This window comes from Mus caroli, unplaced genomic scaffold, assembly GCF_978045245.1.
Source record: "Mus caroli unplaced genomic scaffold, Mus_caroli_1 scaffold_8, whole genome shotgun sequence".
In the NCBI taxonomy this organism is placed as follows: domain Eukaryota; kingdom Metazoa; phylum Chordata; class Mammalia; order Rodentia; family Muridae; genus Mus; species Mus caroli.
This window is the reverse complement of record NW_028227263.1, coordinates 5,563,391-5,678,408: the sequence shown is the minus strand read 5'-3', so window position 1 is coordinate 5,678,408 and position 115,018 is coordinate 5,563,391. Positions and strand designations below refer to the sequence as shown.

Below are 115,018 nucleotides of genomic sequence, written 5' to 3'. Positions count from 1 at the left end.
TATTGAGTAAAGTAAAACATCCCTAAAGTTCTCGCCTATCCTGGTTAAAACTCAGTTTGAATACTCTGGACCGTGTAAACCGGAATAGTCAGGAGAACTGTTTCTTGGAAGACTTCCTCGGAGGTGTCAGGTTTAGAGAGAGAGGCAGGGGCCTGGGTATCAACAACTCCAACGGACATAGCAAAGCCCAGCTGCCCAGGTAGAACTTTCAAAGCTGAAATTCCAAGGTCCTCAGGGACTCGAGAGTCAGAGTGGGGGAGGGCTTAGGTGCAGGTAGAGGAAAGGAAGCGGCTGCCGGCACTTCACTAGCATAACAATGACGGCTCATCCTGAGGCTCCAATTTACAAATTCTGGGCCCATCCGGCCCTTACTGCTAACCCAAAGACTAAGTCTTGGTTAAGGGAAGTCCTGAGGAGTTTATCCAGATGGTCCCAAGGTCACCATTCCTCCCCCTTCTGAAGACTTAGAATAGACCTTCAGGTACCGACTTGTGGTGTGGATCTCCAGCCAGGTCCTGGGATCCCTTCTGTGAGAGACAAACTTGGAAAGGATCCCACTGTAGAGGGAGAATAAGTTCCTAAAACCTTAGGGATGAGTCCACTCTGCAAATGCCTCCCCAGCAAACGCCTGGGAGCCACAGGGCCGGGGCTCTCGATACAGCCCAGCGGCCTCGGAAGTTTTATTTCCCCTAGACAATGACGGCGGTACAGGCCTTTAATTCCAGCACCCAAGAGGCAGTGGGATCTCTAAGTCTGAGACCTGTCTACAGAGTGAAAGATTGTATTTCTCAGCAAACGTACCCACACTAAGATGGGAAATCTTAGTCCTGGAGAAGATGGTCCCAGGGCTTGGAGTAGACTTCACCTGAGGGTATGGGCTGAGCTACTGGAGAGCCCAAGGCGACCACTGGAGGAATCAGTCTCAAACCTGCCTCAGTCTTCTAACTCAGGGTGGGTGGGTGAGGTTTGTCTATTTTTAATCACCTTAAGCATATGAAGAGCTTTGGGGGGGTGGTTTACTAGGGCTGATACTTTATCTGACCTGCCTTGCTTTCTGAATTTTTGTTTTAAAACAGAATTTTACTGTGTAGTTCTGTCTGGCCTTCGGTTCATTATGTAGACCAAACTGACCTCAGATTAGCCTGCTTCTTCTCTTGGGTGTTGGTATTAAAGGTGTGAGCCAACATAGTCAATTCAGTGTCTCTTCTCTCTCTCTCTCTCTCTCTCTCTCTCTCTCTCTCTCTCTCTCTCTCTCTCTGTATGTGTGTGTGTGTGTGTGTGTGTGTGTGTGCACGCGCGCGCGCACATGAGAGTGTATGCCTTAGAACTCATTCTATAGACCAGATTGGTCTTCAACTCAGAGATCTGTCTGCCTCCCGAGGAGGAACTAAAGACATGGGCCACAATGCCTGACATAACCCAATTATTTCTTAAGTCTTTAAACTTATTTGTCATCATTCCAGTGGGTTTGGGGTTGGCACACCTTTACAGCTAATGGGCTTATGGAAATGCCCTTATAAGTGCGGTGTTTTATCTTCTCTCTCATCCCAGTGAACTGTGCTTCCTGCTTAGAGTTCTGTGCTGTGTAGCCTGTCAGTATAGAGTCTGTACACCAAGTAGGACAGTGTGGGCAGCCTTCCAGTTTCTGAGCCGAGTGGCTAGTCTCACCTAACTGAGTTGTTGAGTACTGCCCCTGAGTTGGGAGCAAGCTCCTTTAAGAACCGGGGATGAGCCTTAGGGTGCTCCCCTCTAGTGTTTATTGGACTATCCCTGAGGCAAAGGCTTTGTATGTGAGCCCTCCACTCTGAGGACCAGGCTTTCCTCCTCACTGCTCATGCTGACAGGACTTCTCATCCCATCTAAAATCTGCTATGAGGGTACCAGCATCCTGCTGCTTCCTCAAGTTTATGCCTCGTGGGATCTGGGCCTCAGTAAAGTCAACTCTCCAATAGTTCCAGTATGGTGTTGATAAAGGAATGCTTATTTGTTTTATAGTTAAAGAACCTCACCAGTTTGGGGCTCTTTGTCCCAGGAGGAGTTGGCTCTGTGGCTTTTATTAAGTTTTTTTTTGGTTAGTTGGGCTTTTGTTTTGTTTTATTTCGCTGTGGTGGAAATAAGAAGCAAGCCCCTGTTCATGGTGGGCAAAGATCTACAGTGCAACTGTGTCTTCATCTCTATTCCCCCTAAAATTTAGCAAATGTAAATTATATGCATAGCACTTGCCTGCACCGGGCCCTCAGCTCAAGCCCTAACACCATCAAGTACAGAAATAGATGCTCCACCACTCTAAGTTCATAATTTCCTGTCTCCTGGTTCTTATTGGTCTGAGTTAATGCTTGGTCTACACATGATTCTCTCAATTATGTCAGGCATACAGTGTCCCGGTAGTGACTTAACTTGTGAATCCTCAAATCCCTTCACAGCACTCGGAAAATTTACTGGCTTTCTTACTTAACCAAGATGTTGAATTTTTGGTCTAATGTATCAGTAGAGAACACATCCTATGGTTTTGGAAAACCTTCTTTGTATGACTTAAGAGGGTGTGGAGATTCCCTCTTCTCCACAGCTCACTCCAACATCCTAAAGCTGTCTAGTCAGCCACTGTGCTGACTGTAGTCTGTCTATCCTTGGTCACCTGCTCACATTTCTCAGCACCATCGCCGTGCCTGGTTGAGCTAGCTTCATCTTCTGTGTGTAACAGAGAATACCCATGACAGCCCATGGCTTTTCCCAGGCCTTGGACAGCACAATTCTTTTCCTCAGCGAATTCCGGCCTGTTACACACATATGAGCAGTTACTCTTGGGAATTGTCTGTTAAATGACACCAGTTATTCCCTTCCTGTTGCAGCTGACCTTTGGACACTTGTGTCTCTATTCTCATGTCTTTTAATAATGCCCGTGCCAATCTAACAGAGTTTTACTCTGATTTGGTTCCTCTGTGCCTGACCCCTGGTTTAGCATTTCTCACTGATGTTTCGTTACCTACGTGGTTGTCTATGCCTTTAAACCAGGCTTGATGAGGCATCTGATGGGCTCAAGCTCCACACTTCTCTCTGGCCCCCTGATTTTGCTTCTCTGCCCTGCCCACTGAGGGGTCTGTGCTCTGGCTTCTTGACTGCACAGGGTCCTCAGTGTTGAGCGCCTTTGCCCTCTGCCCCACGTGTGACCCCCATCCTAGATTATGCTATCTAGATCCAAGTGAGTTATTTTATTTTTATTTTTTCTGAGATAAGGTTTTTCTGTATAGCCCTGGCTGTCCTGGAACTCGTTGTGTAGACCAGGCTGGCCTCAAACTCCAAAATCTGCCTGCCTCCCGAGTGCTAAGATTAAAGGCTTGCATCAACACTGCCTGGCTTTTAAGTGAGTTCTTAATAACAGATCTCTTTTCCCATGTGGCCTGTATCTACTGCCTGCTCATCATCTTTATCCTTTGTTTCTAAGATGAGATCTTGAACTTATTCTGCTTAAAAACCTGCCATCCTACCTGAAAAAGGTGGCTTAGGCCTTTAATTCCAGTACACAGGAGGCAGAGACAGATGAAGGTCTGTGAATTAGAGGTCACCCTGGCCTAAAGAACAAGTTTCAGGATACAGAGAAACCCTGTCTTGAAAAACAAACAGCCAGCCGGTCGTGGTGACGCATGCCTTTAATACCAGCACTTGGGAGGCAGAGGCAGGCAGATTTCTGAGCGAAGCCAGCCTGGTCTACAAAGTGAGTTCCAGGACAGCAGGGCTATACAGAGAAACCCTGTCTCAAAAAACCAAAAACAAACAAAACAAAACGTGCTGTCTCTCAATCTTTGATGTGTCTGGCTTTCTCTTGGCACCAATGAACCCAGTGCCCTTCATGGTGCAGTGCTGAGCAGTATTCCCGGGATTTCAGAAGGTTCTAGAACTCACCTGAGCCCTTGGAATGTGGCCAAGTATAACCACAAAACCAAATTTTACTTTATTTGGCATAGGATCTCACTCTGTAGTCCAGGCTGTCCTCGAACTCACAGAAATCTACCTGCCTCCTGACTGCAGGTATGCAGCACCAAACCAAACTAGAACAGGATTTTTTATTTCCTTTAATTCAAGGTACTACCCACAGGTGCTACAGGGATCATAATTCTATTCCTATCTGTGTTTCATGAACCTTAGATTTAAATTTGTTCCAGTACAAAGCTCTATGCCTTCCACCACTGGTTTCAAGCCTGGGGTTAAATCTGCCTCAGAGAAGCTCCTCGGCCCGGCCCGGAAGAAGCAAACTCACCTACAACACCCGCTCCTGTTACTTATATCACTGGGGAGCATCCGAAGAGCCAAGGGGCCCCTCTGGCTGTTCTATAAGCTCATCTTCTTTTTTTTTTTTTTTTTTTTTTTTTTTTGGTTTTTTGAGACAGGGTTTCTCTGTGTAGCCTGGCTTGTCCTGGAACTCACTTTGTAGACCACGCTGGCCTCGAACTCAGAAATCCGCCTGCCTCTGCCTCCCAAGTGCTGGGATTAAAGGCGTGCGCCACCACGCCCGGCTAAGCTCATCTTCTAAATGAACTGTGCCCATAGACCACCTCTCTCCTGAGAAAGACGTGAGCATGCCCTTCTGAAAGTCACACACTCAAAGGTCACACAGCAAGGGACATGAAGGTCCCCTGCTGGGCAGGCGACCCTTGCTCCCTAAAGGACCCTCATTATGGTGGATTGGCAAGATGCTTGGATGCCTGGGGTCAGCAAGGACAGAGCTAATAGCTAAAGCTTTCCTAATACTAGCAGTGCTGGTGACTGGGCCTGATAACGAGGCGGAAACGAGCGCTCTAATCTATGCTTAAGAGTTCCAGCAGGGGGCTTTTGACCAGCACAGTGCGCAGCTGCAGGGTTCATCTCCCAGTCTTCCAAGGACCTGGCCTCCCCTCACATCTCCGAACTTTGGAGTGTGGATGGGGGGACGTTTTTCAAACTTGGCCCCACGCTCACCTTTGCCACCTTTATTCCTTTGCCACCGAGCCCTCCTGAGAGTTCTGGTGAACCATAGCAGGCGGTGGACTAAACAGAAACCGGCCCTTCCTAAAGCCACAGAGATAAGCACTTTGCCCTGGGAGCAGCCCCACCCCCACCCTCGAAGGATTTAGAGGCCGGGACAGAAGGCATCTCCCTCCCTAGATGAGCAGCACTAGAACCTAACCTCTGGAGAATCTAGAAACTTCTACTTACAGGGGATCTCTCCAGTGGATGGCCTAATTAGGACGTGGTGACGTCCACGCAGCCTCCACCCTCACCCCCTCGGTTCTCCATTAGGAGCGCAAACAGCAAAGCGGGTTTGGGGCAAGAGGTAAGGAGGACCTGGAGAGCGGACAGAGGTGAGTGTGGGGATGAGACAAGTGTGGAAGGCGAATGAGGGTCTGTACTCGGAAGAAGATCTGTAGGAACGGTGGAAAAAGAGAGAGTTGGGAAGTCTTGGGGGAGGTAGGAGGTACAGTATAGTAAGGCGGAGCCGATCATGAAAGTGAATGGGATAGGCGTGCTAGGTCAAGAGTCCCTGATGGGAGGGCGGTAATTGTTCGGTCTCCTAAGTCCTGGAGGTCACTGTACCTGCGCCTCGCGCATCTTTAACACCTAGGCTCCCTGGAGCTCGGTACCCATCTTGGAGGAGTTAATTATGGCCTCTTCGCCGGCCTGGAGACAGCGCTTACGGGGATTCACAAGTTTCTGTGCAGGGCATATTCTCTAGAAGGGCTTTGAAATTAAGAAGACGAAAGCGCGCGGGGGGTGAGGAGCATTCGAGAATACTTCGGGGTGCGGAAAGAGGGGTTTGCTGGAGAGGCAGGGGAGAGGAACCAGAGACGACTGCGCTTAAGCCCGGAGATCAGTCTTGGGGCGAAGGGGACCGTCCTGACTCCACTTAAAGGCTTAGAAGGGAGAAAGTATGTGGCTCTGCTGATGGAAGATCAGCCCGGCAGAGCCGTGAGGAGGGGGGTGCTCTGCGAGGCCGAGAGAACCGCTGATAATTAGAAATGAAGACAGTCAACAGATACATTTCAATGTCAGTGACTTCAGATTCATTTGTTAAAGCTTTGGGCGCAAGAAATAGTGGCTCCCGCCCTCAAAAAGCCTCTGTTGACTTAAGGGACACTTACGTAGTTGGGGTTGGGGAAGAGCCCTAGGGCAGCTCCACCCTCGTACGGGGCAACCGCACTGCAAACTGGAATTACTTGATGTGTACCTTCGGTGAAGCCAGTTTTGTGTGCGGGGCTGGGGATCAAATCCAGGGCCTTAGGTATGCTAGGTAAGCACTCTACGAACCGAGTTACAACCTCAGCCTAAAATTAAACAAACCAAACATTATGTATTGCATATGTGCTAGAATACACGCCACGCACAGCAGCCTGTGGAAGTCGAAGACATTTTCTTTCTTTTTTTTTTTTTTTTTTTTTTTTTTTGGTTTTTTGAGACAGGGTTTCTCTGTGTAGCCCTGGCTGTCCTGGAACTCACTTTGTAGACCAGGCTGGCCTCGAACTCAGAAATCCACCTGCCTCTGCCTCCTAAGTGCTGTCTGCTCCTAAGTGCTGGGATTAAAAGCATGCTTCACCACCGCCCTGCGGAAAACATCTTGATGGAAAAGGTTCTTTCCTTCTCTTGGGTTTGAGGATGGAACTCAGGCCACCAAGCTCGTGTGGCAAGCAGGTTCACTCTCCTGCCAGTCATCCTGCCAGCTCAGTTTTGTTTTGTTTTTGAAGTTTTCTCTCTTTAGGTAGCCCTGCCTGACTTGAAACTTGAGGTACTCCTGCAACATCCTGCATGCTGGGATTGCAAGCATGAGCCACGTGTGTATCTGGGGTGTTTGTTGGTTTGTTATGGGAGTTCTCCCCCTGCCCCCTGCTTCTAGCTATTTTCTGATGTTAGTTCCCTGGAAGCACAACTCTCCCTTCTCTGTGTTCCTCTCTTTGACCTTCTGGGGACTGACTGCAGGGAACCAGGCAAAGGTGTTTTGGGTTGCCAGGGTTACCAAAACAAAACTCCACCAAGGCTGCTCTGTGGCTGGCTGCCTTTGTGTGACTTCACATAGCTTTGACTTTCTCTGGTTGCTAAGCCATTTCCCTCTGGTGGAATCTGCTTAAGCTGATTTTAGCAAATCCTAAACCTCTTTAAACTGAAATTATCACCTTGAAGACCCTGTCTTCAGATATAGCTATAGTGAAAACTGAGACTTCACAGTAGTAGTTATTGTGAGAGAGCATTTTGTCCAAACTAGGCCACCGTAGGCTGCCTGCTGTCTCTGAAGGCCTTGTCTTAGGGAAGGCTTAGGGTTCCTGACAGCTCCTGCTAAGGTGACCTCTGTGGCACTAATGCACTCTTCTGGAAGGTGCCCTGTGAGGGCGCTCAGCAAGTGCTTGCCTCCAAGACGGACAACTTGAGTTTGATCTTGGGTCCTACTTAGTGGAAAGAGAATCAGCTTCCTCGAGTTGTCCTCTGACCTCTCCATGCGTGTACTACCTACTTCCCCCAAATAAATAGTAAATAAATGTACCTTTTAAAATTGGAAAAAGAAGCTAGGCAGGGCTGACACATGCCTTTAATCCCAGCACTCTGGAGACAGGGGTAGATGGATCTCTGAGTTCGAGGCCAGCCTGGCCTAAAGAATGAGTTTTTGGACAGCCAGGGCTATGCAAAGAAACCCTGTCTCAAAAAAAGAAAGAAAGAAGGAAGGAAGGAAAGAAAGAAAGAGGAAAAGAGAGAGAGAAAGAAAGATAGGAAAAGAGAAAGAAAGGAAAGGAAAAAAATGGTGAGAAAAGAAAAGCCTGTACAAAAAGACCCAGAGCCATGACAATAAAATTAGGAAACTTTAAAACTGGAGGGTGGGGGCTGGGCATCAGGCAGATCTCTCCTTCCTTAACAACATGTATAGAATTGCAGCATTCTTCTCACCAACCTCACTGATCTGCTCCTGTATGGAACAAGCGGGTGATTGCCCCAGTATAGTCATTTCTTTTTTTTTTTTTTTTTAAAGATTTATTTATTTATTATATATAAGTACACTGTAGCTGTCTTCAGACATTCCAGAAGAGGGCACCAGATCTCGTTGCAGATGGTTGTGAGCCACCATGTGGTTGCTGGGATTTGAACTCTGGACCTTAGGAAGAGCAGTCGGGTGCTCTTACCAATTGAGCCATCTCACCAGCCCGTATAGTCATTTCTGCATCAGCAGAGGGTATGTTCACAAATTCCCCAATGGGTACCTGGACCTGCAGATGAGTCCGAACCTTGCCAGTGTACAGTGGAGGAGCTCTATAGGATGCATTAAACAGAGCTGTTTGAGTACACTTCTGAACCTGCAGCTCTTTGGTCGTCTGACTCCGCCGAGAGAGCCTTCCCACTTGAGTATTCAGTAATGCTGCGCGGGATGCTGGGACAGGGATGGGCAGCTGATGAAAAGCTGCCATTTTGGCCATTCCATCCCTCTCTATCTGCCTACCCTCTGCAGCAGGCCCTAAGCCTGTAGGTAGGAAACATGCCTACATGCACAGCATTTCAGCCTCATGGACCCAGTGATCCATCCTCCCCAGGATTGAACAAGAAGCCCTACCCCACTGCCCCTCACCCCACCTAGGCACAGTGCTTTGGAGGGTGTACTTCAGCACCATCCATTCCTGCGATGGATGAAGTGGACCAGAAATATAGCTTTCAGAGGTGCAGGTGAGTGGGCCAGCATTGGGCTGAGCTGGCGTGCATCTGACAACATGTACCACCATGCCTTCAGCTGAGGAAGTCCAGGGATTTTTTTTGTTTTTTGTTTTGTTTTGGGTTTTTTTTGTTTTGTTTTGTTTGGAGACAGGCTTTCTCTGTGTAGCTCTGACTTTTCTGGGCTTGTTGATTTCTGCAGATAAAAATGGTTTCAGAATCATCAAATGAGCCGGGCGTGGTGGCGCACGCCTTTAATCCCAGCACTCGGGAGGCAGAGGCAGGCGGATTTCTGAGTTCGAGGCCAGCCTGGTCTACAAAGTGAGTTCCAGGACAGCCAGGGCTATACAGAGAAACCCTGTCTCGAAAAACCAAAAAAAAAAAAAAAAAACCAGAATCATCAAATGAAATAAAAGGCAGACTCAGGCCTCCCCACTGAATGCACCTTTCTGGGGGCCTCAACATACAGCCTTGGCTGTCTCCCACCCTGGACCGTGACTCTCAGCTACTACACCCTTAGGCACAGTTGCTCTTGCTCTCGGCTTTCATACTGCCTGCCCTCTGACTCCTCGTGGGGGTTCTGTCAAGTATGTCAAGTCTCCAAGCCTCTGTGTGTGCTTTCTGTCAAAATAATCTCTCGTAAACCGCTTCCCAGACCGTCGCAGCCGGGTACATACACTAAATGCTGGGATCGGCTCTGTCTGGGTCCCTGAGATTTATGTGCTGTGCCTGAGTCAAGGTGTGCACTTCGTTCTGTGGCCCCCCACTGGCAGAGTTCACAAATCACGCCTGCTCAATGTTCATTTTTTACATTCGTGCCATGGTAGCCTCATCCCCTATCTGGTGGTGTGAGCTCTCCCAGTCCAAGGATGGGGCTTTATGGCTATTTCTCTTTGTTTTGTTGGTTTTTACTCTTTAATGATTTTTTTGTTTGGTTGTTTTTTTGGTTTTTTTGTTTTTTTGTTTTTTTTTGTTTTGTTTTGTTTTTTGTTTTTTGAGACAGGATTTCTCTGGGTAGCCCTGCTGTCCTGGAACTCACTTTGTAGACCAGGCTGGCCTCGAACTCAGAAATCCGCCTGCCTCTGCCTCCTGAGTGCTGGGATTAAAGGCACGTGCCACCACACCTGGCTCTTTAATGATTTTTTTCTTTACATTGTTGACAATGTCTGTGTGAGGGTGTCAGATCCCCTGGAACTGGAGTTACAGACAGTTATGAGCTGCCATATGGGTGCTGGGAATTGAACTCAGGTCCTCTAGAAGAGCAGTCAATGTGCTTAACCACTGAACCATCTCTCCAACCCCTCTTGGAGAGTTTTTTTGTTGTACCCCTGGATGTCCTGGAACTAGATCTATAGACCAGGCTAGCTTTAAATTCAGTACTGAGATCTGCCCAGATCAGCTAAAGAACTCACTCCCTCCCACCCCCACAGGGTTTCTCTGAGTAGCCTTGACTGTCTTGGAACTCACTCTGTAGACCAGGCTGGCCTCAAACTCAGAAATCTACCTGTCTCTGCCTCCCAAGTGCTGGGATTAAAGGCAGGGCCTCCACTGCCCAGCCTTGACTAAATCTTTTTTCCTGACCCAAACCTCCCAGCAGCCTCCCTGAGTACAATGGCCAGGGACCAGCAGCTTTCCCTGGGGTACCAACTTGTGATAGTGTGCACTGATCTGGGGTGAGCTTCCGTTTGCCAGCCCTACACTGAGGGCCTGCACTCAGGCAACTGGGATTTGAGTTACTGGGGCATGCAGCAGTGGACACTCATTCCCAGGACCCTGCTCAGTCTTCAGGAGGGTGAGCTTAATTAACCTTTGTGAGCTATGCCCAACATGTATCCCAAGTTACAGTGAGAGAGGAGATAGGAGCCTGTCCTATAGTTCTGGGTTCCCAGAAAGCCAACCTTGGACCGGGGAGACCTAAGCTTCCCTTTCTCGGTGTTCGTGCTGTGGCTTACAATGCCTTATATAAAATCTGCACTAAGGTGTACAGTAACTAGTGTCTCAATGGAGCCTCTGAGAACTACAGGAACCTAGAGATAGTTGAATATAGGGAATAGGGGCATTGTCTGTGGTTTCATAGTTTGCTTATTGTACCAATGGGGGACTGAGTCCTGAGTGCCACCATAGCTGCCACACCCTTCCCTCAGTGGGTGAGGACTTGCAAGATGGGCACGGCATGGTCCAATAAGCTTGAGCTAGCAGTTCTCCCTGTAGCAGACTACGCCAGAGACTACAATTGATCCTAGAGAGCTCAGCAGGCTTCAAGTGTGCTGTGAGGTGCAGACCTTGAGTTCTTGGGGGGCGGGGGGGAGACTGTGGCTCTCAGGCCAGAGGCTCACAAGTATCCAGCCTCCACAAAGAAGCAGTATTAGCCAGTCCATCATTACTGGGACACAACAATTCCTATGTCTCAGTGTTCTTCCCTTGCTGGTCTTCTAGCTGATGGCTTGGCATCAGTAGCCCGGGATTTGACCCATCCTCTCTTTGCTCCCTGGAGCCCCCAGTCTCCCCAGATCTGCAGTGTTCCCATAGGCAGGGAGGATCCAGCCTTTCCCCATTCCTTAATCATTATACTCAAGGCTTATCCTAGACCCCGGGCCCCACCCTCCAAATCTCTCCCTCCTACTGGGTAGCTAGCACCTGGGGAAAGAAGTCAGGTGAGTTCCTTCCTGCTGGGAAGCGTCTCAACATGTTCTCTCCTCTTCCCCCACCCCCACCCCATTCTGGCAGTGGCCATGATGGGTCCCCACTGGTGATAATTCAGGAGGTTAAAGAACAAGTGAGGCACAGCCTGGGGTAGATGTGTGTGGGGCGTTGCTAGTAGACAGAACTAGGAGCTGCTTGCTGAGGCTGACAGGATGAAGGTCCCACACCCTCCAAGACCAGTGGTTCAACTTGGCAGCTCAGCTCACAAAGGCTTACTTTCCTCCTTCATAAAGACTATACACACAAGTCTCCCAATCCTGGGTTCTACTGTCCCAGTTCCTTGGCTGTCCCAAGTTCCCAAGAGTCTGGCCCTCTAAAAAATGAGCCAGCTTATGCCACCCCCAGGGAAGGTCCTACCAAGGATCCTGGGAATCCTCACGTTTATACACTTCGATCACAGCTTCCAGTCTGTTCCCTTGATGCCCCATCCCTTGGTGTGGCACTCCCATTGTCCCTCACACCAACGTGATGTCATCCAGTGTAACTCCCTCAATGTGATGCTACCAATGTCCATCCACCCTGTGTGCATCCTTCCCTTGATGTGAAACCTTCCCTTGTAATACCCACATGTGCTAACTCTGATATCTCTCAATGTGACACTTTCAGTGTGGCCCCAGTGATGTCACTCCCCACAGTGTGACGCATGCCCCCCACAACACACACATCAGACCACAATCATGGGGGAGGGGGAAATGCAGTGTAGCAGAGCAGCTTGGTCCAAACATTTTATTTTCATCAGCTTTTCCTGATTTTCATCTTTTTTTCAGATCTGGAAACTGAACCCAAAGACCTCCTCCCTCGTCAGTGGCGAGCATTCTGCCACTGAGTGTTAAAAAAAATCAACCACACCCATCATTATAAAAATGTAATCATGGTGCGAAGCAATTACACAGACTGAATCCGGGAGTCCACTGACCCCTCAGCTGGTCCTTATACCTCCTCCAACATCAGGCCCGACGTCATCCACTAGTGTGAAAATGTGGTCACACTGATTTCACACTAAAGAAAATTTCATAAGGAAAATTTCAAAGATCAAGTCCTGAGCCTATGCGCCTCTTCTAAGGTCCCTAGAACTCAGGATTGCTTAAGCACGAACTCAGATCTGCTTCAGTTCCTGTCCCAACACCCTCTGTAAAACCTCGGATAGGTCAGATTTGCCCCATCATTCCCCTCCATTCTATCCCAAGCCCTCCATTTTAACACCTGAACAACCCAGATCCGCTTGTGCATAGGAATCACTGTTCCCTGGAAGACAGTGCGGCTCTTCTTCTCTTACAGTGCCCTGGAGCAGACAGGAAAGCACCCAGCCCTGGGCCAAGTGGAAGGGAAGCAGAAGTCGCCTAAGCAGATGCTAATGACTTTGTTTGGGTGGGGAAACTCTCACTGCTCCATCTTCCCATGCACTATACCTCTTTAGACCAGACCCACAAAGAAGTATATGCATAGGAAAAAGGAACAGCCAGCAAGAATGTGAGGGTCATCATTTGGTACTTGCAAGCAGCAGCAGTCACCAGAAGGATTGATCCCCTGCAAAAGACAACCAGAAAAAGCTTAGAGCTAAGGCCAGGGACAGCAGGCATTGCTATTCTGTGAAGTGATAAAAGAGCCCCACTAAGCCCGGGCCGTGTCTCTGGAGGCAAACCAGCCTTACCTGGGTCCAGACTGCCCGTGGCCTGAGAACGAGGCAGAGCTTGGAAGCAGTGTCAGAGGACTTGGCTGTTGCTCAGTGAAGTCCTGTTGCTTGCAACCCGGGCACCCCTTTTATACACGGCTGAGACCTTGGCCAGCGCAGTCCCATGTGGTCAGAGAGCTGCTCCGTGCCAAGGACCCCGTCCCACCCCCGCACGTGCGAGGCTGGGGCACAAAGACCTGGTGTGAATAAACAGGTCCTTTGCAAATAGGGCCCCCAGGGTAGGGGGCTGCTGGTCCAGGAACTGGAATAGGGCCAGCCCTGGCCAGCTGCCTCTCAACATTTTTATCTCTTGCTGGCGTCAGGGGCCCGGGAAATGCATACGGAGGAGCACTGATCATCCGGGGAGAAGGGCACTCCTTCTCCTGGACCTGCTCAGCTCAGTGATAGCTGTGTCTCTGGGTGGTTCTGCAGCCCCGAGGCTGGACTTTGCTAGACGCCAGGCTTGAGGTCTATAAGACAGTGTCTCATAACTGTCCTCTATTTAGCTAAAAACCGAGAGACTCAGACTCTTGCCCCGGGAAGCTCCCAGGAAGCCCCAACTGGACAGATCTCTGGTGGCTTCTGTACAGAGGGTCCAGATGGGTGCTGACCAGGAGCCCAAGGCCCATGGAGGGTGTTCTGTGGTACAAAGGGGGCATGGGCCTTGTCCCTTTACCAGAACTCCCATTGGGGCATAGAAGACATGGTTGTAAGGTTTCATGAGCAAGAAACCATGTCCAGCATGGGGGGGGGGCTCCTTAGAGACATCAAAAACCCAAGGATACCCACACAGAGACTGCACAAAAATGCCATGCCCTAGGGTCTCATGGACTACCCCTGCCGAGCCATCTCTCCAGAATGTGGGTAGTCAGAGGCTGTTAGGAAGTAGAGGGCTCCATGCTTCCGTTCCTGGGCCCATCTGTGTGGTTCTTTGTTCTGCAGACCCAGATCCTGAGTACAACAGACATCCAGACACATCCAGACTGCTCCTTACCCAGGCTGGGCAGCTCAGCTCTTCAGTGTGTCAATGTTAGCTGGTCAGTGCCAGCCATGCCTAGGAGATAGCCAGATCCACATGACAAATGTCTATAGCATTCAGAGGGAGGCCACACTGCCTTACTAAGGCAAGACTAAGGTTGCATCTGTAACCGTGAGTCCAGTGAGCCTCAGCATAGCCCTTGGGTAATCCCCATTCTCCTGGGGAAAATCAGAGTCTGGCCCAGGCTCTGAGAGCAGTGAACAAGGACAGAACCCTGGAAATGGGCACATACAAGAAAATCCAGGGAAGACCAATAGCTCAGAGCCTTCCTGACAATGCCCGGGAAGGAGCTCAGACCATGGCACTGTAGCACAGGGCACGAGTACTTGAGAACTACAGAACCTGAACTGTCATAAGGGTTGGAGTTTAAGGCAATCTGGGGACTCTGTGGGTGACAGGATCCAAAACTCTGAGAGCCATCTCCTACCTCATGCCCATGGACCTGGGCTTTTTGGCCATGAGAAAAGTCAGTGGTGGCTGATAGGCATTATAAAGGGTGGCTAGGGGCTGGAGAGATAGATGGCTCAGCGGGTAAGAGTACTGACTGCTCTTCCGAAGGTCTTGAGTTCAAATCCCAGCAACCACATGGTGGCTCACAACCATCTGTAATGAGATCTGATGCCCTCTTCTGGTGCGTCTGAAGACAGCTACAGTGTACTTATTTATTATAATAATAAGTAATAATAATACAGTGTATTATTATTTATAATAATAAGTAAATCTTTATCTAAAAAAAAAAAAAAGAGTGGCTAGAAGAGTAGGGGAGGGACAGACTGCTGAAGGTCTGGACCCAATGAGGCCTAGAGGCCTAGGCTAATCTGTCCTGGTGGAAAGTTGTCCCATAGAAAAAGGGGCATAGTAGCCCCAAGAATTCAGACATGCTGACATTCACACACACACACACACATACACAGAGCCCAGCAGCCAGCTCCGGACAGAACTTGTTTTGCCGGGGATCTCCCCTTTGGCCCTGGCCTGCATAGGTTTAGTCCCTTCTCCTATAGATCAGCCACTCTCTTCTCACAAAGGCCCTACTTTTCTTGGGAAGAAGTGTGTGTGTGTGTGTGTGTGTGTGTGTGTGTGTGTGCCACTTGATGAGAAAGTGTCAGGGTTTTTCTTAGGGAACAGAAACCCCCAAACTGTAAGGTAGCCACTGAGTAGTATGCATAAGAAGCCCACAGCCCATCACGGCTCAGCCCCTTACCCTGTGAGATCTTCCTTTAGCAGCAGTTGTCCATGCTGGCTGCTTTGCCTCATTCATGCCAAGCCAATACCTCTTCAGTCTTCCATACCCTGCCCTCTACCCCAGAATCTGCCCTGTCACACCACTGTCCTGTATACATGGTGGTCTTTCCATGAAGGTGGAGACCAACCTGACCCCACATAGGTAGACGATGCCTCCATGCAGTGACTGCTAATGGGTAGGGTTAAGTCTGCTGTCATACCGGGCGTGGTGGTATTTAATTCCAGCCTTTAATTCCAGCACTCAGAAGGCAGAGGCAGGCGGATTTCTGACTTCGAGGCCAGCCTGGTCTACAAAGTGAGTTCCAGGACAGCCAGGGCTACACAGAGAAACCCTGTCTCGAAAAACCAAAAAAAAAAAAAAAAAGAACTAACCTTCTGGCCCTGAGCCCTAAGGGCCCCACAGAGGCCCCATCCATCCCCTTCTCCCTCCATGTGGCACATCATGAAAGCTGCCTCCCATCTGCAGCTGCAGCTACAGTGCTGTCCCCAACCTTGGGCTATGGCCTCGGCCTCACATTTGCAAGAGGAATAGAAGAAATAAGACCAAGAGGAAGAGGGAGAGACAGGCGGGTGAGAGCACAGGGGGACTGAGACTCTGAGTGACAAGAGACTGAGGAGAGGATGAGAGACAGAGGGGCCAGGGAACTGTGTGCTTTGCCTTTCTGTGCCTTCTCCCTTCCTCCAGATTAGAAAACCAACACTTGGTAATAGCAAGGCGATGCACAAACCCAGAGGGGGCTTCACACCAAGAGAGGTGGGGTACAGCCCAGTGCGGGAACAGCTGTCCCTCTAAAGGTGTGTGAGGCACTGTCCTATTCCTGGCCATTCAGCTGGACCTGGGGAGGATTGGGATTAGCTAGATAGTTAACCCAGTATGTTTCCCATGGCCCATAGGGAGTTATGAATATTGTGGGGCTAACTGACCTGTGTTTCAGAGGCCTCTCTCAGGCTGCTGGGCTGATCTCACTGGGGAGCCAGGAGGTTAAGAGTGAAAAAGATTTTAGTTTGAGCCTGGCCTTCCTGGCCATGACTGACAAAAGGTCTTGTGACCCTTTCAAGAACTGGCTATCCAATGGGTTACCCATGGTTACCCCTTTGCAAAGTTTCTCCCATAGCACCCCAGTTCCTTGAGTAAACCCTAAACCTATGAACGGGACTGCTAGGGCAGTCCTACTGCATGTTGAGGCCAGCTCCCACCCACCAATGGGCCCCAGCCTGAGATTCACAGTGGCAGGGAAGAAGGGCCTGAAGGCAGAAGGGGACACTCCAGACAGGGACCCTCTTCCCACTCTAATGATGAGCCCTCCATCTGCAGCCAGACATTAGGCCCAGGAAGACTTCAGTGTCCGCATCAGCTGATCCTGCTGTCAGGGGCACTGTGTATCCTCCAGCTCCTGCGCAGGCAGTCATGAGGCTGCCTCCCTCTGCTTAGGAGACAGAAAGTATCCTTGTGGATCAGGAGGACGACGTGCTTGGCATGGAACTGCGACGATAAGCAATGGCCTTCAGGCCGGCTCAGTCACTCCTTCCATTCTGTGCCCTTCAGAGCTTGGGCGGAGCGGGTAGAGGGGAGCTGCAGCTGTCTTCACGTAGAACCAGGCTTCAGTCTTCAAGGCAGTCCACCTTGAATCTTGTTGGACTTCCTGCTTGAGGTTCCCAAGGAAAGAGCCCGCCACTGTAGCTCAGTAGAGACCTCCATCAGTGCACTGGCCACCGTGTAAGACAGAGCCTCTCCTCCAGAGAGTCCTGGACATGCTAGTGTCCAACATGCTTTGCACACTAGCATGTCTGGAAAACCAACATGATCACTAACCCACTATGCCCTATGGCTCAAAAGCCCCATACCCCAGCATCCTGCACAGACCAACATTCTCCAAATTCAAGTATGCCTCATGGCCCAACATGCCACGCACCTACCCCCCTCCTAGCCTGTGTATCACATACACCACAGCCCAATATTCCCACCCCTCAGTATGCCCCACAGACCAACAGGGAGCACAACCCAACATGTCCCACACCCAAATATGTCTCACACTGTAGTATGTCCTATGGCCCAACATTCCCTGGACCAACAAGGTACACCACACCAACATGCCCTGCACACCAACATGCCTCTCCTCTCTCCTTGGGACTAACATCCTGGGAGTTACAGCGGTGCACCCCTAGATCAACCGTAGCTCACCACAACAGTGCTGCTCAGACATCTCTTGTGGCCTTAGTGTCCTCACTCACCCGTGGACAGACATGACAGTCCCCTGGGAGTTTTATAAACTTGCTGCACCCAATAGCCTGGTGATTTTACCCAAGATGTATGCCCAGGAGCTCTTGAGGTCACTCCAAAGACCTGGGCAAGGATGACCCCAAGCTGATGCCACGCCCCAGCGCACAGGAGCGATGGCTAGCAAGCATGAACAGAGGAACAGTAGGTAGAAGCAGCAGTCATCATGTGAGATAATAGGCTGCCCAGGGAGCTGTGTCCCAAGAGGTGTTGCTCCCAGCCGCAAGCATTTGTCAAATGTCAGGACAGTGAACTTGAGAGATTGGTTTACTTGGGTGTTACAGGGGATTGAACCTAGGGGCACCACACATATGAGATAGATATCCTACCACTGAGCCCTGACCCTAGAAGGTTTGTGGATCATACCATCAGCAAGCAGGTCTCAAATAAAAGTAGAATACAATGAAAGCTGCCCAGCAAAATGGGGGATGAAGTCTTCATTCTGAGGCAGTTTAACAGCTGATTCTGTGAAGTTTTACCAAATAAACAGGAGACAGATTAGGGAGAGGGCTCGTGGGTAGAAGCATCTGTTATGAGACTAAGAGGGCCCGGGTTCAAATCCTCAGCACCCATCGAAAACAGCCAGGCATGGGTGCGTGCTCCTGTAACCCGAGCATTGGCAGAGATGAGAACTCCCTGGCCAGCCAGCAGCCTAGCAGAAACCCTTCTAATCTCAGGTTCCATGGGAGATCATCTGAAGGAACAAGGCAGAGCGATAGAGGAAGACACCCAATATCTTCTGTCCTACGCATGTGTGTCTACAGGTGCGTATGTGTGTATGCACACACACAAGCATGGGGCACACTTGGGAGCCGTGGTCAGATTGAATCTCAGGAAACATTGACAAGTTTTTTTCTTTTTCTTTTTTAATTATATATATATTGACCCATTCATTGCAGGCTAGGAATGGGTCAGATGATAGCGCTTCTCCTGGTCTTTGGAGTCCTTCAGTCTTCTGACCACAGACTTGACTATGACAGAAGAAGTGGCATTGTAGATCCAGGCCTCTCCATGTAGTGTTTCCTTCCATTCAGGAACCACAGTGCCAGGTGCCAGCGCCCATCTTTTCATCTTGCTTTTGCCACAGGAGAAACAAGAGTGCTTGGTGTGCTGGCTGCTTTCAATCTACCATTTTCTGGAGGAAGATACCATAACTGGTCCCACTTTAAAAAAACAAAACAAAACAAAACACAATTTCTTTTCTTTGATTGAATGTCTCTCCGGCATGGATATATGTGCACTGTGTACAGTCCTGGTGCCCATGGAGGTCAGAAGAGGGTATTGGATCTCCTAGAACTGGAGTTATAAATGGTTGTGAACCAACATATGGGTGCTAAGAATCAAGCTGGGTCTTCTGCACGGGCAGAGCAGGTGCTCATGACTGAGCCCCCTGAGCTCCAGCTCTGGCTGCATTTACTGGGCATCTCGACCTTCTTGGTGTTGTTAGCCATGCCGTCATGGCCTAGGCCTGAACCTGGAAAGCAAGATGGAAAATTTCCTCACATAAATACTTCCCATTTTAGGATACCAAACCCAAAAGTTATGCACTCATCTGAAATTTGAATTCAACTAAGGTGTTTTGCATTTTCACCAGCTAAATTTAGTGCGCTTAATACAGTTTACGGAGAGAATGTGGGCTTAAGGTCAGGGACCAGATTTGGATCTTCATTCAGCTGGGAAAGGCAGGGGCATTATGGGAAGCCCCCAGGGTTTGGGAAGGTTTCTGGCCAGTGAGGTCTAGGCTGCTCCTGCTAGGTTTGGGGGGTGGGGGGTAGGGGGGAGCACAGATGGCCCTGGGCTTTGGGTGGAGCTGGCCCCTGCCCCAGGGCTTCATTTCAAGGCTGAGCCTGTCACTCCCTCCAGAGAAATAATCTCAGCTTCTTGATGTTTCTTTCTCTTTCTCCCCTGCCCACACCGACAAATCAGGAACACTAGCAAGCAGTGGGAACTCCCGCTGGCCCTCCAAGGCCACCAAGCAAGCAAACAGTTCAAGTTTAACCCTAGAACAACTGTGGTTGCCTTGTCCGGAGGGCTCACCTGACTGCCCACCCCAGGGGACCCTGCTGAACCTAGCCGGAAGTCAGGAGGCTGCACCTGAGCTGGGTATCAAGGACACAAATCCACAAGGATTTATAGCACACACACACACACACACATACACACATGGAAGCTCCTCACACGTGCATATGTCAACATACACATTCATATATCCAAGACAGCCTGCTTGTTTAGTTGACTTCTTTTCTGTCCACATGGATTTGGACACCAAACTCAAAGCATATCTAGACCCAGAACTCTAGCTCCGTGTGGTCACTTCCACCAATTCCTAGAACCTCTTGGAAATGAGCTAAGCTCTTCCAGAGTCAGGAGGAGTCACTATCTTAGGCCCCACCACCCCCTGCCCTTGTCTCCTTGATGAGTTGTACAGGAAGAAAATCTAGGCAGGCTTGCTCTTCTTTGGGTTCTTGGGCTAGGCCTGGCTTTCTCAGCATTGCTTGGGCCTGTGGAGTCTAATCCTGGCCCCTTCCTCATTTGCTGAAAGGAAATTTAAGAACAGTTAAGTATACGGTCAGTACCCATACCTCCTGGCTCCGGCTTTGAGAGCATCTCAGGAGACCTTGACCAAGGGAGAAGCCACCTGGCTTGACCTGGCTGGGCTGACAGGTGTCATTTCTCCAGGGAGTTCCCAGGCCATGCTGTTGTTAATGGGACTCCTACCCTGGGCCTTGGTATGGCTGAAAAGGCTGAGTGCCTCCTGAATCTGGAACAATCTAGGAGTGATTCCTCTCTTGTTGGACTTAGGGATGCTGTCCTTGAACAACTAAGGGCAGTCATAGACCTCAGTAGACAAGGTCTCTATCTGCAGGTCGGGTCCAGGTTGACCCCAGCTCCAGGCTCACCTACTGTTCAGTGGATCAGAGGGACCAGCGGGCATGTAGGGTTGTGTTGCATGCCCACGTGTGATCTTGTCTGGTGGGAGACCAGGCATGCCTGTGAGTGAAAGGGGACTCAGGCTTAGATTTGGGGGTGTGGGAAGTGACAAGAAAACCAGACTTTTGTAGCTTCAGACTGGGTGGGAGTAGAGGGTGGAGAACATTCCAGGGCCTCACTGCCCCGCAGCCCTCCGTGGCTAAGTCTAGGAGGCAGGCATGGTGGGACAGTATACGAAGGAGAAGTCCACGATGCAGGATGGAGGTTGAGGTGAGGGGTGGCTGGGGCAGGTACCCAGGGTTAGGAGGACCACCAGTACACTGGGGCAATGGAAGGAAAGAGTCGTAAGGTTTAAAGCAGAGTTGATGAGGGTGGGGTCGAGGGAGGGGGTCTGGCTGTCCCTGACCGGCTTTGGTGCTCAAGGCAGGCACAGATGGGACATGCTGTCATCTGGCCTGTGTGGCTCATTCTCATACACTGTCCTGGGATCTCAGGTTGGACAAAGGTGGCTCATTGCTGCCCAGACTGTCCTCTGGGGCTGGTGTTTTGAGTGCTATCTACAGAATAAGGTGCTACTGTGGAGACCAGCACCCATAGACTATTCTGCTGTCTTTACCCCATCTACCCTCCTTTCATGTAGCCGGTTCAAGGGACAAAGTAAAGTTGCTTAGTAGGGGTGGTCAACAAATACCCCCTGAAACAAGCCAAGCACCTCACTGTCACTCCGGTCTCTGCCTTCCATCTACCTGTCACCACTTTTTCTGGTTGGGTAAGATGACACTGGGGTCGAGCACTCACCATGGGAGGTCTTCATCCTCACTGGTCACATCCACTGCTCCTTCAGGGCTCTTTCATAAGTGTGTATGTCCTTTTCAGTTTGTGAAAATGTGTTTCAGAAACTCACATGAATAAGCCACCCCGGGAGTGTGCTCTCTCCCGGGCCTGTAAGGAACCGCCATTTCCACTTTTCATAACTACAAAGCAATGCAGTACCATAGTCTGAATTGTACAGGAAGAGGGAATTACTTTCAACTATGTTGGATTGTTTTGTCCAGCCTGTTTTGGATACTTTTTCCATACTCCCCACCTCACCCCTCCATCGTGTGTGTGTGTGTGTGTGTGTGTGTGTGTGTGTGTGTGTGTGTGTAGGCCAGAGGTTATCTTCTGTCTTTCTCCATTGTTTTCCACCTTATTTATTTATTTATTTATTTTTGCGAAGGGATTCCTCACTAGCCTGGAGCTTGCCAATTAGGCTAGATTGGCTGGCCCTCAAGCTATAGAAAGTCTTTGTCATCCTTCCACCCCACCCCCCCCTTCCTGCAAGAGCTGAGATTACAGGCATGTACCACTACACTAGGCTTTTATGTAGGTTCCGGGGGATCCAAATTCAGGTCCCTGTGCTAGGGTGGCAAGTGCTTTTCTGATTAAACCACATCTTCAGCCTCTTTCACTTATTTCCTATACAGTGGCCTGCCTTGCATGGATGCCCACCATGGAGGAGTCCTGATGGGTCCTGCTGGCAATTGCTTTGCACTTACCATGGAGAGAGGCAGCCCTATAGCATTTATGTAAAGGAAAATGCTATAGAAACAGCCCCAGACACTTTGAGCATCACAATTCCCCCAGGGGTAGCTCGGGATCCTGGTCCTCCCAGGACAGACTCATAGGCGGCTCTCACTTCAAACAAGCTGTCCACAAGCTTCCGTTTATCCCTGGCTTCTGCCTTGGATGTCCTGTCTGTTTGTTAGGTCTGTTGACCTGAAGCATTTTAAGTGAAAACACAGGTTCTAAGTGATGTTTTTGTTTGTTTTTGTTTAATGTGATACCACACCCAGTGGTATCTAAGTGAGTTTTAAAGATGTTTATTTTTAATTATGTCCTGGAGGAGTCCAGAAGCGCGTGTCAGATCTCCTGGAGCTGGAGTTAGAGGCAGCTATGTGTTGTAGAAAGCAAACTCTGGTCCTCAGCAAGCACAGTTCAGCCACCTCCCCAGCTCCTCAAGTGAGTCCCATACAACATTTCCTGGTAACAAAATGTTTCGTTGTTTCAGCAATGGCTGTTCGTTCATACAGCTTTTGTGCAGTTTTCTCTAAAGCCTGTGTAAATTGTTGCAGAATAGTTAACCCATGCAAACCATATCTCCAGCTATTAAAGAGTACTGTCATGCCACACCTCTCTCTCTCTCAGCTGAGATTCTGCACCTAGGACCCGCTGACCACACCCCAGTCAGCCCCACCCTTTGGTTTTCCATCTTCAGTCATCTGAGGTCTCTCATTTCCTGGACCTGCATCCCAGTCTCTTTCTTGCTCATTATTCTCCTTGGAGGGATATGGGGGGGGGGGGGAGAGGGAGACAGGACACATAGGTGCACAAGCACCCCAGGGTACAGGGGGGCATTTCACCCTTGTCTAGGGTTGAGGAGAGCTTGCTTGGCTCCATTGGAAATGGCTTCTCTGGTATTATTAAGTACCAGAGGTGCCTCATGGACAGGCCTGGCAGACACTGACCCTGTGTCTGTGTTGTCTGTATCTTTGTCCACGTTGGGAGAGCTCCACATCCCATGTGCCCTCTCCAGGGAACTTTACAAGTTTGATATGAACATCAGTCATCTCGAGCCCCTCAAGTCCTTTCTTTTCTTTTCTTTTTTTTTTTTTTTTTGGTTTTTCGAGACAGGGTTTCTCTTTATACCTCAAGTCCTTTCTAGACAAGGGAAGGAAATTAAAAGGGAAATGAGGAGCTGGGTGGTGGCAGAATCCAACACTCAGGAGGCAGAGGCAGGTGGATTTCTGAGTTCGAGGACAGCCTGGTCTACAGAGTGAGTTCCAGGAGAGCCAGGGCTACACAGAGAAACCTTGTCTTGAAACAAAACAAAACAAAACAAAACAAAACAAAACAAAACAAAACAAAACAGAAAAAAAGAAAAAGAAAAGAAGGGCTGGAGAGATGGCTCAGTGGTTAAGAGCACTGACTGCTCTCCTAAAGGTCCTGAGTTCGATTCCCAGCAACCACATGGTGCTCACAACCATCTGTAATGGGATCTCACGCCCTCTTCTGGTGTGTCTGAAGACAGCGACAGTATATATTTACATATATAAAATAAATAAATCTTTAAAAAAAGAAAAGAAGGAAAAAAGAAAACAGAAAGGGTAGGGATGTGGAGTGAGGAAAACTGGACTTTCCTCATTATGCGGAAGTAAGAGAGATGCCAAGACTGGCCACTTGGGGTCATCCCGAGTCTGAGAATACGTGAACAGTCAGCAGCCAAAGGGTTAACTACCTTCATCAGTTTAAGCCAACTCCTGCTGGTATTTTACCCTGGAAGAGTTAGGGGGCCAGTGTTTCTCATTTGCAAATGAGGAAACTGCTCAGCTGGACTCCCAGGTCTCTGCAGACACTGCCCAGGGACAGAAGTGTCTAACAGCATTTCATTTACAGCCATGTGTGTCCCCAAGTGTTAACAAAGTTTTAGGGCAAAAGCGACCTGGAACAGACTCAGCCACTCCCCCAACATGCCAATCAAAGACACCAGTAGTGGTGAGGGCTAGAGAGTGGACTCACTGGGAAGAAGAGATGACAGGGCTCAGTGACCCAAGTCCATATTCAGGGAGCAAGTGGGAACTTTAAGATGTTAAAAGAGAAGAGGGGTTAGGTTGAATAACTGATGGAACACGGGGTCCTGGTCAGGCCAGTGGTCTGATTGGTCAGTATTCTAGTTCTGCATATGTCATCACTTCAGGCCCCTAAGTGCTCACTCAGGTTCTGGGTGCAACCCCACTGTCATGAAGTCCATTCTCTTTAGAGAATGTGCAAGTCTTACAAGTGATGTCATTCCACCAGGCTTAGCTTCCTTCCTCTGTAAAGATGTTTAGTGCATGCCAGCTCCCCTAGAAATGCAGTGTGACTGCAGGAGTGAGGCTGGAGGGAAATGCTAACGAGATGACAACAATGGCCAAGAGGGGACAATGGGGTGAAGCAGAGATGTGTTCTCCCCACAGCTCCCAGAGATGCTGTCTAAGACAAGCATGGTGGCTCATGACTACAATCTCACCTCCTGAGTGGCTGAAGCAGGAGGACTGCCAGGAGAAGGAGGCCATGTGAATAGGATTGCTTCAAGTTTGAGGCCAGTCTCAGTCATATAACAAGACCCTGTCTCAGAAAATAAACAGCCTGGGGTTGTGGCCCACGTCTTTAACTCTAGCACTCAGAGACAGAGGTGGATGGCTCTCTACAAGTTCAAGACCAGCCTGGTTTACATGAGACCATATTTAGAAGAAGAAAGAGGAGGAGGAGTCCTAGGTACTAGGATTACAAGTGTGTGCCACCGCATCCGTAGTGAATCCTTTCTTATGGGCTCTTAATTTGTTCTGGTGTTTTTCATATTACGCTTATTGCATAGCAGGAAAACTATACAATAAAATTTTAAAGGCAAACACAGCAAACCCTGGATCCTGCGGCTCCACCAGCGTTTCATGGTCTTAGCTCTTGCCTGAAATTCATGGGAGAGATTTCCATCAAATAGCACGGGACACTGGCTGGCTTTTTGTGTTGGCATTTTGTCTAGGCTCTGCCCTACGGCCACTTGCCCTCTCCTTTCTCTCTCTCTTGCCTTCTCACTCTCGCTCTTCTGCCTTTGCTCCCTTACTCTCTTCCCCATCTCTTCCCATCTGCCCTCCTCTCTACATACTCATGGTCAGCCTCTCTCTCTCTCTCCTCTTTCTCCTCCACTTTCTCTGTCTCTACTACCCTCTCAATTCCCCTCCCTATGCCCTGAATAAACTCTATTCTATACTATACAATCCTATGGTTGGTCGCTCAGGGGGAAGGGATGGCTCAGCATGGGCCCTCAGAGGCACCCCTTCCCCCACAGCTTACCGTACCACCACCAAACATATTCCTTCTTCTCTTATATTTTTTATAAAACACAACACTTTGTACCTCACCAGAAAGTCTCTAGTTTCTCTGAACTGGGGCTGAACCTGGGTATTTCCACAAGCAGCCGCGGAGAGCAAGGGTAAAACCCAGCCACAGCGTCAGGTCAGTCTTCACTTCCTGGGTGTGCTGCAGGGGGACCCCCCCCAGCTACCTCCTCCACTTACCTTTGAGGAGATCAGGTGTCTCTGCCCCAGGTGTGGGAGGTGACAGCCTCAGCTGTCCTTCCAGGACTTCTCTATTTGGGTCTATATTCCTATATTGGAATTCCTATAATGACCCTTAAGTTCTGAACTATCTCAGGGTCAGACTGCACACTCTAATCTATGCACTTGGGAATCAGGGGCAAGTGGATCTCTGAGTGTGAGACCAGCTTGGTCTACATAAGAGTTCCAGAACAGGGGCTGGTGAGATGGCTCAGTGGGTAAGAGCACCCGACTGCTCTTCCGAAGGTCCAGAGTTCAAATCCCAGCAACCACATGGTGGCTCACAACCATCCGTAACGAGATCTGGCGCCCTCTTCTGGAGTGTCTGAAGACAGCTACAGTGTACTTACATATAATAAATAAATAAATCTAAAAAAAAAGAGTTCCAGAACAGCCAGGCCTACATAGAGACCCTGTCTCAAAACAAATAAATTCTGGGGCAAGACGTCTTGACATGTTAGATCCACGAGGGAGAAATCCCTGAGACCAAGGTAGAGAAAAAAATCAATTGGATCATAAAACCTAGAGAATGAGTTTTCTTTCCAAAGACACTGTGGTAAAATGTGGGGTGGGGTGGCTAGGATCCCCATTCCATTTGTCCTCAACTGTTTTTGTTTTAAAGAATTATTTGTGTATATGAGGACACTGTAGCTGTCTTCAGACACACCAGAAGAGGGCATCGGATTCCATTACAGATGGTTGTAAGCCACTATGTAGTTGCTGGGAATTGAACTCAGGACTCCTGGAAGAACAGTCAGTGCTCTTAACTGCTGAGCCATCTCTCCAGCCCCCTCAACTTTTTTTTTTTTTGAAACAGAGTCTATTATCTGGAACTTGCTCTGTAGATCAGGCTGGCCTCGAAATCACAGGAATCTGTTTACTGCTTGCCTCAGCCTTCTGAGTCCTGGGATTAAACTAGGCATGTGCGTCCACACCTGCAGTTCCATAAACCTCCTCCAGGTGGCACCCTAAACTAACTCTCTCTCTCTCTCTCTCTCTCTCTCTCTCTCTCTCTCTCTCTCTCTCTCTCTCTCTCTCTCTCTCCCTCCCTCCCTCCCTTCCTCCCTGCCTCCCTTCCCCCTCCATCAGTTTACAGAAATCAGACCAGGTGCTCCCAGCCAGGACAAACACATGAGGATTGTCCCCGAGGCAAACAACTTGCTGTATTAGAGTGGCTCCAGCCACCTCACCTCCAAAATTACAGTTTGTAATTGTTAATTTTGAATCTAGAATTACTTGAGAAGAGAGTCTCAGGGAAGGCCCATCTGTGGGGATTATGTTGATTATGTTAATTGTGGCAGGAAGACCTGTCTACTGTGGGTTTGAGTCCTAGATTGTGTAAAAAAGATACCACGCTGAGTGCTGAGTGCTGAGCGCTGAGCATAAGCACGTAAGCACACTTTTCTCTGTTTCTGATTATAGGCACAACAGGACCAGCTCCCTTAAGCTTCAGCTGCTGTGACTTCTCCACTGTGATGGGCTGGAACTTGAGCTCTGAGCTGAGACAAGCCCATTGTCACAGTATTTTGTCACAGTAACTGGAAATGTAACTAAGACAGTCCCAAGTGGAAACTCTAGACATACAGACAGCATGGGTGTTTCTCCTGAGAGGACACTGGCTAGAAAGAGGTCAAATGACAATGTGGTCTGGGATGAAAAAGTGGAAGCCTGGAGCTGCAGGCACAGGGAGACACCAGGATCAAGTTCTCAGTAGGCAGAAGACAATTGCCAACATATCCTGAAGGTCCCAGGCACAGTGACCCAGAGTTCAGCATCTTGTGGGGTTGGCACCTCTAAGCCATCACTGTGGTCCTGACCCTGCTCTTGCGTGACTAAATGGCTTCTTTCAGGTCACCTCAGCATGGGTTCTCTAGTTAGTTCCTCATGCCTGGGGAACTCTAGCTCAAGTCAGGCCTCTCTCTGCCTCGCCTGCTTCCTGGAGTGTGGCTTTGGGTGGGCAAGCCAGGTCTTGCCTATGAACCACCTGAGGTGCCTGTTACCTGAGCCACAACACATGCTTGAGTACTGAGTGGGTCCCGCCTTGAGGGAGTGGCATGACCACCCTGTAGTCTTTTTTTTTTTTTTTCCAGCTACATTGTTTCTGCCCAAAGCCCAGGCCCAGTCCACGAGGCCCAGGAGGCAGTGTTGGATCAGGGAGGGGCAGCTGGTGCAGGAGCCACAGCCTGTCAGCCTGCCTCCTGGATTGCATCTTTGCCATCCATCTTGAGGCTGCCATTATGGCACCAGTACTGGCCATCACACTATACAAACATAATGTCACATATACAGTCATGTATACAATCACAGAGTCACAGCCACAAAGCATCACAGAGTCAATACACAGCCACACACGCTCAGAATGTCACGCGGTTATATACAGTCACACATTGTCACAGCACTGGGGACATAGTCACACAGTGTTGCTGATAGTCATACACAGTCTCACACTGCTCACATATACAGTCACACACATTGTCCCACATGCATTCGCACAAAAGTCTACAACACCGGCCTCCTGCCAGGCTTCAGGCTGCCAGCAGTAGTCTTCCTGCCCATCGGAGAAGCAGCCTCCACGTGTGTTTTTGTGGGATCCATGTCTGTGCATGCACCTGGCCCAGAAAGCTGGCCTCAACTGTCACTGCGTGAGGGGACTTGGAGGGCTGGCCGGGTCGGGTCTACAGCTGTCTGGGCCTGTGCTGACCGAGCTCCATGGCCCTTCCCCATTCTTCCCACCTCCCTGAGGTGCAAGCTTGGCTTTACCCCTAGTACTGTGGCAGCTCCATCTGGAAGGTTCTACAGCCATTTAGGGAAGGTTTCTGCCTTGGACACTAGGAGCCTATCCAGGCCCCATGCATCAGAGGTGTCCCCCTCCACAGTGTACTTTGCTAGTACTAAAGTAAGACAATAGGGGCTACTCTCCTGGAGGTGTCTGCTTCCATTTGGAACAAAGCTTTCCCAATCCGCTGACCACAGGGACCAGTGCTGATAGAGCCAGACACAGGGACACTGCCCTACTGACTGGAGCTCTGAAAAGTGACTCAGCATAGAACGGGTGGTAGGATCTGCGGCTAGTGACTCGCTTCTGACTCACGGAGGAAACTGTGCCTGCATCTCTGGGGGGGGGGGAGCTGTAAAACCATGAGCTCAGTCTCAAGTTTCTGCCTCTACTTCCTGAGAGGCTTCAGGGGCCAGCCATGGCCTACAGGCACAGAGAAGGGTGACTCCGGGGAGGCAGAGGGGCCCCCAGCTAAGCCCCACTGTGGATATAGAAGTTAGGTAGCTATGCAGCTGCCAGGCATGCCCCTGTCCCCAGCCCCTGCCTAGGGATGTGGCTGGTGTCCAGAAGGGTGAGGATATCCCAGAGGCTGTGAGCAGCATCCAGGTCTTGAAACCCAACAGCTGTACCACTTGTCATGGCTATCTAGGTCTCAGGTTCAGGCCCACCTGGCTCCCCAAATCTTCAGGGCAAAGTAGGTTACCAGGCCACCTTAGAAGGGGTGTGCCATCCTCTCCTATAGCCTCTCCTGCATATCCAGCAACTTTCCTCTCTGTGACCCCCTGCAGTGGAAAAGCCCAGCAGGCTCAGGCCTGCAAAATCTTCCAAGGGTCCCTATCAGTGGAATCTCTGGAAACCTTCAGGGTGGCTCCATGGTTAGTGGTTCCCATCCCCCACCCCCGCCCCCGGAAGGCGACCCTGAGACACTGCACATACCAGGACTTAGTGAGCTCACAAATGCAGTAAATCAATGATGATGACACGATACTGGGGGGTTGGGAGAACCAAACTCAAATCTGTCCAAACTCGTCTGTGGCCCCAGCGTGCTCTGGCCTCCACACCCCACGTCTCACTTGGAGGCTGCATGATCGGTGAGAAGCTCCAGTTGGGCTCAGGATCGAGGTCTGAATGACTCTGGGTGGGGCCTCCTCCAGTTCTGATGCTCCTCGGGTCCGGTTCTCATCAGCTCCCAGATCCGCTGGTCCTTCAGCTGTACCAGATGTTCCAACCTCATCACCTTCAACTGCAAAATCTTCAGAAAGCACACAAGTCTGAAAGTATCTAAAGAAGTCTGTCTGTCTACCTGCCAGCTAGGCCTCGGGCAACTCTAACCTCTAGGAACAAATGTACAACTCCAGGTCTGATGGCTTTGGGGCAGGACCAAGGGCCCTTGTGGGGGCCACTGGGAAAGAGAGACACCAAGATGCTTGGGGAGAGCTGGCATGGTGGTGCACACCTTTAATCCCAGCACTCGAGAGGCAGAGGCAGGCAGATTTCTGAGTTCGAGGCCAGCCTGGTCTACAAAGTGAGTTCCAGGACAGCCAGGGCTACACAGAGAAACCCTGTCTCAAAAAACCAAAAAAAAAAAAAAAAAAAAAAAAAAAAAAAAAAAAAAAAAGATGCTTGGGGAGGAGCCTACAGTCAGTGAGCCCAAGGAGCTCACAGAGATGACTTGTTGACTCCTTTCTCTCTTCCTGCTCCCTGCTGGGAATCTCCCTGGCCTCCCTGCCTGTTTCCCAGTATCAGCCAGAAAGGACAAATGTAGGGCAGGGCAGGGCTGCAGAGGGACTGAGCCTTCTTTGCTGTGAACCAAGCACCTAGTTGGGAAGTTACTCAGAGCATATTTGCAGAAACAGCAGATGATGGGTAGATATGTGGCTGTTGTGCTGTTTGTTCATCCTGTACTTCCAAAAGCTGATGACTCAAGAATAAGTGTGTGTGTGTGTGGGGGTGGTGGTGGTGGTGGTGGTGGTGGAGATAGCTCAGTGGTTAAGGTTAGGAGTATATACATACTCTTGCTGGGTTTGGTGGTGGCATGTGCCTTTAATCCCAGTGCAAACTCTGTGAGTTTGAGGCCAGTCTGGTCTATATAGTGAGTTCAAGGACAGCCAGAGCTACGTAGAGAGACCCTGTCTTTAAAAGGATGGGGGGATGTTGGTGGGGAGAGTGTGTATATACCGGTCACCTCTTGGATAAGTTCAGAGTGTGGTTGCTACCACTCACAAGCACCTGCGGCCCCAGTTCCAGGAGAGTCTGAGGCATCTGGTCTCCATGGGTATCTGCCCATACCCAGATGTACACAAAATTAAAAAAAATTTTTTTGAGACTCTGTCTCTCTATGTGGTCCTTGCTATCCTGGAATTTTCTATATAGACCAAGTTGGCCATGAATTCACAGAGATCCTTCTGCCTCTACCTCTGGAATCCTGGAATTAAGGACACGTGTCACCATGCCCAGGTACACATAATTTTTTTTAATGAAATAAAAACGTAAGTGAATGAAGATGGGGCTGCTAAAGCTAGGAATGGTGGCACACACCTACAGTTCTAGTCCCGGGGAGGCAGAGACAGAGGACCACTGAAACTTAAGGCTACTCTGGCTATACTCAGCTTCACAAAACGAGAGAGAGGGGGTGGGGGGAACAGCTTGAGCCCTTTGGCACAGTTGGGGCATCTGTGGTCCCTCCATGCCTGCTTCAAGGATGACCTTGTCCCAAACTTTCTCCCACCAGAAACCTAGACCCCACCATGCTCCTCAGGCAGAAAAACTGGGTCTCATTCCCATGTAGTGTGAAGGCAGGCATGTAGATCAGGGTGGGGAGCCAGCCTCACAGCAGACAATGAAAGACAAGGTCCCTCCCCGGACCTGTGAAGTGTGACACTGTGTTCACAGGCAACACATACAGCCCCTGTTCTGGATAGCTTCCAACCCTCATCCAAATCAAAAAAGACAGGGCGGGCAGTATGGCTAGATGCAGCAATGGATTCCATCCGATGGCCTGTCTATCACAACAAAGTCCTCCCAAGTCATGCAGCCCACTTTGTGACAATTTGCAAGTGGCATTCAATCCTTAAATGGCAAGCTGAATGTCAACCCTTAGGTGGCAAGTGGGTCTGTTTCCTCTCTGGGTCTCCAGTGAAAAGTTACAGTTCCCTTGGCCAGCTATGAGCCAGGGCAACAGTGGGGAGAGCTGCGCTGTGAGCAAGCGGGGCGGTGGAGGCAACTGCTTCAGTTCTCCTTACCGCTTCCTCTCTACTGCTCTGTAAGTCCAAAGCCACAGTGATATCACATCACTTTCCTGTTTTCACAAGAAGATAACTCGTCAAGATTTGGGTGCATACTCAGGAACTCAGATGGCATTGCAATTTCCGATAGCCCCCGTGACCCCGTGCCCATTGGTGCAGTCTCCGTTCTTCCCCATTGTCTTAGTTCGTGTGTTCCCAGGATACAGGGAGAGGTAAGGAATAGTAAGGGGCACTGGAAGTTCCTGGTGCAAGATCAGAGGTGTGTCTGCAGAACCAAATATCCATCAAAGAGCAAGGCACGGACTACCCAACCAGGGAGATACTGCAGGACTAGGTGTGTCCTTGCAGAGCCAGGAGTACATCCACAGAACCAGATGTGCATGTGCAGTCCCAGACATTAGCCCACACAACCAGGCACACACCACAGAACCCAGTGTGCACAGCAGAGCCACATGTGTACTACAGGATAAGCTGTGTATCACAGAGGCAGGTGTGCACGCAGAGCTAAGTGTGTTCCATAGACGGAGATGTGCCTCAAAACCAGGTATTCATTGCACATCTAAAAGCTCACGAGGATCCCGGGGTGCATTGTTTTGAGGGCCTTGGCTTTTGGAGATGAAGAGAAAGACATGGCCTAGTTCAAGCTGGGGTGGCAGAGGTGGGGGGTGGGGTGAGGATGGGGGAGGGCAGACAGGAGCCTCTTCAGCCATCATCTCTCTATCTGCTTTCCAGGCATTTGCCCAGCACACGCTTCCTGAGATGGGCCCTGGTCCACCCTGCCCTCTTGTACTCCTGAGCTGCACTTGGGTCTGGAATGGGCAGATCACTGAGGCAGGTGATGAGAATCCACCACATCTTTTCTGCCTCTGAAAAGGACTGAAATGATCCACAGACTGTTTCCTTTCCCTTTTTTTTGTTTTTCTTTTTTTTCTTTTCTTCTTCAAATTTTCAAGACAGGGTTTCTCTCGGTAGCCTTGACTGTCCTGGAATTCACTCTGAACACTAGGCTGGACTCAGATTCACAGAGATCCATCTGCCTCTGCCTGGGATTAAAGCCTGATGAATCACCACTGCTAGGCCACTGACTAATTTCTAAAGAATCTAAAGAATGTCTAAAGAACGTGGACTCTCTCTGGTCAGGGCCCTGCACTCCCTATACTGCCCTCACCGGGCCAGTGCCGGCTCTTCAGAAACTCAGCCAAGGAGTATGAAACTGGGGCAGTGGGTCCCTCTGCATCCTTGCAGCTCAGAATCTCCGGGAAGCAAGGGATGCCCAGTAGGACCGTACCTTGACCGTCTCCTGCAGAATGGCTAGTGCTTGCTCCTTATCCTCCAGCTGCTGCTGGATGCTGACCAGGTGGTCCCAGAGCCCTTCAATTGAGTCCCTGAAAGGTAAACACTGACCTTTAGTCCAGGCCAGGAGCAGGAGGAGGTGGGCGGGGAGAATTTGAGAGATAAAGGTCCACCCTCTGCAAGCACAGCAGCCCATTTTCTCCAAATCCCTTTGATTCTGAAGGATCTTCGTGCTGGAGGGGGCTGGAGGGCTCTGTAGGCCTGTATGACAAATAGACACCGTCAGCTCAGGACCTTGCTTCGGATAGGCACCCACTAGTGACAGGACGGACATATGGACGAGGGAGGGGACATGATCCATAGCCGGTAAAGCAGACTCGGAAGTGATCATGGAAGGACTTGGTCCTATCCTGCCTTCAGGGACCTTTGCATAGCCCTGGAAACCTCAGGAATGGTGCTCCTGTTTGAATAATGGCTTCCCTGCATAGCTCACAGGCTGCCCCTGGAATGGTTGCTCTCTGGGTATTGATGGAGCCAGGACCCTAAGCATTATCTCTTCCTCAGGAGCCCACTAGCCTCTCTGGGCCCAGGATGCACCTGAGCATACCTGCCTTCTTTTGAAGGTTTGGGAGTTCAACATCATGGACCCAGCTTTCGGGAACAGAGTGGTGCTCTCTGCAGGACTCTGACAAGCTGCTGTTATCCACATCGGGATCTTGCATCTTAGAGGTAGGTGGGTGGGGGGTAAGATCCCGCCAGGGTCGGACAGCATCCACAGCAGAGGGCCCTGGATCCTGCAAAGTACAAAAGTCGGGAAGTGGAGTGTAGCTGGCCTGAATTTGTCTGGTCATTACGAACTCTGGGTGGGGTTAGTGTGGAAACTGGAGAAGAGTGGGAAGCACTTGGGTTGGTTGTATTTGGAGCAACTCTTAAGTGTTTTCACTGCCTCAGGGTAGGTGGATTTGGCTGGGAAGGAGATGGGGGAGCCCCCGCCCCCCCCCCCCCCCGTCCCGGAAGATCAGCAGGGAAGTCAGGAATGAGTCTAAGTGAGGACTGTTGCTTCATGTATGGAATTCATTTCTTTCTGGACCACAGGGACATTCATTTCTCTGTTTTATTCTCACACAGATGGATTATCTGACTGAGTACAAAGGGCAGAAGACACAGCAGACTTGCAGGCCGAATTGATGTGCAGACACTTACAGCTGTACTAGCTGAGCCTACATGAACAGTCCTGGCCTCCATCTTCTCCCTCAGTGCACATAGAATAGACTCGATAACTCCAGGCCTGTTGGATACCACCCTTTGGATATCATTATCTGAGATACACAAGTGCAGCTTGCGAAAGACTTTCCTGCAAAGAAGGTAGGGGCACACTCTCAAAGCAGTACCATCAAGGGCTGGGAGTTGAGCCCTACCTGAAGTTCTGCGCTCCCTGTAATGCCTTCCAGCCACTGGGCAGCATCTTGCTTTCTCAGAGAGCCCCTTTGTGCCCTGCACTTGAGTGGCACATAGCTATCTCATTCTTGGCCTTTGGAGCTATGTCTCAGGAGATTGCAGAACATGGGGTGCTCTATCAGGCCATGTTCTCTGCACTCATTCTCATCTCTCTACTGGCTTGCCCTCAGTAAATCCTGCTGAGAGAACTCAACAGTACCGGAAACCTGCAGCTGGGCCCTCTCAGCATGATCATCTCCCTTGAGGTCTGTTTCATCTCTACCCTCTCAAACATAAGCCCATGAGATTGGACCCAAGCCTGAGCCCGGCAATGTTTCTATTCCAATCTGAGCCAGTCTTTTGGGGGTGCCCACACAGGTTCTCCACCTTGCTCTGTTCAGGCACTTCCCGAGGGCCCTCTTTGATTGGACTACATCAGACATATCTGCCCGACTCTGCCCTTGAGATCCCTTATCACACTATACAGGCAGAGACTTGTCTGAGGACATTTGGGGAGGTGAAGTAAAACTCTACTGATCCGGGGCTGGTGAGATGGCTCAGTGGGTAAGAGCACCCGACTGCTCTTCCGAAGGTCCAGAGTTCAAATCCCAGCAACCACATGGTGGCTCACAACCACCCGAAATGAGATCTGATGCCCTCTTCTGGTGTGTCTGAAGACAGCTACAGTGTACTTACATATAGTAAATAAATAAATCTTTAAAAAACAAAACAAAAAAACTCTACTGATCCATAAGGGAGCAGGCTAGCTGATAGGCTGCCCTAGCACCCCCAGGAACCCTGGTTGTGGTACTCTTCTGTAGGCAAGGACCCACAGTTAGGCAGTCAGAGACCCATGGCTGGAGAGAGCATCCCGGGGTCAACCTAGGTGGGCTGAGCTCCCAGGCCTTGCCTGTTGAGAAGGCTCCAGTTGCTCAGCTTCTGGTCTGTACTGCAGGCTGGGACGTAGCTGTGCAAGTCCACCAGCCGAGGGCGGAAGTACTTCACAATCTCGGCCACCAGCACTGTGGGAATGCGAGGGGAACTTGGCTTGCCTGGCCAAGACCCTGGGTTGCAACTGTAATCCCTGACCACATGAGATGCATGGAATGGAGTGGGAAGGACACGAGCTTATCCTGGGGAGCCCATGATTGTCCCCGAGTCTTTGGCACGGCACCTAGACTCCAGGTCAGACCAAGTGGTAGGATGGCCTGGGAAGCTAATACAGCGTGAGAGCCCAGGGGGAGCTGGAAGAGCCACAGGAGGCTCTGTTTGCTACTACCTTTCCTAAGGAGCACGAGTTTGGACTCAAGAACTGCTCCGTTTCCCCAACACCCACACCCGTACTAGGGGGCTGGAGGCAAGGGTGGCCCTCAGCTTTGAGTCCTCTTCATCATCCGCCCCATAGCGCCTCGCCCTCACTCGCACCACCATCACTGAAGTCCCGAGCCAAGTGGCGCTTGGGGCGGCTGAGTGGGAGCCGGTCCAGCCAGGCGCAGAGGTTGTGAATATCCCCAGGCGTTGGCAGGAACGAAGCAGAGCTCGGCTTGGAAGCACTGAGCATGGCAGAGAAGTGGGTCTGCAGCAGAGAAACACAGCGGAAGAAACCTGGCGGATTTGGACCGTTGCTGGGAGACGCGGCACAGCCGGAAGGGGCGGGGCCCTAACCGCGCCGGTCCCTCCCTCCATCCCAGGAAGGATTGGTCCTCCTGCACGTCCAGAGATCCGGTTGAATCAAGGTGGATGGTTAAAAAACGAAGGGAGATGGTAGGTGAAATTGTTTGATCTGGTGTAATTAAAACAAACTGCCAGCTGGGCGTGGTGGCGCACGCCTTTAATCCCAGCACTTGGGAGGCAGAGGCAGGCGGATTTCTGAGTTCGAGGCCAGCCTGGTCTACAGAGTGAGTTCCAGGACAGCTGGGGCTACACAGAGAAAACCTGTCTCGAAATCCACCCCCCCCCCAAACAAAACAAGACTGCCATTTAGAATGTGATCTATAATCTATTGATAAAATAGAATCTTTATTAGTAAATAGTGTTTAGTCACAATTTCAACAACTAGTCTGTTTCAATCCGGAAATGATGGCAACTTCTGTCCCAACACCCCAAGAACGACGGCTTTTCCTTCCCTAAGTCTCATACATGAGTGGGATGTAGATACAGGAACTGTGCCTTGGAGAGAGGTCACTGTGTGAGGGCCGGTGCAGAAGTTGCTGGGAGGGGACTCCTGGCATTCTGTTCACCCAGAGACAGACAGACTTGATCACGCTCACTGCAGGGGACGCGGCCCCTGCTTAGCCACTAGCATACGCAGATGTATGGTCTAAGCTGGCCAAGGCCAGTGAGAGGCCACTGGTTCAGGAGGGCATCTGGACAGCAAGAGCCACAGAGAGATTATTCCTGAGGTAGGAACAGCACGTGCAGGTCCAGCCTGGGTGGTGGTGGGGGTGTTGCTGAAGGAACACGTTTATAGGAGCAGTGGTATCTCCAAACATCCACAAACGATGGCCCTGGGGTGCCCTAGCTGGTCACCTCTTCTGGATGGGGACCTTCAGAGCAACCTTTGGCCCACCAGCTCCCTGCCAAGAAAAAGAGGAAATCGATATTAAAGAGGATCTGATAAGAGACCTCTCTCTTATCAGATCCTCTTTAATAATATAAAAATAAAATACCCATTGCCAGTTCTTTAAATTTAGACTTCCACTTCCCCTAACAACAGAATGGGCCCCACCTCACAAGATGACTGTACTAGCATTTCATATATACTGTAGACTAGCCATATGAAAAGGAAAAATCGATAGCTCCCGAAAGCCTCAAGCACTGGAAAGTTCTGGAAGATTATTAAGCAGACATCAAGCCTGTTATTGAGGATTTTCTTTCTTTCTTTTTTTCAGATGTCACCAAAACTTACCAGCTAAGAAAATGAAAACAGCCACCCACCCTCCAAAACAGTGCCATGCCACAGTCAGCAGGAGGGTTCCTGCAAGATGGACCGATCCTTCCCTCTGGGGCTCACCTGAGTCGCTCCAGGCACCGTCCCTCCAGTCCCGGGCTTGACTGGTGGTGTCGGGGGTGCAAAGGTTGGCTTGACCTGGGAGGAACCAGACACAGCTGACTGAGAGCATCTCCTAAGTAGGCCAAGTACAGCCTTCAGCTTCATCCTAAGGCTGTCCTGCTTAGCGCCAGCCTAGCCCGGAAGGCTTCTGTCTGCCCACAGCTCAGTAGGAAACCCCTGCATGGCCTCACCACTCAGAAGATAAAGCCTGAACCTGGCAGAGCTCCTCTTCTTCTGGCTAGCTGTCCCAACCAATCATCTTGCGGCCTCCCCAGTATCCCACACATTGCCCTGAAGGTCTAAGTTTTCAGAACATGGGTCTTTAGAAACTCAACAGGAAAGAATTAACTATGAAAACCCATTTTGTTTCCACATTGTTAAAGAGGATGGTAACCTGGCATTGATGGGCTTTAGACACGCTTTTGCCTTCCTCCTCACCCAGCTTCCTTTCATCCCTGCCCAGGATTCCCTGTACCCTGCTCCGTTCTGCCTGCCGGGACTGTGACTAGGATGACATTTTCTTTCTTTTCTTTCTTTTCCTCGTTTTGTTTGAGACAAGGTTTTTCTATATATCCCTGGCTACCTTGGACTCACTGTGTAGACCAGGCTGGCCTTGAATTCAGAGATTCAAAGGTCTCTGCCTCCCAAGTGTTGGGATTAAAGGGATTTTTCAGCTCTTATATAAGTCTGAAATTAGTCCCTGGCCAGACACAGTGGTGCACACTTTTAATCCCAGAACTCAGGAGTCTGAGGCAGGCAGAACTTTATAAGTTTGAGGCCAGCCCAGTCTACGTAGAGGCCAACCAAGGCTATATAGTGATACCGTGTCTCAAAAGAAAAAAAAAAAAAAGTAAGAAAAAGAAATAAAATCGTGCCGGGCGTGGTGGCGCACGCCTTTAGTCCCAGCACTTGGGAGGCAGAGGCAGGCGGATTTCTGAGTTCGAGGCCAGCCTGGTCTACAAAGTGAGTTCCAGGACAGCCGGGGCTATACAGAGAAACCCTGTCTCGAAAAACCAAAAAAAAAAAAAAAAAAAAAAAAGAAATAAAATCATCCTCCTAGCCCGCCCCACCCTCCCCCCCAAAAAAGGAAAAACAGAAAATCACAGGTGTGATGGCTCATACCCATAAAACCATTACTCAGGAGCTGACTCAGCAGGACTATCGTGAGCTTAAGGGCCAGTGTGGGCCACACAGTGAGTTCCATAGCATTTAAAATAGGCTACAGAGTGAAAGCCTATCTCAAAAAACAAACAAACAAACAAACCAAACAAGCAAAAAACACCCAGGGGCTTGTGAGATGGCTGAGAGGGTTAAGGCGCTTGTCAGCATGGTGATAATGGTTCAGTCTCTGAAACATGTAAAAGTGGAAGGAGACCATTTCCACACGGTTGCCCTCTGATCCCCTCTTGCATCCTGTGATGTGCATGCACACGCCACAACACACACACACACACACACACACACACCACCCCCATACTAGATAATAATAATAATAAGCAGCAGCAGCAGCAAGGGCCACTGAGATTGACCATTTAGTAAAGGTGCTTGCTGCACAAACCTGATGACTTGAGTTTGACCCCAGAACCCAGGTAAAGGTCAACCTCACAGAGTGGTTCTCTGATCTTCACGTGTGCATATCATGCACACAACAATAAATAAAACAAAAAAGCAAGGAAAAAAAACACTATAGCATCACACAGTGGCAAATGTTAGAGTTTACATGTCAAAGATTTCAGAAATGTAGGATTTTAAGTCTCCAGATGATCTCGGAGGTAGTCATTCATCTCTCTAGGCATCAGTTCATTCAACACAAAGATAGCTCTCGGCATGGAAATCATAGTCATTCAGACACTTCCCACTGTAATTACTTCCCATGCTATTCCTGCTAAGAGTGTGTCACCCACATCCTCTTACAATAAGAAGATAAGTAGACAAACTGAGGGACTCTCAGAAGACAGCAAACTAGCTCCTTCAACACAAGAATGTGCACTGAAAGCCACTTGTGAGCCACAAGTGCCCAGAAGAACAGATAAGATTCTCAACCAGGCCTAGGCAGAGCCAGGAACATGTATTCGCTCTTCAGGTCCCACTCAAAGGACCCTTGGGAAATTATCCACCACTTTGTGGCCTTCTCAGATGTCACTTGCTCACCTGAAGCTTCCTTAGTCCTGCCTCAGAGGAGCACAGATGCCTGCCCAGGAGGGTGGTCAGCAGCACGAGATAGACAGCTGACCTGTGCAGCTAAGCCCTGTGGCAGAGCTCAGGGGCTCCATCCTGTTGCTAATTGCATTTGTTCCCTGGGATAGGCAAACACACACACACACACACACACACACACAAGTTCTCCATCATCACAGCTATGACTCAAGAGTCAACACATAGGGCTAAGACTATGGTAGTGCCCATGGGCTCTCCGAAGTAGGAGCCCACTTTTAGGGCTAAGAAAAGGGTTCCAGTTCACCTAGAACCCCAAAGAACCCTGCTGGGAAGGGACGCTAACACTGTGGGGAGGAAAGAATGAATGAATGAATGAATGAATGAACCACTACTTTCAAAGCTTTAGTCAGTGGCATTTGAGACCTTCCAAATAAATCCCTATAGTCTCTTCCCAAAGGAACGTGTAGGAGGCTGGTCTCCGGAATAAAGGGCCACCGGCTTGCAGGAAGGGGAGGTCTCCTCAAAGTCAAGGCTGTCTCCTTACCTGCTTGGGTTTCAGCTCTGGGAGGGGCTTGGTGGGAGGATCAGGTCTAAGCTATTGGGGAAAAAAAAGAATCAAGATGCAAAGACTAGACCAGTTCAGAGCTGGGGAATAGTGTAGTATCTTTTCCCTCCCAGGCTCCCTGAATCAACCCTTAGGTTCAATTTAATATCCTGACTAGGCAGGGCTAACAACTTGCCCTGTACAGTAGCTGTTTCCTTGGGGCTCCAGGCCCACAGAATCAACCACCAGATATTACTTCCCAAGAGGTTTTCTTATTTTTATTTATTTATATTTATTTATTATATGTAAGTACACTATAGCTGTCTTCAGACACTCCAGAAGAGGGAGTCAGATTTCATTACAGATGGTTGTGAGCCACCATGTGGTTGCTGGGATTTGAACTCAGGACCTTCGGAAGAGCAGTCAGTGCCCTTAACCATCTCTCCAGCCCCCTTGTCCCCCAAGAGGTTTTCATGTCTCCAGAATACATGTGGCTTTTTCCCAAGGCTTACCTGATTTGGTACCTTTGCGGCATAAACAGGAACTGCGAGCGGTGGACTGGACACAGCACCTGGAGGCTTGAGGGGATAGAGATATGAGCCTGGGCCCGAGAACCAGGGCTAAGGCCTCAACCCATGCCCACCAGGTCCCTTGCTTTTGGATCCAATGCTCTTACATTTCCCAAATGGTATCCCCTCCTCCTTTCCTGTTCTCTCTAGGCTAGCAGCCCATTCCTCAGTTAAGAAGCAGCAAGGGTATTTATTCTCTTCTCACAGTTCGGGTCTGGGAGCCTGCAAACCTACACGTTCAAACCCAAACTCCAAATAGAGATCCTTAAAAGACAAGTCTTGACTCAGTCCTTCATCCTCCCTCAGGGTGATTGTAACAGTTCTTCAGGCTCCGGGCTACTGCATGGCTCATGAGTTAACTTGCACAAGAAGCCTTCACTTTCCCTAATGGGTCACACTCTGGGGTAGAGGGCTACAAAGCCTGAGTCTCCCTCACTTCAGCCCCACGAACCTGTCAGAGGATAGCACTTACTGCAGGGGGAGGCCTCTTTGGTTTCACTATGGGTCTTGGGGGCTGGTTGGTAGAAACTGTCTCAGAAGGGTCTGGAGGCCGGCTCTTAGCTGGCAGGCTGCTGTCCCTTGTGTAGAATAGGGGGTTGGAGAGCCCCGAGATAGGCTTGGGTGCCACACTCCTAGGCAGAAAAGGAGATATGAATGGTGAGGTCACTTCCAGCCAGAGGATCCAGGGCGCTGGGCATGCCTCCCAAGTCAGACTGGCATCTCCGCCCTGGCACACCCCACATAGAGTGCTAGCTGTAGACTCAGACACATTTGTAAGTACAGGAGGTTAAGAAACAAATCCCCTGAGAGCTGTGCTAGGAAGGTGCTTGGGGACCCTGGAAAAGCTGTCTTTCAGCCGCTAGCTTGGGGTCAAGATCTTGGTGCAGGACACAGTGGAAGTCATATGTGGCCATGGCTAGGGGTAGGGAGGTTATCTCAACTTTGGATTTATCACACACCTGCCGGTTGCTCTCACTGTCCCATTACATCGTTGAAGAAGGAGAAGGAAGAGGAAGAGGAGGAGGGAGGAAAGGAGGAGGAGGAGGGAAGGAAAGGGAGGAGGAGGAAAAGGAGGAGAAGAAGAGGAGGAGGAGAGAGAAAGATCTCGCGCAAGAGATCAAGAGCAGAAACAACATTAGCAGCAGCAGTGGTAGTGGTTGCAATCCTGGGAGTCTCCTGAGCTTCCCACCCAGGCCTGCTCAACACCCAGAGGAGAGCCCCAGGTTCCCTTAAGTGCCTCTGCCTGGGCTTGCTGACAGAAGCAATTCTTTTTCTTTCTTAAGTAGCAGCAAAGCCATTTCTCAAGTTCCGCGTACAGGAAGTGTATGTGTCTCACATGTAAGTATGTTGCAACCAGCATGTCCTCACCTCCTCTGGATTTGTCTCGGGGCCTTTCGGTAGATGACAATGCCTGCCACGATGACCACCGCAGCCACCAGGATCACCAAGACCACAACCACACTGACTGGGAGGCTCGCAGACGCTGTGGGACACAAGGCCACATGATCATCCAGGACTGGGAACCAGTTGAATCAAGAGCTGGGGAGGGCCCTTGGGAGATGCAGCCTTCTTAGTCCCCCTTGACCATGCTCTGGGTCCCACACCCCACATATGGTCAAGTGCCTGAGGACTCCAGCAGTGGGCCCAGTACATTACACCAGCTCTTCTGCCTCTCCAGCAATGGATTAGAAGACGTGGTAGTGGTGAGTCCCAGCCCCACAGTGCCACTGTCGAGGCCTAGCCAGTTCCCCGAGGCTGTGGTGCTGTGGACAGCCGCAGACTCGGTGACCACTGGGAAGGAAGACACTGTGGGGGTTGTAAGTGGCCCTAGATGCCTGGGTCAAGGCTATGTAGCCTTGTTTTGAGTAGGGCACTGCCCTGTGTCACCTCTGGGAAGTAGAGACAATGTGATCCATCCTAACCACCCTTAAGGCTGGTACCCCACAAATACCAGCTCCTGTGGCCTCAGGACCTTACCTGCTTGTTCATCTGATACATCTGCCAGCCGCTGTACACAGTTGGGTGGTGCCCAGCCCTTGTGACAGTGGCACTCCCTCTTGTGGTTGCATACCTGGAGGGAAAGAGGGGCCTCAAGGACAGGTACCCCACAGGGCATCAGGGGAGGTTGCAGCACACATAGGGTCCCATCCATCCATCCATCCATCCATCCATCCATCCACATATGTCAATCTTGAGTTTATAAGGAGTTCTCCCTAGTGACCACACTGACTAATGGCCACAAGCTCAGCGGAAAGCACCTATCCAACCTCAGCCCCAAAGAGGCCTTGTTGATCACCCCCATTAGAAGGATATAGGCTAATCTGAACCCACATGGCTGTACCCACAGCTGTCTCTGCCACAAGTTCTATTAACAGGCAAGTGGTGGCAGCTACCTAGCTCAAAGACACCATTCGGTAGGTGTACTGTGACCTGAGGCCCGAGGCTACACATACCCCACGGTTGTTGCATTTAGCAGAGCAGTTTTCAGATCTGTAGACACGGAGGTCCTGGCAGCTTCCATCCATGCAAACCTGGAAGGTGGAAGGGGCTCTCGGGTAGCTGGCCTAGGCCCAGTCCTTATCCCACCACCCTCAAATCTAAAGGTAAGTTGAGGACAGCTAGTGTGGTCACACTTTAGGATAACTGCCTTCATACTTGTGTGTGTGCCTGTGTGGAGGGGCCCTCAGCCAGGAGGTGGCACTAGACTGGCTGATCCTGGGGACCCTTTGGGTATGGTGGTCTCTAGACAGGTGTCTCTATTTGCCAGGTTACCGTCTCAGTTTGGAATAGGGCATAATAAAAGCTCCACGCACATGCCCCCCTCCCCCTCCAGCCAACACTGTGTAAACACTGCCAGAGACTCATATGGGCCCATTTGATCTTCATCTCAGCCCCGGAGAGTTTCCGAGTGCTCCTCGGCTCACTCACCTTTCCCTCCTCGCACTTGGTGCCCTGCAATACCAGCTCAAATGTGTCAATGTTTCTGCCTGTGCCGAGAGCATGGCAGACTCCATGGTTGGAGGAGAAAGTGCAGAAGGAGCGTTCAAGGGGCTTCTGGCCTCCCTCACAGTACAGCGCTCCACACCGGTTGATCCTGCAGACAGAGGGCAGGCTGTGGCCATGGGTGTCCTGGGGACTCTGAGTGGCTCAGGGCCCTGGGTGGTGCAGGAGACAGGCCCCAGGACCTTTCCTTTTTCAAGGATGCTGGGCCGGGGTTGATGACTCGAAACAGAGCAGACTCCAGGAGAGCCACGTGCCTCACAGAGCAGGCCTCCTCAGTGGGGAAGTCTCTGTGGATCAGCCTTGCTATTGAAGGCATATCACATCCAGCTCCCAACAGTTTGGCCTTGATGCTTACCTGCCAGAGTACAACCTCCCATTGCAGCCCGGAGGGATGCTAAAGGTATAGCAGGAGTCGGCTGCTACCCGAGCACCTGTGGGGCCAGGAGAAGTAGACTAACTTAGATTTAAGATCGGTTTAGATCATAGACACTCCACAAGCTAGCCTCCATCCTATGCTCATGTCTGCCTCACCTGGCCCCCACAGATCCTGGCACTGCTGTTCCAGGGTGGGACAGCTCCCATCAAAGCAGTAGCCCCCTGGGCAGGGAGTGCCATTCTGTTGGAAGGCATCTTCGGGACATGTTGGCTTCCGGCCATCACAGAACTCCTCCAGGTCACATGTGTCCTTACTGAGACGACACACCTCTCCAGCTGGCTTCACCTGGTCCCACAGAGAGGATTACTGTAGGGCAGGTCCACCTGATGCCTTCACAGGAATCCCAATTCCCCAGGTTTGACTGAAGCAAATCCAACTTACCTTGCATTCATGACAACAGGCACCACTGGCACACTCTGCCCCCTTGACCAGCTGGCAAGTGGTGGCATTGCAGCAGGGGTTTTGACAGTCCTGGGAGGAAAACGGTTTGAGCAGTTACACCCTAGCCAGACCTGGCTCTAGCGTGAAAAGGCTTTTGGTGATCACTGGGGAAGGGGATGAAGCTAATTTACCTCCAACTCCCTTATAGGTTATTCGGGGCTTCAAGGGAAATGTAGTGACTTATGCCCCCAAGGGCTATACGAAGTGAGGGCACACAATACCAGGCCTGGGAGGCTAGCTGAACCCAAAGGACCTCAGATAGAGGCCCCTGCACTAATGCTGAAGCTGACCAGCAAGGGGCAGGGATGGGGTGAGACAGACCTGAAATGTACCACAGTCACACTGCTCTCCACGCTCCACAAACAGGTTTCCACACACAGGGCCACCCACGAACCGGTTGACATCTGGGACATTGGTCAGGCAGCCTGTCTGGGGTTTTGTCACGAATGACTCTAGGTCAATCTTGCTACACCTGCTGAATATCCTGGGGAACTTGGAGCTATGGGTAAGGGATGTCCACGTTAGGAAGAGCCACATGCCACTCTGTCCCTTCCCACCCAACATGCCCCACAGGACCTTACCCGATGCTTTCGGTCATGATGCAGCCACCACCCTCCCGTGATACAGGACAGTAGCATCCTGGAATGTCCTCATCATGGCTCATGCCCAGGTTGTGGCCCAGCTCATGGGCCATGGTGGAGGCTACACCAATGGAGTTCCTGGAGTGGTCCTATGAGGATATGGTCATCACTACTGTCTTGCTACCATCTACCCACATGTCCTTGTCCACCCCATGCCCATTGGCACTGCTTCCTGCTAACACCCTAACATAAAACCAGGTTTTGAATCCATGCCCAGAGTAGGTGACTGCTTCATGGTGTCTCGGGGACCTAGGCTGACACTTGTACCCCACAATCCAGGCACTATCTATGTTTGACTGTACTGCCACCAAAGAGTTTGGCAAGCTTGGGTAAGAGTTTACCTGATTCACAGCTCCGGAGTGACGGGAACACAGGGCAGACACCTTAGCCAGTCCAACAGTGCTCCCAATGAAATCAACCCCCCTGGAAACAGACAAGACAGTCATGCCCTTGACAAGGTTCCTGGCCTTTCTTCATTCCTGCACAACTCTGCTCGGGTGTCCTACCCTGGAGGCCGGGCTGTACGGAGGCCATATCTCTAGGGCTTGGTTCTGTCTCACTGTGGTGTGTGGGCATGCCCACCCACTCACGTGATAAGTTGCACGTTGTCATGTGGGTGCTGCCCTTGCAAGTTCTGTTCCCTCCAGGACAAGAAGTTCTCCAGTGTCACGTTGGCATAGCGGCTGATGTAGAATTTGTCCTTGTTCCAGATCTCCAGGCCCACCAGGACAACTCGGAAACTGAGTTCCTGATAAAGCTGCACAGGGAGAGCAGCCCCTTGGAGTCAGTGCAGGAACCCGGATGGGCAGGGGCATTACATCCATCTGTGCTCAGTATAGAGCTCAGAACTAGCCCCACTTCCTGACTGGCTATCCTGCTTCTCCTACCCTAAATAGCTGCACCCTCTCTTCACTGTCAGCACCCCTGGGGCGACCCACCTTGTCCACGTGGTTTACAACCTCCAGCACTCGCTGGCGCACGGCCTCTCTGCTCCCCAACTTCTGGAACTGGAAATATAAGACCTTTAGTCTGGGACTTGGCAACCTCACCCCAATTTATCCAGCCCACTCAGCCCCTGCATCCCCATACCTCATGGCTGTCTGCAACCACATACAACTCTACATAGCGGGTTTCTCTGGGTATCAGCCAGTTCTAGGGAAAGAAGCCAATCAGCCTTTATGGCCTTGACCCCAGCCTACCCCAGAGCCCAACTCTATGTTGGGAGGCAAAGTCTAGGCATCTCCAGTGTAGTGGGCTTTCCCTGGCCCACCCACTGGGCACAGGGCTTGCTTCAGAGCTGCAGAGAGCCATGCCCATGCCCAAGCATGGGGTCTGGGACTGGACTGACTAACAGGGGATGATGTTGCTCACCCGGGGCTGAGCCCTGTATATTTCTAATGCCCGAGGTCCTAGGTCATTCAGGTTGGTATCTTTGACCCCACAGGTCCCAGCCTTCTGCTGCAGATGCTTTGCCTGGTACATCGCATGCTGCCCCTCTTCATCAGCATCCAGAGGCTCAATCAAATGGACAGTGGACCCAACTCGGAAAAAGCCCCTGAGGGGAAGAGCCAGGTGAATAGAGGTTATGGTCAGCGTGTTCCTACCTGGGAGGACAGGTACCCCAGAACAGCCACCTCACACCCTTGTGGGGAATTACCAGGCTTTTAGATACAGAAGGCGAGAAGGGACATGGGTTTGACATGGCCTGTAATTATCAATGGAAACCTAAGGAAGAGCCCCAACCCTTCCAAACACAGCAGGAAAGAATTCTCATGCCAAGGCCCCCTTTTCACTGCCTCAGTTTACCCTTCTTTAAGATGAGGCTTCCTGCCTGGGTCTACAGTACATACCTGAGGCCAGCACAGGTGCTAATACTGGCAGCTGAGCCCTTGTACCCTTCCACATGGCCCTGGTAGAGGCAATGGTCCTGAGGAAGCGAGAGAGGGTCATGAGCCTTGCCACCTTGATTCTGCTGGCCCAGGGAAGGCTGGCCAGGCACCATACCTGCTCCTGCAGTTGCTCTGTCACCTCAGAGCCATTGGCAGCTGAGTAGGTCTCTGTGTAGCTTGAGCCCAGCAGGTCCCTGGAAGACAACCATTGACGTTCCCTGATTCTGCCTCACACAGAGCAGCCACCATAAGGTGCCTGGGCCAGGATTCTGACACACAGGAGCCTGCACTTCCCACTGGACTCAGAGGTCTACCCAAGGGCCAGAATCGGCTTACCTGTTCTTTCGAAGGTGCAGGGTGAAAACGTGCCCACTGGTCCCAAGAGCATAGCTCAGACTCTCTGGGTACTGGCCCTGGATGGGGATTCTCAGCTTAAGGCCAGGAATTTGCATAGCAGAAAGGCCCAAGCAGAGAGACCCTGAGGATTCTTTAGTTTCAGGGAGGGAAGTAGATGGCTGGGACCAGGCTGAGCTGTTTGGGAGGGACAGGGAAAACAACTCTCCCAGGTGAAGCAGAAAAAAAACCAGAGTTTGATGGCCCCTGGAGCCATTTCCTCAATCTATGCCCAAGGATGATGGTGATGGTGATGGTGATGGTGATGGTGATGGTGATGGTGATGGTGATGGTGATGGTGATGGTGATGGTGAAGGTGATGGTGATGGTGAAGGTGATGGTGATGGTGATGGTGAAGGTGATGGTGATGGTGAAGGTGATGGTGAAGGTGATGGTGAAGGTGATGGTGAAGGTGATGGTGAAGGTGATGGTGAAGGTGATGGTGAAGGTGATGGTGAAGGTGATGGTGATGGTGAAGGTGATGGTGATGGTGATGGTGAAGGTGATGGTGATGGTGATGGTGAAGGTGATGGTGATGGTGAAGGTGATGGTGAAGGTGATGGTGAAGGTGATGGTGATGGTGAAGGTGATGGTGAAGGTGATGAGAGAAAACAGGATAGGAGTGGCAGCCACTAAATCTGGGCAACATGGGAGTAGGGAAGGTACACAGACTCCTCAGCACCACAATTCCTCAGCTGGCTAAGGTGTCCAGCCAGAGGTTCAGAGCAGGTGTGTGCTCCATACTCTGTGACCTTTTACTCGTACGCCATGTGTACAACCAGCTCGCCCTAGGGACAGCATACACCAGGAAAGAGGAAAGCCCAGGCAGAGATGTTTCCTGAAGATCCAAACAAGGATAGGGCCAGGAATCTTCCTGGAGGTCTAGAGGCTGTTCTTAGTTCCCAGTTCCAGGAAATCCCAAGCTGAGAGGTTCTTGATACATACACATAGCTTTAGGGTGAGCAGCTGCTGGTTAATCTAACAAACCACTGCCAACTGAAACTGGGGAGTGGCCCAGGGCAGTACAAACTGTTGTACCTTTCCTGGGTGAGAGGCCTCTCCAGGCTGGGCCAATGGTCTCAAAAGGAGTAAGGAAGTGAGCGGGCTCTAGTGCTACCTTGGGGGCCCTAGGACCCTGTTTTCAGGGGGCGGGGCAGTAGAAGGCAGGAGGAAGTGGTAAACACAGGAGGACCATAGTCATGCCCAGAAGCACAGACAGATTGAAGTTCTGGAGCTGCGCAGGGCAGCCTCCAGAGACTGCCGGTCCTTTTGAAGACACAGGTTGTGTGGCCAGGCTAATGGGTAGACTTACCCAGTGGGAGGGCAGGGCTCTGCGGGAGCGGGATGCAGCTAGGCGCCGAGGCCAAACCACTTCGTACTGTTTCACATGGGGCAAAGGAGGTCCAGGGGCTACTGCTTCAGGAGAAAGGGGGGTCAGAGGTCCAGCAGTGTCTAGCCAGTGTTAGCTCTTTGATCTGGGGATTCACCACAAGGCTCAGTGCCAGCAATGGGATCTGACCCCATGGCCCAGATAAGAGCTTTGTGCCTAAACCACCAGGTCCATCACACCAGAGTCAAGCTGTCTGAGCCCAGCACACCTGTGCACAGTGCCCCCGGAAGAACCTCATCCACACACCCCACCCTTCCCCAGTGCCTGTTTGAACCTACACAGGCAGAACACATGTCGGTCCTATGGTCTGCCTGCCAGACATCTATCTGAGTTGACCCCATCTCCTCCTTAGCTACATGATCATAGCTAATTGATGAACACACACCCTCCCTCAGGCTTTTCTCTCCCACCGGAAAACTTCCTGCTCAACAACTGATGAGGGACTAGTTTAGAGGCCACCTATCTGTAGGCAGGCCCAGTTTTAGAGACCACCTACTGATCTCTTGCATAGGCAAGGGGCACCGCTACTTAACCCCAGGATTGAGAGGTAAGAGAAGAGCCAGGGTCCTCCCAGGACAGGAAAACCAAGCCTCCCAGTGGGAGGCAGGACCCCATGCTGCTAGAGAACTGGGACCACCACACCTCTAGCTTCTGTCCCCCGCCTAGCTAGAGAGTTATGCATCCCCCAAGATCCCAAAGGTGAAACTTGCTGCCTGGGACTCCTACAGCAGCAAGGGAAGCTGTCCTGTAAGTGCCACGCCTAGTGATGTCACTACTGTTCCTGTAACTAGCTCAATGAAAAAAAAAAAAATCCCAGGAAACAATTTCTCTCATATTTCACTTCTGAAAAAAAAAATCTCAATTCTGACTTTTTCTGTTCCTACCTACTTTCTCCATACCCAGGGACCAGACCAACTCCAGGGAGGCAAGGTGAGCTGATCATGGTAAGTGGCCACTAGGCCCGCCAGCAAGCAGTGAATAGGCTCCTTGAAATCAAGTAATTATCACTCACCTGGTGTCCATAAGACAGCGAGCAGCCAGAGGCCAAGCATGATGGGATCTGGAGCCCACTAACCCTAGAGGTTCCACAAAGTACTCTCTTCATCACTGGCCTGGTACTTCTTTCTGAGTGCCCTTCCCACTGATCGGAACTGGCCAATCACTGGACCACGGGGCGGGGTGGGGTGGAGCAAGGCGGGGCAAGAAGTGCACACCTCTATACCAACACCCAGTTGGCAGCAACCAGCCTCCAGGGCAGTCTGGAGTTACAGAGGCCCCTCCCAAGTAACTTCTAGGTAGCTCCTATTGATCTCCCATGATTTTGGACAAAATTAGTGGGAGATGGAGATGGTAAACAGACCAATTTGAGCAACTCTGCAGTTCTCCAAGCCCCCAGTCCTGGTGGGGAGATTGTGGGATTGCCTCCCAACCCTGACAGAGCTTCGGGAGTGCTAACTGGGTGGAGTCTAGCTGCAGGAAGATGACTTTGGAGGGGAAGTGACTTATGAGCCTGAAATTTCAGAAGGGGACCCTTTGACTTCCTGGGCACCTGAAAGATGCAGACAGGGGCAAGAAAGGCAGTGTGGGCCCAGGACCAACTTGTGGGAGCTGACATTCCCAAAGCTCCTGCCCAGCTCCACGAGGCTTCTGAGGTCTCACTGGAGAGGCACATGCAGGGAGGAACCTGACCGATCCTTTGAGGTCCTACCTAACCTCACTGTTAGGGGGTCCGGAGGCACCAGGCTCCTTGTTCAGGCCTGTATTCTGTCTTTCATGTCCCCAGGGTAGAGCTGACTCGGAGCCAGAGCTCTCAGCACCCCTACCATGGCCTGGCTTCCAGCTTCTCCAGGTGGGTCTGTTACTGTGGGAACCCAGGACGCTTGAGAATGTAGTCAAGCCTGTTTATTATTTGTGGCACTGTTTGCTATACATCCTTGTGGGCACAGATGTGGTCAGACCTCACAGACTTTACAGTCCCACCCCACAAGGGGTAAGTAACCTAAGAGGAAAGGGAGACACCCAAACTACCAACAGAGCCTGACAGCTCGACCATAATGGGAAACTACAGGGTTGGGTTGGAGTCTTAGATCATATCTCGAGAATCTGTACCTAAGAATTTAAGCTGGGGCACACATGCTACTGTCACTCTTCTGCCCTTGTGGATAAGGTCAGAAATGTAACAATGGCTTAGGAATCTCAGTAGCAAACCGCCGCCTGAGGCATCAGCACAGTGCTCACTGCTCGGCTGGAATAGGCAGCAGCCAGAGCTCTTGGGTAAGGCTGATTTCCATATACACAGGATCTTAAATACTCTTACACTGCAAGTTAGGTGACAGTGAAAGTTCAAGGAAATGTGTTCTTAGTCAAATCAAAGGCAAAATCAAAACTTGTTGCCAGTAGCAACCATTGTCTTATAAGTCCAACTGCCCATAGTGAAGATGGAGGAACAGTGTATAATCAAAAATCAGGACCAAGTAGGGCCAATTTTGTCTCACACTGGCAGAAATACATTGGAAATGATGGGTACACACTCCATCAGGCAAGACAGACTCAACTTACTCCTAACTTCACCCAGCAGGTGCTCTGGAGGGTTTGGAGCTGCGCCCCACACAGACCTGGGAGCTGCAGGTCATCGTCTAGGGACATGGCTTTCTGGGCTCCTGGAGACAGGCAGGCAAGCTCCTCTGCTCAGCCTAGCATTCATTCTAACCACACTGGGTTGGCAGATAAGATGTTTACTAAGGCAAGCCTGGACATGCTGCAGACCAGAAGAAACTGTGTGGCTGAAGAACCAAGCACCCCAGGAAAGGGGTTGGGGGCTCTACTTAGCGAGCCAGTCCTGACCAGGCACCCACCAGTCTTTACATCTACATAGAGCCAATGGCCAAGGGCTGCCTCTACTTGTCATTCCTCCAAACCCTCCTAGGGCAGGCGTTTAAAACTGGATTCTGTAAAGGGCACGTGTATTTATATAGTTTAGCTAGACTAGTCCACCCTGGAGCAAGGGTGTATCATGTCAAGGGTAGACATATTGCCCACTCTAGGACTGAAGCAGAAAGCCACTGTGACGAGGTAGCAACAACTGAACTTGTTAGCCACTTTGCTAAGTAATTTCCAAAAAGCAAGGCCAGTTATCAAACAAAGGGCAGCCAGACCTCAGTTCTGGCAAGAACAGCTTTTGGCTTGAAGCCTAGCCTGTCTTCAAGGATACTCCTCAGAGGGTAAACCTTAAGGGTTCTTGGTGAAGCGCTAGGGAATACATTGGTTGAGTGAGGGTATTTTCAGTTAGGAACAATGCTGCCCCCTAGTGGTGGACACAAAGGCAGCCTCTAAATAGGTATAGTTCCCAACCCCAGGCTCTACATGGCTTTTTCCAATTATATTGCTCCTTGCACAAATACTTTGTCTTTGAGGCAAAAAGGATCCCCCATACCCCCACATGCACCACAAATACGTGCACACTCTCACTAGGTTTTAAAGGCAAACAGTTAAGTCTGGGGAGACCTTCCTGTGGTTCAGGCAGCTTGCGTTGTTGTGTTGTCTTTTTGTTGAGTACAGTACATACTGTGTGTGTGTGTGTGCCCGTGCTTGTCCGTGTGGAGCTGAGAGACTGACACCAGACTATTTCCTCTGACTCTCCACCTCCACCTCCTTTTGTAATTTATTGGTTTATTTTGAGATAGGTCTCTCACTGAACATGGAGCTCATGACTCATCTAGACTGGCTGGCCAGCAAGCCCTAGGAACCCACCTACCTGTACCCCCAACACTGGGAATAGAGAAGTGTCCCACTACACCCAGCATCTAATATAAGTGTGTGCTGGCTAGACTTATGTCACTTTCATACATGCCGGAGTCATTTTAGAAGAGGAACCCCAACTGAGAAAATGTCCCATGAGATTGTCCTGTGGTGCATTTCCTTGATTGATGCTTGGTATGGGAGGGCCCAGCTCGCTGTGGGCGGTGGTGCTTCCCAGCTGGTCCTGATCCGGGGTATGATGGGAAAGCAGGCTGAGTAAACCACGGGAGAGCCAGTAAGCAGCACCTCTCCATGGCCTCTGGATCAGTTCCCGTCTCTAGGTTTCTGCTCTGATTTTCCTGGTTGATGTACTAGACTGACTACAAGGTATAAGTTGAAACAAACTCCATCTTCTCCATTTTGCTTTTGTTTATGCTGTTTCATCATAGCAATAGAAGCCCTAACTAAGATCTGAATTTAGGTCTTCATATTTGCACAGAAAACATTTTACTGACTAAGCCATCTCTCTAGCCCTCTGAAAAGCTTCTAAAAGGAAATCTAACATCTTGAAAAAGGAAATCACTGAGCCAAGACAGAAACTCAAACCATATTTAAGCAGTAATAATGCACAACAGCCATGAATGATGTAGAAATCCAGAAATGATGGTATTTAACAAGCGAGCTCATTGCGCAGGAATGGCCACCCTGGGTGCTGGTGCTGAGGGTCCCCGTGGGACAGGCACTTGCGGGGCAGCCTTCTGACTCCTTTCTGCAGACAGACGTTCCAGGCGTTCCGCATAGAAACCATTGAAATCTAGTCTTTAGAGGAGGGAAAGGGTGTTAGAAAAACTCCAGGCAGAAGCTAGCCCAAGCTGAGAAAATACACAGGATCTGCCATGGTTATCCATGTGCCAACCCCACTTCTCCCAATCATGTGACAGGTTCAACCCAGGGCCTCTTCCAGGCAGAGGGAGGGGCATGCTCCACCTGCCAGTGCATGGGTACACTAGCAGGTCTCAATCCCTGTGGGCCTTATTGTGTGCCATTGGTCAGGGTTCTCATTACCCAGCATCTCCTGGCAATGGGAGTCTGAGGGTGCCCAGGCTTGGGAAGCCTGGCTGTGATTTTCTGTGCTAGGGACCTCAGAAGTGAGAGCATCACAGAGTGGCACAGGACACCAGATGTCCCAATGTACAAACTAGACAAACTAGTACTTTTCAAAGAACAATTCAGGAACGGTCTAATTCCTGGATGAAGCCAGAGCTGCTTCCTATCCCAGTGGTAAGCAAACAGCCGCTCAACCAGAGGGTTCACAGCTGGCCCCTCCCTTCCACAGCCTTTGCCCAGATGTGAGCGCCTGGTGCTGGAGCCATGGAGAGCAGTGGTAGTGGTGAAAGCAGATGCAGGGCTGGGCTTTAGAATCAGGAAGTGTTACTTACCGGGAGATGACACTGGCCATGCCATGCTCGCAGTCACTGGTGCTGTAGACACTTAGTCGGGCCAGCAAATCAAGAAGATGGGCAGAGAAGTTTTTGTCAAAGTTGTTGATGGTGGCCTCGAAACCAGAGGCCAGCTGAGGAGCATCCACATGCTCAGACAGATGCTGAAAACAGAGCCCAGGGAGCTCAGGATTGGTTACTGGGGAGCTGCACGCATGCTCTTCCCTTCTTGGTATTTTAGATTTTTAATTTTGAGACAGACTGTTGCTACCATACTTCAGGCTGCCTTGTGATTCTCCTCCCACAGCCTCCTGAGTGCTGGGATCACAGGCTTGTGCCACCACGTCTTGCTCTCTGTTTTGGAGACAGAGTCTTATGTCGTCCAGGCTGGCCTTGAACTTACTTTGAATGTCTGATCCTTCCAAGTGCTGGGACTGCTGGTACAAGGGATCATACCTAGCCTCCCTAGTGTTTTAATGGAAGTAATTAGTTTTGCCTTCTCCCCATGTTATAAAAGATGGGAACAGGGCACAGCAAATGGAGAAACACTTGAGGCAGTAGGCCCAGCACCCTAGGACTTCTCCAGGCTGTGGTCTGATTTCAGGGCTACTGCTGTATTCCGCCCAGCCTCTAACAAGCAAGGACAGGCCTCTCTCCCACTGCTCTTGCTTGGCGCCCTCATGCTTTTACACTATCTCCCATTTGCTAGCTCCTGACTATGAATCCTAAAGGCTTCATGGATGGTCATCTGGATCAACTGACTAATCAGGGAAAAGCACTTCAGCCAGGCAAAGCTCTGGGCTCCAGGGCAGCCCAGCCTACCCCTCACAGGAGTTGTACAGATGACTTCGCTACACTCTGGAGGCCCTATGTCTGGACCTGAGTTTTCCCCTTCGTAGAGGTAAAAGCCAGAGAAAGGCAACTGAAGGTTAGTCAGACTTGTTATGTAGCTGAACCTGGTTCTGAACAGCTGATCTCTTGCCTCCACTTTCCAAGTGCTGGGATTCTGGGTATAAGCCACCACCCCGGCTTTATAATGTCTGTCTTGTTTAAGGTTTTATTTTCTTAAGTTTGCAATGCTAATACTGTCATAGCTTAGAAGGAAGAAGGTCTTTCTGGATAAGCCCCACGGCCACATACCTTCCTGGTAGGCTCCTTCCGGGGGCGATCCTCAATCCGTTCCGTCTCTGTGGGTGGCCCCTGCACACCACCCTGATCCAGTGTCAGGCGGCCTAGCTCGCTGTCCAGTTTCATACTCTGTGTAAATTTCTAAAGGTGAGTCATGAGCAAAGGTTATGGTTAGCTCCACATACAGTGTGCCACAAAAGACAGCAAGTACCGACAGCTGCACAGTACCCAGCCCAGAGACACAGGAACAGAGCTCTAGACAGGATGTTAGTTCTCAGCATTCCCAGGTCTGCATTTTTCAGTGACTACCAACTGAGTTTCCTAAGGACAGAGTTAGTTGTCTTGTGTTTCCTATGTGGGAATTAACATGGCCCCTAAACATCTAAGGGATGAGCCTCACAGCCCTGTTCCCTCCATAACCTAGAACCACCTACATCTTCTACCTCCTGACTGCTCTGAAGTACTGCCTAAAGACTCCCTGGCTCCCAGCATCCTCCAGCCCAGAGACCCAGGCTACCCTTCTATCACTGACATTTTCTGCATTATTTGCACAACTGCTCGAGATAAGTTCAATCGTGTTTAATACTCAGTTTTGACAAATGAATGCAAAGGCATTTGGAAGAGGCCTAAGACAGAGAGCAGCACAGGGATGCTATGAGAAATAAGGCGGCCCTTGAAAGCTTCCCAGCCAGAATGGGATGGCCTGGCCACAAAGTCCAGGAGCTCTGCAAGGCAGAGGTTGAGGGACAGAGCAGCACATGGCAACAGCTAGACATACCCACGCTCACGCGGCCTCCTTGTCCTCACCTGCATACAGTTGGTAAACATGACGCACACGGACATGAGCTTGGAGAAAACCTTCAGCAGCTCAGGGTTGGTCAGCATGCAGTCCTTCAGGCAGTTGTCAAGGAAGCTTGTGTGGTGGCCAAGGACATCGTCAATGTTGGAGGCCTGCAAACAAAGGCCGGGGACTTCACCAAAGATCCTGGGCATGTGGTTTTCAGCTCTGGCTTGGTACCCTCTTGCCTGTTGGTTGCCATTGTCTCAATGGGCCCGTGATCTCTTAAAGACTACTTGTCTTTCTCTGCCTCTCATCTCTCTCATGAACATGGGCAGCAAGCAGGCAGATGGGAGGCGGTGGACATTTTTGTGGCTGCCATGACACCCCGCTAGCACATGATGCTGTTATGAAATGCACTCTGACTGGGACAGAGCCTCTCAGATGCTATAATTTACAGAGCAGAAACTCACAGATTTCAGGTTTTTCTCAAGGATGTGCCAGGTCGGTTCCATCACTTCAAACATCATGTAGTACTGAATATTCTGGACAAAGTTGAGCATTCGCTGCCGCAGAGTGAAAGCACCAGCAAACCTGAGTACAGAAACAGGTACTGAGTGCACAAGGAACAGGTACTGAGTGCACAAGGAACAGGTACTGAGTGCACAAGGAACAGGTACTGAGTGCATAAGGAACAGGTACTGAGTGCACAAGGAACAGGTACTGAGTGCATAAGGAACAGGTACTGAGTGCATAAGGAACAGGTACTGAGTGCATAAGGAACAGGTACTGAGTGCATAAGGAACAGGTACTGAGTGCACAAGGAACAGGTACTGAGTGCACAAGGAACAGGTACTGAGTGCACAAGGAACAGGTACTGAGTGCACAAGGAACAGGTACTGAGTGCACAAGGAACAGGTACTGAGTGCATAAGGAACAGGTACTGAGTGCATAAGGAACAGGTACTGAGTGCATAAGGAACAGGTACTGAGTGCATAAGGAACAGGTACTGAGTGCACAAGGAACAGGTACTGAGTGCACAAGGAACAGGTACTGAGTGCATAAGGAACAGGTACTGAGTGCACAAGGAACAGGTACTGAGTGCACAAGGAACAGGTACTGAGTGCATAAGGAACAGGTACTGAGTGCATAAGGAACAGGTACTGAGGAGGTGATGCAGATGCAGATGCAGCATGAAGCACATGTAGCGCAGGCGATGGCTTCCGCCCCCAACTCCACAGCAGAGTGGACTCCCATGACCCTAGTTCTCCTGTGCTGACAGCCCAGACACAGGGACAAATGACATTAACAAGATGCCTGAGTGCTGAGGTCAGTCTGAAGACACCCACTCCCACCTCTGGCTTCATCAGGGTGTCACTGATGTCCTACCCAGTACAACTCCCATTCCCCTGCATCCTGAGAAGGGAATGACAAACAGCCGTACCATGGAGACATGGAGCACGGATCTGTAGCTGACTACACCACCCAGAGCAGATGTGGAGGTTTGAATAACATGTCCCCAGTTGGTGGCTGCTTGGGGAGGCTTGAGATGTGCAGCCTTGTTGTAAGAAGTATGTTACTGGAGGTAGACTTTAAGGTTTCAAAAGACTAGCAACATTTGTGCCCTCTCACTATCCCATCTCCTGCTTCACTTCAAGTTGTGAGCTCTCGGCTGCTGTTCCAGCTGCCATGTCTGCCTGCTGCTGCCATGTCTGCCTGCTGCTGCCATGCTCCTGGCCATGATGGTGATGGACTCTCATCCCTCTGGAACCATGAGTCCAAAATAAACTTTCTTTCATACCTTGTCTTGGTTTTGGTGTTTCATCACAGCAGTAGAAAAGTAGTTAAGATGTCAGGTAGGCAGTAATGCCAAGAACTACCATCATGGCTGGCTCCACACACTTGTGTTCTACTGGGACAATTCTTTCCCAGATTTATTTTCTTTTTAATTATATGTATGTGTCATGTGCATGTGGTATCCTCACATGAATGCAAATGTGAGGCCTTGGAGCTGGCGGTACAGCTGTTCAGTGTGGGCACAAGGAGTAGAGCTTTGGTTCTCCAAGAGCATCACATGCTCTTAACCCCTGAGCCACCTCTTCAGCTTCCTGAGACAATTCTTAAGAAACTTTACCCTCAAACTCTCCTTTAAACATGAGCCAGCCCCACACACTAGTGTACAAAAGGTCACCAGAGCACTTCCCAGTACTTCCCACCCTATGTACTCAGAAAGAGAGAATACAGAGAGGGGCTATGTGCTGTAACAGAGCCTCGAAGTCAGGTCTATGAGGATCTGGACAGTGAGTGTGCAGCTAATGAGGAAGCCATGAAAGTGGATAAGCTAGAAGTGACTTCCAAACAACGTTTTCAGACTCAAAGAGCAGAGCCACTTCTCTTCGCATGATAGAGGGCAGACCAGGCACACCACTTCTCTTAGCATGACAGAGGGCAGACCAGACACACCACTTCTCTTAGCATGACAGAGGGCAGACGAGACACACCACTTGGCGGAGTGCAGCGCATGCTGCTTGGCCGTCTTGTTGCTGATCCAGACACTGCAGAGCTGCCGCTCCACGTGCTTGCAGTAGAACATGTGTCGGAAGAGCATCTGGTAGCGGGTGAGTGCCTTCCTGCAAAGAGGGGCACATCAGCAACCTGGACAAGGCAGCCTGTGCTGACTGGGCTGAACCAACAGGGAGTAAGAACAACCCAGCAGCCTACAGTGTGAGGCTGCGCAAGCAGGCAGTTCTGACTCCCATCCACCCCTGCACTGAGCTGGAAAAGCAACCAAGTATCTTAATACGAGTAGAGGTTAAATACCAACTGAAAAGCCTTATCTGAAAGGTCAGGGTACAGCTCAGTGGTGAGCACTTGCCTGAGCATAAATAGCCTGGGTCACATAGGACATACCTGTTAATAATCAGTGACAGGGGCCATTTGACCATGTAGTCAAAGGAGAAGGCCTCCAGACCACTCAGTGTGAGCTCCGTGGGGTCAGCATGGGTCATTGCCTTTTCCTGCTTGGTCTCGATGGCCAGAACCCGCAAAAGCTGAGTGATTAGGTCGTGAGGCATCAGTTCAATCTGGGGAAGTGGAAGAAAAGATGTACACAAAATTGTCTTGGATCTTACCTACCCATGACTGGAGCTGGGAACCAAGAAAGCTTCTTAAACACTATTACAGGCCAACCACCCGCTGATAACCCTTAATTAACAGATTAGGTTGGAGCCAGGAACAGAGGCCCACACCTTTAATCCCTGCACTTGGCAGGAAGATTTATGTGAGTTCAGGGCCAGTCTGGTATACATAGCGAGTTCCAAGACAGCCAGGTTTTCTATGCAGAAACCCTGCTCCAAGAGAAAAAGTTAGGTTGGGATGTATGCTGTGCACTGGTGAACCCCTGCCTGGCATGTGTAAGGTCCTAGCTTCTGTCCACAGCACCACACGGGGAAAAATGACATCAAAGCATCTTCCATTAAAATGGAAGAGAACATAAAGGAAAGTGTTATTTTTATTATATCATGTGTATCTGTGAGTATCTATATGTATGTATGTAAAATGTATATATCTGGTGCTAGTGGAGGTAAGAAGAGAGCATCAGATACTGGAATTCAAGACACAAGCTACTCAATTTGGGGGCTGGGAACCAAACTTAGGTCCTCAGCAAAAGCAGCAAACACTCCTGTGCTGGCTAGATTTGTCAAACGGATACAAACTAGAGTCATTTAGAAAAGGAGAATCTCAAGAAAATGTCTTTAATTTGCCTACCGACAGGTCTGTGATGCATTTTCTTAATTAGTGATTGATGTGGGGCTACCCAGGCTAATGTGGGTGATAACACCCTTGGGCTGCTGGTCTTAGGTTTTATAAGAAAGCAGGCTGAGCAAGCCATGAGCTCCAAGGTGGTGAGCAGCATCCCTCTGTGGCCTCCTGACCTGTGTGAGCTCCTGCCCCCTCTCAGCGATGGAGTGTGGTGATGTAGAACTGTAAGCTGAAATGAACCCATCCCAAGATGCTTTTGGTCATGGTGTTTATCACAGCAATAGAAACCTAAGACAACTTTGAATGACTAAGGATAACCCTTCTTTCCAGGCCTTAAAATAACATTTTAAATGTTTCTGTTGTTGTTACTATGAGTGAGGAACCATAGGAGAAACTGAATAAATCTTTTTTTTTTTTTTTTTCCGGTTTTTGAGACAGGGTTTCTCTGTGTAGCCCTGGCTGTCCTGGAACTCACTTTGTAGACCAGGCTGGCCTCGAACTCAGAAATCTGCCTGCCTCTGCCTCTTGAGTGATGGGATTAAAGGCGTGCGCCACCACCGCCCAGCTTGAATAAATGTTAAGGGTGAAGACCTTTGATTTTACCTTTGAAGCTGACGCAGCCTTGTGGGATTCATGACATGACTATGGAGGACAGACAGTGCTGTCTACAGCATTAACTATTAAAGACTTATTAGAGCCAGCCACATGCCAGTTTGCTAAGGGTTCCTATAAGACTTAAATACATGTCCACAAGGACAAAAATATAAAAGACAGGAAAAAACAAAGCAACAAGAATCAATGAGGAAAAGCACAAACAGTTCCTGAACAAAGCAAAGGCTCAGCATCTCCTAACAGTCATGGGCACGCAGACCACTCTAATCCCACTTGTCAACATAACACAGATGGGGCCATCAGCTGAGCAGACAGGACTCTCATTTGCCCCACAGCCAGCACCTGAGATGGCTCTTGTATGTTCTACCTGGATGATCAGGCCACAGACTGCCACTAGGAATAATAAACCCTACAAAATTACTCCTGCACTTAATAAGAGATCCAGAAATACATGAAATGAAGAACAGAATTGCAAAGAAAAGGAAGATCTACAATAACAGTGGGGCCTCAGCCTTACTCTCAGTAGTAGACGGAAGCTACGTGCACAGCACTAAGAACCATCCCAGACCTGTTGAGCACAGGAAGAACCCATGTAGAATCCCAGGACCATCATGATATGTTATAAAACTTATACTAAGGGCTGGAGAGATGGCTCAGCGGGTAAGAGCACTGACTGCTCTTCAGAAGGTCCTGAGTTCAAATCCCAGCAACCACATGGTGGCTCACAACCATCCATAATGAGATCCGACTCCCTCTTCTGGTGTGTCTGAAGACAGCTACAGTGTACTTACAATATCTTTGGGTTGGAGAGAGCAAGGCCTGAGTGAGCAGAGGTCTTGAGTTCAATTCCTAGCAACCACATGATGCTCACAAACCATCTGTACAGCTAGTGTACTCATATACATAAAATAAATAAATAAATCTTAAAGAAAAACATACTAAACAGTGAAGTTAAAACTAAGTAACAGTGTTGGAGATAGGCTCTTCCAGGGAGCCCAGGTTCAGATCCTGGCACCCACAGTGGCCCACAACTGCCTGTAACTCCAGTTCCCATGGACCCACGCCCTCCTCTGTCCTCCACAGGCACTGCACACATACATGTGTAGCCAAGACATATAAAATAAAGAAAATTTAAAAACAAAAAAAAAAAAACCCTAAGCAACAGAAGAAAATCCTGAAAATTTACAACTAAATGGAAACAAATCACTAAAGAAGAAATCATAGAATCAGTTGAGCCACCATGTAGTTGTTGGGAATTGAACTTAGGACCTCTAGAAGAGCAGCCGGTGCTCTTAACCACTGAGCTATCACTCCAGCTCTCATTGAATCTCTTGAAACAAAAGAAAATAAAGCATGCTAAAATAGCCTAACTTTAAAATTCAAGAAACTATGAACAGAAACTAAGTCCAAAGCTAACAGAAACAACAGGTTGATAGAAACAAAGAAGAGAAAGGAAGAGATAAATATAAGGAAGAAAGCAATAAAACCAAGATCGCAGTCTTAGAAGCATCAGGGGAACTGACAAGCTTTCAGCTACATGAGGGAGAACAGAAGACAAACCACTGAACTCAGATGAAGCGGGGGCTCTTCCTGCCAGCTTTAAAATCAGAGCAGTTCTCTGTCCTGCACGACAGCAGACACACCCTGCTGATGGCAACAGAAACATACCGGTGGCCAGGATAAACTCTGGAAACATCATAGCCTGCATGAAACGGAGCGTTGATGCAGTATCTCCAGAGAAAAGAGCCCAGCGACAGAACCTGAATAACTCACACCACTCCCCAAACCTTAGAACATGAAGAACATCCGTCCACCTACACTCCGTCGGCCTAATTTGACACCGGCATGGACCAGACTCACAGGAAAAGTACAAAGCGGTGCCTCCTGTGAGTCTAGACACAAACCCCTTAAGAAAATGCTCGTAAGCCAGTGTTCTCTGACATAGGAAGAACGCCTGGTAGGACACCCTGACTGGGCCTGCTGTGTTCACTCCAATGTTGCAGAAGCAAGGTGCCATCGTGATGGTAAACACGGAACTCACCTTGAGGTCGTCTTTGAAGGGGTCAGTGTTGGCAGTGCTCATTCGCAGGGCCAGCTCCAACAGGGCCTCCAGGCGTGTGAGTATAATGTCCTCCACTGGTTTCCTGAGCTCCTCCTCAGTCAGGTCCATGAAATGCACGAAGAAGTCCCCCTGGTCCATCAGGAAGTAGCGCTTGATGGACCTGTGTCAGGGTTGGTGAACATATAGCCTGACCCCTGCCTTCACCATACATCATACATAGAGGTTTGGCAGCTCTCAGAGAGACATGGGGCTGCTCTGCTCAGGCATGGCAGAGGAGGGACTGACAGCAAGGAGCTGAGAGACCTGTTGGCTTGCACGGTCTGAGAACTAGAGAACTGAGGAGACCCTGCCACCTCACACTGAGGCTGCAGAGAGCCTGTGGAGAGATAAAAAGGTAGTTGCTAAGAAGAGCATTCTACTTTCAGCCCCATGGATACAAAGTGAAGTCCAACCTCAGGTGGGCCACCAGCTCCTTCTCCTCCATGAGGAAGTCCAGCAGCACTTTGCTGGCATAATTGAACGCTTTCTCTATCTGCTCCACATATGCCCGCTCTTTGAGGGTATAGATGATTTCTTTGGCTACGGGACAGGTGACATCATGGCCACATTCTCTGACCACATTTAGGTATTTTCCTGGAAAAAAAAAAGGAAGTTGGTTTAGTATGTACATGTTGAGTCTCAGGCCTGAACCTTTATGATGCCAATCAAACATGAGGTAGTAGGTGGGACATGAGGTATAATTTGTTTCCTGAAAAAGACTGTGCAATAGTTCTTTAGGTCTGTTATAGGAGGATTTTGAAAAGTCTTGAGATCTAGATTGCTAAATAGTCCCCCAGCCCTTTCTGATTCTGTTCAGTTTTCAGAGCAGAGCAATATGTCAAGGCCCCGAGGATTTGCCTAATCTCTACATCAGCCCCTAACCTATGCAATGAAACTAAAAGATGCAGCTGGCCTAGAAGGTGTGGGTTCCTCATGGCTTTTGTTGCTAAATGATAGAGTTTTAGATGTAGAAACCCAAGATATAAAGCCCTGTCCAAGGCAGACAGCTTCCTGATTAGGGGGCAGAATAAAGTGATAGAGAACTAGGAACAACCAGTGGTTAGCAGCTCAGGGTAGTAGGCCACTCCCAGCTAAGTCATCTTCAGGGACAGAGGGGCTGGAAGGCTGTGATGACCTCCTTGGAGAGAGGTCCAGGCAGCAGTCACCTGTGCTGAGGATCTTGCCTGCTACCTTCTGCAGGAAGGATGGGATCTGCTGTGGCAGCACAGTGTAGCGCTGGTCCCAGTACTTGTCGTTGTAGTCCTCCTGGATCTTCTCCTTCCGCAGCTCGTGTTCCTCCACCATGAACTCACTGCAAGTCACACAGTGTTTCAGGCCACTACAGCCCAAGCCCGGACAACTCTGGGGTGGCCACACACTTCCAGGACCATCCTGCACAACCACTCGACTGTGAGCTCAGCAACTGAGCCTTACTTGGGAGCAGGTGTCTCATTTGAGACCAAGCTGAGTGGCTTCCTCCCTGTTCTTCCATTATGGCCACAGGAGAGACACACAATGACTTGTCCTGGCTACATGGGCCTGTCAGCAACAGAATCAGATCCCTCCCACAGAGTTCCAAGAACCATTGACCTGTGGCCAGAAGGAAACTGAATTCCTTGTGAGGCTCATCTCACTAAATTCTTTTGTTTGGCCCCTCCATAAAGAAACCCAAGGCCCATCCTATGGCAGAGCACATGCCATGCCTGAGTCTCATCCTCAGCACAAGAGAACAGAGTTCTCTATGACCTGGTCACTTGCTTTACATATTCAAAGGCGTCATGCTCAAGTGGCACACCACTCAACCACATGGAAGCAGTAAGGACATGGTCTCCAGATTTAGACACCAATGTTCTTCATTCAACAGGATAAAGCTGCAGACAGGCAGAGAGTGAGTGACACACATTCCTCTGCTCACAGCCGTTGTGTCGAGGACTTGTGTCTGGCTATCCCTTCTCAGAGGCTATTGCACAGTGGAAAGTCCAGGTGAGAGGTATCTAGCACCCATAGGTCCTACCTGTATGGGTCATGAATGATGCCCCTATAGATCCACTTCTCCAGGATCTCGAAGTAAGGTGCACTGGCTGCCTTGGTCAGATAGAGGCACAGCTCCTGCGCCTGGCTGTCCCCGGTGTAGTTGAAGCTCCTATCATGAAGAAGGCTCAGTGTCGACCCGCCCACACACTCGCCTTTATCCACTGAGGTGGCTGTGGGTAGAAAGGGGTGGCTCACTACCAAAACGTCTAAGCACCCCTGCCAGATAGAACCCCTACCAAGACAGGTGTCAAGCTCAGATGTTAAAGCCACAGTTACTAATAAGACTTATCAAGAAAAGCCTCCAGGCCTAGCATGGTGGCACATACCCAAATCTCAGCACTTGGGAGGCTGAAGCAAAATGACTGCCAGTTAGGACCAGTGTGGACTACATAATTGAGTTTGTTAACTAGTCTAGAATACATAAGAAGACCCTGTTTCAAAAAACAAGATGTGACAAGAACTTCACCTTGCCACCAGAGAGAATGACCCTGCCATGCCTTAGGGAGCCCCCCACCTGCAGCCCCTCCACCAGGAGGTCCGTACCAAGGGAGGCCAGGATGTCGATGGTGCGCATGGCTGGCTGGATGTAGAACCAGAGCTTCTGCAGTGAGAGGAGGCCCTGCCTGTGCAGCTGTTCCAGTTGTGTGACCAGAATCAGGTATTCCTTTACTAGGGTTCTCATGGCAGCAGCCAGGGCATGGTTCACCTGCCCATATTCAAATGAAGACTTCTCCTCAATGAACCTACAGCAAAGATACATGGACACTGTGGGGGAAGAGCTAAATTACCAATCAAAAGTTGAGCTATTCCAAGTCCCCTTCTCACCCAAGGAACAAATTACTCACTCCAGTACTTAGAGCCAATGGACTCTGTGGTATTAAGAGTTTAGTCATGATAGGGACTGGGGACTCATAGGCTCGTCAAAATTTGTTAGGAAGAAGGGAGAAACAGAAAGCAGGAAAGGACTTTATCAGGGAGGTGGCTGGTCACACCGGGGACTCACCTGGTCACAGTCGAGTAGCTGGCAGCCACAGGGAGGATTCTGTTTACTAGCTCCCGGATGGACAGGTCCAGGTTGGGGTCGACAAGGAAGGTACGGTTCTGCCTCCCAGCCAAAGGCTGAGCCGTGATATACCTGCCATCCACACCCACAAGCACATAGAGCAGATCTTCCACCACTGCTGACTCCTGGGAGGCCAAGGGCAAAGTACCTGCAAGGCACAGGCAACACTAGACTCCCCACGCCACCGGTTCTATAGCCTTACCGACCTCTGTAACCTGTACACGCAAGGATGGGAAGAGGAAGTAATTTCCTTTTATGATTTGAATATGAAACAGATTCCACAGATTCTGTTTGATCCTCAGTGGGTGGCACTAGTTGGTAGGTTCTGGAAAGCTCAGGACATAGGGTAGCTATAGGAAGTAGGACCCTGGGAGTATACCTTGGAAGGTTACACAGAATCGCCAGCTCTTTCCTTAATCTGTTTCCTGTCCACAAGGTTCAACCTTTCCCCACTCTCTCCTGATGCACCGATGTTCTGCCTCAGGAGGAGGGCCAGAATCAATGGAGCAAAGAATATTAGCTAAACTCTGAAACTGTGCCCCCCCAACCCCCACCCCCGCAAAAAAAACCAAAAACCTTATACTTTTAAGTTGTTCTGAGTCCTTAAGTTATTTGGGTCCTTGGCTATGCATAAGTAACAAATACAGAAAGTTGGTACCAATAAGTTATATCGTTGCTACCAGTAAGTTACACTGTAGCTGTGACTGAACCTGACCAAGTGGTTCTTAGGAACTGGCTGATGGGAGGAAAGTGGAAATGTTTAGAAATACAGGCTGAAGAAGGCTAGAATTTAAGCAAACTCTATTGGCACTTTTACGAGCTCAGATGATCAGAATACCATTAGGAATAGAGAGTGAACGACAGCAGGCTTATCAGGCTGCAGACAGGAGCAAAGCCTGGAAGCCAATCAGGTCACATTTTAGCAAAGAAGTTTTCTTTATGCTATTTGTGTCCTGAAAATTTGTGAGTATGAGTTTTAATGTAATAGGTCAGTTCAATTTGGTGAGGTAATTTTGAAGCAGTCATTCATTCAAGCTATGACATGATCATTCCAGGCTCCTTTAGATGGGTTTTACAGTGAGAATCGGGAGGGGGAAAAAAAAAGGAGAGCATGAAGACTTTAGGAATTTCAGCTTGATTCGAAAAGCCCATGAAAAATTGGGGCTAAGGTAGGCATGGTCCCCAGACTGGCAACATTAAAAAGAACCCAATTAAACAGTGTCTCCAAGATACAGCAGGACTGACGCATGTGCACATACGAACTCAGAGGCTGGGGCAGCATGCACAAGACCTGCACATGTTCAAACAAGACATGGTCCCAGCACTGTGAGGCACAAAGTCCCACCCTAATTAAGATTTCCTATGAGTCCCTTTTAGAATGGTAGTGTTTACTCTTTATCATTGTATCTTGGAATTATATAACTTTGTTTTATAGAGGCTCACAGCTAAGAATGTACCTTAATTTTCAGAAACACTCTGGACTTTGAGAAATGGTGGAAATGTTAAGATTTGGGTACTCTGGAGAGGAACTAGATTTTTTTGTTGTTTTTTTTTTTTGTTTGTTTGTTTGTTTGTTTGTTTGTTTTTTCCGAGACAGGGTTTCTCTGTGTAGCCTTGGCTGTCCTGGAACTCACTTTGTAGACCAGGCTGGCCTCGAACTCAGAAATCCGCCTGCCTCTGCCTCCCAAGTGCTGGGATTAAAGGCATGCGCCACCACCGCCCAGCTTCGATATGTTTTTTATCATGAGATAGCCATGGACCTCTGAGAGCTAAGAAGAAACATAATGACTTGCATACGAAAGGTTTTCCTACACAAATACTTGGTCCCCACCTGGTGCCACCACTTTGGGAGATGTTGAAAACCTTAAGAGATAAGATATAGTTAGACAAAGTGGGTTAGTAGGGGGTGTGCCTTTCAAGGTTATAGCTGGTCCTTAGCTCTATTCCTGCTCTCTGCTCCTGTCCACCATTAGGTAAACAGGATCCTTCACACGTTCTATGTGCCATGATCCTCTGTCTCACCAACAGAACTAATGACCATGAACTGACACATCTAAAACCATGGGCCCAAAATAATCTTTTCCCCCATAAGTCATGTATGTCAGGTATTAGGTCAGAGTGGTAAGAAAGCTAACCCAGGCTAAGTATGCAGCATTTATCATTACAACTGATTAAGTCTGTGTAGTTCTCCAATGAAAAAGGTTTCCTTTAAAGACATTACTGGCCAGGCATGGTGGCACACAATTTCAATCCCAACACTCAGGAGGAAGAGGTTGGTGGATCTCTGAGAGTCTTGGGGCAGTGTGGTCTACACAGTGAGTTCCAGGACAGCCATGGCTACATACTGAGACCCTATATAAAACAAACAAAACTCAAAACAAATGAATAGGACACCACATGTTAAATGTCAAGAAAATGCCTGCTTCTACACCAACAGGACAAGATGGTAGTCACAGTCCACCTACTGAGGTAGCTCTATCCCAGCCATCCTGTCTCAGCATGGCTTTCCCTCCTGTCCCCCCGTGCCTGGCATGTGCTGGTGCCATTCAGGGAACAATCTGGGCCCGACAGCATGGAGAAGTGTCACACAACATACTTTGTACTTCATAAAATCTCTTCATTGGCCTTGCATCCCCCCAATCGAGAGGGTGTAAGTGCCACGTGCAAAGCTCTCTATGTAGCTGCCTTCCAGCCCAGGACACGACATCGCGCTTATATCCATCCATGCCTTTGAGTTCCAAGTTCCACTTCTCACTTTACTGCACTGGCTCTCTCTTGACCGGTAAAACCACAATTCTAATCTCCATGGTTTGACAGTTGTTCTGTGTGTTTCCCGAATGGCAGGATCTTTTACAAATAGCTCTGACCCTCTGTATGGTTTATTTCTCAGCCTACCACTCTTGGTTCACCTGCAGCATAAGCCCCCCATGGTGATGGTAGGTAGCAGGTGGTGAGATGGAGCGGCTCTCCATACCTCAGTATTTTATCATTGCTGAAATACTGTGAATCATCATGCCTATTCTAATGACTACTGGGAGCTCCTCAACACAAGCATGAGTCTGGCAGATACTCTCTGGCTTCTAATCAACACATGTGCATAGCAGATGCTAGCCCTGTCCTCCTACCAGCATGCCTGAATAGGGAAAAATACCAAACAAAATTGAACCAACATCTTACAGTGTATTAGGTGTGACAAGGGAGGACAAGGAAGGGGTGACTATCACCAGATCTTTAGTTGAGCTCTGAAGGGGCTGGGGAATACAGGGTGCAAATGCCTGAGGTAGCAGACCTGGCTTCTCTGTCTGGTATGCAGGGCCTGAGTGGAAAATGAAGCTCAAGGGCAGAAGAGGCTAGCCTGGGCAAACTGTCAGGGTTTTGTTGGGGATGGGGGGAATAGTAGGGTTGTCACTGGACAGGCTTACCTGAGACTCAGGTCCTGTACTGAAGGAGGGCTCTAGCTATGCCTACAGAAGTATGGGAACTACAGGAAGAGGGGAAAGGTGAGGTTGTCAAGATCCATGCCCCTGCATGAAGCCATGGCCACTGGGATTAAGGTAATGAAACAGAAGACTGTTTGCTTGCGCACGCTCAGTGCATCTCAATTTTCAACAACTACAGGTGTGAGTAAGCCACTAGGGAGGTGGCAGGTACCTCAGCAGAGTGGCCTTAGGTGACATAAAGTTTACCTGGACACTTGAAAGTGGAGATGGAATAGGTAGATCTGGGACTGATCGCAGGGAGCCGAGGCAATGGGAGAAGACAGGGAGTTCCCTGGAATGAACGGATGGAAGGGCAGAGTTGGAACAACTGGAGAAATGATGGCTCGTGATGCTGAGGGAAGCTGAGGATGGGGAAAGAGTCCTGAGGGACACGCACTATGCAGAGCACCAGCTACATCCACGGGGTGCAGGAAAGTAAGGTCTAAGGCGGAAGCTCTGCCAATGATGATGATTATGCTGGCCACAGGAGAACAGACAGGGAAGGAGACAATTACCAGGTGACAGGATAGGTGACAACTAGGTACCCGCCAACACCGCAAACAGCAAGTCTACGACATAAAGACAGCTGCCTCTACCTTCCCATGAACTTGCAGCAGAATCATGTCTGCTTGGGGACAGGAGAAAACAATTTGTCTAACAGCCCTATAAGATTTGGAGACAGGAGAGCACGCTCAATTTGTCTAATAGCCCTATAAGGTATTTCTAAAGGTGACAGTAGACCTCTGCACTAACACCATACAGAGCTCAGGAGCTGGGGCAAGGCACACCACTTCACAGTTCTCTTAAACTGGGGCTACCATCAAACAGGCAGGAAACCACATCTAAGCTATGCCAGTGCAAATGTTCACATTTGGTCTGAAAAGACTCTCTGGGGTTGCATGTAGTCCGCGGTATGCCAACACACACATCTGAGGTTCCTGAGAACCTGCCCTGAAACAGCAATGCTGTCAGACAGATGCAACTTTTAAGGCCTTTGTGAGCATAGCGCTAATACTTGATGCAGTCTGTGGTAATGACAAATCACTTTTCAGGAACGTGTGCCCTCCTGGTCCTTGTGTCTACAAACTGGTGCACAGCCCAGGAGGCCAGCTCCAGCTGTCCTAAGGCTCTGGCAGGAGGAACGCAAGAACAATCATTCAAGTCCTCTGGGCTTCAGTGTGTCACAGCCTGCTGAGGTACATGCAGGCAAGCAGAGAAACTCCTAGGTGTCAGAAAGAAATTCATCACATACCTATAGGCAAAACTGTGTCTGAGCTCAAGCCCGAGCCAATCAGGAAATCTCCAGCCAATGTTGGTCTCTCATACACCCATGCTGGGAAGACAGGGAGGGGCTGGCCTGAATTTTTTTTGTTCTGTTTGTCTCGAAGCATCTTTCTTGTAAGTTCCAGAGACTAGTAAGGGCATTTTAAAAAACAAAAACAAAATATACTATAGTGCAAATAAAACCAAGATATCTATGGAAATTAACACATCTTTGGGATAAAAAAAAAAAAGTCCATCATTTTAGTACATAGGACATTCGATCTAAGGAGACATGGTTCTAACAACCCATCACAACATCTGTGCCTAAGAACAAGAGAGCCAGGCCCTCTCAAGGTCTCTGTTCAATAAGGAACAACCCACAGTGTCAGGGCACCAGCTATGAGGGCCATGGGAAAGTACCTGCATTTTACCAAAGTGTTTCAGATCAGGACACAAAGCAGGAAGAGCCTGAATCAATTTTCTTTGCAGTGGCTACATCTAACACCACTTGCTGAGTAAGACAGGAGTTAGCAACTGACATCTCCTTCCCCTATGGAGAAGGCCAACCACAAGGCTACAGGCTATACGCTAGGCCATGCACATAGTACTGCCCTTCCTGGAGATTAACAACCAGAGGCTGACAAAGCTGGCCACTTTTGGAAGTACTGACTTAGCTCTGCATGCCTGCACAGTACACAGGCTGGATGGTATGAGGGCAATGAGAAACTGGCACAGGGATATATCTGAAAGACTGTGCTGTGTCCTCTGTGCTCAGAGGTTAGGCCTTGGAAAGGGGTCCAAGGCTCTTAAAAGCAGGCACGTGGTATCTCTAAGAAGATACTAAAAACTCGCAAAACCACCAATGTGAGGCAGAATAAATCCAAGCTGCAGCAAGCCTAGTGGAAAAAAAAATAACCTTGAGGAAATAAACTGGTAATTTAAAAAGTACTGCCTTGTTGGAAACTGTCAACAAATTCCAGTAGGGAACCATGACGCGTGCTGGCTTAGCTGCACTGCATGTGGACTGGGTCAGACCCTCAGTGCACTGTTTACCTTTTAGGTCAGAGTTATGACTAAGGAACGCAATGTAGCCCTGGCCTCGCTTACGTCAGATTAGTTTTTACTGAGAGTAGACATATCTGCTTAGCTAGCAAGCTGTGCACCGTGGAAGATCTGGTACCTGCTGCAGTGTGGAGCCTGTGGACACACTGCCAAGCTGCTTCCTCAGTTCCTCTAGCTCTTGTGTGGACATCTTAGAGGCTGCAGCAGGGATGCTGAAGCTGGTGCTGTTGCTAGCTGCAGTACTAGCTGCAAGCTCAGCTCTTTCCTTTGCATTCTGTTGCAAAAACTGAAGTGTCTGAAAACACACAAAACCATGCATTCACACTAAGTCACAAAAGCTGTGTTCTACCACCTGTCATGTCACCGAAACACCAGGGGAAGGAAGGCCTACAGCCTTCTTCAATAGGCAATCCTTAACTTCACCCCCAGTGGCAACATCCCTCAGCACTCAGCCTACACCCAGGCTGCAGCACCGCTTCCCCTTTCTGTGCTGGGGCCTGGCACACACCTCTACACTGATGGAGAGTAGGGCTCAAGGACCACTCACTGGCTCCACACTGACATATGACACATGCAGATGTGCCCACCTCATGCTACTACATCCGTGTCTCCTGGTCTATGCCCATTCTGAGTCACAGCTTGCTATGAGTCACTGCTATCTATGGTTTAGATATGAAATGCCTTCCCAAAAGATTCACATCTTCAAGGCTCAGTCCCCAGCTGGTGATGTTTTTGAGAGGCGACTGATCATGAAGAGTTTAACCTTGTCAGCGGATTAACTCATCAACCGCACACACTGAATTCTTCACGCCTGTTAGTCCATCTCTCTCTGTTTTCTTTCCAGTAGCCATGAGGTCAGCGCTCTGCCACCTCTCTACCAGGCCACTAACTGAAGCTCTAGCCTCAAAGAAAGCAGACTGAAACCATAAACCAATACAACTATTTCCCTTTAACTTTTCAGGTATCCCTCCAGCATGGAAAGGCTAACATTCACCAAACACATGCCTTCAAAGTGGTGCCGTCAGGAGGCACAGCTGCCAATCGATGAGAGCAGAGCAGGACATGCAGAAGTGAATGCACGTAAGGCATCGCCTGCCCCCCAGGCTCCTTGAGGAAGCCAAGCCGGCACTCAGTGGAGGCACTGGAGGGTGTTCTCAGTGTCCCCAAAGCTGGCGTGGTGCTGCAGATGAGGCGGATGCTTACCTCTTTGTCTTCTGTGAGTTTTGATAACAGGTACACCAGTGGGTCAAGGTTCCTTGTGTTTTTAGATTTCAGTTCATCATATTTCTTTAAAAAGTCCTCAGGAGTTCGAGAAAATTCTGCAATTTTGACCTCAAATCACAAGCATATAAGTAACTTAATAATGGTAACAAATCAGATACGAAAAAATCTTCAAGAAAATGAAACACAAAAAATAAACCAAATTTGGATTAGGTGAGTTAAATAATTACATCTCCAAAGTAAACAGCGAGTTAATGTCTATGGTTCGCGGAAGCCAGCCTCTCTTCCCCTGGACATTCTCAGTGTATGCCCACAGGCCTAGGAGCACTGACACGGGAGCACTCACAGCTCCCCCCAACGCTCACGCATCCTTCCACAGCTTGAGCTCACTTCCTCCCAGACTCACTGCCTGCACCAGCTCAGGGCCGCTTCACTCAGCAACTCTTACAGATCTGGCTACAAACCGAGTGTGCGCTTCCCGAGCCACGCTCCATCCAACTCATCTGCTGTACTGGTGCCATCATTACACTTTAAGTGACTGAAGCATCACAATGCCTGTCTTATTTTATTTTAACTTTTAAAAGGTTTATTGTGGGGCTGGTGAGATGGCTCAGTGGGTAAGAGCACCCGACTGCTCTTCCGTAGGTCCAGAGTTCAAATCCCAGCAACCATATGGTGGCTCACAACCATCCGTAATGAGATCTGATGCCCTCCTCTGGTGTGTCTGAAGACAGCTACAGTGTACTTACATATAATAAATAAATAAATAAATCTTTTTTTTTTTTTTTTTTTTTGGTTTTTCAAGACAGGGTTTCTCTGTGTAGTCGTGGCTGTCCTGGAACTCACTCTGTAGCCCAGGCTGGCCTCGAACTCAGAAATCCGCCTGCCTCTGCCTCCCGAGTGCTGGGATTAAAGGCGTGCGCCACCACGCCTGGCTAATAAATCTTAAAAAAAAAAATTAAAAAAAAAAGGTTTATTGTATGTATCTGAGTGTTTTGCTTACATGTATGTGCATGCAGTGCCCAGAGAGACCAGAAAAGGGCATCCGATGCCCTAGCACTAGAGTTACAGATGGTTCTGAGCCACCATGAGAGGAGCTGGAAACCGAACCAAGCCCTCTGCAAGAGCTGCAAAAAGTGTTTTTAACCACTGAGCCATCTCTCTAGCATCTATATTTTTAGGTCTAAAAACAATCATATTTTTAGTAGATTTCAAATTCAAATATATCTTTTGTTAAAGATTTATACTTTTGAATTATGGCTCCTTTAATAAATAAAGAAATAATACTTGAACCAGGTGTGATGTGGCACACACTTTTAATCTCAGCACTCAGGAGACAGATCATTGTGAGTTCAAGGTCAGCCTGGTCTACATATCTACATAGTGAGTTTCAGACCAGAGAAAAGGAAAGAAAGGAAGGAGAAAAAAAAGTCCTGAAATTCCAATGTGATTAATACCAGTCGCTTCCTTTTTCCCACCCAGTGATTTTTGCATATACTAAGTCTCCTCCACAGGGAAGAGGGGAGGACTGTGTAAGTCAGAGTTTGAGACTACTCCACCTCTCTCTCTGCACACCCACTGATTCGCCTATATAGTGGGGTAAATAACAGGAGGTACTGCCAGAGCACTGTGAATGCCAGGTTCAAAGGAGGCATCTACTGGGCCAGGTGCTGCTGGCCCAGCCTTGCTGAGGCTATCAGGGACAGGCCTCCATCTCCACAGCCCTAGGATGAGCACCCTCACCCATGGCCCCGCACCTCTGGGCCCCTGTGGTCCTGTACCAGAAGTAGGTGCTCACCTTGGCACTGTGGGCAGAGACTGTGGTTGTGACATACGGCGTCCGGTTCTTCTGCAGCAGGTCAATGTAGACCTCAGCCCCATCCCCGCCATGGATGCGGAGCAGGCTGAGCAGCTCATTGACATCATGGTGAATCCGAAATTCGCTCATAGTTTAGCTCTGAGACACCAACATAACCAAGTTTTCCTGAAGGCAGAAAGAAAGCTGTTTATAACATTAAAACCTAAAGTTCTTCCGACTGACTCAAGCCTTTGTCAGAAAGACCATTGCCAAGATGACGTCAACCGCCGGCCTCTCCCCTTCCCTGGCAGGCTGGTCTATCAAAATTCTGCTGAGATCTTGCCGTACCCATGCCCACAGAGCTTCCAACTGTTTCCCAGCTTACACGACCACTTAAGGAGCCAGTTGTACCAGGTGAATCACTGAAATGGACCCCTCAAGCCTGGTTCTCCTACTTCCGTCCATCATCATGTGACCATGGGCGACCAGGGGGCAGATCTGCTATTTTATCTGAGTTTTTCTGGCCCTCGCCTGGCAGACACAACAATCGTGCCCCTGGGGGAGCTTGCACAGGCCAAGGCTACTGTCTCTGTCCAGACATATTAAAACTTCCCACTCCTAAGGCCATACCCAGGTCTTAAACCATAAACTGTTCATGATTCGTAGATAGTTACAAGAAAGGGGGCTTCTCTCATCTCTAAATAGCTTCCTTTAAGCCTTTAGATATGTCTCAGGAGAGACACTCTTGGCAGTTACCTGGCAAGGGACAGGGACAGTCATGTTAATACAATCGTCCTACATACAGGGAGACAAAGCTACAGTTGAAAGGTACCCTGTAAAGAAACCTGACCGACTCTTAACAGCCTGCTTGCTTGACCTTCTGACACCCCTGGGTATCTATCTCTATTAATCTCCACAGATGTTCTAGAGGTAGCACAACTTATTTAGCAAGTCTGGCATAACCAATCATGAGCAAGTCAGGTGCATACTTGTAACGGCCAATGATTAAAACAAAGTTGGGGTGGAGGTAGAGAGGTATGAAGAGGGAATGATTCTGGAGCAGAGGTTCCCGACCTGTGGGCCAAGACCCCACAACTCTTCCACTGGCATCATATGTCAGATGTCTTACATATCAAGTACTTACAGGATGATTCATAACAGTAGTAAGGCAATAGTTTTATGGTTGGGGGTCAGCAATACACGCACCGTTGCATTAAAGGGTCGAAGCATTAGGAAGGTTGGGAACCACTACAGGCTCCTAGATAATAAAACCAGCCTGTGCCGGTTGGCTTTTGTACACTTGACACAAACCTAGACATATCTGGGAAGATGGAATCTCAATTGAGAAACTGTTTCTATCAGATTTAGCCTGTAATCAAAGCATATAGGGCATCTCTTTGATTGATGACTAATGGGGGAAGGCCTGGATCACTGTGGGGGGGATGCCACCCCCTGAGCAAGAAAGCAGGCTGGCCTGGGGTGTGTGTGTGTGTGTGTGTGTGTGTGTGTGTGTGTGTGTGTATGTGACATTCACCTTTAATCCCCAGCACTTAGGAAGCACAGACAATCACAGATCTCCTAGTTCAAGGCCAGTCTGGTCTCAGAACAAGACAGGGCTACACAGTAAAAAAAAATAAACAAAAGCCCCAAAACAAAACACCTAACCAAGCCAGGCAGTGGTGGCACACGCCTTTAATCCCAGCACTTGGGAGGCAGAGGCAGGTGGATTTCTGAGTTCTAGGCCAGACTGGTCTACAAAGTGAGTTGGCCAGGACAGCCAGGATACACAGAGAAACCCTGTCTCGGAAAAACAAAAACAAAAACAAAAAAACAACAACAACAACAAAAAAACACCTAGCCAAGACATGGCCTGTCAAAACCATTTTATAATTTGCAAAATGTCAAGAATCCAAATACTTTTACAGAGACAAAAGTGAGAGAGAGGATATCACGCCTGCTCATAAGCAGCTGTCTAAAGACATAGAGACGCTCACTTCCAGGGCTTAATTACAAAAAGGCTTTCCTTCCTTCATCCCTCCCTCCTTCTCTTCTTCTCCCCCCTCCCCCCACCCGTGCCTCTCCCTGCTCCCCAGCTCCCTCTCCTTAGGAGGAAGGTTTTATTATAAATAAGAGAGAAAACATCCAGAGACATATGGAAGAATCCAGAACAGAGAGAAAGAGAAACAGACAGAGCAAGGCTTGGGCTGAGAGAGAAGGGAGAATAACCCCAAAAGGTTTTCATTTGTATCTATTAAACAGTAGCGTCCCTTCTTTCTTGACACTTATATTCATACTGGGGGAGGGTGACCTATTTTGGGAGAGGAGCAAAGTTAAAGCCCCTCAAAGTGTCAGCTGCACGTTTCGACCGTCTTTTTGTTTATGTTAGGGTTTCTCCCCACACCTGTCTCTACAGCAGCAGGCCCTGATCCCTTCACCCCTGAACCCCGAGCACCAGCAGCAGATGCAGAAAACCCGCAGGCCAGCACCGCAGTCACCGCGGGGCTGTCAAGAGAGGAGTCACACTAACCACGAACTTCCCAAGGCCACTGCCTCCAATTGGATGGACTCCTGGAGAGGACAGAAAGAGCCAGAGAGGCAGTCGTACCGTGGAGCGAGACAAGCCCGGGCTGGCGGACGGAACCGCCGGCAGCAGAGGCCCAAGAGAATCAGGCTCTTCCCTGCTGCAAGCCAGCCTGGCTCCGGTACCCGATCCAGCGCCAGGCTCCAGCCCCGCCCTTCTCCGACCAGTTCCCGCCACAACACAGACCCAGCCCTGACTCACCTCCGCGCGTCGCGTCCCGCCCCGCAGGGTCGCCACAGGAAGTTATTAGACGTCACGTCCGTCACCACCCCTCCGACGGTGGCCGAAGGGCCGCGGCGGCCGTGGTGATGTTGCTTCCCCCTGCACTATATTCCCGCCTGGCCGGGGAGCCAGGGGCAGCCGAACCGCTGCCCGTGGAGCGGAACCCTGCGGCTGGGGAGGCACCCTTCCGATTCGCGCCGCGTGCCGTGCGCTTCCCGCGGGATCACGAATTCTTCGAGGTGCGTGACAACCCGGGCGGAAGATGTCCTGAGCCCCTACAGGGAGGGGCTTAGAAGCGGGACTGTCGCTGTGGGCGGGGCTTGTGGGGACCGGACCTGTGGATAGGATCAAGGGGCTGGACACAGCTCTGTGGGTTGGGGCGTGGCTCAAAGCTGTAGGGCGTGGCTTCGATGCCCAAGTCCACCCACAGCTCTTGACGCCTGTCTTCTGTAGGATGGGGATGTGCAGCGGCACCTGTACTTGCAGGACATGCTCACGCAAGTGTCCGAGACGCCGGAAAAATCCATGTGAGCAGCTTGGCTTCGAGGCCTTACTCGGCTTGCTAGCGCTATCCTGATTCCTCCTCTCTAGTCCGCTTACACCCTGGGACTCCGACCCCTCCCAGTTGACACCAGAGTAGCATCCGCTTAGCACCACCCTGCCCTAACACGAGCATGGCTTGGCTGGGTCTTCCCTCCCCTAGTCTGTTAGTAAGGTTTGGGGTGGCACAAGAAGCGCTCTTCTTGTTTCAGGCTCAGCTGGAATATGGGTAGGAAGTTCCGCCGGAATTCCTGCCTTGGGATAGTTGGGGGAAGGGGGAGACATTTCTCCCAAGAGACACACCTCCTTTCCCAGGGTGCCTGAGTTCACCTGTCAGGTGGCTGGCTGTTGCCAAGTGTTTGCCGCCATAGAAGACTACCAGCACCACTACCACATGATGCACGGAAACACCTGCTCCTTCTGCAACCGTGCCTTCCCCTCCGGGCATTTGCTGGATGTCCACATCCTGGAGTGGCACGACTCTCTGTTTCAGATCCTGGCCCAGAGGCAAGACATGGTGGGTGCTGACTACACTGGGCGCATCTGCAGTGGTGACTGGGATTAGGGTCTTAGGGCAGGGTGAGAGTAGAGGTGACACTTTATTCTTTGTAGTACCAGTGCTTGGTTGAAAGCTGCCCAGAGAAGTTCAAGACCAGCCAAGACCGGAAGGATCACATGGTGAGGCTACACCTGTACCCTGCGGATTTCCGATTTGATAAGCCCAAGACGAACAGAGGGTACGTGAGGGACCCAGTTGTGACTGTCCCCAGTCTTAAGCCTGGGAACAGACACTGTAATCAAATCTTAGTGAGGACACTAACAGAGCAGAGGGTGAGGTGCTAGCAGGTGCTTGTGCTGGTCTGGTGTCTTCCATGGCCCCCTGATGCTACCAGCAGGGCACCGGGGACTGTCCCAAGTGTGTGTGCTTTTCCCATGGAACCCCCTGTGTGCTCTTCACACTTCTCCCATGGAACCCCCTAGGGTTTTTTTTTTTTTCTCTCTCTCTCTCTCTCTGTGCTTACTTTTATAAACTTGTCAACAAAGCTGTCTGTTAGCATGACTGTTTAGACTCCCCTAAGGAGAATAATTCCTGGAATAACTTTTAGAATAATGCTTCTTTGCTCCCTTGAAAAATTGACTCCTTTCCATGAACTCCCATGATCATTCGATAGTGCATCGATGAGGTGACAGCTCATTCTGTGACGTGCATACGTTTGAGGTTCAATCCCTAGCACCTGCCTTAAAAATCCAAGTCTGGTGTGCACCATATAATGCTAGCACCATGAAAGTGAAGACAGAGATTTCTGGAGTTAGGCCAGCCAGCTTAGCCTCGTCTGTGAGCTCTGGGTCCCAGTGAGAGACCTCGTCTCATCCAGGTAGATGGCTCTTAGGAAATGACACCTGAGGTTGTCTTCTGTCCTAAATTTATAAACGTACACCACACACATGAGTATATACACTTCAGCACACACACAAAGATAAACAAATAAAATGTGTCTGAATTGGAGTCTGTTTTCAATCATTGCGGAGCCCATTGCACGGTGGAGTGCTTCAGGAGAATCTGCGTCTTCAATACTTCTCGATTTCTACAGAGCTGGACTAGCTCATTGGAAGTAGTGGCAAGAATCTATATCATCTAGTTGATTTTTAGTAAATCTCTCCCTCGTGGAAAGACATTTGGGGGCTGGGCTATAACTCAGTAGTAGAGTTTGGTTCCCAATATCCCCCTCAGATGGGTTATAACTGCTTGTAATTTCAATTGGATCCCTCCAAGGGATCCACCTTTTTCTTACTTCTAGGTATCCACACACGTGGCACCCAGAAGTGCACACACACATACACATAAATACCAAAATTTTAAAAATCTTAAAGAAAAATCCTACTGGGGGCTGAGTGTGTTGGCGTGTGCCTTTAATCCCAGGACTTGGAAAGCAGAGGCAGGCAAGTCTCAATTTAGAGTCCAGCCTGGTCTGTGTACCAAGTTCCTCTCCTTTTGGCTGGGGGAGGGGGAGTTTGGGGTAGGAGAGGTATCTCTCTGTGAATATGTGTAGCCCTGGCTCACCTGGAACTCACTTTGTAGACCTGGCCAGCCTGTAGAACTCCCAGAGATCACCTGTCTCTTCCTTCCTAGTGCTGGGGTTAAAGGCGCGTGCGACTGCACCCGGCCCCAGCTGTCTTTTCAAAAGAGGAGGAATGAGGGTCATTATACTTAAATTGATAAGTTATCAAACTTAGTTATAGAAACACAACCATTTCCAGGAGCATTCCTCTCTTTCCACTAGCCTGAACATTTCATTTTAACAGTAGATGGTGACAAAATAGTAAAAAAAAAAAACAACATTTTTGCAGGGGAAAAAAAAATAGTGTCTTCCTTCAAAGCTTCGTACCAGGGAGCCAGGTGGAAGTGTTGCTCACTGTTCTGTTCTCTGTAGCCCAGCCATGCCAGCTGTAGCAGATGCAGCAACCAGAGCCCGGACAGATGACAGTGACGCCATGGAGATCTGCTCTGAGCCCGCTGCCCCACCTCCCTGCAGGCGGACCTACAGTCACAGGTCTGTGTGTGCATCTTCCGGTGTGTGCTATGACCCTAGGCTTAAAGGTGGGTGACAATGAGCAGGAAGATGGGCTTAGATGAAGGTGACACCCTGAATGTTTTAGTTTCCCTTCCTTCCTATGCTTTGGATCCTGGAACCCAGCATGTAGACAGACAGACAGACACACACACACACAAACACAGTGTCATCTCAGCTGGGTAGAACTGATGGACCCTCCCCCGCACTTGCCTGCCAGACAGGCTTTCTCAGATTGAGCTAACATCAACTATTATCTTGGGGAAATTTTTGAACAGTGGGGGTGGTGGGATGATCCAGGAATCCAAACTGGCAAGAAGATGGACATGCATGTCCCTCAGTTCCTTCCAACATCCATCTTCCCACAGTTTTTTGGACCTTGGCCTGTGAGTACCCTGCCTGACTGTGGTGGTTGGGTTTCGGCAAGGTAGATAACAGGAAACAAATGCCACAGGGAGCCTCAGCAGGAGCCGACCTTGCTGATGAAATTCTTCTAAGCAAATGACCATGGTACCAGGAAGCTATCCCACAGGAAGGAGGTCTGAGATCAGGAGTTGATCCTAGGACCCAAGAGGGGAGACTCTATTTCCTGAGTGTTCCACAGAGCAAAAGGAGAACATTCCAGAATACAAATGTGAAGGAAGTACAGACAAACTACTGTTTTAAGTTGGGTTGCATGTTGTCAAAAATAATGCCATTGTTTAATATGACTGCTTTTCTGTTCCAGAATACCTTCTACTGTCTGTTTTGGCCAGGGTGCAGCCAGAGGATTTAAAAGCACCAAGAAAAAAAACAAACACCACTGATGGATCCTGGCGAGGAAAGCCAGACAGACTTTCAGGGAGTGGTGTGCCAGGGCCTTTCTCTCACTTCTGGATCAATGCCCTGAGCTGGACCCTTGTCACCTCCTTATTTCCATCTCTGGTCACTTGAAGCAACCAATACATAGAAACTCAGAATCTGCAGGTTCCAGAAATAACCAGGACACACTGAAGGACAGAGATGGAGAGGTCACCTACCTGCTCTGCAGTGGCTACTCTAAGAATGTCACTATTAAGCATATGTAATAAATTCTTTTTCACTGATGGCATCTGTTCTTTTTCGTGTGTTCTTGGACCAGACAGAAAATGGAAGGATTGTGAACCATGAGTATTTTGTTTTCAACACCAAGTGTTAGGGAGATTTGTGCGGTCTCTGCATTGCATAGAAGCTGTGAGGGAAGGTTCCAGCACAGCCACAGGTCGGTCCAGGGTCCTCACTCTCTACGAGACATTCTTGTTGTCTCTGTACCCTCCCCAGCCAGTTAAACACCACTAGGATGTGGTATCTGGAATGGTGCAAGAGGAGACCCTGGGCAGGACGTTGCACACACATTACAGGAATATTGGGGCAGCCGTGTAGCAGATGTTGAGAGAACTCACAGGCATACAGGTCCTACCATAAGCCTAACCATCCCAGGTCTGTTCCCAGTAAACCTCTTCTTTCCTGAGATACTGGAAGCTTGAAAGGAAAGGCAAACAGGAGAGCCATCTTCACTAAAACATAATCCATTTACCCAGATATACACGAGACCAGAGGTTGTTCTACTATCAATTAGCTGTTGCTAATGTCATATTTAAACAACACCAATGAGAGGTCTGAGAAGAAACACAATGTACCTCCTGAAAGTGAAGGTAGCAGAAACTGCCTCCTTGGTGGCAAAATGCCAGGACTACTAGGGAAGGCTTCCACTGCCCGCACAAGGTCACAAATCTAAGGAAGGCAGGAACACAGCATCTCACAGAGACCTTCAACAAAGAGAAATGCTGTACGTTTCTCTTTTGTTGTTGTTTGTTTTGAGATTAGTTTCAGTATGTGTAGGCACACATGAGCCTGCAGAGGCTCTGGCTTGGAGCTAGAGTCACAGACTTCTGTTGTGGTTGATGGGAATTGAACTTGGATCTTCTAGAGGAGCAATGTGTGTTCTTAACCGCTGAGCTATCTCTCCAGTCCAAGAGAGAGCTTTTAAAAGAGCCAAATGGAAATTCTGGAGGTGGAAGTTCAGTGCTTGAAACTTTTAAAAATTCACTGAAGGACTCCCAGGGAGAGATTGGATAATGCAAGTCAAGGAACTGAGAAAAGTGAAAAGACTAAGTAGGCTATATGGCTGTCATCTGGAATTCCAACACTGGGAAGACTGAGAGTTCAAGGCTAGCCAGGGCAACAGAGTAAATCCCGGATTGGGAGAGGGACAAGGAATAGAGAAAAAGGAACTTTTTAGAAAAATAGGAAAGATAATCTTAAAATTGATATGGATGCTCAAAAGAGTAATGCTAGAGATATTACCGTACCTGATTACAAATTCAAATACAGAGCTATAATATAAACAACCCAGTAGCTACTTAGAGAACCATTTTCTTGAAAAATCTAAAAACAAAAGAAAACCAGCATGGTAAAGGCACAAAAAGCAGGTAAGTAGATTAATGGGATAAAGTAACCAGAAATAAAATAATAATAATAATAAACAATGAGTGGCTGGAGAGAGGAATGAGGATAAAGTTAGCAGAAATAAGCTCATGTAGCTAAAGTCATCTAATCTGAAAAAGGTGTCAAATATACGGGAGAAAAGATAAACTCTTTCAGGTATGGTGCAGGGAAAGAGTGGGTGGCGTACATACAGCAGAAGGAAACCAGGCCCTTGGCTTTATCTGGACAAAACTCAAGCTGGATCAAAGGTCTTAATACAAGACCTGGAACTCTGAAACTGTTAGGAAGAAAACATGTCAAGATGAAGGCATGGGCAAGGGCTGTCAATGAAGAACCTAAGAATCTCAGGAAATCCAAGACCTGACGTGCAAGATGTACCAGAAATAGAGGCTGCACCATGAAGAGAATGGGAGCAGCTCCTCGCTGCTGTCTAACAAGCTATTACTATCCAGCTAAAGCAGTGGGTGTCAACCTGTGGGTCTCAACCCACAGGGCCACATAACAGATGCTTACATCACGTTTCATAGCAGTAGCAAAAATATAGTCACGCAGTAGCAACAAAGGTAATTTTATGGTTAGAGGTCACCACAACATGAGGAACTGTACTAAAGCGTTGTAGTGTTAGGAAGGTTGAGAGCCACTGATCTAGAGTCTAGGAAGAACTCAAGGCATTAAACACCAAAAGAATAATAGTACTATTGTGATGGTTTATGCTCACCCTAGGGAGTGGCACTATTAGAGGGTGTGGCCCGTTGAAGTGGGTGTGGCCTTGTTGGAGTGGGTGTGCCCGTTGGAGAGGGTGTGGCCCGTTGAAGTGGGTGTGGGCTTTTGTGTTAGCTGCCCAGAAGCCAGTATTCTAGCAGCCTTCAAATGATGATGTAGAACTCTCAAATCAACCTGCACCTTGCCTACCTGGATGCCGTCATGCTCCCACCTTGATGATATTGGACTGAATCTCTGAATCTGTAAGCCAGCCCCAACTACATGTTGTTTTTATGAGGATTGCCTTGGTCATGGTGTCTGTTCACAGCAATAAAACCTTCACTAAGACAACTATCAATAACTACACAACTGAATTGAAGTTATTAGAAGTGACCAATAAGTATATGAAAAAGAGAGATTCCACTTGACTTGTCAGGATTATAATCATCAATAAATGAGGACAAAGGCTGAGGGGGTGGCTTAGTACTAGAAATCAAGTATTGCACTTGGACAGGACCAGAATTTAGTTCCCAGCAGATATCAGGCAGCTCACACTGCCTGTAACTCTAGCTTTAGAATATCCAGTACATTCTTCTGGTCTCCACAGCACTTACACTCACATGCATAGAACCCCATACAGGCACACATATGTAACTTTAAAAAATAATATTTTGAACCTGGTCTCACTATGTAATCTGGATGGAACTTGCTATTGGAAGCCAAATTGGCCTTGAGCTCACAGAAATTTGCCTGGCTCTACCTCCTGAGTTGTGGGATTAAAGGCATGCATTATCATACCTGGAAATAAAATAGGTTTTTCAAGACAGGGTTTCTCTGTGTAGCCCAGGCTGTCCTGGAATTCACTCTGTAGACCAGGCTAGCCTCGAACTCAGAAATTCGCCTGCCTCTGCCTCCCAAGTGCTGGGATTAAAGGCGTACGCCACCACACCCAGCATAATATAACTTAAAAATAAAAATAAATGATTGGCAAGAGAGACAGCTTAGAGGTTAAGAGCATTGGTTCTTCCACAGGGCCTTCTGGTCCTCCGTTCAGTTCCCATTGTCTACATGGTGGCTTACAAGCATCCCATGGGATCCAACATCATCTTCTGACCATACACCATACTGTACATAGTACACAGACACATGCAGGCAAAATACTCATACATATAAAAGAAAAAGTCTCGGAAATTTTAAATGAAAGCAAAGTCTGGAGAAGATATTGGGAAAAAGAAGTATACTACAGGAATCAAAATGGTGGTGACTCAAAAACTAACAACATAAACATAAGCTACATCTTACTCCTCAGGACATAGACACACATAGAGCAAGGAGGGGGACAGATGATTGTGGAAACAGTGTTGTGGGCTGAAGAGATGGCTCAGCAGATAAGAACACTGATTACTCTTCTGAAGGTCCTGAGTTCAAACTCCAGCAACCACATGTAATGAGATCTGACTTCCTCTTCTGGAGACAGCTACAGTGTACTTACATATAATAAATAAATAAATCTTAAAAAGTGTAAAAATGTAAAACAAAACAAAACAATGTTGCAGTATCAGAGACACAGTCACTGTCTGACCCAGCAGCTCCTCCACTCTTAGGTCCATACCCCACGAAAAATAAAGATACATTCACCTAAAAAAATGAGTACATGAACCAAGTTCATTGCAACTCATATAATCATCAGCTACAAAAAGGATAGACAAGTGGGTTATGTGCATAGAACTGGAATATTTTTCAGCCAGAAAAAGAATGAGTAACTGATATGAACATGCTAAGAATGAACACTGGAAACTAAATAAATGAGAACACAGACACATACTCTCTGTCTCTCTGTCTCTCTCTGTCTCTCTCTCTGTCTCTCTCTCTGTCTCTCTCTTTGTCTCTCTGTCTCTCTCTCTCTCACTGAACAGTTCCATTTTTAGCAAAAGTCCTGAATAGTAAAAGCAACACAGGCAGAGTTCATCTAAACCACCTGCCATCCTTAGGTCCCCTTGGGGGTCCCCAGGCACAGCGATGTTGCTTTTGCCTTTCTGTTGGGCTGAAATAGTCTGTATTCCTCAAGGCACCGTCATGTGTGTTGGATACGTGAATTAGTTCTCCTTTGAATCCTATCAGCACTCCATTTTCACCAAATTCCATGAAATTGGATGCTACTTTGACATCAGAGTGATAAACTCCAGCCTGACAGATGCCTTCCTCAAGCCCAGCACTGATTCCAGCCAGAAATAGGAACACAAGGATACTGTGCTGTAGAAGAAACTCTCATATCCTTCTTTAAGCATAAGATCAGAGTCTGTCGCAGTCTCTTTAAGTTTGGCGTTTAGTATGTCCTTGTCGACAGGCAAACCATGAGATTTGATAGACAACTCTACCATGTAAGGGACTTTCTCTTCCACACTGTGAACAGGATCAGCTTCAATAGTGCAATACTGATCCTTTAACTGCAGCAATTTTCTTCCACATGCATCTGTAACAACTTTACAGTTGTCAATGAAATTATGCATGTTGGGCATCTTTTCTCATTGTAGGAAACCCTACTTAGTGTCATATCAACATCTGTTATTATCTCGACTTTGGCAGTTTCTCCTTTAGTGGAACCACAGATAATTTCTTCTACTGTTTTTTTTTTTTTGGGGGGGGGGTTGTTTTTTGTTTTTTTCGAGACAGGGTTTCTCTATAGCCCTGGCTGTCCTAGAACTCACTTTGTAGACCAGGCTGGCCTCGAACTCAGAAATCCGCCTGCCTCTGCCTCCCAAGCGCTGGGATTAAAGGCGTGCGCCACCACGCCCGGCCTCTTCTACTGTTGTAGGGTTCTTGATATGAATAAGCTTTTCAGAAATTCTGGCATCATCTCGATGATCCTGGTCTTGAGGTCTGTCTTTCTCTCCAAAGTGAATATGTCCTGGATCAGGAGCACACCCACCGTCACACCTGCCACCACTGTGCACATGCCATCACTTGACTGGGCACTGTGTCTACAGTGCCATGACCTCTGGGTTCAAGGACAGGAAGGCCTGCATCTGGCAAGCCCCAGAGTGTATGAGCCCAGGGGTGCAGCCACACACCTCACACTTTTGTTGTTGTTTCTGTTGTTTTGTTTTCTTTCCCCCAAAAAGGGTTTCTCTGTGTGGAGCCCTGGATATCCTGGAACTTACAGAAATACACCTGCTTTTGCCTCCCAAGTGCTGGGACTAAAGATGTGCACCACCACCCACATCTTTTTTGTTTTGTTTTTGTTTTGTTTTTTTTGTTTTGTTTTGTTTTTTTGTTTTGTTTTATTTAATGAGTGTGAGTGTTTTGCCTGCATGCATACCTGTGTACCATGTACATGTCTGGTGCCTGAGGAGGCCAAAAGAGGATGTTGGATCCCCTGGGACTGAGTTGTGGATGTTAGTGAGCCACCATGTGGATACTAGGAATTAAACCTAGGGCCTCTGGAAGAGTGGCCAGTGCTCTCAACTACAGAGCTGCATTTCTAGCTCCCTTTTAATTTTTATTATTTATTTATTTAGTTAGTTAGTTTTCTGAGACAGGGTTTCTCTGTGTAGCCCTGGCTGTCCTGGAACTCACTCTGTAGACCAGGCTGGCCTTGAACTCAGAAATCCGCCAGCTTCTGCCTCCTGAGTGCTGGGATTAAAGGCATGCACCACCACTGCCCAGCCCCCTTTAATTTTTAAAACATTATTACTTTATGTGTATAGGTTTATTGTCTGAATGTATCTCTATGCACTATGAGTGTGCCTGGTGCTGGAGGAGGCCAGAAGAGGGTATTGGATCTCCTGGGACTGGAGTTAAATAAGAATTGAACACAGGTCCTCTGGAAGAGCAGACAATGCTCTTAACCACTGATCTATTCTCTAGGCCCCCAAGGCCTGCTTTAAAGGGATTTTTAAAATTATATGTAAATGTGTGTCTGCATTCAGGTATGTGCACATGGTGTAAGTAGCTGTAGAAGTTAAAGGCATTGGATCCCCAGGAGTTAGAGTTACAGACAGTCGTGAGATGCCTGGTGTGGGTTCTGGGAACCAAACTCATAGTCACCTGCTGCCTGTAGATCAAGATGTAGAACTCTCAGCTCCTTCCCCAGCACCATGTCTGCCTGCATGCCACCATGCTTCCTGCCATGATGATAATGGACTAAACCTCTGAAACTGTAAGCCAGGTCCAGTTAAATGATTTTTTTTTAATTAGTTGCTACGGTCATGGTGTCTCATCATAGCAATAAAACACTAAGACTAGAGTTGTCCACTGCTGGGACTGGGAGGTGGAGCTATGGATGTTCATAACCCGCTCTACCTCTCTCTTTCCTTCTCTCCCTCCATTCCTAGTCACATATCAAATGTGTATGAATGCATGTATGCCCAAGAGATTCTTTCTGTATGAGCTTGCATTTTTCATAGTAGATGAAAAAGCTATTTGGATGCCAGGGTAGTGGCTGGGACCAGCAACGGGAGCTAGACTCCTCTGGGACAAGAAAGACAACATGCTCTCGGGCTTGCTTTGAACACAGGAATGGATGACCAGATAGGAAGCTCATGTTCAACCAAATTTTGTCTTCAGTCTACACAGAAGGGGCAGGTGGCACACCACTCTATCATTACAGTATTTCTTGTGTCTCAAGCCTACAACATCTAGCAGGGAGCCATTACTGTCCCTCTCCTTGAAGTGGCCCAGGAGACCTAATGCTACCAGATGTTTTCTATAGCAGCAGGAAATAGGCCAATGCTTACTGAACCCTAAGCAGACCTAAGAGCATACTTCACTATGATACTTCCCGCAGACTTGGAGCTTACCAACAAGCCTGTGATGACTTCCTGAGGGAGGTGTTTTCATGGCTGCACAGCTCCTGATTGGCCCTCCTCTTCTACTAACAGAAGTCACACTCTGAACAGTTGCTGTTGACCTCTGTTTACTGCCACCGGGGTTTGTTGTCCCCAAGCTTAAAACCATTGTTCATCTTTTTGAAGATGAACAATGTTGCATCACCATTCCATTCCTGAAATCAGGTTTATTCTAGAAATTCACAATTGATTTAACAAAGGAAAACCTCATTCCCTTTTAGTTTTTGTTTGTTTTGAGATAGGGTTTCACTATGTACCCTTGACGGACCTAGAACTCTTTCTAGACCAGCCTGGGCATGAACTCACAGAGATCTACCTACCTCTGCCTCTAGAGCTCTGGGAAAGGATCCCCAATAATCTGGAAACAGTGGCTGAAAACTTAACTGCCAATATCTCTTAGGTTGGAAGCATCTCCTTCAGAAGCCAAAAATGGGTCAATAGTACCTTGGTGTTCATACATAAGTCTCCAGTAGCCCAGCAAGCTAGGAGATGGAGGTAACTGCTGTGCAATTCTAGCCACCTGACCCAGAAAGTTGCAAATAAGGTAAGCGTGGTATAAAACCCAGAGTCACCCGCCAGAGCAGGTGTCCCTATCATTGTGCAAAACCACGTATGTTCAGAATAGAGATGAACCTATGGTTCTTCTCATAAAGCTTCAAAGATTACACCCCTTGATTGTTTAGAGGGAATGTTTGGCTGTGTGGTTTGGCTTTCTAAAAGCACAGATGTTATAAATGCGAGGTTATCTCTTCCCCTCACTTGGCCACCTCTGAAACTTAGCTTCTCTCTATTATCAACCATCTCTGTTTAATGCACAATTTTTTCTTAATAACACAATTAAATACAGTGTGGAATGCAATGTAACAGCAAGCTTTGTGTATATGTAAACAGTACTTCCTTAAAGTGAAAATGAGATTATCAGAACCTAGAGCCGACTGAATGACATCATTCACAATATTTTAGGAAAACGGTGGCCCTCTTAGTCGAGGCTTCCCTAGAACACCATCAGATTGGGAGCTGGGGAGGACTGAGAGCACAAGGAAGCCAGCAGACAGTTGCTCTTCCCTAACACCTGGCTTATGTTATTCAGCTGAAGTATGCTCACCGTTCCTCAAATAAGGAAGAGATGGCATTGTCCTTAAATGCCTGCCCTATGACCTTTGTCAATTGTGTATCATCTGTGCAGAAATACCTAGGAGGAGGTGCTGTCCTCCAGGTCTCCTACATCCAGAATCTTAGTGGGATCTGAAGAGTCCCTTCAACAGCACTGACCAGACTCCACCTTCTGAGTGGTCCATAGCACAGTACCCATGCCCTCAGGTCACTATGTTGGAGGTCTTAGTCCAGCCTCTAGACTCACACCCAGAAGGGACAAAGCTGAAAGGGGCAACCAGCTTCAGTTCTGTTTGGAAGCTAGTGGGTACATGAGCCCTGGTTACCTCCCTGGAGGTGATCATGGTCTTCAGGACCTCAAGGCTGTTTCCCCAGAACTCAGGCAGTACTCTGGCCACCCACACCCACCCAGCTTATCCATCAGGTCTCCATAATGGGACAGATGAGACACTTATGCTTTATGGGTAAGTCACAGTCTACTCCTCTGTGCTTAGGCTCTGTCAGAGGTTGCCTGTGGTCTATACCATTTCACTACTTGCCTATTTCTTGCCCTTCCTATTTCATGCTCAGAGAGGCATGGTCCACCCTGAATAGCTTTTAAACCACTTAGTGTCCTCCCTAATACAAGTTTCCAAGCCCAGAGCAGGGTCTCCAAACCCACCCTCAATGGTCCAGAATTGGCAGCTGAAAGAGTTTAGACTGGGAGCCAGGACTCTGGGATCCAGAAGCCCGTCTGTAAGATGCTGAATGGCAGAGGCCCAGAGATCTGCACTGGCACACTGAGCAAATCCTTTCACAACTGCCTCAAACCCTCTACTGGCTTTTGACCCCCCCCCCATCACAAAGATGCTATCTGAAATTGGGATTCCATCAGTGGGTATACACAGCCTCAGGTCCTAGCTGGGACCATCGGGGACCTAAGTTCTGCAGTAAGGTTTGTAGGCAGCTCCCTCCAGAAAAGTGTCAGCCTTGACAGGTTTGCCTCAGCCTTGTCCCAAAGGCAAACGCTACTGACAGATAGAGCACCTGTTGGTGTGATGTGAAGGTATGGATACATCCTACCTGCTAGACTACCAGAACCATGCCCACCCTGGGGGCGGGGGAGAGGACTCTAGGAACCAGTTGCATAATTGGATTGGCTCAGTGGAAGGATCTGAGGAGAATATGTCTGTCTGGGTATTTTGGGTCAGAGAGACAAACTAGCAACCTGACCAGCAGTGGCTGATCAGACTTTGGTGGCCCATGCCCATTGCATGCTCTTGGCCATGAGATACAGCTCTGTCACAGAGATATAGATCCAGTATGAGGCTGTAGGGTGGCACACACCCTGCTTTCCTGAAATGTGCATTCGATTTTCATTTTCCCATGGTATCAGGATTGTCAACTCATGGACCATGGTTGTACATGCTTGTGGTTTGGCTAATGCCTTCAGGTGCCTCAGAGTTGAGAGCAGAACCGAAGCAATGCTGAGACTCCTGTCTGTAACCCCAGGACTCAGCTGACTGAGGCAGGAGAATTGCTTTGAGTCTGGAGCTAACCTGGGCTACACTAGTAGTTGCAAGTACCCAAGGACCTGCATGAAGCAGACTTGGGTGAGATCTCAGGACCCGTGTACTGGGTCCTCTGCACTTCAGTATTTGCACACCAAGTGAGAGTCTTACCTCTTGAGAGTGGGTTAAAGTTTAAACAGCCCAGGCTGGGGGATTCTGTACAAGCACCTGAGAGAGACAGCTACTCTCCCTTGCAACTATCCTTCACTCTGCATCTCACGCCCCTAAAATTGAGCCATTTATTAAAAAAAAAAATCACATAGCTGGGCATTGTGGTATGTCTTTAATCCCAGAACCTGGGAGGCAAGTGGACCTTTGTAAGTCTAAGGCTGTCCTTGGAGAATAGCCAAGTCCTAGATCAGTTAGGGCTATATAGTGAAGATTTGGTCTCAAAACCAAACCAAACCTATCTGGTTTCCATTTTTCCAAGAGACACAGGGCAGAAGAATGTCAATACGTATCAATAGGCAATTCCATGCAATATTATCTTTTCGGTTTTATTTGGAGGTGATGGACCAGTGAAGGTCACAGGACAGCAGTTTTCCTGGAGCTGGCTTGGACTGCTGAGCATAGCCCAGTCTTTCCCTTCCTCCCAACCAGAGCATCCTAACCCTGGGCCGTCTATCACTGTGAAATTCCAGGTTCTCATGAACACACAACCAGCAGCCCTCTGCAGGCAGGTTCTTCCTCCCCTGCTCGAAGGCTGGCAGAAGGGGCTTGCCAAAGGTACTGGGCTGTGACTCCAGGGGACCGTTGTGAGCCCTCAACACACTCCAGCTAAAGTCTCCAGATTGCAGCAAAAGCGTCCTGTGGAAACAGCCATGGGGTGTATTAGTGCCTGTTGTCAGGTACCCTAAGGGCCTCAATCTTGCATGATAGGATTGAGACAGAACAGGATAGGACAGAACAGCTCAGTTGGTCTGTTTTCTTTCCTCAGATAAAGGTAAAATAAAGGTACGAGTCCGGATTCCTAAACAAGTCCTCCGTTTTTCTAAGGAGCGCCAGAATTACAGAGGCAGCCGGCACTCAGAGTGACTCTTCTGGGACCTTCACAGGCCTCGCTTCCTACTGCACCCACAACGGGAGATCTGAGGTGCTCAGCTCTCACTTTCTTCTCTTTATTGATTGGACACCTGCTGGCAAGAGGCTAGAGGTTGGTCCCTGCTGCCTTCAGCCCTCCAGTCTCCCCCCCCCCCCCAGCAGGCTCTTTTCGAAGAAGCTCAGAAGATGCTGCCGGGGGAAGCAGCCACCCTTACTTTAGGGCATGGCGCCAACAGTCCCCTCCCCTACTTCCAAGTCCATCCAGCGTTTGCCTCTAGCTCCTTGAACGACATATACTCTAAAAAAAATAATAATGGTGTAAAACCTAAAACGTGTAAAAGTTTCCGTTTAGTCACAACATACATTTAGTTGAAGAGACAGTAATTTCTAACCGTCCGATTATCTCATTTTTTATTTTGACTTCTTCTTATGGAATTTGTTTTCTTATGCCAGCTCAATGGAGCCTCTCTGAAGTCCTCGGTGTAGGGGCAGAGTGAATACAGGGAGCACACCCACCCCAGAAATACTTTGTAGACTGCTTTGTAAGAAATAGGAAGAACTGTTTTTGTCTGTTTCAAGGACTGTATGAAGGTGTGTTTTCTTTCAGAAAAACAGATTGGTGTGGGCATGGTTTTAGGAAGGCTTAAAGTATTTGTAAGATGTCTATAAATAGGCTCCAGTCATCAAGTATAACGCCGTATAAACGGGGGGGGGGGGCACAAAAAGACTAAAATGAAAGTTACCAGGAGCATCAGCGGCGGGCGGAACTGTGCGCAGCCCTGAGCCTAACCAAGAGGTTAGGACTTGATTCCATGATCTAAGACAAGTAGTACATGCCATAGGCCGCGACAGGCCCAGCGAGGATCCCAGGAACCGCGTTGCCGCCGAAAGTGGCCGCGGAGCTGTGCAGCTGGGTGCCCAGCGGGAAGGGCAGGGCAAACGCCGCCGGCAGTAGTGGCTTGGCTGCCAGCTTCAGCTTCTCCAGCTCAGCTTCCTGCAGCCGCTTGGCTTTAGCTCGGCGGTTCTGAAACCAGATCTTGACCTGAGTCTCAGTGAGGCTCAAGCTGCTGGAGAACTCGGCGCGCTCCGCAATGGATAAGTATTGCTTCTGGTGAAACTTGCGCTCAAGCGCCAGCAGCTGCGCGGTGGTGAAGGGCGTCCGTGGTTTGCGATTGGTTTTGTGTTTGCGGAGGGTGCAGGGTGGAGGGCTCGGGGCACCTGAAAGGAAAGAGAAGCGCAGGGCGAGCGCTCAAACTCTGGCTGCACACCCCTATTTCGACCGACATTCTTCCACCCTTACAAAGAAAGGTTGGTGCTCCGTGGCTCCGTGAGCGCTCCGCTCAGCGGTCCCCAAAGCCACGTGGATAAGCAAACCAAGGAGGCAGGGGAGTGGAGGGGGCGCCCTAGACTTAGGTCTGCTCTTCCAACCCGTGATCTTGCACCCCAACTAAACTGGGGACTAGCTATTTGGAAAAAGAGCTAAACTGGGCCTGGAGGCTGTCCAATAACCGAAGATGAGTAGCGGTCAGGTCTCCAAACAGATCAGTTAGCTGTCGGGGGCATACGCAAAGTGGGCAAGGGGCGCAGGAGCGTGAGCGACCCGGAGCGGAAAAGCATTAAGGGTATTTGTTGTGGGTTGCAGACCTCGCCCAAGAAGAGACCTGGACCTGGCGGTTGGGCTGTGTACAATGTTGGGCGCCCACCGCCAGTTATCATTGCTCTTGGACTGAGCCGGTTAGTGGCTAGTAATTAAGTTCGGAGCAACAGTGCGCATACCCCCCACCCACCTTGGACTTTCGAGCCTTGACAGCGCGGTCGCTTTTCAGGGCCTGAGACCGGGAGACTGAGCACTTACGTGGGGGACAAGAGTGCGCGACTGGAGGGGGCCAGGCTCCAGGCTTCGAGGCGCCGGGCGGCCTCTCCACCCCCAGCTCCCCAGACTCGGAGCCCGGTACGCGCTCAGCCTCCAGCAGAGACTCGACGCTGAAGGGGAGTGGTCCGTGCTCTGTGTGGCCCCCGCCGCGAGCTTCGAGCCCCGCCGCGTTCATGTCGAATGTCGCCCGGGCCATGCATGGGATGGCGGGTGCGGGGCTATCCGCCCGGCTGGGATCCGTGGGACCCAGCGGCGGTTTATTTTGCTAGGACCCTGGGCTCTGTGGTTCTCGGGCCCCTCCGCACCCTATAAAAAGGTAGCACCGCTTTCATGCGCCGCTACCCAATGGTTGTTTCAGCCGATGTGCGGGTCTCAGTGCGGGTTGGATTCAGTGTTTCGGGGGCGGGATCGACAGAGAGGGGCGGGGTTTCTGTCTGGGAACTGAGTGCCCCGAGACCTAGGGTAGCATTGTCGTGCCCACGTCAGGCTTTCGGGACTTACTGCCGTCTGTAGGAACGCTTATGGAGCTCCTCCAGCGGGAAAGGCTGAGGGGGCTGTCAGTCTTGGGTAAAGAGATGGATGGCCTCAGCCTTCTGGAGTGGAGGAATGGACTGCGCGCGAGCGCTCCTGGTGGAGCTAAGTCCAGGCATCAGTTCTTGATCTTGCTGGGACAGTGAGCCTCCGCGCTTAGGCAGAGCGCAGCTATGGGCTCGTGCCTACTACAGTGCTGTTTAATGAGGCTGATCGGCTGTTCTTGCTGCGTTCCTGGCTCGCACGTGTTTTAGTCTGCACGGTGGGGTTCGAATGGGACCAACACCTCTCCTCTACTGATCTCTTGAGGTCGAGTTGTGGCATCTTTTGTTTCTCTTTGGTCTCTCTTTGAGCTCTTGGAGCCTCCAAATATTTTCTGGGCCATTAGCAACTTCGAGGGCTGAACTTGCGTCCCAGTTTGGGCCAGGAATGGGCTAGAAAGACGCGTCCTGGGTCCCAAGCGCAGAGGCCAAGGGAAGATGGTAGAGACAGATCTCTTAGAGGAAGTTAGCATACTAGCCCGTCATGCAGGCACCTCAGGGTGCTCAAACAGCTGGATGCTGGGCGCATCGTTGTCTTCTGGTGCCCTGTATTTGCCCGGCGGCCGAAGCAAATTCCTGAAAGGCCGCTGGAGAGTATCTCTGGTGATGCAGTCTTTCCCTGACCAGGCAACCAGTGTGGGAACCGCTTGAAGGCGCTAAAAAAAAAAAAAAAAAAAAAAAAAAAAAAAAAAAAAAGCAAAAACAAAAACAAACAAACAAACAAACAACCCCAAAAAACCCGCCAGCTAAGGATTCTAAGGAAGGGTGGATCTGAGGCCAGATAGAGTTCCTAGCTCCTGGTAATACTTTCCCCCAAATCTCACGGTTCCTTTGGTTTTAAAACAAAACAAAACAACACACACACATCACCAAACAAACAAACAAAAACATTCTTCTATGCTGCAAAGCAAACTGTGGCGGTAGCGCCATGAAAAGAAACCAGGGCTTTGACTTTAGAATACATTGGGAAGTTGATTTAGGAAATAAAGTCTGATTAATATCCTAGAGCACAAAATCAGCAACCTACATCTCTCTATAAATTTGTTTTAGACAGTCAAAAGTACTTCAGTGGAGTACAGCTTTGGGGCTCAGTCTAATTGTTGAGCTCAGTCAGAGAAATTAATTAAAAAGTTTTTCTTTGTGTAAAGTTTGAAGCTGCTCAAAGGGGCTAGCAGAAGATTCCTGGCTGGCTAGGCCTAGCGTCTGTTTAATTCTTGCTATAATCCCAGACTGACGACTGCTGCTGTCTTGGAAGGCAGCTATACTCACCATTATGCTACCAACACTTTGCCTGCTGCTCTTTAATGTAACAAAGATGTTCTGAGTTGATTGATGATAATTACATCATCAAAACACTGGCAGGAATGCACAAAGAAGATAAACAAACAAAAAGAATAAAGGACAACTTGCCTGTACCTGAGCAATGTCCCCCAAAGTGGCCTCTGATGGGAGGAAGCAAGAGTCTGTACTTAGGTCTGGCCCAGGGAAAGGGACAGGGTTGTGGGCCAGGGGCAGGTCTAATGGGCAGGGTCCTTCCTGCGAAGCAGTGTAAAGTCTGATCTTAAATTCTCACCCTCCCCCACTTCCAAGAGGGATGCTGATGTCAGTTCTGAGCAGCTTTGCCCAGTGCAAGCCAGATTGGCTCCAGACTGGTAAAAGCATCACCTTGGAGGCAAGGGAGGCAAGAGAGACGCAGAAAGAGAATCAGAATGGAAGAGGGAAGGAGGGAAGGAGAAGAGGGATCTCTTCCATGGACATGGAGACGTAGACCTCAGCACAACACGCAGTTCTCTCTCTCTCTTTCCCATCCCATATACAAGTGACCTGATTAGAAAAGAGCTTGGGCTACAGGGTAGGAGTGGTGGGATGTGAAGGAATCTTTTCTGCCAGCATAGTGGATGCTGGATGCTGGATGCTGGATGTTGGATGTTGGATGTTGGATGTTGGATTTCAGTTCATGTGGGAACTGAAATCCCATTTACACAGGGAGGCATCATTGTCTCTGGCCAGTGGAAGGGATGGAGATGCCTGTAGGCACTTCACTTCCCAGCAAGTATGTTTTGTATGCACACATAAGCACTTATAATAGGGTACCTGAGCACAGCCATATCCCAGCTGTGCCCAGGAGTGTTGGCAAGCCCTCTAGGCTCCCCTCTCCTCTCCTTGGTAAACACTCGTTTCAGGGGTGCAGTTTCCTTCCTGTGTTGGGGTTCCTCTGGATGCTGACTTTGGAGAGAAAGAAAGAAAGATCCATCCAGATAGCGTGGATCCGAAGGGCTTTCTATTGAGGTGAGATTTCTGAGGAAGGCTTGCTGTAGGGGTTGTACAGCCACCGTTAGCACTTGACAGGATTACAGAATTATTCCTTCCCTGTGCCCGAGATAGAGATAACAGCTTTATTCTATGATTCAGTATACACACTAGGTCCACATTAGATGATCCAATCTGTATGATGGAAATGACACCACACCATTGAAGACTCAGCCCTCTTTGGACATCAGTGACTTGTGTCCAGTCCTTGATGGGCTCAATCCTGCATGTTTTTTTTCTTCCCACTACCTTACAGCCTGTCATATGTAGTCATCAGTTTGTGGACAATGGGACCATTGCGGGGCAGTCTTTGTCCAGGCAACTGACTCTCATGCCTCATTACAGGGTGGAGTCGTTTGTTTCAACTTCTTCCGAAAGCTGTGGTTACCAGACCCTGCAAATCTCTAAGGAAAAGTCAAGTGGGAAGTCAGCAGTCTATGCCTAATAAGTCATTGCTGTCTATTGTGGCCCTGTACAGTACCACTTCATTGCAAAGGCCATGCAGTCCCTAAGGGCATACTTGTTGGAGATTTCCTTTACAGTTTGTCAAAATTTTGCTCTAAGGGTTATTTTACCCAGAACTCTGGAAAGACAGAGATCAGTTCAGAGGAGCTCTGGCAGCTAGCAGGTGTGATTAGGAACTCTTTGGAAAACGAGGCACATTGGTAGGATCTGAAATGCACACAGATGAGCCCTAAGACAACAATGAACTCGGGTTTGCAAGGTCATCACATGAAAAACGGATTCCTAAGAAATACGTGTTGGGGGAGTGAAGAATTTATTGACAATGCCAACAGATGACTTGAGTCACCATTTCAGATCTTGGAAAAGTGAAGATATTTATGAATCAGGAACAACAAAGATCAGTAAAACTTTCCCCAGTCCCCAAGCCTACTGGTCTGGTGTTAACTGAAGGTAGCAAATTCCTTGTATGACATTCTTTTGAAGTCAGAATGGCCCAGCTTTGAGTCGATTCTGTAGTTAAGAATTGGTTTCCATGATCAGATCAGAAAACAAACAGATCACAGGGCTGGAGACAGCTCTTGGGAGTGAGAAAGGGAAACAGAAACAATGCAGGAAGGAGCCACTGGTAGCCACAGCTCCCTTCCTGTCCCAAAGGAGGGCCATGAAGGAGCAAGGCATAGCATGAAGACAGAGGTACTGGGGCCTCTGTCCATTCTAGTCACCATACTGTGGCAAAGACTGGTAGTAGCCATGAGTCTTCAGGGCGGGCCTGTTTGATGCATCCTGAAGAATGAAGAGTGGACCTAAGGATGCACTTTTAGTTTAGGGTTAGTTTTGTTCAAATTTTATAAAGCGATATGTTTCCTTGCTTCTGCATACTTACAATTTTTGGCGTTGTTTTGTTTTACGTATCTTTACATATCTCTGACCATCCTGAAACTCACTATGTAGACCAGACTGGCCTGAGACTCAGAGATTTCCCTGCTTCTGCCTCCTGAGTGCCGGGATTAAAGGCATTGGCCACAGCACCTGGCACTTGGGCTTGTTGTTGCTGTTCAGTGTTATATGGTGAATCACATGGCTGGGTACTGGACATTTTGGTATATCTGTAAGTGGTTGTTTTAATTCAACATACTCATTAAGGCTTGTGTTCTTTTAGCGGTCAGAAATCCATTGCTGTCCTGACTCCACATAGGGAGTAGCAGCTTGGAGAAGTTACACGTTCTAAATAAGTCAAAGTGGTACACCTCAAGCATTGACTCAGAGGATATTTTGAAATCAATAGTTCTGCAAGTTCTGGACGGTATCTATTCTCTAGGATGATCTATGGTGACATGTATGCAAAGGCACTGGACATGAACAATACTTTCAAGCAAAACTCCAAGGTGAGGAACTCCTGTTAACAGCAAGCTCCTCATCAGCCCCTCAGGACATCAAATTCATTTACTGCTTATATTGACTTGTTATTTATTTATTCATTATACATTTTGTTCATACAATGCATTAGATCATATTCTTTCCCCTCTGTCAATTCCTCCCAGATCGCAACCTTCTTATTCAGCCAACTTCATGTTCTTTCTCTCTCTCAACAAAACAAAACAAAACAAAACAAAACAAAACAAAACAAAACAAAACCAGGAAAACCAACAAAGCACAAAAGCCAAAACTCAAAACAAACTTAAAGAAAATCAGTAAGAGAAAAAAAAAATGCTGAAACCAAACAAAAACAGCACAAAAATACTCGTGTTGGCCAATTACTCTTGGGCCTGAGGCCTGCCCTGGGGTGTGGTAGATACATCCAGTTATACTCCATTGGAGAATTCCTAGTCCCAAAAGGTGTGAATTGCAAATAGCGCCTTGGTTAGGCATGCTACTTTAAGTCTACTTTTCCTTTTCGGTGCTGGGATTTTTGTCTGGTTTGAACCTGTACCAGTCTTGTGCATGCTGTCAGAGCTTCTGTGAGTACATATGTGCATCAGTCTGGTTGTGTCTGGAAGACACTGTTTTCTTGGAGGCATCCAATACTTCTGGCTCTTACAGTCTTCTTGCTGCCTCTTCTGCATATATCCCTGAGCCTTGAAGAGAGGGCTTTGATAAAGGGATTCTATTTAAGGCTTTGTATTCCAAACATCCCTCTCTGCACAGTGTCTAATTGTGGATCTCTTTGTTAATTAACATCTTCTGGAAGAAGAAGAACCTTCTCCAACGAGGGCTGAGTGATGTTCTTTTCTGTGGGTATAGCAATATGTCAAGAGGAGGCCTTGTGTGCTTATGTTCCTTTAGCAGAGTAATAATAATAGGTCTCCCCCTAGGTATATGTCCTATCCAGTCTCAGGTTCTTGGTCACATTAGCAGTGTCATATGTGAGTTTTATTTTATGGAATAGGCCTTAAATCCAATCAAAAAGTGTTTGATTATTCCCATAACAATTGTTCTGCTATTGCACATTTGGTTTTGGGAGACAAGTTCTCTCTACGTAGGCCATGATGACCTTGAACTCATAGTGCTAAGCTTGTCTTTGCCTCGTGAGTCCTTAGATTAAAGGCATGAACTGCTATGCCCAGTTCCCCATTTACTCTTTTAAGAACGTAGTTTACTATTATTGTGTGTATGATTGGGAATTAGCACTTGCCAAGGCATAGAGATGGAGGCCAGAGGAGGATTTTGTAGAGTCAGTTCTTTCCTCCATCTCTGTATGTGGTCCAGGGATCAACCTTTGGTTGTCAGTGCCTTTATCCTCTGAACCTTCTTGCTACATTACCGCCCCCCCTGCCCCTCCCATTCATTTTCTTTTAATTTTTTTTTCAGTTTATTTTATAAAAATTTTAAGGGTTTTGCTTTTTTTGTGGTTTAAACACACTCTATAGGGGAAGTAGATATACATAGGAATTTTACAGTCAGCAGCATGGGCCTCTACACTGTATTCTCAGGTCTGGTCTGCATTCTTTTTGTTTGTAATAGAAATCTCTTTGTGTAGCCTTGGCTGGTATGTTCATCGCTGTTTTGTTGCTGTGAAGAGACTCCATGGTCAAGGGAACTCGTTGGGTTGAGCATAAAGGAAAACACTGAGTTGAGCTGGTTTACAATTTCAGGGGCTTAGTCCATTATCATTATGGCTGGGAGCATGGCAGCAGGCAGGCATGGTGCTGGAGAAATAGCTAAGAGCTACATCCTGAATTGTAGGCAGAGAGAGAATGAGAGAGAGAGAAAGAGAAAAAGAGAGAGGAAAGAGAGGAGGGAGGGAGGGAGAGAGAGAGAGAGAGAGAGAGAGAGAGAGAGAGAGAGAGAGAGAGAGAGAGAGAAAAGAGAGGAGAGAGAGAGAGACTGGGCCTGGCCTAGACTTTTGAAATCTCAAAGTCTACCCACAGTGATACATTTCCTCCAACAAGGCCACACCTCCTGATCCTTTTCAAACAGTGCCACTTCCTAGTGACTAAGCATTCAACTATATAAGCTTATAGGGGGGTGGTATTTTTATTCAAAGCTGGCCTGGAACTTGCTATGTAGACTAGGCTGGCCCCCACTTCTATGTGTGCTACAATCAAATGCTTGTGCCACCACAGCCAGCTCTGTATTCTTGAGTTCTGTTCTGGGGCAGTCACATCATTTGGACGCACATTGGTCCTTTCAGATTTTCCTTTTAAGATTTCTCACACAGAGCTGCAATAGTGCTTGACCAGAGTCAGTTGTCCTCCAACTGAGGCCAGGCCCTCTGTATGTTCTGCCCACAGCCCTTAGATCCCAGCTAGATTTGGGAAGCATTGTGGGAAGACCTCTTTCCTACCTCTTTCCTAGCTCAGCTTTCTGTCACTAGACAAATACCCAAGTTAGGGCTTCCAAAGTCTCAAACCATAGCCACTTGTCCCTGTTGTTTCTGGGCTTGATAGAACATTGTGGTGGGGCAAAGCCACTCACTTTGTGAGCAAAACGGGCGAGGGGTGAAGTGGGCAGAGCCAAGACACCTGCTCCCATGGCACCCCTCCACTTTGACCCATCCCCTACAGAAAGTGTACAACCTCCTATAGTGCCACAGGTTTGATAAATGGGCCCTTAGTGGGATGGGGTTTTAGGGTCAAAACCTAGGCTCTGGAAACCCCAGCAAACTAGACTTGATCACTCATCTCTAGTATGCAGAGAGACAAGTATAGTGAGAAGAAAAGAAAGGGGATTCACTCAGGGTGGCCACATTCCTCACATCATATTAACAGTAATGATTGTTGGGGAGAGGAAAGTCTTCAAGGGTCAGAGCTGCCTGCAAGTTGTGCAGGGAGCTCCAAAATATGCAGCGTTGGTGAGTTCTCACCTATGCTGGGTAGACTTTGCAGCTATGCAGCTTCCTTTGAGTCATCCACACTCTTGGAGGTAACCCCTTCCTCGTGTAAATACTCTAGATTGGAATAGTTCCTTTGGTCTGTCTGTCATCCCCACCCCCCATACCTCTTTGGGTGTGAATAGACATTTGTTCCCATCTCCTTGGTGCTGGAGTGGAAGTGGATTACACAATGCCAGCTCAGCAGGTGTGACAAGTCCCCAAAGATAGGAGAGCTGATCTCCCCAGATATCTAGTCCCTGGAACCAGCTAATGGTTACAGGTTGGGCAATCTTTCTTGTGCCCTGGGACTCTAACTTCCATGCAGCCAGGCCTGTGAGTTCACCTGGGCTCTTGGGCTCCAGTGTCTACTTCAGGTAGCTTGAGATTGTTTAACCTTTGCGGGGCCAGTTCCTGCACACAGATGATGCAAATGAGCAGGACTATTCTTGGGTCTGTAAGCCCAAAGAGAAGAAGTTTTTGTTTTTTGTTTTTTTTTTTTGTTTTTTTTTTTTTGAGGCATTGCAAAACAAATACATTGCGATCAGGGTTTGGAAAATGGAAACAAGGACATACTTGTGGTCATAATAGATGACAGCAGTCCCACCCTTAACCTCTGATGAGTAGGAGGCCTTGGGGCTAGGGCTAGGGTAACAGAGTAGGACATCCTTAGAGATTGGTCCCAAGAGAAGATCCCTTGCCTGGAGAGAAGCAGTGTTGCCTTTCCCAGTGATGGGGAGGAGGAGCATGCATCCCTTACTGTGATGGACAGCACAGATCCTCCCATTCCTGGACCCCCCAAAGTTTCCATAACCAATAGGCCCCAGGTTGGTTTTAACTCTATCCTTCTCCTGACTCATTGACTCTCAAGAGCAGAGCCATGGGGACTACAAAGGACCCTCTCAAACCCTCCACCCGTGCCCAGACACAGTACTGAGCGTCCAGGTGTGCCGGGCATCAAAACCTGGAGTCAGATGGGCAGGAGTTCTCCCAGGATGCAGGCCAGGGGAGGTGGCGCTGTTCACTGGAAATGTCTGTAGCATCCTGGAAGAGGTTGGTTAGTCTTGTGAGTCTTGGGTGCTTGAGGTCAGAAGTGGGAATGAAAGCCGGACTCTTGAGTTGGAGATACTCCAGACTGCTGATTTTCTAGGGACTGTAGGTCCTTCCCTTCCCTTGCCAACGTATGAGTGAGTGGTGCCCTTAGGTCAGCTCAGAACAGGGTGAGGAGGGGTCAGAGGACGCCCTTTCGATTCAGCCTTCTTCTCACTGTCAAGGGAGCTCCCCAGCTCCTCCAGTCCTCAGAAGGCTCTTCCCTAGTCCCTCCCCGCCCTACTATGGAGCGGTAAGGGGGGCGGGGGTGGTGGTGGTGGACAGTGCTTGTCCCTCCCACAGGCAGCTCCATCAGCCAGCACGCCCTAAGATCCTTGGCTCCCTTTCCAGCTCGGTCGAGAGAATCCCTGTGGCCGCCGCACCCTGCCACCTCGCTGGCATCTGTAACGGAGTTTTTGTCGGGATGAGCTGACCGCCGCGCCCCCAGCGGCGTCCAGATGTTGTGAGCCTCGGGCCCTTTTAATCACTGCCCGGCGGCTGCGGGCGCTTTGTTCCGGGTTCGGCAGGATTCTCCCAGGCGGCCCCGCCGCGCAGGGCACTGTTCAAAGGGCCTGGATAAACAGGCGGTACACTGCGCGGACAAAGCACGGCAGTCTCCGGCGGGGCGGGACCTGGGGAATCCGCGCCGCCGGCCGCCAGGCGCTTTGTGCGCCGCTTAATGAGCTGGAAAATACAATTGGCTTCCCCGGCTGTGAAAATCGTTTCAAGGACCGCGGCGTCACTTGGCTGCTGGGAGACCCCGGAATTGATCTCCTTTGTCCCCAGGGTCCCAGCATATCCTTGCTGGGGAGGCGACCAGGCTTTGCCTCTTGCAGACTCTTAAGTATTGAGGGAACCCAGGATTCCAAGCTTGAAACTCAAACTAGACAGCGGTGCAGTTCTCTGACCTGCTCCCAGGTGTAGACACCCAGAGGTGGCTTCTGCTTGATCAACCCTGACCAAAAGCCCCGGAGGACACTGGCTACTCTAACTCTACTTGCACAAATACAAACACCCTTCAGCTTTCAGACCCAGAAGCGGGTGGCTTTGCTGTACGGCAAGTGTTTCCAAACCACGGCCAGCTTATTCAGTAGGTTAACAGATTGCTGAGCTAGGGAAAAAGTGTCCAATGTTTTTGCGTCCATTTCCCTCACATTTTCTTAAGGTTGACCCATCGGGCTGCAGATGCTAATAAAGAGGCCAGAGCAGTCAGCACCAAGCCTCAAACGGTCATTGAGGAAGTGAACACCCGGGCCTTAGCTCTGGCCATTTTCATTCTCTGCAGAGCGGGCTTCCTCTCCTTCTCCATCCTGAGGAAAGAGCACGTTCTTCCCCCATCAGCCACCTCAAGTGGATATCATATGTCAAGAAACAAAACCTGAAATTGGGGCTGTCTGGGAGCTCTGCACAGAATGGCCTGTCCACCTAAGTTTAGGCTTTGAGCAAGATAGGCAGGAAACAAGCCCCCCTCCCTCGGGGCAGGGGCAGGTCCTGACCAAACCTGTGTTTGTAATTGGAACTGGAAGAAGTGCCTACTTTGGACCCCTGCTGCCCTGGGCCTTGGTCATAAGGTAAAGCCCAGACCCAGCACCAGCTGAAGTCCAACTCAAATGTAAGTTATAGCAAGATTTAAGGTGATAGGGAATACCCGGAAGTGAACACCCGGGCCTTCGCTCTGGCCATTTTCATGCTCTGCAGAGCGGGCTTCCTCTCCTTCTCCATCCTGAGGAAATTCCTCCATCATGAGGAATAGCACCCGTGGAGGTACTGGGCTAAGTGATGGAGAGGAACATGTCTTGGTTTGTTTGTTTGTCGTTCTGAGAGAGTCATGGTATATAGCTCTGGCTGGTCTGATAATTTCTTTACAGCCCACTCTAGCCTTGGCCTTGAGGTTTTCCTCCTGCCTCAGTCTAAGTGCTAGCATTTCAGGGATGCACTGCCAGGCGTACCAGGAATGCACTTTATAAGTAGAAAGCTTACAAAGAAGGCTGAATGAGATCCTTGCCAATGATCCTAGCACTCGGGAGGATCATGAGTTGTAGGCCAGTTTAAGCTGCACGGTGGGAGACCCTCCCTGGAAAGGGAGTGGAAAGGGATTAAGAAAGCATACAAGCAGTTTCATATGTTGTGGCCATCAAGGCCCTGCCCACCTCTCCCTTTCTTGGACCTGGGCTGGGATTTAGTGTGTAGAAAAGCAAGAACTGCTGGGTTACCACAGTCAGTCCCTCAGCCAATACAGAGAGACCTCAGCCCACTGGGGACGTGTAATCCGGCTTAATCCTGTCAGCAGCCCATCCCCATATCTGCAGGCACTGTGAGGCCACACACGGTGGATTTAGCTGATCAGAACTAGACTTCTGATCCCTGCAGACACTAGGCTCCATGAGACCCTGGGGCTCCAGCACACAGGTTTGATGCAGAGTGTCTCTACCGATGAGCAGATGTGGGGCCTTGTCTACGTTATCTGAAATAAAGTTGAATACAAAAGGCAACACTATCTTGGCTTGGCTGAGGCTGAGCCCAAATAACAAAGCAGCAGTTTCTCTAGCTATCCTTAGTCAAGCCGTCAGCATCAACAGGATGACCAGATTGAACCAGAATCTTGAAGACAAGGATGTCACTGGGCATGGTGACATACTCCTTTAGTCCCAGCACTTGCAGAGCGAGTTCCCGGACAGATAGGGCTACACAGAGAAACCCTGTCTCTGCCAGGAGGGTGCGGGGGATGGGGGATGGGGGAAGAGGAAGAAAAGGAAGAGGAGGAGGAAACTTGGTGACTAAGGTCATAGCTTTTACTTCTAGGAATAGCCAACTTAAAAGTGTTTGGATGAGAGCTAAATGAAAGGTCATTCCATTGATGCCTGTACTGTCCTGGCCAGTCCATGAAGCCAGGCTAAAGGGAAAGGGGATTGTGTGGCCAAGTATGGCCCATCTACTCTGTACAGAGGCCTCAGGGCAAGTTCCCGTACTTCAAGAACAGTACAAAATGAGGGCAGCCTCACAAGGAAGAAACAGTAGGGTGAAGACCTCCCTCAAAAGTTGTTTGGCAACAATAATGAAAGCGGGCAAGATGTTTGGTGTGGTCAAGGATTATCTGAGGTGGAGAGATTCCAGCAGACTCACTTGTTACAAGTGCCTGGGGATAGATAAAGCCAGTGATCGGAGAGCAATGGATGGTGAAGGAAAGGAAGCGTTTGTCCTGAAGTGGATGATGGAGGCATGAAGCTGCAGACTGCTATGGCAGACGCCTAGTGGAGTTGGGTTATAGTAACTTTATGGCCCCTGGTCTGGCCCAAAATACTACCTCAAATCTTAGCAACTGAAAACACTGGTCCTTTAGAACTGGCCTGCTTGGAGGGCCAGACCCAGAGCTGCTCAGCAAGATGGATCAGGGTCTTCCAGGTTGGTTCTACCAGGGTATGTGAGGCCCGGGGTGAAGGGGAGGGAGCGCCTAGGATACAGGACGCCTGCAGCAGAGCCCTCCGGGCTCGCCGAGTGCCTGTCTCTTTGTCATGCACATGAGGGCTCAGCGGCTGAGAAAGGGTCCCCTTCACTGCTGAGACACACGGAGGGCACTTTTCTTCCCCAGTCTTCGGCTTGGCACATGCCTGCTGCTTCCAAGTGGCCTCTCATTCAAAGGGCCCGGCCCCCATTCTTTGTCCCCCTAGGTGCCCGGCCCGCGGCCCCTGGCAGCTGCTGCGCGTTCAGAGGCTCTATAGAGCGGGCTCTGCAGGTGAGCTGCCGGTCAAAGGAGCTTTCAGGCGTCACCAGGGAGCGGACTTCGAGCGTGTCACCACTTGCGGCGCTGGCACAATGGCAGCGCCACTCAATGGCTACCGCCCCGCCCCTCACGCGCGTGCTTGAGGGCCTAGCTGCAGATAGAGGGGAACGCACCAGCCGGCCCAGTCTCTCCGCCTCTCCTACTTATTCCCCCACCCCATCTCCCTTCCCTTCTCCTCCCCTTTACCCCTTCATTTCCCTTGATGGCCTCCCATTCATCCTCCCTCCTCCGCCTCTTCTCTTTTCTCCCTCCCTCTTCTACCCCCTAATTGCCCCTTGGAGGCGGCACCCTCCGGGCCTCGCCCCGCTCAGCACTACAGTTGTTTCATCTCCTTTTCTCCCAATCCTTTCAACTTGGTTGAGTTCAACCGAATTGAGTTCAACTGGGTTAGTAGCTATGCCCGGCCGACAGCTAGAGGGGCGGGGTCCCCTCAAGGCTAGGGAAAGACTCCCGGTACAATTCTCTAGCCCAGCAGTGACCCGAGACTGTGCTGCCCTCATAATCTTTAGGATGTAACTTTTGTTGTACTAAGGAGAAGAGCAAGGTCCTAAGGGGATCGAAGGCGTTGGGGTTGTGTTGGGAATCCTTAGGGGCGGGAGCCCATAGGTCCGGCCCTAAGAGTGGAGGGGGAGGTTTCAGAAGGGACCTTTGGGGTCAGAGATTCTTCTCCAGCTGGTCCTGGGGCAGTTGGGTTAGAGGATACCCCGCTTCCTTTTTATCCTCTGCTCCACCTGAGTGCCTTTCAAGAGGGCAAAAACTTATGTACAGTACATAAATCCCAGGAGGTCCTGGGTGTGGGACAGAGTGTGGCAGGCAGACAGTGTTTAACAAACATTTGTCAAAGTTGCTGTGGACAGTACAGACTCAGTGCATGCTAGCCTGGACTACCTGCTGCCTGTTCAGGCTTTTAGGAAAACAATGGACAGAGAGGGCCAGAAAGACACAACACTAATCATTACCAGTGTCCGGATGCCTATGTACCTAGGGCTGGGCGGGGACCACGCAGGCATAGGATGTCTGTCCCGTGTAGGCAGCCAGTCCTGCCAACTCGTCTCCCTGTTCAGGAGTCCTCTATACTTGGCAGTTTCCTTGTTATCCCAGCTTCTTTCTCAGGACACCCCCAAGTCCTTACCTTTGGACTTGTCCCTGGGCCCATGAGGACCAGTTCCTCTAGAAACCTCTCCAGCTCCACCTCCAGGCGACAGTGGGTAGGCGCTGGGAGCGCAGCCGGAGCGCTGTGGTGCTCAGTAATTAGGATGGCACACGAGATTCGCCTTTCGAACATGCTTGATGTACTCACACAAACATTCCTTATAATAGCAAGCTGTTGTAAAGGTCTCGGTAATATGTAAACAACATCTCACCGAGGTGGGAGGAGTGAGCCCCACTCAACTTGTACCTTCAAGTGGGTGTGCCACATTCTCTGAGAGAACAGGGTAATCTGCTAATAGGAGTCGGGGTTGGTAGGGGCCTCCCAAGCACAGCCTTTGCTCTGGCTCTGCCTTTTGTTGACGTCTGAGTGTCCAAGACTAGCCTTTGGATAATACACGTGAGACCAGAATGGTGAACACCAACCTCTCTATTCTGCATAAGCCTGTGTTCCTGTCATGAGATGACTCCTGGACTCTGCCATAGGCTCTTGCCTTGTCTATTACAGCCCCTATGCATTGAGAGTCTGCACAGAGATGGCCACAGCTATCCTTTTTCATCCTTTGGGGGAAAAAAAAAGATGGCATTTGGGTAGGCTTGAGTTTGTTCTTAGCTGAGTACTCCCACTGGGTGAGACCGGTCAGGTTTTCTCACACAGAAGCAAGCCTGGGTCCTTTTCAGTGTTGTCATTCACTACCCATGATCCCTCACTTCTCAAGTCTCAGTCCTGCAATTGAGACCTCAGTTGAATGAGGTCTTACTTTACTGAAAGTCTGGCCGCAGCGCCACCTCCTGGAAGTAAACCAAATTGCACTTCTTCAGCAGAGTGCTACTGCCTGTGCTGTCGGTGGGATGTGTCTGAATATATTTGTTTTGACTGTGTGTGCGTGTGTGTGTGTGTGTGTGTGTGTGTGTGTGTGTGTGTGTCCCCGTGTCTGTGTGCTTATAATTAAACCTGTAGCCTCATACAAGAGGCACAACCCAAGTTTGAATTATGTGTTTTTGAGGGTGCAGACAATATACTATCCAAGCAAAGCTTAACTTTCTGGTAGGCACCTCTGCAGGGGAGGTGTGGGACACGACGAGGAAGGAGGAGGGTTGAATGTTCCTCTAGCTCCTGCTAGAGTCATTACAGATGCACTTGACGCTGACCCCCAACCTCCACCAAGGCAGGACTTAATTTTTTTAACCTCTTTATTTTATGTGTATGGTGGTTTGTCTCCATCTATGTCTATGCAACATGTGCATGCCTGATACCAGATGGGAGCATGAGATCCCCCGAGACTGGAGCCACAGGAGGTGGTGAACTGCCAGTTGAGTCCTGGGAATTGAACTTTGTTCCTCAGGAAGAACAGCAGGCAGAGTTCTTAACCACTGAGCTTGCTCTCCAGCCCTCTTCAAGGAAGGAACTTGGATGTAAGTGGTAGACACAAAGGCCTCTTCCCTGGACCTCCATTTTTCACACCTCTTCAAGAACAGCTGAAGGGTGATTTCCAAAGACAGGCGAATGTTGTTTTATGACATTGACACCAGGCAAGCCTTTTACCACTGGAGTGGACCCCTAACCCAATGATCAGCCAAACCTGAAGTCCCACACTGGGCAGATATTCTCAGTACACATCAGGCTGCAATTTGTGTTGTGATCCTGCTGGGAGCAGGTAGGGGGCCTCAATGGCATCAGCAACTTGGGGCTAAGACTACATAGGGAGGCTCTCCCTTAAGAGGACAGCATCAGACAAGGTGTGAGGAGCAAAAGGAGAGGAGGACTATGCATTAGGTGACAGCTTTGGCCTGGCCTGTTCTTGTGGGTACTAAGCTGAGCTCCTGTAAAACTTAAGGGCTGGGGTTCCTGGCCAGGGGCTGATGATGGTGGGCACTGGTGCTCCCCATAGGTCAGATTGAGACTTTCCAGGGACTCTAGTCCCTGGTCTCTGAGATGTCCAAAGCAAATTCTCAGTCCAAATACCTACCTAGAGGGACCTCCAAGGAGCTATGAGGTGTCTAACAACTTCACAGACTTCTAGGGCATATGGGACTCCATTGGGCTCGTCCTGATCCTCAGACCTGCCTCCCTTTCCAGCAATCATAGCTTTGGCAAGGACCAGAGAGACCACATACTTGAGTGTCAGCCCCTCCGGAGAGCTGGCCTTTCATACACACCAGGGCCAGAGCTAGGGGCAGCATAATGGGCACCCAGGACATTGAGGGGTAGATCCCATACTGTGTGGGAAGTGCCTGCCCTGGCTACAGTTCTGCTCCAGAGTACAGGAGTTCCAGGGTGTTATGGAACTCTCTGATCCCAGGCTCTGCACCAGGATATGTGGGACTTGAAGAAAGAGGCTTGGCTGCCTCTGTGCTGCATACATAAGCACAGGCACACTCTAACATATGTGCACACAGGGAGGCACAAACCTGCAAGCACATACATACATGGACTCACATGCAGACATGCACACACATGCCTCTGTATCTCCTCTGGGCAGTCAGGGACTACAATAACATTCCTGTCCCCGCGGCCAAAGCCTCGTAGCCAGGAGACAGAACAGACAAAAAGGACACAACAAAGGTCTGTCACTTCAAAGGACCAAGATTTTTTTAAAGTCATATTATAACACATTTGTATGCACAATAAAGGGGAAATATGTAAAACAAGCCATTTTACGCAGCCACTGATCTTCCATTTGGGCTGTGAGAAGCTCCAAGAGTCACTGTCTCTTTCTGTTGGTGACAAGGACAGCAATGTGCTCTGTCTCTGTAGCCAGAAGCCCTATCCAGCTTTTCCTCTACTCCAGCTAACACCTTTTCCCCAGGGCTGTGTACTGCAGGTCTGCATCTCCCAAAGCTTGGACTCGTGGATCCACTGCACGGCCCTGGACCACCTGTGTGATTGTGGGTGCACCATACTGGAGCATGTGGGAAGGATGCTGAGAAGGGGGCATGGGCTTCTCAGACCCACCCCCCAGTCCTAGAAGCCTCATCACACCAAGTCTGTGGAAAGTATCTCTTGCTGCTGGGCTTTCGGACTCTGGGGCGCTGGGATGGATGAATATCCATCACCAGGCTACTGGCCACCAGGTTCTCCTGCACGGTCAAGGCAGCCATGCTCTACCATTCCACTGAGCTGGTCGGGTAGGTGCCAAGGCCTCCTCAGTGGTTTCTTGCTTTGTCCAGTGAATAGATTTTTCATGAGACAGAAAGGAAGGTACTCTAGGTTCAGGCTACTGTGTCGTGACAACACTCTCATTATTAGACTACAGACCTGACTCTGGTAGAGTGATCTAAGCCCAACAGACAGGATTCATGGCCTTATTGAATGTCCCAGCACCCCTCATCCATAGGACTTCCAAGCTCTGAACCTGGCTGGACCTTGTTCAGCCCCTATGATTAACTGATTCTCCCCATGGATGAGAAGGATAGGCCAGGACTTTTTTTTTCCCCCACACTCTTCCCTGAGGCCAGAAGGGTACCATTCTAATCTTGTTCAAGCAATGGGTCTAAGTTGCAGAACTGGTAGGGTCCTTCACTAGGTCAGAAAGACCTTTGGAACTCTGTAAGAAACTCTCTACAGCCCTAGAAGGGCTGGCTGCTGACAGTTACCCTCTCTTAACCATCAGGTGCCACAGGGGCTGCAAAGTCTGTATCCTTAGTGGGCAGGTCCCAAGTGACAACAGGAGCTCAAGAGAATTGTTCTGTAGCAAGTGATCCCTCACTCACACAAAGATACCAAACCTGGTGCCCATTTCTGTAGCTACCAGCTTACAAAGGAATAAAGTTTCTAGGTCAGGTCCCAAGGGCCTCTATAGTTCCTATATATATAGCACAGTTGGCCAAGTCTGTCCCTGTCTATCTGATTCCCAACTGATGCAAAGCAGTAAGACTCACACTGCTGGCTTAGGAGATTCTCCTGGATCCAGCCCCATGGTTCTGTGGCATGCTTTGAGTAAGGCCATCAGACCAGCTTTCGCCATTCAGGAAGCCCTGGGATGGCTGTCATTTTCTGCTCCTCTCCAAAGGTTTCCTATCTCAGGTGAACATGGACTCTTTAAAACTGGAGGAGAGAGAGAGGCAGGTCACAACACAAGACCTCATGTTCCCAACACTTGTGATTCTAGAATGACCCCCCCCTCCCCCCATAACGACCTATGCCCATAGATCACCAGGGAAACCAGGAATGTGAAGCACGTAGGATTGTCTTTTCAATGGAAAAAAAAAATGTAAAACCTGTTCTTATGTCCAGAAAGCTGGGAATTGGAGGTGATTACTAGTCTGGTGATCTCTGTTATCTGTTGGACCAAACCATATCAACCTTCCACAACCAGGAGCAGAGGTGGCTAATAGCCCAAAGGATCCTTAAATTATCTGTATAGCCAGAGACTCCCCTATGTTCTCACAACCAGGACCAGAGGTGTCTAACAGCCCAAATGGCCTTTCACTATCTGTGTGACCCAGACCAGTCCAGAGCCTTCCCTTAGGTCCTTAAGTTATCCAGGTAGCCTATCTCTAGATCCCATCTTGGAAGAAATGACATGAACCTTGAGTTGAATTTCAATGTAATTACATTTCTTTGTACACCAGGATTTTATTATACCAGGAAACCTTTTCCCTCAAATTATACTGTTTAAATTTCTTGGCAATAAACTGTCTGGCATTAGATTTCCTGAGATTTGATCCAGGTTGACAAAGTCAATTTGAACCGAGTTTTCATTCTCACCTCTTCACAGGTCGACGCTTGCCTTTAAACCTGCAGGGAACCTCGCACAGGGAATCCCATTCAAGCGCCACAGTGTAATTGCTAAAATCAATGAGGTCTTGTGTTGTGACCTGGGAGGTCACCCCCATGTCACATTCTTCCTAAAATATCCCATCTGGAGGAAGCTGTCACGCTTCCTCTAAGGTATCCAGTGTGTGAGAGTACTGCTTCCAGGTACTACAGGTGTGTGAAACCCTAAGTTATATGTGGCTAGAGGCCAGTGTGGAGTCCTGAGCCTGACTCTCAGGAAGGAGTGGCCAGCTGCGAGGGCTGCTTGCAGGATGAGGTTCTGCCTGCCCTGGCCATCTTGATTACCTAGGTGGTATCTGTTTCGAGGTTAAGCATGAGGGCCTAGCTGTTTCCTGGAAGAATCATAAGAAGCTTTTAAGTGAGCACAGCTTCTCAACTTGCCTTGACCAAAATAACTTTAAATTCTGTCTCATAAGACTCTCTTTAAAGTGTGTGTTCTAGAATAAAGGGTAATAGGAACTGGCTGTTTTCTTGATGGAGAAAGGAGTTACAAATAGGGGAAGAGAGGCTGGGATAACTCAGGTTCGGCATTGAACTTGAGGTGTCAGTATAAACACTTGAAGATTTGGGGGAGATGTGTGTGTGTCTATCTGTCTGTCTGTCTATAGCCCAAAGGTAGAGGTTGGGTATCCTCCTCAGTTGGCCCCCATAAATATACATATATACGTAATACACACACACACACGCACACACACACGTTTTCAAGATAAGCTCTCTCACTGAACTTGAAGCTCATCAATTTGACTAGACAGGCTGGCCAGCAAGCTCCAGGGATCCTCCTGTCTCTGTCTCAAATGCTGCTGAGCCCAGTTGTTTTTATTTTTAGTGATGGCTGGGGATCATGCTTGTGTGGCTGTCACTTTAACTGAGCTATCTCCCCAGGCCCCATGGAGATTTTTGTGTGCGTATGTGCCTGTGTCTATGCTTGTGCATGCACAGAAGCAAGGAGCTACCAGGTGTGTTTCTCCACTGAGCACCTGGAGACGACAGGTCCAGGTCTCCCAGAATCCAAATCTTTTCCAACTCCCAATGCCATGGATGTAGCTTCACTTCTCATCCATGCCTTTGAGATCCACATCAGAACAGAGTGGCTCCTTGACACACCACCTCCAGTAGAATCTGCGTGACAAGTTCCACAGAATAAGGAGATTGACCTCAAAAGGGGGAGGCCTCCTGGAACCGGTTGTGGAACTCTTCGCCGGAGAAAAAATATTGAGCCATAATTCTCATGGCAATCTATTTGTTTTTGTTTTCTCTTATTCCTTTTCTTATTTACATGTTCCTGGTAGCCTACGCCAAGATCTTAAGCGAGAATAATGGGCAAGAAACCATCCCTAGAGATGGGGTCACTAACATGACCTTATCCCCGGGGAAACCAATGCTTTACTTTCTAAATCATTTACAAAACTATTATGATAAAAAACTTTCCCAACAATAAAATTATATATGGCTACACGTGTGTCATTGGAGGTGGATTTCTGTATATGGTAAAGAAAGCCTTAATTAGAAAGAATTAAAATAGTTTAAATTTATACATTGAAGATTATAAAAAATCAGGCACTAGATGTTAAGTAATTATTGACCATGGGGCTTAACCAGTAACCATTAGTTTAATGGTTAAGAGCACTGACCACCGTTAAAGATTTATTAACCTGCTCCTGGAAACACGCCACTAGCCCTGAATGACTGTCCCCACTGAATACATCCTTTTAGAATTGTTATAGTTTGATGGTTTATAATGATGTTACCTGTTCTGTTTGTGATTCACTGAATACATAGTTTCAGAGTTGTAATGCTTGGATGATTTTTGTGCTTTACTGTGCCAAAACATGTTTGTTGCTATCTGTGATTGTTTCACTGGATATAGTTTCTAAGAGATGTAATATTTGGTTTTTTAATGTATAAAATCCCCTGCTTGAGAGCTGCAGAATACACTCAGATTCAAACTGCCTCTGTGTGTGTTTCTGTTTGTCACCGCCGAATCCTTACCCACCTAGTTTCAAGGACCCTCATTCCAGGAACCCTCATATCCGACTGGGGTGGTCCGTGGCAGCTCCTCCACAACTCTGGCCCTGATGCAGGGGCATACCACTCTTAATGCTAAGAAGCCTTTATGCCTCATGCAGATAGCACCGGACCTCCTTCTTAGAGCTTCTCTGGCCCCTGGGCAACAAGTTCTGTCCTCATCATCCAGCGATCCCCAGGTCTGAGCTCATTAGCCAAGGCGTCAAGGCCCAAGACAGAAGTGATCAGAAAAGAGGTACCAGAGTGAGTGACAGAGTTGGAGTCAGGCAGAACCTAGGGCTACTTGTGGTGGGGAAAGAAGGGGACTCTGGAAAGCTCCCCTGGGACCTTTTGACAACTTACCTCCTGTCTAACTCCTGAAGGGAAATAGGTAGGGAAGGGACTGAGGAGGGCCCTCCAATTTGCAGAAGGCCAGCCACAGACAGTGTCTCTGCAAGGTTTCACCCCCAACTCGGGATCCGTATTCACTTCCTTCTTCATTAAGTCATTTCTACTGTGAGCGACTTACCCAAGGGAAAGAACTCGTGGTGGGTGCTGCTAAAAACCAGGAGCTCCTCCCAAAGGAACAGAGCGGCCCTATTGCATGGAGAGGATCCACAACCAGGCAGCGAATAGCTGGATACAGCAGAGT

General features: G+C 49.2%; 5 protein-coding genes and 1 pseudogene across 18 annotated transcripts; 1 reads left to right on the top strand and 5 right to left on the bottom strand.

The window, feature by feature from the left end:
* Positions 1-29,386: 29,386 nt before the first annotated feature.
* On the bottom strand, positions 29,387-36,054 carry LOC110298648 (sperm flagella and cilia-associated protein 1-like). 5 transcript variants are annotated; one of them, XM_021168009.3, is made up of 7 exons: positions 35,835-36,054; positions 35,320-35,431; positions 34,176-34,326; positions 33,580-33,766; positions 33,146-33,233; positions 32,968-33,064; positions 29,391-29,686 (listed from the first exon to the last, which is right to left on the bottom strand). In XM_021168009.3, the coding sequence occupies exons 1-7, from the start codon at positions 35,968-35,970 to the stop codon at positions 29,546-29,548; spliced, it is 912 nt and encodes a 303-aa protein (XP_021023668.1). In that variant the 5' UTR covers positions 35,971-36,054; the 3' UTR covers positions 29,391-29,545. The 5 variants fall into 5 exon arrangements, with proteins under 5 accessions (XP_021023667.1, XP_085697313.1, XP_021023668.1 ...); XM_029479846.2 differs by having other exon boundaries at positions 29,575-29,686; positions 33,584-33,766; positions 35,835-36,037; XM_021168008.3 differs by lacking the exon at positions 32,968-33,064 and having other exon boundaries at positions 29,387-29,686; positions 33,084-33,233; positions 35,835-36,037.
* A 353-nt stretch (positions 36,055-36,407) lies between these two features.
* On the bottom strand, positions 36,408-50,059 carry Adam8 (ADAM metallopeptidase domain 8). 7 transcript variants are annotated; one of them, XM_085841181.1, is made up of 25 exons: positions 49,937-50,059; positions 48,847-48,947; positions 47,478-47,554; positions 47,257-47,335; positions 47,103-47,179; positions 46,624-46,807; positions 46,342-46,404; positions 46,191-46,259; positions 45,843-46,009; positions 45,594-45,675; positions 45,193-45,341; positions 44,933-45,110; positions 44,552-44,641; positions 44,266-44,455; positions 44,090-44,165; positions 43,660-43,825; positions 43,185-43,262; positions 42,709-42,802; positions 42,355-42,537; positions 42,100-42,214; positions 41,204-41,363; positions 40,675-40,740; positions 40,163-40,213; positions 37,423-37,497; positions 36,408-36,985 (listed from the first exon to the last, which is right to left on the bottom strand). In XM_085841181.1, exons 1-25 carry the CDS (start codon positions 49,974-49,976, stop codon positions 36,935-36,937), a joined length of 2,661 nt encoding a protein of 886 aa, XP_085697307.1. In that variant the 5' UTR covers positions 49,977-50,059; the 3' UTR covers positions 36,408-36,934. The 7 variants fall into 7 exon arrangements, with proteins under 7 accessions (XP_085697307.1, XP_085697306.1, XP_085697310.1 ...); XM_085841180.1 differs by having other exon boundaries at positions 48,847-48,950; positions 49,937-50,049; XM_085841184.1 differs by having other exon boundaries at positions 42,388-42,537; positions 48,847-48,950; positions 49,937-50,049.
* Positions 50,060-52,548: 2,489 nt separating this feature from the next.
* On the bottom strand, positions 52,549-77,440 carry Tubgcp2 (tubulin gamma complex component 2). Of its 3 annotated transcripts, none has more exons than XM_021167333.3 (18): positions 77,185-77,440; positions 74,403-74,588; positions 72,587-72,715; positions 71,502-71,678; positions 70,311-70,470; positions 65,520-65,727; positions 65,060-65,259; positions 64,497-64,686; positions 63,649-63,794; positions 62,896-63,076; positions 62,423-62,603; positions 58,918-59,090; positions 58,509-58,637; positions 56,481-56,601; positions 56,037-56,180; positions 55,242-55,370; positions 54,102-54,265; positions 52,549-53,481 (listed from the first exon to the last, which is right to left on the bottom strand). In XM_021167333.3, the coding sequence occupies exons 2-18, from the start codon at positions 74,550-74,552 to the stop codon at positions 53,346-53,348; spliced, it is 2,718 nt and encodes a 905-aa protein (XP_021022992.1). In that variant the 5' UTR covers positions 74,553-74,588; positions 77,185-77,440; the 3' UTR covers positions 52,549-53,345. The 3 variants fall into 3 exon arrangements, with proteins under 3 accessions (XP_021022992.1, XP_021022993.1, XP_021022991.1); XM_021167334.3 differs by lacking the exon at positions 77,185-77,440 and adding an exon at positions 77,008-77,168; XM_021167332.2 differs by lacking the exon at positions 77,185-77,440 and adding an exon at positions 76,930-76,950.
* Znf511 (zinc finger protein 511) lies at positions 77,247-81,401 on the top strand. Its single transcript, XM_021167335.3, has 6 exons — positions 77,247-77,444; positions 77,659-77,732; positions 78,061-78,262; positions 78,358-78,482; positions 80,178-80,297; positions 81,043-81,401. Exons 1-6 carry the CDS (start codon positions 77,292-77,294, stop codon positions 81,119-81,121), a joined length of 753 nt encoding a protein of 250 aa, XP_021022994.1. The 5' UTR covers positions 77,247-77,291; the 3' UTR covers positions 81,122-81,401.
* Positions 81,402-83,032: 1,631 nt separating this feature from the next.
* On the bottom strand, positions 83,033-86,439 carry LOC110298081 (cytosolic 5'-nucleotidase 3A-like; annotated as a pseudogene).
* A 6,412-nt stretch (positions 86,440-92,851) lies between these two features.
* LOC110299185 (homeobox protein MSX-3) lies at positions 92,852-94,118 on the bottom strand. 2 transcript variants are annotated; one of them, XM_021168818.2, is made up of 2 exons: positions 93,890-94,118; positions 92,852-93,252 (listed from the first exon to the last, which is right to left on the bottom strand). In XM_021168818.2, the coding sequence occupies exons 1-2, from the start codon at positions 94,101-94,103 to the stop codon at positions 92,852-92,854; spliced, it is 615 nt and encodes a 204-aa protein (XP_021024477.1). In that variant the 5' UTR covers positions 94,104-94,118. The 2 variants fall into 2 exon arrangements, with proteins under 2 accessions (XP_021024477.1, XP_021024478.1); XM_021168819.2 differs by having other exon boundaries at positions 93,089-93,252; positions 93,822-94,103.
* Positions 94,119-115,018: the final 20,900 nt, after the last annotated feature.

What these genes read in the sequence shown, in the direction of transcription:
- LOC110298648 (XM_021168008.3), bottom strand. Translation starts at nt 35,970, where the DNA reads ATGCTCAGTGCTTCCAAGCCGAGCTCTGCTTCGTTCCTGCCAACGCCT. An exon ending in AACTGGAGCCTTCTCAACAG is followed by an intron (nt 34,327 to 35,319) that starts GCAAGGCCTGGG and finishes CCTTCTTTGCAG; the next exon opens with GAAAGTCTTTCGCAAGCTGC. An exon ending in TAGGCTCAGCTAGTACAGCT is followed by an intron (nt 33,767 to 34,175) that starts GTAAGTGTCTGC and finishes TGTACTTTGCAG; the next exon opens with GATCCAGGGCCCTCTGCTGT.
- Adam8 (XM_085841180.1), bottom strand. Translation starts at nt 49,976, where the DNA reads ATGCTTGGCCTCTGGCTGCTCGCTGTCTTATGGACACCAG. An exon ending in TTGTAAACCACGTGGACAAG is followed by an intron (nt 46,010 to 46,190) that starts GTGGGTCGCCCC and finishes CTCCCTGTGCAG; the next exon opens with CTTTATCAGGAACTCAGTTT. An exon ending in GACAACGTGCAACTTATCAC is followed by an intron (nt 45,676 to 45,842) that starts GTGAGTGGGTGG and finishes GTCTGTTTCCAG; the next exon opens with GGGGGTTGATTTCATTGGGA.
- Tubgcp2 (XM_021167333.3), bottom strand. Translation starts at nt 74,552, where the DNA reads ATGAGCGAATTTCGGATTCACCATGATGTCAATGAGCTGCTCAGCCTG. An exon ending in TGTTTACCAACTGTATGCAG is followed by an intron (nt 55,371 to 56,036) that starts GTGAGGACAAGG and finishes ACTCACCTTTAG; the next exon opens with AAATTTACACAGAGTATGAA. An exon ending in ATGGCCAGTGTCATCTCCCG is followed by an intron (nt 53,482 to 54,101) that starts GTAAGTAACACT and finishes CCTCCTCTAAAG; the next exon opens with ACTAGATTTCAATGGTTTCT.
- Znf511 (XM_021167335.3), top strand. Translation starts at nt 77,292, where the DNA reads ATGTTGCTTCCCCCTGCACTATATTCCCGCCTGGCCGGGGAGCCAGGG. An exon ending in GAGACGCCGGAAAAATCCAT is followed by an intron (nt 77,733 to 78,060) that starts GTGAGCAGCTTG and finishes CTCCTTTCCCAG; the next exon opens with GGTGCCTGAGTTCACCTGTC. An exon ending in AGGCGGACCTACAGTCACAG is followed by an intron (nt 80,298 to 81,042) that starts GTCTGTGTGTGC and finishes TTTCTGTTCCAG; the next exon opens with AATACCTTCTACTGTCTGTT.
- LOC110299185 (XM_021168818.2), bottom strand. Translation starts at nt 94,103, where the DNA reads ATGGCCCGGGCGACATTCGACATGAACGCGGCGGGGCTCGAAGCTCGC. An exon ending in CGCGCACTCTTGTCCCCCAC is followed by an intron (nt 93,253 to 93,889) that starts GTAAGTGCTCAG and finishes CTTTCCTTTCAG; the next exon opens with GTGCCCCGAGCCCTCCACCC.